Here is a 144,179-nt window from a genome sequence, read left to right on the forward strand (position 1 = left end):
AATAGATATTTTTAAACATAATGCCATTTAAAATGTATAACTTTAAGCCTAGGAAATTTCACAGTATTTTTCAAAAATTAAAAATGTACATAAATACCTTTGACTCAGTACATCCATAACAGAGAACGTATACTAGAGTTTTACACTCTCATATTCAACGTGATATATGTACAAGGATAATCATTCCATAATTGTTCATAATGGTAAAAAAGAAACAAATAACCTAAATGTCTGTCAATAGAAGATTGGTTGGTAAAACAAATCAGGTTACATTCATTCAATTTAATACTATCCAGCTATTAAAAAAATGAGAATGTGCTTTATATACTGAAGTGGAATAATCTGTAAGATACTCTATTAAATTTAAAAAGTAAGTGCAGATCAATTTTTACAGTCTACTACCTTTTGGGCTTATATTTGCTTGTGTATGCTGTAAGTTCACAGGGAGGTTACACAGAAAATCTGTCAAACTAGGTGTTCTGAATGGAAAACACTGTGATCAGGAGTTAGGAGTTGTAGAGGAGAATTTTTAATGTATCCTGTTCCAAATTTTCTGACTTTGATCCATTCAACATAAATAGAAATAAAAATCATTGTAAGTTTTTTTTTTTAAAATGACACTATCATTGGTATATTAGGAATAGGCAAAAATAGACAAAGGAATAGATTAGTGATAAGGAACAGACTCATAAATTTTTGTGAACTGAGGTCATCGTAAAATCATGAAAATAGAATTGGCTATTTCATAAATAGCATTAAACAGTTAAAAAAAATAGACCTGAATTAGTGAGCAATGTTTTCCAATCTAGTATCAGAAAAGCAAACTCAAACTGGTTTCACAGAATTTATTGGCTTACCAAACAAATGTTCAGAGGAATACTAAATTATTGTGTGGCTTGATACCACAATGCACAGAAAATTACCAGGACCTGGTTCTCTTCATCTCTTAGTTTTGTTCTGCTTTTTTTCGGTGTGTTGGCTTCATTTTCAGATAAGGTATTTGCCTGAGCTAACGCAGCTCTGTACATCATCGTTTTCTCTTTTCACATCCGGTGAATAGACCAATAATTATAAAACAAATTGAATTTCATCTATCAATTGTAATTCATGGCATTAACGGTCTAAAGAGAAAAAAAAGTGTGATTTTCACAATCAAAGCTAGAAAAGCATTTGATGAAAAACAAACTCTATTTTTCACAAAAGACATTAGTCAGCAAATTAGAATAGACCTTTAACTTGGTAAAAGATATACCAAAACCTACAGCAAATCTTGCACCTAACTGAACCTTTTAATGCATTCCCCTTAAGATCTGGAACAAGACAAAAAGGTCTACTAACACTGGTGCTATTTAACATACTATTGGAAGTTCTGGCAAAAGCTATAAAGAAATAAGCAATATAAACATTAGAAAGTAAGACATAAAACTGTCATAATTTGCAAATAATGTGAACATCTACTTATGAGAGATTTGGTCCGCTATACCAACAATAATAGAAATTAACTTTAAGAGGATAACATCCACAACAATAAGAACAATAAATTGCCTAGAAATAATTTTAAAAGAATACAGAAAACCTCTATGGACAAAACTTCAAAGCTCTAAGTAACATAGAAAATAATCTGAATAGTCATTTCATGTTTATGAATGATGTTTCAATATTATAAAAAAAAGTCACTACTTTCTAGACTTACCTAAATATTGAAGGAAATCACAAACAAACTTGTACATTTTTGAGGAAAGATTAATTTATTCTAAAATGTATTGTAAGAAAAGCATTGATTGGTCCACGAATAGTTAAGTCAACATTTAAAAACAATAGAGCGGGAATTTGTTCTACCAGATGTATTAAGATATTCTACAAAATATAGTAATAAATGTAATACCATATTGGTCTAATAACAGGTAAATGAACCAATAACTATTCCAATGAGTCAGACAGATCCATATATATATATATATATATATATATATATATATAAATATTTTCTCCAAATTGCATTTCAAAATGGTTGTAGCAATTACACTCCCCCTGTATAAAAATTCCCATTGAACCAAATCCTCTGCAACATTTTGGTCTTGCCAGATTTCTTCATTGATTTACAGTGCTGCCTTTATTGTACATTAAGTTCTCATATATATATGTGTATATATATATATACACATATATATGTGTATATATATGTGTATGTGTGTATATATATATATATATATATATATATGAGAGTTTAATGTTTGTTCATTGCTCTAATTCAAGCTCAGACATTCTCGCGAGGGAATACAAAAACACACAACAATAATAATGAACGCCACTCAACAAGACACCGCCACACATTGACACAAACACAGCTATGAGACACTGATAAACCAAGGTCATGAAGCCTTACTGAGCTGTTTGTACAGTGCTGCAAATGTAAGTGCATGGTGGCAAGTTTGCAAACTTAATTGTCACACCTTGTATATTGCTTAGAGGTGTGTGTGTGTGTGTGTGTGTGTGTGTGTGTGTGTGTGTGTGTATGTGTTAAGCAATATTTAAAAAGAACAAAAAGCAACTTCTCTGGAACTTCTAACCTGCCTAGTCCATCCAGACAAATCCTTGAGGCACAAAGTTGCAGATACCTGCAGTAAGATTCCTTCTGCATTCACGGAGTGGTGCATGCCAAGATGATGAAACCCTGACAACGTCTGCTACACAAGCACATAAACACAAACTGAAGATATAAAACAGGTGTATGCAATAGGGGAGAACACTTAGTAGATACTATGTATGACTTTCTAGTTCTTAAATTTTAGCTGTTGTTTTAAAATTTTATTATTATTACTAATTATTTTATTATTATGCTTTATCTCCTACTTATATTCTTTCAACACTTCATTAAAATGATAAAAGGAAAAACAAAGTGTTTTTCTTGACATAAAAAAATAAGTAAAAAGAGTTCCCAATTAGGAAAAAATTTCCCAGTTACAAAAAGCTGTTAATTGTACTGTCTGTTTTCTGCAGAGTACAAATATGAAAATATTTTATTTTTCTTCAATAATTGCTCTGTTTACTTTCCCTTTTTGGTCTCTTCAGACATCTTGAGCAGAATATATAGCCGTGCATTTATTTTCAGATGTTAAAAATCCAGTTGATCCCATCTGGTAATTCAGTATTTACCTTCTCTTCACTACCAGTGCCTGTAAGATATCAAATAAAAAGGAAGTGCTGTGCGATGGACAGTTTCATTCCACATCTCTCCTCCTCCTTCTAGCATCTCTAGGGTTGGGGAAGGAGAAAGCGTGTTAGAGAGAAGGGGAAAAGTTAGCAAAAGTCTTACTATTATAGCTGCATATAATAGGGGTAAAAGTCTACTAGCTATTGTCTACTCTGGGCTGATGATGTTCTTGGCACAAGAGGGTGCCTGCATGCTTCTCTCTGAGTCATTTAGGAAGACCTAGAGGAGTCTAATTGCTCAGTTCCCTCATCTAATCCTTGTATGCAATCCTGTCTAACCCCTGTATGTTCTCACAGCTTTTGGTGTACTCCAGAGCCTCTAGTTTCTGGTGTCTTGTCAACTGGCCATGTTCTTGAAAGGTGTGATGGTTTGAGGTGCCAGTAAGAACGGTGGAACAGATATCTGCCATGTCCATTTTAATTATGTGATCCCCACTTTAGCAACTTGGCCTATACTGTCTTAATTAATTCTCACAACAATTATATGAGACAAGTACTATTTTTAACTTCTTTTTTCAAATGAGGAAAGTGGACTCAAAGCACTTGAAAAGCTTGCACCTAACCATTGAATGCAGGGCTGGACAGAACTGAAGCATGCTGATTTCAGAACCTGAAGCCAAATGACAATCAATAGCATGCAGGGAGGAAAGGAAATCAAACCAATAGAGGTAATTGCATCCAGGCCATGTTCAGATATGATGAATCATTCCTGTCTACAACAGAAACATACTCATTTTCCTTAACATTTAGTGTTTATCTTCCCTGAAATGTGCTGGTTGTTTAATAACTAATTTGTAAATGTCAACACTTTGCCCTTTGGCTTATCTTTTCTAGATTCCATAACTATTAATGGAATTTAGCTATGTTTAAAAACATCAGTTAGGCTGCGGTTTTATCATGATTAGAATTCTGAGAACCTGTTTTCCTAGTTCCTTCAACATGGACATATTTTGAGGTTATTTTTGTAAACATAGTTCAATAAATAATCTCGTGTATTTTACTTGTTTTTGTGAAAGAGGGTAATATTCTCTCTCCAAAATCTAAATTACTGGAAGACACAGTACTGTTTCTTACCTTATTAACTATCCAAATAACTCCAATATGCAAATATATGATTAATTATATAGGAAAACTAAAAAAGTCTACATAACAGTTTCCAGTGCTAATTCGTATTTTTAGGGTGTCAATCACCTTTTTTTATTATTACTATTGGGGAAGGGGGAACAGGACTTTATTGGGGAACAGTGTGTGCTTTCAGGACTTTTTCCAAGTCAAGTTGTTGTCCTTTCAGTCTTAGTTGTGGAGGGCGCAGCTCAGCTGCAGGTCCAGTTGCCGTTTTCTAGTTGCAGGGGGCACAGCCCACCATCCCTTGCAGGAGTCGAACCAGCAACCTTGTGGTTGAGAGGATGCACTCCAACAAACTGAGCTACCCGGGAGCTCAGTGGCAGCTCAGCTCAAGGTGCCATGTTCAATTTTAGTTGCAGGGGATGGAGCCCACCATCCCTTGCGCGACTCGAGGAGTTGAACTGGCAACCTTGTGGTTGAGAGCCCACTGGCCCATGTGGGAATCGAACCGGCAGCCTTCGGAGTTAGGAGCATGGAGCTCTAACCACCTGAGCCACCAGGCCAGCCCTCAATCACCTTCTTAATTATCAACAATAAGCAACTGAAATTTGATATTTTTAAAATGCCATTTATAATAGACTAAAATATGAAATCATTTTGAGTTAACAGCAGCCACATAAAACCTATATGCTTAAAACTGAAAAACATACTAATAAAAAGAAGTCAAATAAGATCTAAATAAATTAATATATGTTTATGGATTTAAGGCATAATATTCTAAGATGTAAATTCTCCTCAATTTAATCTATAGGTTCAGTGCAATTCTAATTTATATCCCAAGGTTTTTTAAAAAATATTTACAAGTTGCTTCTAAAATATAAAGAGAAAGGAAAAGAATAATCAAAACAATTCTGAAAAAAATAATATAGAAGACTAACACTAACTGATTTAAAGACTTCATACAGGAACAGTAATGAAGAAAAAAAACGTGGTATTCGTGAAAAAGTAGACACACAGATCAATGAAACAAAATGGAAAGCCGAGAAATAAACCTACCAATATAATCAACTGATTTTTGACATAGGTACAAAGGCATAGTCTTGTCAACAAAAGGTGCTGGAATAATCAGCTAAGCATATGCAAAAATATGAACCTGACCTAAATGTCACACCTAACATAAAAATTAACTCTGAATGGAATTACTGATGTTACTGTAAAATGTAAAAGAATACAATTTCTGAAAAATCTGTATTGTTGTTTGTCTTGAAGTTGATTTACGTAGTAGGATACAACACTTCTAAGAAAATTGTTCCCTTTCCCCATAGATGAAAAAAGATGTCGTCTATTACGGCCTATTACTGAAGACACCCATGTAGAAAAGGACAAACTAAGGTCTCTTAAGGCTCTTAGTATACCATATTGTTTTAAAATAATTATTTTTAACTTTATGTCTGTTTTGTCAAACTTCAGCTGTGGTTGTTTTCTTTTGATGGTAATAAGCTATAGTTAGGCTTAGCATCTAGTGATCTTGTTGGGAAAAAAGCAATCACATATAAATTGTTGATAGCATGTAAAGTATTTTAGGCTAACATTGATAATTAATAAGTGATCATTTTTATGAGCACATACAAATATGATCTTTATAATTTAATATTCAGATTTCTACATTGTGTAACATTTAACATGTCAACCATTTTGCATCTTAATATAATGCATAAAATGTTTATGAAAGTTGCAGGCACATCAGAATCTCTTGGTTCAGACTCTTGATAAATTGGCTTATGGCTTCTGAAAAAATGGATATAGTCATAGACAAGTCCGACAACTTCTCAAGCAATAGATCATTGGGCTCATTAATTATTGTATGAGAACACACTGAAATATATGAGTAAATAAAGAAATCATTTCAATATTTTAGTGGCTGTGAAGATCTAATGTGCCATATATAGGTATATTAACAAGAAAAATAAAGTTATTGAAGAAAACTAAAATTTTAGTGAAAGATGTGCAATATAATCAGAATAAATGCAGAAACATTGTATGTTCCAGTATTTTATCTAATAGTGTTAAAATATCAATCTTTTCCAAATTTATGTATGTCTGTTAACGTATGTATATTTAATGTAATTAAATTAAACTTGATGAAATCCCTAATAAAATTTTTGAATTGGACAAAATCACTCCAAAGTTTTCAAATGAAAGAATAGATGCATGAGCATTTTTAAGGAAATTGCCTTATCAGAGAATAAATCTTATTAAAAAGCAATGGTGATCAAAAACATATAGTAGTAAGCAAAAAATTACACAGAAGTATCAGTGAAAGAGAATAGAAGTCCTGATAATGGGTTCAAGAATATGTAAAAGGTATTCATATAGGAAAAAGAAAAACTTGCTGATTTCAAACTATATTACAAAACTATAGTGATCAAAACAGCATGGTATTGACATAAAAACAGATACATAAATCAATGGAACAGAATAGAAAACCCAGAAATAATTCCATGAATATATGGTCAATTAGTTTACAACAAAGGAGTTAAGAATATATAATGGGGAAAGGACAGTTTTTTCAATAAATGATGTTGAGAAAACTGGGACGATACATGCAAAATAATGAAATTGGACCACTATTTTACACCGTACACAAAAATTAACTCAAAATAGACTAAAAACTTGAATGTAAGATCTTAAACCATAAAGATCTTAGAAAAAATATAGGCAGTAAGCTCCTTGACATGGGTCTTGGCAATTACTTTGTGGATCTGACATCAAAAGCAAAAATAACAAAAGCAAAAACAAACAAGTGGGACTACGTTAAACTAAAAAGCTTCTGCACAGCAAAGGAAACCATCAAAAAAAAAAAAAAGAAAAGAAAAGAAAATGCAACCTACTAAATAGGAAAAATATTTGCAAAACATATGTATGATAAGCAATCAATATATCCAAAATACATAAAGAACTCTCACAACTCCATAGACAGTAAAACAACAACAACAACAAAAAACACCAAAAGCAAAGAATTCAATTAAAATGGGAAGATCTTCTGAATAGACATTTTTCCAAAGAAGACATACAGATGGCCAACATCACTAATCATTAGGGAAATATAAATCAAAACCACACTGAGCTATCATCTCACACCTGTTAGAATGGCTATTATTATTATTTTTTTTTTTTTAAAAAGGAGGTAATAAATGTTGGCGAGGATGTGGAGAAAAGGGAAAGCTTGGCACTGTTGGTGGGAATGCAAGTTGGTGCAGTCACTATGGAAAACAGCATGGAGGTTCCTTAAAAAAATGAAAATTAAAAGTAGAGCTACCATATGATCCAGCAAAACCACTTCTGGGTATTTATCAAAAAAACTGAAAACAGTAACTTGGAAAGATATATGCACTCCCATGCTCACTGCAGCATTATTTACAATTGTCAAGATACAGAAACAACCTAAGTGTCCATGGATGGATGAATGGATAAAATTGTGATTGGTACACACACACACACACAGAGGAATATTATTTATTAGAAAAAAGAATGGAATCTTGCCATTTGTGACAACATGGATGGACCTAACAGGTACTATGCTAAGTGAAATAAGTCAGAGAAAGACAAATAGGCATATAATTTCACTTACATGTGGAATCTAAAAAAAAAAAAAAAAACAACAACAACAAAAGAATAAACAATACGAAACAGAAACAGTCTCATAGACATAGAAAACAAACTGATAGTTGCCAGAGGGGAATAGGTTGGGGGCAAAAAGGTGAAAGAGAATAAGAGTACAGATTCCAGTTATCAAATAAGTCATGGGGATGTGACATACAGCATAGGGAATATAGTTCAATGATATCGTAAACTCTTGTATAATGACAGATGGTTACTAAATTTAGGATGGTGATCACTTCATTAAGTATACTAACGTTGAGTAACTATTTTGTGCATCTGAATCTAATATAATATTGTATATTGACTACCTTTAGTACTCTATGTATCAGCTCAACAAAAGGATTTCTCCCTCACTGAAGAAGAACTGGCTGCTTGCATAGCTAAGTGTTCTCCTCACCACAGCAGCAGCTACTCCTGGTCCTCTCCCTGCCACACAATCTGGAGGACATCAGGATTTGTACTTACTGGGAAAGATACATTGTGTTTGCTTTTCCCTGCTTAGCAAGTTTCTCCCCACATGATCATCCATGAGCTTACTGACTGGTTTATTTCTAATCAGATTTCACATATAACATTTTTTTTCTAACAAGTTAAATAATCTTCCAGCAAAAGAAGTCAAGCCATCAGACAATGCTTATGGGGGACTTGTCTTATTGTGAGTACCATTACCAGAAACAACTGACTTTATGGATGGTGGAATGGCATATTAAGACACAATTATGGTCTCAGATCAAACCTGGAAAGTACAAGAGAGAAAGAGGGAACAAGACGTATATTCTCAGAACCAAACTAATATATGATATTATTTCTCCTATAATCAGAATAAAGGTCCAGAAACCAAAGGACAGGACTGGGTAGGGTTCCTATTAATACTATACCTATACTTAAAGTTTTGGACTGTGCTGGTTTAGAGGCTTTCATATCCCACTAAAATCTCTTCCATTAATAATCCAGTGATGATCCCATTTAATGGGATGCTAAGATTATTATGAGGATTAGGATTTTTTATGCCACTGAATAACAGTCATACTATGTTGGTAATTAAATTCAAAATTTAGTTCATAAGTTGCAAAATATCAACAGGATTGCAGCACAACTGCAGGGGAAAAGACATATTAGAGTTGGTGCTGAACCAATGAGTTAGGTTTGGGTTTTCTTCCTTGAGATGCGGAGGACTATATTCCCAGGTGCTTGAGGCATGGCTGAAACTATATTCGGGAAGAATGGGGGGAAAGAAAGTATATTGAAGAAACGTTTTCTTAATGTTGGGCAGCCAAAGAGTGAATTATAAGGGATTTATTTTCTTTTTGTGGCTGAGCAGCATCAATCTGGCCTTTCTATATTTAGAAAATTGTTTGCCTTAGGAACCTCTTTTATGCTTGGCCAGGTGGGCCAAGATCTACTGTCCTGGGTTTTGAAACTGAAACTATTAACACAGAGAAACAGGACTGTAGGGCATTTTCGTGGCAGTAATAGCAGAGGCAGTTCTCAGAGACAGCTGCTTATTTTGGTGACAGCACCTGGAGTCCAGTGACATCAGTGTCAATGCTAGTAGGTTGAAGTGGTATGGCATTGATTGTTCAGCAGTGGTGGCAGCCATGTTGCACCATTAGTTCTGTGGCAGGGTTTTTTGCTATGATCCAAGCTGTGTAGTCTTGGTTTGTTCTGCCCATTTTCTGAGTCTGTCTCTATGCTCTCTGGCAATTCTGTGAATCACAGTATCCTTAAGAATTTCCTGGTTCAGACTGCAATGAAAAAACCTTGAATCGTCCTCATGAGCCAAAATGAGCTTAGAAAGGAAAAAAATAGCCTTTAATAACTTGTATTCTTTATATACCCTTAGCAGAGAACCTTTTTAAGTCAGTGCATCTGATGTGGTTTATTAATAAATAATGTGATCCCTAACTTTAAAATGTTATAGTTAATAAGGAATGTAAGGCATTTAGATGAAATAAATATCTAAAAGATGGAATAACATTAAATGCTAACTTGGGAACAGACTGTGTCATTTGTAAAGTCTTCCTAAAAGATATGAGACTATAGTTAATTCCTGAAGGATGAGCAGGAGACGGTATTTTGCGAACAGGGATCATATAGCATAGGAAGGAGACCCAATAGTCACCATGCAGCCAGACCAGCTTGACTGAACAAGTGCGGATATGAACTGAAACCAATGAGAGGTACATTTGAGTGGTCAACAGGTAATACATTAAGGCCTTTGTCCTCTAACCAGAAATAGAGAAATTCTCTATTTCCTCAAATATCTTAAATACATCTTTTATTAAGTTAAAAAATTTAAATATTTGGTTAAATATTTGCCAGGAAAGGTTTATAAATCAAATCTGAATTAGCCTCCTCCCTGGTTGTGTGCAAACTTCTTAGACATTCTTTCCAGGGCCTATGCAATGAAAGAGGCCTAGGCAGTAAAGAAACAAAAACCTGCAGATAGTTCCAAAATATATCAATTTGCATTCATTTTTTCCATTTTTTTTAAATTTAGTTGTGTGTGTGTGTGTTTTAATAATAAACAGTGAACAACTAAATAATTATAGCATTGCAATGACAGTACAAAGACTAAAGATTGTTTCTTGATGGCAATGTCCAGTCCAGCTTGTTGTCCTCCGCTCCTTGTAACAATTTTGCGCATTAACTTCAGGAAGATTTCCTGGAGTAAAATTACATATGAAAGTGGCTGAAAATAGTTTTAAATCCATCTTCCTGGCTTGACAGTGAAATGACCACGCAGTCCGGTCCACTGGGTCAAAAATAAATTACAAAAACAGAAGAGCTTTTCATGTCTTTTATTTTTCTGCATTAGCCTTGGTAAAAAAGGGAGGCTCGCAAAACCACAACCAAGAAGAAAGGCAACCATTAAATACAGGAAATACAGTATTGGCTTTTTCTCTTGGCGGGATGGGTCGGCCTGCCTTCCAGTCCCGCTGTGGATCCGCTGGAGTTGATGGTTCACTCTGGCTCTTGTGGCCACTGCCCGCTCCCGCGAAAACCCTCGCTCGGCAGCCCCGAGCCAGGTTGGTGCCAGGACGCCCCTCCTCTTATCTCTGCAGGGACACCGACCCTCACCATCTGAGCCGGAAATCTGAGAGCCCAACCCCGCGTGTCCGGCAGGCCCCGGACCAGGTAGGGATGAGCCCGGGCACCCGCGCCAGGGCCGGCAGTTCCGCGTCTGCGCAGCGGGCGAGGGGCTGGAGCAGGGCCGGCCGGGGAGGTGCAGGAGGCGCGGGAGCCAATGGGCACACTCCGGGGCGCAGGGCTGGCGGCGACGGCCTGCGGGCGCGCACTCTCGGGATGGAGGGCGAGCGCCGGGCATCTCCGGAGCGCTCCTCGGGCCTCCCGGCGGGGGGCGCCGGTGGGGAGAACCCGGGGGACCGCAGCCCCCTCCCGGGCAGCAGCGGCTTCCTCTGCCCTGCTGCAGGCCGACGTGCTGGACCTGGACGAGGACGAGGACGACCTGGAGGTGTTCAGTAAGGTGAGGGCGGCGGCGGCGCGTCCCGGGAAAGTTCCCGGTCAACTCCAGGAGTTGGCAGCGCTGTGGGCGGCCGTCCCAGCGTGCTCACCCTGCAGAGGGGTGGCTCCGAGTTGGAAGTGGGTGGGGGTCCCCCGACTGCCCGCCGGGCCCCGCAGCGCGCCGCACCCAGCGCTGCGTGCGGGCCGGGCCCCAATTCACAGCCGCTCTCTCCTCTGCACTTTGACCTAAGTGGGGCAGGGCCCGTGACTTCGTGGAGTCTGCAAGTTGTGATTTTTTTTTTCTTTTTTTCCTTGTTCTCTTTTCTTCTCTGACGAGGACTTCTGGGGACAGTGCCCGAACCCGGGAGGCGATGGCCCGAAAGTGCCCCCGCCCCTAACAGATTCTTTTCGGGCTCAGCCGGCACCGAACTCTGGGAGAGAGATTACCCAAGTCTACAGAAATGATTTTGGTTTAGTGTAGCTAGTTGTGAATTTGAGACGGGTGACACCCAACATGAGTCTCAAATCCAGTGGGAATAGGTGCAAGGGAATCCCCCTTCAGGAGAAAAGGATTAGGAGGGCCGCGGCACGGAGCTCAGTCAGGGTCCCTCTTATAGTTGGCTACCAGTACCCAACCCACATCTACCGCTTTCTCACCCCCTGGAGAAATGTAGGAGCCCAGGGTCTTCTTAACTTGTAGAATAGTTGGAGAGAAATTGACTCGGGTTAGTGGTAGACTTGTGCGTGTAGACTGGTGGTTTTTCTTTTGAAAAAAAAAAACCAAAACAACCCTTTCTGCGGGGCCATCGAATTGTCACTCCAGTTTCTCACGTTGCTGCTGGTAGAAGATTTGGGTAGAGATGAGAACATTGTATTAATTGCTAAGAAACCTGGCAGTAGTTACATGTTACCTTGAGGTGTTAGGTAAAGCAGCATATTTAACCACCGCTTTATTTTGGGAGAGCGAACTGAAATTAGAAAGTGAACAGTTATACCCTGACACTAAAGAAGAATATGTAAAACTCCTTTCTTTCCCCCTCTAGATTAAATGAAATGGTAGGCACAGTACTTGTAGTCTAGACGTTCAGCCAGAATGTCAGTTTTGTGCTCTTGGTAAAGTTATGTGACATTTCAAAATTAGTGTTTAAATTGTAAAACAATGGGATTATTTAGGTTAACACTGCCTTTTTATATTCCACATATACTTTATTTTCAGATGAAGGACAACTGGCCTCTTCTTTACTTGCCTTCTAAGATACTAGTAGTTGATGAATATTCTGTATGGCTCTACATTGTGAAACTTCCAACTTGGCAGGAGACAAAGTGTTGGGAGTGGCAAACTGTGTATCAGAATCATGTGGGATTGTTGTCACATGGTTTCTTTCCCCAGATTTTAAGTGTCCCAGTCCTCTCTTAAGAATTACTCTTAAGAATGAGCACAGTTGTCAGAGGTGGAGTTTAGGTGAAGCTAAGATTTAGGTGTTCATTTGCTTAAGCCTCTGGAAATGTTGGAAGTTACTGGGAGTCATAGACCTTTTAAGTGGGGAAGGGAATGACAGATTTCAGCCAAAAGCATTGCTAAGTGAACATTTCTGCTAAATTGCCTAAAACTCTCAGAAGAAAGGATTCTAGATCTCCAGGATCCAATCAATTGTTGAGATTTCTTTTCTCATTCTAAATATAAATTTGTTGTTCCACCTAACTCTATTCTTTTTAAAGGGTATAAGCTTCAGCCCCATACACCTGGGTCCACCCTGCTGGTTAGTGTTGTATAACTACATGTGTTAGACACAAAGAAAACGTTAAGAACCACCTCTATAGAAACCACACAGATTAAGATAGGATATAATGTTGGGTAAAGTCTTAAAAGAACAGTTGGGAAAATTTTAAATTAGCTGCCTTCGTATGTTCAGTAAGTTGAATTTTCAGCCCTTAACCACAGTTAGTGAGGCAAGCACATTTAAGACAGTGCTCTCCACTTGGCCTCTCTCCCTACTACTCCATTTCTAGCTGGCTCCTCTGTGGAAGTGTAGCCTGGCCTAGTATGCTGTCAGGAATGCCTCATAGAGTATATACATTGCCGTTTAGGACATTGGGATTGACCACGTTCGTGTTCAGTTTAGTTTTAGTCCTTATTTCCTTAGATATTTGTGAATGTATACATGCCCACTGTCCAGAAGCGCTTAAAGAGTAGAATTTTTGACATTATTTCTTTTTTCCTACTGTACTTGTACCTGGCAAGTAGATGTTAAGTATTTTTGCATAATATGCTATGCTAAGGATTCTTTGGGGAAAAAATGAAATGGGAGGTTTAGTTCTTTGCTATCATAGTCTTGAAGTTCAGGTGGAAGATGTGACAGAAACTCTAAATGGTAATATAAATCCAGAGAAATGGAAAGTAAAACAAACAAACATTGTCCTAAGTTTTCAAATAATCCAGTGAGGAGAAAATGGTGCCAAATTTCAAGAGACCACAGAGAAGGCAAAGAACATTGATTTAAAAATACAAATATAGATCTTTGGAAGATCAGAGAACATAATCAATGATTCAAGAAAGAAAAGAAAAAGGATAAAATTATAACAATAGTGTAAAGATAGTGTTAGACTGGGCCAGAATGAGATGAAGCTTACAAAAAATTTAATTAGAGATAAGGGGTAAATTACATTTAAAGAAAAAGTTCTCCTTTTGGGGGGAAACATATTATTCAATAAGTTGACTTTTACTAAATAGTATAATGTGTATAAGAAACAGCAGTTGAAAGAGAGCATTGGTAAATGGATCACAGTGAAACACTGAGATGCTTATCTGGTATTCAGTAAATGATAGCTCTTAATATTGGCCTTTTAAAAGGTATGCAGTACCACAAACTAAGATCTGTATCATCTAGGATAATCAGGGAATTCACAGATGTAATTATCCTCATCACTACTAGTCTCTTTGAGAACTCGGAATTCATGCTTGTGACCCCAAAATTAGAGATAGGTAAACATTCTTTCTTTAAAATAATGGGCAAAAAGGAAGTTCTCCAAGGTATACAGCAGTAGGCTTAATTTCAATCTCAAAGCTATCAAAGCTACAGAACTATTTAGTATTTTGTTTATAAATCGTATAAAAACAAAGAGATAATCATGTTTTGTAAGGATGGAAAACTAAGATCATTTTTATGGTAAATCAGAAATATACCAATGAACATGTTTATTTGAACACAGGTTTTGAAAGAATCATTCATATTTTGTAGACTAAATTAGTTTTGAAAGAATAATAGGATATAATTGTTGAGACATCCAGCTCCTATATATATTGGATCTTTGTCAATCCAGAAATTCATTGTAATGATTAGGGGCATAACTGTACTATTCAACAATTCCATCAAAGACTTAGAAGAAGATATTGGAAGTTTGCTTATTAATTTTTCACATTTGTTCTCTTTAATTGCTATTATGTGCCTGTATTGGTCATGGCCCTTGGAAGAATAAGAATTCTCTCCAATAATTTAAGTGAAAAAAGTTTAATGCAGGAACTATTGATAGAATTTGGGGCAGGGTTTAGGAGCAAACTAGGGATACTGAGGCACTTAGAGATTTGCAGTAGCAAAAAACCATTAGCACCTTTAATTTAAAGGGAGGAGGAATGGAAATAGTGTTGCTGGAGTCCAGTAATAGCTGGAGTTGTGAAGGGAGCTGTATTTACAGAGAAATGCAGTTAGAAACATGTGATGACCAGAAATGTGGCGCCAAAGCAGGGAGGAGATAGGGAGTGTTGCCTGAGCTGCTCTTCTCCTGCTCTTGGATCTCTTGCTTGTGGCCCCCACTGGCGAGCTTCTCAGGTAATATCATCCATAGGGGTCAGCCTCCTCCCAGGACACAGAGACTGCATTGGTGGGAGCTGATGGGTGGGGGTGAAAATGAACAATAACTATCATAATACATAGTACAAAAGTGTGGAGAATAGCTTTAGATAAAGATAGCCACATTTCCATCTCCTATCCCATATGCTCGTCAAAAATGTGACCAGCACCTTCCTATCAAGAGGTGAGATCTATGCTCCTGTGCTTGCATGTAGGGGGGATTGTGGCTGCTTTGGCCAATATGGTATGGCGGAAGTGATACTATGCAACTTCCAAGAATAGATCATGGAAATGCAGGCTCTGCTGTGTCCAATAGGACACTGCTTTTTGGAGCTATGTAAGAAATGCAATTTAAGGCCTCTGTGTTGTAAGGAAACTCAGGTTCCCTTGAGAAACCACATGTAAATGCTGTGGTCGGTTGCCCCAGCTGAAGTCCCAGGCACCATCCAGCAATAAGTGGCTGGCTTGTAAGTGAAGATGGCTATATGCTTTCAGTTCCCAGCACCGAGGCAACCCTACCATCAAATCTTCTCAGCTGAGGCCCACATACCACAGAGGAGACAAACCACTTCTGCTGTGTCCTGTCTGACTTCTTGACACCAGTGAGCATGATAAAATATAAAAACAATAATAGTGTTTTATACCACTAAGTTTCATGATGGTTTGTTACACAACATTAGAAACTATGACAATAGCTAATAGTCTGTATAACACAATCAGCCTTCCAAATCTTTTGATAAATTAGATTACTTGGTTCAAGAACAGACTATGAAATGTAATTGGCATCAGTGTGAAGTCCTGAAGAAAGCTCTGTTAGTCACTGTAAATACAAATACAGCCAGGACATAAGCCTACTGCTGAGGAACAGAGACTGGAAACACTGCCTGTTTGGAATCCCGGTGCACTGCTTACTAGCTTTGTTTCCTTGGGCAAGTGATTTAACCACCCATTGCCTCAGATTATTCATCTGTAAAGTGAGGGGAAAAAGAAATATGAGGATTAAATGACATACTATGTTTAAAGAGCTTGTACATAGTCCCTGGCCCTTAGTAAACACACCTGAGTATTGATCAGCTGTACATAGCACCACAGGCTCCTGCTGTTCCACTTGGCTGCAGTGGAGGACATGGGCTGTACTTGGCTGTCTAATATGGCAGCCACTAGCCACTGTGACTTTTGAGCACTTGAAATGTGGCTAGTGCATCTGAGGAGCTGACCTTTTGATTATATTTAATTAATTTGCATTTAATGTAAGTAGCCACCTGTGGCTACCAGTTTGAGCAGCAGAGGTCTAAGCAAATCAGTATTTTATTACTAGCGTGAATTATGGCTACTCAAGAAATATCCTTGAATGGATGAGTGGTTTACTACCTCGGTGATCTGCTGAAATATATCAGACACATACACACCTGTACGCATATGTATGCACACACATATGTACATGCATACAGGTGTGTACAGTGCATGCATGTATGCATGTGTGTTTAGACATATATTAACGTGTGTGTAGTGTGTAAGCGTGTGTGTGTGCATAAATGTGTATGCATTCTCAATTGCCCAATTTACTACAAATCTAGAATACAGGATTACAGCAGGCAGATCATGTGTTTCCTTTCCCTGGCCTACATCCTGATCCTGCCTCAGAGGGTCTTACCATTTTGAAGGTTAAAAAAAGAGGAACCAAAAAGCAAAGGGCTTATCTGGGACTATTTATATTCCTACCCCTAGAAGCTCTACTCTCTACCATCACAGGCTTCTTGTATGTTCAGTACTCTCCTAGAAGAGGAAGAATGGGTGAGTGACGTAGAAAGAAGAATCCTCAAATTCTCCTTGTGAGTGAGTGTATATGGTCACAACAGAATTAAAAACAATAAGGAAATTTCAGAATAAGTTTGGGGAGACCTTGAATAGGCCATTTTATGTACAAACATTTCTAGTGGTTTTCAGTGGACTGAAAGAACAATTTACATAAATGACATGCTGTCGAATCTAAACAAATAGCACATTTTTGAGGTCAGATGGAGTATTAATTGTACTGTAATCTGAACAGTCCGTGCCACTTCTGAAATTCTGTTCTAACCCTCTGTATTCCCCTGTATTCAAGGGAATTGATGGTTTATGTCAGCAAATGGCAAAGGGATGTTATTTCCTCTGCGGGTGCCAGTTCCCTGTTATTGATTCTTGGAATGCTGTGTTGAGATGAAGCCGGAGATCTTGTCTGGGCTTAGGAGAAAGAGCGCTTGATACCTCAGCACTGTCTTCCATTGTCACAACAAAGTGGGGAGGGCTGCAGTAGCAACAGTCTGGCTACACATTTGCCATCCTGAGGCAGAATAAACGAAGGGGATTCACTGATATGTTCTGGCAACCATGACCTATGAAGAAAGGCTGGGAAAGAACAACATGTAGTGTATCTTGGAAAAGACTTGGGTCTTTTATGAAGAGTTATTATGATCTAGGTGGATTAAATGTTTGTAGTTTTGAAAGTAAAACTAGAACCACTAGATCAAAAATATGTGGAGACAAGTTTTAGATCAATGGAAGGAAGAATTTTCTAATTGAAGGTTTCAAAATGAAAGGGATTACTCAGCATGGTCATGAATTCTGTGACTAAAAGCGTTCTGGAAGCACAAGCTGACTGTCCCAGAGGAGACAAGGGTGTGACAGTTTGTCCCTTTCCACTATCAACAGGATGTTACAAATGGAATTTTAACTTACTAAATTTAACTACAAGAGCAGTGGAAAGTCTTAATTAGATGGTTCTACTCAACCTTCAGCGTAATTCCCAAACTGAACTGTATTCTGCCAGTCCCTGACTCTTACTCCTCTGTTCCCGTCTCTGTTATTTTTCCATTTGATTCTCTGCTAATGATGTGAGAATTTCTTAGATATCCAGGGTAAAATACTTAGTGTCACCTCCTGCTTATCCCTCTCACTACTAACTCTCCATGTCTCCTACACATCTGAAAAGTCCCTATCAGTTTTACCTTCTTGCTGTCTTTGGAATTAGTGCTTTTTTTTCTGTCCGCACTGCTACAGTCGGAGTAGTTACATGGTTGCCTCTTAGAACCATTAAAATAATCTCATCAAGGCTCAGTCTCAGATATACCTCTATTCTTCCTGTGCGCCCGCAGCAAACATGTTTCTGGAGCACACAGCTCTGATCGAATTGTTACATTTTGTCATTGAAGGCTCTTGGTCATCAGTCTGCACCCTGGCTCTCCTGCCTCACCACTCTCTGTCCTCTGCAGCCTTACTACTCAAAGTATGTCCCATACACCCATTGCATCACCTAGGCGCTTATTAGAAATGTAGTCTCAGAACCCACTCCAGACCCAATGGATCAGAATCTGTATTTTAACAGGATTCCTTGGTGATTTGTTTGCACTTTACAGTTTGAAAAGCACTGATCTAGAAGCACTGACCTAGGTTGATGCACGAGCCACTAGGTGAACTTACTCCATATTTTCCTGTAATTATTGTTGTGTAATTAATGTTGGGTCAACAGAACAAAATCCTTTCTGTTGTCTATGGCCCAATGTAAAGAAAGCTACCTCTTCCCTAGGAGCTTCTTCATCTCTAGTTAGAATTAATTTCTCCACTCTGTGTGCCCCATGATAGTGTTTTGAATCTCATAATACTACATTTTGCCTCATAAGTAGGTATTTATTTGTCTTTTCTACTTGCTTCTCTATGTCCTATAAATTAAAGTTATTGAAGGTAGGAAAGTAAGAAATCTAAATATTTATGAATAAATACATCGGTGAATACTATGGCCTATGACATTTTCCTGTGTATAGACCCAATTATTGCTGTAATTTGCCAATGATCTGTTTCAGTAAATTCAGTTTGTATTGTATCAGTCTTTCCTAGCAGGATACTAAACCAAATAGAATTAAAACAAAACTGGTTTTAATACTCGTAAATGCTGAATAAATATTACTGCTGATGACAGAACTATGTTGAGTGTCAACATGGACAAAATCTTCTATGTGGATTGTATTAGAAGAAATAAACACAAAACATTAAAAAAGAAAAGGAATCATTTAGGAACCTTTCAATACTCAGAAAAACAAATCCTTTTAAGCTAATGTAATAACACCTACCATGTTTCCCCGAAAATAAGATGTAGCCAGACCATCAGCTCTAATGCGTCTTTTGGATCAAAAATTATACAAGACTCAGTATTATATTATATTATATTAAATCATATTATATTATATTATATTATATTATATTATATTTATATTATATTATATTATATTATACCCAGTCTTGTAGTAAAATAAGACCGGGTCTTATATTAATTTTTGCTCCAAAAGACACATTAGAGCTGTTTGTCCAGCTAGGTTTTATTGGTGGGGAAACATGGTATCTCAATCAGGGGCTTGGTTGTTAGCAGTGGAACCCCCACTCCAGCAAGAAAGGAATGATGGTGAATACTAGTAGTTCCTCAAGTAGATTTGAAGTCTGGAAATGCAGATGCAGAGAGGGAGAGGGACTAGCAGAAACTGTCCTCAATGTTATGTTTGCAAAGGGGAGTGGCCATTATATAGCCCCCTCTCCCCCAAAAATACATATATATAATATATATATGTATGTATGTATCTCCATGGGAACCTATAGGAAGGGAAATTATAGTTCTTTTATGCAGACAACAGTTTTTCATTTGCTTATTGGTCAGTGGCAATGGGGAAAATTATAAGAAATACTTTGGGAAAAGGAAGTCAAAATACTCCAGATTTGAACTAATATACTCTAAAGAATATACTTTATTGAATTTTAAAGGGCCAATTTTATTTCTGCCTCATTGCAGTTCTGATTGGGTGCTCTAGTATAAATCTGACAACCTGCTACAGTTTTACAAGTGGCCAGTGTGATCAAAGGAAACACTCAATAGCTGTGTAGTTGTAGTGTTCACCATTTATTTTATTCATGTATTTATTTGTATTGCACATTTTGCAAAGAAGACATAAGACCAAAAGTTAAAATAAACATTCATAGTTAGTTACTTTAAGAGTACGGTGGTACCTCGGTTTTCTAATGTAATCTGTTCCGGAAGACCGTTCGAGTTCTGAAACGTTCGAAAACAGCCGACAGCGAGGCCTCAGCATCTTGCACTCAGCAGAAGCCGTGTGACATGTTCAACTTCCGAGGTGTGTTGGAAAACTGAAGCATTTACTTCCGGGTTTACAGCTTTCGTAAAACAAAATGTTCGTCAACGGAGACGTTTGAAAATCGAGGTATTACCGAAATGTTCGTCAACGGAGACTTCGAAAACCGAGATACCACTGTATTTTAAAGTTTTGTCAATAAACAAGTGAAAAGTTGTATGCTACAAGATTTTGTCTGTTTTAAACGGAATACTTGATCAGCTCTCATAATGCATATATCAGTTATAATGAATAACACAGTGTTACCTGTAGAATTAGCAAAAAAAGGATACAGAGACTAGGCAATCAAAATTATCAGCAAATATTGGTATGAAAATCAGTATAACACACTTATAAAACAGAACAGAACGTTAAGCCAGTAGTTTTAAAAATTGAAACAAAACTTTTACTTTGAAAAATGCTTTGGTATAACATACTATTTTGTTATTGTTTTTTAACCAACTTACTTTACTGAGATGTAATTTATATACCATAAAATTCACCATTTGGGGTGAATTATTTTTATTAGTAAATTTAATGAATTGTGCAATTACTGTACATGAGTTTTAGAACACTTTTATCTCTCCCGAAAATCCATCATGCCATTTACAGTTAATCTCTGTTTTCACTCCCAGCCATAGACAACTATTTTTCTTTTTCACCAGGTGAAAGAATACAATTTTTACCAACTATAATGAGATTCAACAATTATAATAGACTAATTTTGCAAACAGATGTCATGATACTTCCATCTTATATGAAGCTTATTTTAGTATTTTTTAAAGATTTTTATTAAAATGTAGCTAACATACAATATTAGTTTCAGGTGTTCACAATAGTTATTCAACATTTATATACCTAAAGAAGTGGTCACCATGATAAGTCCAGCAACCATCTGACACTACACCATGCTATCACAATATTATTGACTATATTCCCCATGCTGTATATTCCCATGACTTACTTGTTTTATACCTGGAAAATTTGAACCTCTTATTTCCCTTCACTTTCCCCCCTCTTTCTAAATTTTTCAGTTACAATTGACATTAAATATTATTTATATTAATTTCAGATGTACAGCATAGTGGTTAGACATTTATAAAATTTAAAAAGTGATACCCCTGACTAATCTAGAACCCACCTGGCACTATACATAGTTATTACCATATTATTGACTATATTCTCTATGCTTTATTTACATCCCCATGACTATTTTGTAACTACCAATTTGTACTTCTTAATGCCTTCACCTTTTTCACCCTGTCCCCAAACCCCTTCCATCTATCACCCCAATAAATCTAGTATCCATCTGACAAGTTATTACAATATTATTGACTATATTCCTTATGCTGTAACCTACATACCCATGCCTACTGCATAACAACCAATTTGTACTTCTTAATCCCTTCCCCTTTTTACCCATTTCCAACCCCCCTCCCATATGGCAACCATCAAAATGTTTTTCGTGTCTATGAGTTTGTTTGTGTTTTGTTTGTTTATTTTCTTTTTTAGATTCCACATATTAGTGAAATCACATTGCATTTGTCTTTCACTGTCTGACATACTTCACTCAGCACATACCTTTCAGGTCCATCAATGCCACCGCAGATGACAAGAACTCATTCCCTTTTACAGTCAAACAATATTCCATTGTAAATATGTACCACCTACACTTTATCCATTCATCCATCAATGGACAACCTGGCTGCCTCTACATCATGGCCATGATAAATAATACTATAATGAACATATGAATGCACACATCTCCTCAAAGTACTGTTTTGTGTTTCTTTAGATAATTACCCAGAAGTAGTATTACTGGGTCCTTCTTTGTCACTTGGTATAGCCTCTGTTTTAAAGTCTATTTTGTCTGGTATAACTATTGCTGCCAGAGCTTTTTTGTTGTTGTTGTTTCATTTTCATGAAATATCTTTTTCCCATCCCTTTACTTTCAGTCCATGTGTGTCTTTTGATCTGAAGTAAATCTCTTGTAGGCAGCATATGTAAGGGTCATGTTTCTATCCATTTGGCCACCCTATATCTTTTGATTGGAACATTCAATTCATTTATATCTTAAGCAATTGTTGATATGTAGTTATTGCCATTTTATTATCCATATTTTGATTGTTTTTTTTTTTTTTTTTGTCTCAAGTCCCTCTAACATTCTTTATAATACTGGTTTAGTGGGGAGGAACTCCTTTATCTTTTTCTTTCCTGGGAAGCTCTTTATGTGTCCTTTGATTCTAAATGATAGCTATGCTTGTAGAGTAATCTTGGTTGTAGGTCTTCACTTTTTATCACTTTGAATATTTCATTACAATCCCTTCTGGCCTGCAAAATTTCTATTGAGAAATCAGCAGACAGTCTTGTGGAAGCTCCCTTGTAGGTGATTAACTGCTTTTCTTTTGCTGCTTTTAAGATTCTCTCTTTGTCTTTAACCTTTGGCATTTTAATTATGATGGGTCTTGGTGTGGACCTGTTTGGGTTCATCTTATTTGAGACTCTGCGCTACCTGGGCTTGTATATCTATTTCCTTCACCAGGTTAGGGAAGTTTTCAGTCATTGTTTCTCAAATATGTTTTCAATCTCTTGCTTTCTCTCTTCTCCTTCTAGTACTCCTATGATATAAATGTTGGTACGCTTGATGTTTTCCCAGAGGCCCCTTAAACTGTCCTCAGTTTTTTGGATTATTTTTTCTTTTTGCTGTTCTGCTTGGGTGTTTTCTGCTATCTTATGTTCTAAATCACCGATACCTAATCTAATCTACTGTTGATTCTCTCTAATGTATTCTTCATTTCAGTTATTTTAGTCTTTATTTCTGACTGGTTCTTTTTTTATGTTTCCTATCTCTTTGTTGAAGTTCTCCCTGAGATCACTGAGCATCCTTATAACCGGGGTTTTTGGAACTCTGCCACTGGTAGATTGCTTGTCTCCATTTTGAATAGTTCTTTTTCTGGAGCTTTGTTCTGTGCCTTTATTTGGGACATATTTCTTTGTCTCCCCATTTTGGCTGCCTCCCTGTGTTTGTTTTTATGTATTAGGTAGGGCTGCTACATCTCCTGGTCTTAGTAAAGTGGCCTTATGTAATAGGTGTCCTGTGAGACCTAGTGGCACAGTCTTCCTGGTCACCAGAACTGAATGCTCCAGGTGTGTCCCTTGTGTGAGTTGTGTGTACCCTTCTGTTGTAGTTGAGACTTAATTGCTGTTTGCACATCAGTGGGAGGGATTGACCCTTGGGCTCATTTGTTGTAAGAATTGGCTGTGAAGTGGAGCAGCTGACCCTATGGAGCAGGGGCTGACCCTATGTAGCAGGATTCACTTTAGCACAGCTCTGGTGCCTACCTTGTGCCCTTTGGATGTGTCATCCTTGGAGGTGGCTGGATGATGCTCCGGCCCTGTCGGAAGCTGGCCACTGGGCCTGCCAGTCCTGAGACCTCCTGGGAGGAGACCCAGTGCAGGCCATGTTCAACTGCAGTCTATGCCCTGCCCACGGCCACCTGGCATGAGCCACAAAGTAGTCCAGAGATGGCTGCCACCTGTGCTGTGCTTGGAAGTACCTTGAGAACTGACGTCACTAACCATGGCTGATTGTTGCTAGTGCGGGTCTTAGGCCTGCTCAACGAGAAGTATGGGGCATGCTAAAACCAAATGCTCCTTGTTTGGGTTTTGTGAACCTTTGAGAGATTTTAGGAATGTCTGCAACATGAGCTAAGGCAGGCTGTTTATATGGAAAAGCCACTGGAAGTGGCTTGGGTGTGCCTGAAATTTGGGTGCAGTGTGGTCTCAGGGAACACTAAGTGGGCAGATGAAAAGTGATAGCCAGTTTGATGGAGACTCAGATACGGCAGCTGCCTACATCTGCATGCAGGGAGGGAAAGGGCTCAACAAAGTAACAATGGCTTCTGCCAGCTCCTCCATCCAGGAGAAAGCTGCTCCTCCAGCCCTCACTCTGAAGCCAGACAATTGAGTTCCTCCTCTTATGTCCCTGGTGCCTTTCAAGCAGCTGCCCCAGCTCTGGAGCTCAAAGTGAGTAAGTCAGTCAACGAGTAAATTCGTGCCCTTGAAAGTGCACCTGCCATCCATCTCACTCAGCCACAATCTCTGCTGTTTTTCACAGCCAGAAGCTATGGGGACTTCTCTTCTCAGCATTGAAACCCTGGGCTGTAGAGGGGCTGAGACCCATCACTCTTCCAGGGGTGACCTCCACAGCCAAGATATCCCTGTCGAGTTTTAATGGTCACCTATGGGTGTTGGACCAGCCCATTCTGTGTGTTTCTCCCTCCTACCAGTCTCAAGGTGGCTTCTTCTGTATGCCCATAGTTGTAGGGCTTCAGTTCAGCTAGACTTCAGGTGATTCTCAATAATGGTTTTTCTGTGGTTTATTTGTAATTGATGTGGTCCTTAGAGGAGGTGAGCACCACATTTACCTACTCTGCCACCTTGACCAGAAATCCAACATATACAACTATTGACCTATTTCCTGTCTTTATATATTTGCTTTTCAGAAAATTTCACATACGTAGAATCATATGACATGTGGTCTTTTGTTTCTGGTTACTTTCATTTAGCATAGTATTTCTTAGGTTCATTTTTGTTGTGATTTTATTACATTTTAGTCATGGCTTTAACTTTTTGATATAGGAAATAAATTTTTTATTTTAAAATGAAAAAGAGCACAATCATTGTAAGTGAAACATTCAGAATAGAAATTCTGTCTAAAATTACAGTAAAATCCTTTTGTATGTGTTACCAAAAATAAATGGCAAACTCTTGGTATCTTCAAAACGGGGGGTAAAAATTCCTAATTTGTTCTTTTGTACTAACTCTGAGAAAGTTAAGTGTATGTATATATGTGTATACACATATGTACATATGTCTATACATATATGCATTTAATCTAATCGAACATTGAATGGTGTGTTTGTCAGCTCTCACTGGATTATGCTGTAGTACAAACAACATCAAGATCTGAGTGGATTACCTACCACAAAGACTTATTTCTTTCTCATGTAACTGCCAACTGTAACTGGGCTGTGAGTCTGTTCCAGGCTTTGAGTTAGCTTCACGTGTCTTCTTCATTTTGGGAGAATTATTATCATTCCTATACCACAAGTTTATTATCTGTAAAATGCAAATGATGATAATTGCAATTACTTCCATCAGATTGTTGAGAGAATTATTAATAAATGAAACCATGCAAGTATACAGTGCTAAGGCACAGTCCCTGGCGCTTAGAAAACTCAGTATTTGCTATTATGGTGTATAAGATTAATGTTTGTACCTTGGATAAACATCCATTTTGCATTTGTAGTGAGATCTTCAGGGAATCACCGAAGTACATTTCTATATTCAAGGAGCTTATATCTATTAAAAGGAAGATATTGCGGTAATATGTTGATACGCGTAGTCTAGATGGGGCTATACATACGACTACTTAAGTTAAAAGTGCAAGTATGGGGAAAAAGTCCATGGGGTCAAAGGAGGCACCATGGAGATAAAATTAAGGAGGTAGGATACTTTTGATTTAAAATAAAGCATATGCTTTCAGTTAATGTTAAGCTGTGTTACCAAAATTCTTGTGTAGTCTCTTAAATTCTATATTACGTGTATAGCTCCCTTTGAATGAGTCATTGCATGTAGTCTCTGCCAGGCTACTTTGAAGTACTAGGGGATAAGAATATTCTTGATACAGCGGTTTTAACTGTCTACTAGTTTTCTTGTTATAGTATAAATGTATATTAGTCCCTTCAGAAATGCTCCTCAGTTTGTTGGTATGGCTAGATCTCAAGGCAACTCAGCCTTTCCCTGAAGAATATCTATGAAGATGGCACTTTGGGTCAGGGGGATAGTTGTAATTTACTGTGCCAGAATCCCTTTTAGCCATGCTTGTTAGGGGTACAGTCAGCTGGCTGAGCTCCTTAGGAATCACTTTTTATTGCATTCCTGAGTTAGGTCTGCAGTGTTACCTGCCCATAAGACATATTTTTAACCTCTTTAGGAATTCTGCTTAATTATTTTTCCTGGCTTGCTCTGCTTCCAGTTAGTTATCACTGAATCCACAACAGGTACTTGTAGTTGGCTGATACTGTGTTTCATATATGTATCCAATATCCCAAGCTTATTTTAAGGTAGGTTTAGTGGACCCTTATCATTTGTGGATTTAGCATTCATGGCTTTAGATATCTTCGACATGCTGTAATATGACATATCGCTGAGGCAAACATATAACTGCACCAGTGGTTTGGAGGACCCACTTAGCGAGGAAGCTCTGCCTGTCTTTCAGCCTGAGCATTTTGCTTGTTCTTTACTTGTCTTTGCTTATGTATGCAGTAATCTTTACTGAGGTAATTAAAAACATTAATTTGTGAGTGTGCGTATGTGTGTGTGTGTGAGTGTATGTGTGTGTGTGTGTATGTGTGTCTGAGTATTTTTTTAAAAAGCTCCTAAAAGAAATGCAAATACTAAAAATCTGGAACAAACTTACTGCTGCCTACCTAGCAATAGTCAAGAAGACGTTATTTTTATTTCTAAGTTTCATGAAAAAATTGAAAAGAAAATGGACAATTTTCAGTAATCAAGAATATGTTCTTATCCTACTTGAACATACCTTTTTAAAGCTTTTTTAAAACTTTTAAAATGATTTTTATTATAGAATGTTTTCATGTATGCAAAAGACTATATAAAATATATGTAGCTATATTATATCTAACTCTATATATTGTATAACTGTATAACCTATATAGCATAAAGCAGGGGAAACACCAGCCTGTGGGTGAAGTCTGGTCTGCTTCATCTTTCTAAATAAAGTTTTATTGGCATACAGACACACCTATTCATTGATGTATTATTGCCTATGTCTGCTTTCACACTACAGTGCCCAAAGTGAGTAATTGACAGAGATCACATGGCCCGTAAGGCCCATACTTACTATCTGGCCCTTTATGGAAAAATGTGTGCAGACTCCTAGTAATGATAGAATAATAAAATTTGCATCCATGTTCCTACCACCCAGTTTAGGAAATAAAACATAAGCCAAATTTTTGATATTCCCTGTGAGGCCCTCCCCAAGAATATCTCTTATCTGCGTAAAATAAAATAATAATCTGAATTTTGTGTTTAGTATTTGTTTGGTTTTCATAAAAGTCTATATGTGTTTCTTGAAGCGATATATTTTAAGGATTTATGTGCATTTGGACCTTGTATGTTTTAGGAATTTTAAAAATTGTACTATCCTTTGTGAATTCTTCTCTGATTTGCTTTTATCTCCTAACATTTGGTTTATGAGATTTATCTATGTTCTTGCATGAAGTTGTAGTCGATTTTCATTTCTGTGTAGTACTCGTATATATAACCTTGTATGCGTATACCATGACTTATTTATCCATTCTTTTGTTTCTAGTCTTTTCTAATTTCCAACAGTGCTGCCTTGTATTTACTCAGATGTGTGCAATATATATATATATATATATACACGTATATATACGTGTATACACGTATGCGCACCGTGTTTCCCCGAAAATAAGACCTAGCCAGACCATCAGCTCTAATGCATCTTTTGGAGCAAAAATTAATATAAGACCCAGTATTATATTATATTATATTAGACCCGGTCTTATATTATAGTAAAATAAGACCCAGTATTATATTATATTATATTATATTATATTATATTATATTATATTATATTATATTATATTAGACCCGGTCTTATATTATAGTAAAATAAGACCGGGTCTTATATTAATTTTTGCTCCGAAAGACGCATTAGAGCTGATGTTAGGTCTTATTTTCGGGGAAACACAGTATATTAGATATTGATTTATTCTTGCTTTAGATTTCTATTTAATGTCATGGAAAACTGAAAAACTGAATTCAGCGATAACTCCTGGAGATCATATCTTGATGTATGTTTGTATTGGCAGTTAGGAAGTCAAATACTGGTTCCTTCACTTAACAGCAGTTAGAGTTTGAACAAGTGATTTAAACCTCTCCATTTCCTCATCTGAAAGCTGGGATAAAAGAGTACCTACTCAATCGTATTACTCTCTGGTTAAAAAATAATAATAAATAATAATAAAGGGAAGAAATAGGGCATACCCTGCAGAGTCATGGTAAGGTTTACATAAGACAATTCACATAAAGCCTTCAAGCAGAAAATGACTACATCACATTTATTCATCCTCGTTGTATCCTCTTCTTAATCCTCTATGATCCAAGGTAACATACGACCTCTTGAAGAGGTTAAAAGTGATAACACTGAACCTCAGAAAAGTAAAGTGACTTGACTAGGTTCATACAGTTGGTAGAGGTCTAAACTTGAATTAAGTTGAGCTCTGCCTGACTATGAACACTTTTTCTTTTAATATACCTAATTTTTTTTTTTTTTGAAGAGAATAAAATTATATGAAAATTTTCTATGTTCAGTATATGGTTTTATAGTTCACAAAACCCAAAGAAGTCCACGGACATCCAAGGCAACACTGTTAGAAAATAAAAAACTAGAAACGGACAAATGGATAAATAAATTATGGTCTGTGCCTAGAAGGGCATAGATACTACATACCACTGGGAATTCGGTCAAACAAGAGTAGAGTGTTGTATGCCCCTTTATAGAACGTGACACCGGCTGGCTTATCCCCCAGTCACATTTTCAACAGTGTTCCACAGAAGGCCTTTCTACTTTTTATTATTATTATAAGCAGGCAGATTGGAATGAGTTGTAAACCAAAACACAGCTGGTAAGTCTAAATTTAGGCCCATCAAGATGAGTGTCCCTCAGAACAACAAGGCTTCTCCAGCTCCTTCCACTTTTAGTTGCTTTTTTACCAGATGTCTCTTGGTGTGCGTGTTTCATGGGCATCAGCAGTTTTATTTGCATGGCCTTTTCATGCTAGTATTCTGATTTATCACACTTCTCACATTGATTTTTTCCCCTCTACTTGTAAAAAGAAAATAGCTATTTGTGCACAGATGGTACATGCGATTTAGTGTTATCAGAGTAATTCATGTTATATTTATGAGATGTTCCTGAGTGGCATTTTAGTGAGGAATATTAAGGGAGGACACCTCTTAGAGAGGCCCTATCTCATCTTTTAACCTGTTTCTTTTGGTTTTATCTCCTGAGTACTCAAATATTGGCAAGTCATTATTTGTTTTAAATTTCAGCTATATGTTTTATTTATTTCAATAGTAGAACTTTGGAACCATCTAATAGCATTAAAGGAGGGAGGCAAAACATTTCTCAGAAATTACTGGAGTTGACTGTTAACCTGTAAAAAATGAATGAATGAAGCAAGGATGGACTATTTTAGTCATAATTCCTTCCTTCCTTTCTACCCTTGCATCCTTCCTTAAATTTTTGTTGTGTAGAACTCTATGTACAGATATGCTATTAGCTTGCTAGGGTTGCTGTTACAGTGTACCACAGATTAGATATCTCAAACAACAGAAATTTATTTCTCACAGTTCTGGAGGCTAGAAGTCTGAAATGAAGATGTCAGCAGGGTTGGTTCCTTCTGAGGGCAGTGAGGGAAAGATCTGGTACAAGCCTGTCAACTTGGCTTATGATGTTCATCTTCTCCCTGTGTCTCTTAACATTGTCTTCATTTTTTAGATGTCTCTGTGTCCAAATTTCCCCTTTTTATAAAGACGCCAGTCATATTGCATCAGGCCCGAACCCAATGGCCACATTTTAACTTGATTACTTCTGTAATGACCCTCTCTCCAAATAAGGTCACATTCTGAGGTACTGGGGGTAAGGGCTTCAGCATGTGAATCCTGGAAGGACACAATTCAACCCATAATGAATGCTTATAATAAACCAAACATAACACAAGGTAAACTCATACTTAATTTGTAAGTGACTTTGTCAGGAAATTCCAATGCCATGCTACGTAACACAATTCTAACGTTAATTTATTTTAGAAGTCACTTAAATGGTTTCTCTTACAGTAGATGTGTTGAGTTGGAGTAAAGATAAAAGACAATGATTTCCTATAATAATTTGGCTTACTTCTCTATTACACATATTCAGTTCTAAGTCTGAAACCATCCCAAAATACTATGGTGGCGTGCACGTGCGCACGTGTGGGTATACATTATCTAGTTATAGGAAAGGTATTCAATGTTATTTAAGAAATAGAGACTTACCACACAGATAATTACCTTTCTGCTTTAATCTATTGATGAAAAAAATAAAAAGTTGTATTTTCATTGTCTAAAAGATTGTAAGGTAATGGACATAGATTCAATGCTAAGAATGAATGAATGTATAAATGAAGATTGAGGTATGGGAGAGAGAGAACGGGCAGGAGAAAGAGGCAGGTATTATGTGGAGGTGAGAACTTTGTTTGGAAAGAACAAATTTTAATGATCCATTTCTCTGAAAAGCATCAACCACAAAAGGTTAAATGGAGTTCTTTTTGGTTAATTGCTTCCGTGGATCTTCTCTAACACTTATTTTCTTCACTTATTCATGTCCAAATGTAAATCTTTCAAGTATCGTCAGTATATTTTCTTTTCTTTTTTTGAAGTGAATATAAAACACTTTGGATAGTCAGTTTTATTGAGGTTTTAAGAATGTTTTTGAATGATTCATAGTAATTTAAATCCTTCTACTGAAATCTTGGATGTTGCTAAATTTCAGCCTGTAATTTTCTCCCTTTGCTAGTATTGAAGCATATTTTTATGACACCACACTACACTCATTGGAATTGTGAGCCTTTGTAAATTCATGCAGATCTTTCCCACTCTACAAAAGGATGCATTTTAAACAGAAGAAATAGAATGCTAAATTATGTAGTAGGTAAAAGAAGTGGGATGTGGTGAGTTAAGAGGGTGACTGCACAGAATGCCAAGGCACATGGTTGTGTGCAATGTCAGTAAAATTTAAAATACGTTTGCCCATCAAATTAAAATTTGTCAGCTTAAAAAAACTACCATTTATATGAAATGGTTATTGAGAGAGATTTTTGTACATGCTGATTGCACATTTATTTGGAACCTGTAAACTCTGTTTTTAATGACTGCTTAGTATTCCATTGTGCTAGCATCCCATAATTTATTTTGACAATCCCATTTTCATGTGATTTTGAGCATATTTTTAAATTTCCTATGTAACTATGCAGCTTTGATGAGTTAACAACAACAAAAAAAAAAACAAATGTAATCCAAGGTCTCCTGCCAAAGTAGCCTTAGACAACTCTTTTAATTTTTTACAATAGTTCTTACTGTCTCTGAACATATTACATGCAATGTTGACTAACAATTTTCATATTTTTTTCAAAATGATATGTTTATTTTAGAATGCTTGGAAATACAGAAACTCACACAGAAAAGTATTAAATTCAAGAGCAAGCCCAACACCTGAAATAAATTTTGTTGACATATTTTGTATAGTTTCTAAGGTTGTCCACACATGCACATTCCAAGTGTTCTCCCCTCTCCAGCCCCCCTCCCCGGTCTGAGAGAGAGAGAGAGACACACACACACACACACACACACACACACACACACGCTTTTTGTTTCCTACCGTCTGGCCCCCCTCTGCCATACATACACATATGTACATCAGAATCTACTTGGCCACAAATTTTATAACCTGCTATTTTTCTATTAGTAGCATACTTTTTCCAAGTTACTGTATATTCTTCTAAAACATTACTTTTAATCATTTTAGTGTATTCTGTTGTCTGGATAGACTTTATTGTATCCTATCATAGGGATATACCATAATTTATTTCACTCAACTGTTGTTGCAAGACATTTAGTTTCTCTATGTTTTTGTGTCTGATTAACCCATCTGTAACTTGTCCTTAATTTTTTGGTCTAAATCATGACTAAATGTTTTTTTCTTTCACAAATCATTTTGTAATCACAACAACCTGAACCTTTTTAATCAAAACAACAAAACAACCATTGTTGTTGTCTCTTCAGTTAGTGTGTCCTACCATATTATTTCTTATATTATTGTATTGAAGGTTACCCAAATGCTGAATTATAGTTCACATAATTAACTTTTGGTGTGGAAAGAGCCTTGAGAACAATGCTCTGGATATTACTGATGCTTCAAAAACATTTAAATTGAATTGTTTTGAGGGAAAAGCTAGGCCATATAAAGATTTCAAACATTTTTTTATTCATAGTACTTAAAAAAAAAGTAACTTTTCTTAAAATATCGAAATTTTGCTACATTTTCCTGTATTAATGCATTTGCAAATTGTTAGCCTTGTAAGAGATATTTTGGAGATTTTCAAGTCCAGCTCCTTAGTTTAACTTACAAAGGCTGAATTAATTGTTCAAGGTTACCTGCGTAGTCAGTGGCAGAGAAAGGACTAGAACCTAGTTTTTGGCCTTCTCCTAATGATCTTTTTCACTCAGGACTGGCCAACTCTGTTGCTAAGAAGCTAAGATAGGCTTTCTTTCAGAATTAATTTCTAAGTGTGTCAGTTAACTTTGGTCTTTTTATAAAAACAGACAAATATTTGATTTTAACATATATTCTTACTTCTGGAGAAAAAAGGAATCTAAAAGAAAGTAAAGAGTTGAAGAAGTCATTACTACTACTGAAGAAATAACTCAAAAGTTTACATTGATAGTGTTAGTTTTATCTTTGCATAGGAATGAAGTATTACTTGTATTTAAAATTTACTACATATTATCCTTTTGATTTATTTTTTAAATTTTTATTTACAAAATAACATGTGTTCCCTTTCCTTTATTTAAAAACAAACTACTGAAGCTGCCTGAGGAGACCACCATTGTGTCCAAGGAAGTGGCCAATGGGGTTGGGGCTGAGGAGGATCCAAGGTAGTTGGGAATGAGAATAAGCCTGCCTTGGCCGATGTGGTCAGGGCTGAGGAGGCAGCTGGCATGGTTGGGAGACTGATTAAATACAGGGGGATTGAGCAAATTAGTAAATATATTCAGGGTAATGGGTGCCAGGCTTCTCTCTGCTGGAGAAAAGAGTTACAAATATGGGAAGGGGGAAGGCTGGAACAAGCCAGGTGGTCTCAAATTATAATTGGAGGTGTCAGTGTGAACTCATGGCATTTAATATCTTTATATTTCTATCTGTATATATCTAGAACCAGATGTGTGTATATGTGTTTATATGTGTGTGTGTATGTAGATATATCATACATATATTTCTTAGCATTTATGTCTTGGTTTCTAAATACTGATCTCCTCTAAAAGGAACCAGAGTTCCTTGGAGAAATGTCTGATTCAACGTGGGGCAGGGAAAATACAAGATAAACCTGAAATATCTTTTTATGCCAGACAATAAAGTGCTCAAGGAATAATAAAAATATAACAGAAACAGACAGGTGCCAGTTTTAAGGGGCTCCCACTAGGCGGGTTTTGGACACTTGGAACATCAAAATAAATTATGATATATTAATAGATTATTACCCATTGAATAGCATAGGAATCTGTGAGTCTACACTCATATAATTAGTTGACTAAATAAATACATACTCTTCCTCCTCCTTAGTAGGAAATCATGATAATATCAAAATTGAAAAGTGAAAAAAAAAACAATATATATGTTATTTGAAAGATGGGACTCAACAAGGAACAAAAACAGCTAATGGAGTTCTGAATGGGTTTCTGAGGACCATGAACTGGTACTAGCAATACTGGGGCACAGTGTGCTGCTTTTTTATTTTTAATTCGTTTTGTTTTATTTTAAGCCTGGTGGAATGAACTGACTTTTAAAAACTATAAGTATACTTTTCATTTTGAAATAATTTTGAAATAATTTCAAAATTGGAGAAAAGTTGCAAGAAAACCACAAAGAACCTAAATTTCCCAATTATTACCATTTTCACAACTTTTGCTGTCTCTCTCTCTGTAAGTTGAGTAAATTGGAGACTTGATGTTGTATTACTCCTAAGTAGGTCTGTGTATTTTTTAAAAAAAAACAAGGACACTCTTCTACATAATCACAGAATAAATATCCAAATCAGGAAAATAACATTGACGCAATACTACATTCTAATCCACAGACCCTTTCAAATTTCTCCAGTTGTCCCAATAACATCTTGTAGAGAGAAAACACAAAGGTACAGATTCTACCCTTTGGTACAGGTTCTAATCCAAGAACACGTGTTGCATTTGTATTGCATTTAGCTATTTTGCCTCTTTGGTCTTCCTCAGTCTGGAACAGTTTCTCATCTTCCTTTTTCCATAATGGTATTGGCATTTTGCAGCTTTTGTAGGCACTGTCTTCTCCTCTCAAACCCATATACATATATTTTTTTTCTTATTTTAATATAATTTTATCACCATTTTAGTTAAGTTTAGGATTAAGAAGAGTTTTTTATTCACAGTCAAGACATATAATGAACTGTGATTACATTTTCATTCTTGTACACCTTTATTTTCCTGAGTGTTCATCATTCATTCATTTTCTCTCTGTCTCTCTTTTTTTATCCCTCCCTTTCTCTCTCTCTTGATTTCTCTCCCTCTTGGCTTTTTTTGCACCGATCATAATTCATCTACAAAATCTAACAAAGCATCTTCTCATTAAATTTAAACATATCGGAAAAAAGAAAAACAAACAAAAAAACCTGAAACTAATAAAAAAAGAATCATAAATAAATAAACAAACAAATAAATATCAGGTAATATACCAGCCTCTCTTTCCTTCCCTCCTTTCCTTCCCCTTCTCCCTGCTTCCTTCTTTCCTTTCCTCCCTCTTTCTCTTCCCCTCTATCCCCCCTCTTTCCTTCCTCCCTCTCTCTTGCTTTATTCTTCTTCCTTCTTCATCTTCCGGCCTCCCTGGAGTCTCTGTCTTCCTGGTCCAGGAAGGTTGTTCTCTAGGTCTGCTGCAAAGCTGTCAGCCTGGGACATTCTTTTGCTATCATACAGGGAATTTCCCTTAGTTCTCTTTTCTGTTGAATCTCCTCTTTTTAGACACTATTTCTTCTCCCTTATTTTGGAAAAGTAAAGAAGCTTCTAAAAAATGGCTGCATGGGAAGTCAGTTTTTTAAATCTTTCATATCTGAAATGGTTTTATTGTATTTGTATACTTGAATGGCACAGTAAATAGAATTCTAGATAGAAAATATTTTTCTCTTAGAAATTTGAAGATATTATTTTGTTGTTATTTAGTTTCTAGTGTTCCCATTGAGAAATCTGAAGCTACTCTGATTCCTGAGATTCCTATTGTATTTTACCTGTTTATATTTTTTCTGGAAGTTTAAAACCTCTACTATTATGAAACACCAGAGTGATGGACACTTGTAGGAGTACTACATTTTCCTTCTTCATTTTCTGGAATTCCTTTTATTCAGCACTGTCTGCCTGGATCCTTTAATTTTTAAAAATGCTTTCTGCTTTTCCATCTCTTGTTCTTTTGGTTCAACTTAGTTCTTGAATTCTGTCTTTTAAACTCTAGAGTGTTTATCCTGCTATCATATTTCAGTTTTCATGAGCCTTCTTTTTTACTGCTGTTCTTAACTTTTTTTTGCTGCTGTTCTTAACTTTTTAAATCTACATGGTACCTATTTCATTCATGAATTTGATATCATTCTTATCTCTGATGACTTCATCTGTTTTTTAAGCATTCTTTTCTCTATTCTGTCTGCTTCCTGTATTTTGTTAGTTTGTGAATCTTTCTTTCACATCAGAGGCTTTCCATATGTTTAAATGTTTAGTAGTTCCTATAGCAGGTAATAAAAAGTTGAGTAGACATTCAGCATGCATGGTGGAGCATCCCTGCAGGGTGATTGTGCAGAGACCTGGTTAATATCAGGGGACTGCACTGTCAGTTTTTTCTTGGAATGGTTGGCTAAGACAGGAAGCCTCCTAACACCTTGCTGCCACCATTCTTGTGTCCCAATGAGGGGAGAGGGCTGGGTATCTTTCCATCTAGGAGGCAGGACTTTCCCTTGATATCTATATTTTCATAGGGCCTATCCTGACTGGTGCCCTTAAGTTCAGAGACACTCCAGAAAGCAAACTTGTAGTTTTCTGCAAAATTGAGGAGGAAAAGTCACCTGATCGCATGGATAGATGAGGGAATCTGAGGTACTAACGTTTTTTTTGCTTTATTAGCTTTTCAAACATTCCTCTGGTTTTAGCTCCACCAGCGCTCTATGTCCACGGTTTCTGGTGCCTTGTATTCTTGGGGCTCTAGGGTATTGTCTGTCATAAATGTGCCTTCTACTTCTTAATTTACCATTCTCTCCTAGATTTACTTTTCAGCTTTCTCTGCACTGCTATTTCAGTTACCACACGACAATCAGAGTTCCAGTTTCCAAAGAAAAGTAAATCTTGTTTAGTCTCTTATTTTTACCGTGAGGGTTTATGCCTTTTTATGCTGTTTTGTCTTGTTTTGTTTTTATTTGTTTGTTTCTTTACTGTCATTTTTAAAGTGGGACTTTAAGAGGAAGCAGAGATAAAAAATACATGTTCAATGTACCATATTTAACAAGGAGTCCAATTATCCTTCTTGTTCTTGACATATTAATATTTGTGGTGTCTCAGAAAAGGGATTTTAACTATTTTTCTATAGGTATTAATTTTTGAATGTTTTATTCCTTAGGATGCCTCTTTGATGGACATGAATTCCTTCAGCCCTGTGATGCCAACGTCCCCTTTATCAATGATAAACCAAGTGAAGTTTGAAGATGAGCCAGATTTGAAGGATCTGTTCATTACTGTTGATGAACCTGAAAGCCATGTTACTACAATTGAAACTTTCATTACTTACAGGATTATTACTAAGGTAAATAGTTAATGAACATTTTCTTGAATGTTCTTGCTGCCCTTGAACTTTTGGAGTGCTTCTTGTTCACTGTAACTCTCAACATTAGAGAATCTTAGCTGAATTGACTTATTTTTTTCAAGCATATTGGGTAAGACATCGCATCTTATCTACCCTTCATTTGTTCTATATCAAATCAGTGAAATTTGAGTTAACTTGAGTAATCATCACTCATTTTTTAGCAGTCGTGCTTCTTAAAACAGGTACATTTTAAGTTTTTAGTTTAAAAAATTATAAAAATTATAAAGAAGTGTCTTTGGAAAATAAGAGCCTCTGTTTGCTAATACAGAAAACAACTACTTAAAAACATGATGTAATATTTTGCATTCACATTTCTCCTGAAGACCACAAACAATAATTTCATTTGTTTTCCTAAGAAGAGCAAGTGGCCTCTTTGTCTTATATGTGAGATACCATTCAGTAGTTCCAGGGCAGATAGGTCCAGAGCCCATGTCTCCTTAGCCCTAGGACAAGGCTCTGCAAACAGACTCTACCTCTGACAGAATAAAATGACCAAATAGTGTACCATTTCCAAAAGTTCTTTATAAGTTATAATGCTTTATTTATGAAGCCTCACCCTACCTCTCTTTTGTAGCTGACAAGGTTTTGGATCATCTTCTAGTGGAGCCTCCACAGAGCCTGCTAGTCGTGTTTCATAACAATGTATATATCTGACCTCATCGCTTAGATTCTTAAAATCCTTGGTTGGCACCTCATTTCCTACAGAATAAGTGCCAGCTGCTTAGTATGACACATGAAGAACTTCTTAGTCTGGTGCCAACCCACCATATAAGACTCTTACTCCCCACTTTTAATACCCCTGCTTTCCACTCATTTAGAATTACTTCTGTTGTCTGAATACTCGAGGGTATTTCTTGTTTTCCTGATTATGCATATGCTTTTCCTTCTGTCTGGTTTGTCTTTCCACCTCTTAAACAGAAGAACTACTGTTTATTTTTCAAGACTCAAGTCAAGATGATGCTTGCTCCTCCCCTTGCAGCCTGGAAGTCCTTTCTTCTGTTTCCTCATACTGTTCGAACTGAACTCTTAAAGAATATAAAACACTGGAGTCAATGTAGTAAACAATTAAAAGCCGCTATTTAATCCTTCTAAGCCTCAGGTTTTTTTTAATCTATAAAACTAAAATGGTAAAAGGCCTGGTTCTTTAGAGTTGCTGTGAGAATTGACTTAGGACAGGTAATCAATGTAAAACACTTAGCGAAGTGCCTGACACATAAGTGATCAGTAATTGGTACCTGCCCATAGGTGAGTAGATAACCATGTGTTTTTTTGTGTTCATTCCCAACCAATATGGGAGCTTCTCAAGGAAGGTAATTATACCTTAAGACTTCCACAATTCCAAACACTATCATTAGGATAGAGTAAGTAAGCAGTGTAAGTTTTTGGTGAATGAGTGAGTGAAGAAACGGTTAGTACATAGCCACATCAAGAGGCTGTAGAGCAAGGCAGATGGAGTTGAATAGTGATTCATCTCCTTCCTTGCTCTGTGCCTTGGAAAATTTAATTAACCTGCTATCATTCATTTCCTCGTTTGATAATAACAGTAATAACCTTGTAGGGTATGTGTAACTATTTAATGTGTTAATACAGACATACTGCTAAGAATAGAGCCAGATTTCTTCTGTTACTACCGTTAGAATCATCCATTATCGTCATCCTTCTTAGCAAAGACTTTGTGAAACTCAGTTACTTACCCATCATGCGTTTCTCTCAGAAACACACTCTTTATAAGCCACTCTATCGATTTCATTCTGATCATAGGCATATACTTCTTAGGGTTATCCATATTTCCACCATACTTTAAATGTACTGCTCTAGTAGGAGTAGGAGTAGTAGTAGTGATAATATTACAGTGTGTTAAACATTTATTGTGTGACTGCTTTGTACCAGGCAATGTCCTATGACTTTATACATAGTAGCTAATTTAAAGCTCACAACAATCCCAGGATCTAGATGTTATGATTTATCCCCATTTTGTGAATTAGGGCACTGAAATTCAGTAAGTTGCCAAAACTTACACCACAATGACGATTTGCTGAGCCAAGATTCAAATCCAGACAGTTTATTTTCCTTTCATGCTACACATGTTTTCTGTTATATTTTTGTGCATCTCTATATAGTGATGGCAAACTAACTTTCAGTTCAACTATTATAATTGAAGTTCCTTTGTTCTCCTTTCCATTACTTTTACTCGTACATAGACTAGTATCTAGACATGTTAGTATATAGACTATATCTCTACATACAAGAACATGCATTGCAGATACAAATATATAAATATTTACTGAATGTGTTTTATGCCATCAAACATAGTACTTTCTTTTTGTTCACTTATTATCATTTATCTATTTACTCACATATTCAACAAAGTTTTGTTGAGTGTCAGTTATGTCCCAGGTATTGTGCTTGTATATTGAGACTACATCAACAACCAAAACAGATATATCTTCCACCTTCATGGAGTTTTAATCTAGGGAGGGGGATGGATATTAAACAATTATATGCTTAATTATTTAATTGTAGTTATAAATGCCATCATAGAAAAATATGGGATCTTTTTGAGCATTGGGTACCCCATGCAATTTGGCAGTTCAGAGATGGCTTCTGTGGATAAGTTTTAGTTTTATAAAAATTTATATTCATGGGCAATAAGTTTATAAGGATAAATGCACATATACATAGGTGTGCATACTTAAGAATACTTAAGAATGACCTGACTGTCAGTAATTGTGAGTATCAGGAAGCCCATGTTCCCAGCCTCCCCTTATAAGAAATTACCCTTTATTCTCCAGGTTAGAATACCTGAGATGATCGCTCTAAAGAAGAACTTTTTGTTTAGATATAGAGAGGTACTTCCCTTAGTACACATAGAAATAAGAACTAAGATTTAACAAGGGTCTTTCTTCTTACATCTTTATTATGAAGACAAACTCATAAATGACTGCCAATGTGCAGGTATATTCTTGATTCTAATTCATTTTCCTTCAAAAACAGTTTTCTAAATCCTCGGAGCTAATTTTGCCCTTGACCAAATGTCAGTGTTTGTTAAGTGAATGCATTTTGGGGTATAGATCATGAGTCCACTAGTCCTAAACTTTAAGTACCCAAGCTTTTATGGTCACACTTGAAAAAATAAACACCATTTACACTGTAGCTTCCATGAAAAAGTGTATTCTCGATTAGAAGCATTATTTGTGCTCCAAATTAGCTTTTTAGAATACATGTTCTTATGAGTTGAAGATCAATCATCAAATCCCATTATTCCTACAGTTTGGAAGCTTTTATATGTCTTCTAATGACCAAAATTGGCCACTTTAGATAGGACAATGATTCTATCCCTGCTGTAGGGAAACTAGTTATGATCTGAACCCACCTGATAATATTTGTTTTCCTTGTCATATTCACACACACACACACACACACACACACACACGAGGTTGGACGATTAAGTTCGCGAACTCATCCGAGAAAAAAGTGCTACATACCCCATTGCTGAATATCACTACAGTCAACTTCAAAGTACTCCCCTTAGGAAGCTATGCACCAACACCTGCACCTAGTCCACCCTTCAAAGCAATTTTGGAACTCTTTTTCTGTAATGGCCATCAGAGCTATTGTCATATTATCCTTGATGTCCTGAATGTCATCAAAATGTCTTCCTTTCAATATTTCCTTTATCTTCGGGTAAAGGAAGGAGTCATTGAGGTCCAGATCAGGTGAGTAGGGAGGGTGTTCCAATACAGTCAGTTGTTTACTGGCTGAAAACTCCCTCACAGACAGTGCTGTGTGAGCTGGGGCATTGTACAAGAGCCATGAACTGTTGGCAAAAAGTTCAGGTCATCTAACTTTTTCACGCAGCCTTTCAGCACTTTTAAATAGTAAACTTGGTTAACTGTTTGTCCAGTTGGTACAAAGTCATAATGAATAATCCCTCTGTTATCAAAAAAGGTTAACATCATTGCAACAAGTTCACCAACATAATTGTCAGACTATATATATGTATACACACGCACACACACACACACACACACACACAGTATGCCAAAATAATGTATACAAGTGGATATTTTGGTCAGTGTTGCTCAAACAGTAGTTTACCATAATCAGAAGTGTCTGGATGCTTATGGTAACCACTTTGAGCACCTCTTACAGAAGTCAAAAGTCAAAATTTATCTTTTGTTATCAGTGTATATTGAGTATTAAAATTTTAATACAGTTTTCCTTTCTTAAAATGTGTATACATTTTTTTGGCAACCTGTGTGTGTGGCACCCTGTAGGAGTAGAATAAAGTCTTACAGTAGGAAGAAAGAACACACTGTCCTCAAGACATAATTAGCCTCTGTTATTGCAGTATGTTAGAAAACTCTTTTAGGTCAGTGACAGACTGATGAGAACAGAATCAACCATTGTTTGCCTTGATTATATGTCTTCCTTTTGCTGGAATTTATATCAAATTGTTTTAGGTTTAGAGCTGGGAATTCTTGAGGACATAAAAAGCTCAATCTTATTTTAACTCCCCGTTTTGAATGTTTTTTATTGTTAGTTATGCCAGTTTCTTTTCTTGAAAATTCATAGTGAACCTGCACATATGTGTCTGGTACAAGGAGGTGTTCAGTAAATATTTTTTAATGAGGACTTTAAACCACGTTTTGTGTGTATATGTATGTATGTATATATTTGCATATATAACTACACATACCAACTCATATATATATATATATATATATATATATATATATATATATTTAAACTGTGTTTCTACTAGATTTAGTTTTTCTATTTTCACCATTCCTATAACTTGTACTGTTTTACATAATAGTTAAGATTTTGTGGTGTTTTGTGAACATTTAATTCTTTAGACTTCTACATCTTACTTACCTCTACTTTTTTCTACTAAAAATGGAATAGTTTACTGAGATACACTGGATGATATTGTACCTATGTTCTTTTTTTCATATGTGTTGGCATAGATTTTTGGTTTGCTGAGAATAGATATTTTAATATTTTGCTTAATTTTTAAGAGTTTAGGCATATACCTCAAAATACAATTCATTGAGAATGACAGGAATATTTTCTTTTCACGTTAAATATCCATTTGTAACATTTTTAAACCAGTGGTAAAATCACTCTATGAAATGTTATAATTTTCATATACTGAAAGCAAATTTTAGCAAAGCAATTTATTTGAGCAAATTTCAAGAAACCATTTTCCTCGGTTATGCTCATGTTATTTTCCAAATTGCAATATAGGACTTTCCTCAAATTCTGAATTCTAATCATCTTGAGAAAAGAAATATATTTGAAACCTAAATTCAGAACACACTTTCTTGTTAGCAAGAAACTCATGCCAAAGATAATACTAGTTAAAATCTTGTGGAAGGCAGATGGTTGCTCTAAGACAGATTTTTCAGATAGGATTTTAAATTTGAGCATGATGTTTGCTTTCTTTCTGGGAATACTGGAAAGTTTGCTTTGTTTCAGCTGCTACATGAATCGATGATGGAAAAAAAAAAGTACAGGCTGACAAACACTGAATAATTAGAATTTGTTAATGTTTCTTAGAGACCCATTTAATTTAGAATGTCTAAAATAACATTAGGCAAATGTCTTGTGTCTTATTTTGCATGTACTGTTATTTTCTCCTACCTTCTTCAGACATCTCGTGGGGAATTTGATTCCAGTGAATTTGAAGTTAGGAGACGTTATCAAGATTTCCTTTGGTTAAAAGGAAAACTTGAAGAAGCACACCCCACTCTGATTATTCCAGTAAGTTTATATTGTTTTTTTCCATAGAATAGCTGCCATTTTTGTCGTGTGCATTATTAGAATGCCTAAAACCAAATTTCAGACCTTTATATTCAGTGTAATTCACTTATCTTAGAAACATTTGTTTTTAAATTTTTCAGTCTGCATACTGATTTTTTTAACTATTGTAATATGTTAAGTTTGCCATTTTTGGTTTTAGCATTGTGAATTTTTAAAAATTATTTTATAAGAAGTGATCACATGTTCAGATAGTGTTCTAAAAAGGAAAAGTGTAGAATCTCATATAATGCTGTGCCACATCATGTTCAGATACTGTTTTACAATTTTTCCACCTCAGCCTTTGCCAGAAAAGTTTATAGTGAAAGGAATGGTGGAACGCTTCAACGATGATTTCATTGAGACACGCAGGAAGGCACTGCATAAATTTTTGAACCGAATTGCTGATCATCCAACTTTAACATTTAATGAAGACTTCAAAATTTTTCTTACTGCACAAGCACGGGTAAAGAATTTTGATTTATACTCATAATCCTATAGTATCTATATGTATAGTAGGTTGTTCCTCTTCTTTATGTTTAGTAGGTTCTTTATGTTCCTCTTCTTTATGTTTATGTATAGTAGGTTGTTCCTCTTCTTTATGTTTATAAATCAGGTAACAGTGTCCTTAAATTAAGATGGATTTTTATACATTGGAGAGATATCCTTCAGATTTAACTCTGTGTCAAATATACATGTAAATATTTCAGAGCTCTTGTACCTTTTTCCCATGTTACATACTCATATTTCTCTTGGTAGCTGACTTTTTTTAATGTCAGGGTACTCTCTGCATATATAGCCAATAGTGAACATACAGAAATATGTTTCTTTTACTGACACTGTTTTGAGTAGTTATGGGTTTGTAAGTTAGGGCTTTTCAAGTTAAGATTAAAGTCTTTATTAAATGGATAGTTGGATGTATGGATGAATTGATGGATGGCTAGATAGATAACAGTATTCTTACTTTTCCTTCAATTACCTGTTGAACGAGGTCTAATTTCTAATATAGAAACCTTATATGTTCCTCTTATTTTTCTTTTCTCCTATGAAGATATAACTCATCAAGAAACATAATGAGTAGGACAGTCAATATTAAACAATTACTGGCCAATGTTGAATTTTATATTTCTCAGTTGTTGCCAAAGTCATAGAAGCTAAAAAGTGGTTCATCTCAATTTTGACAGAGAGTCTTGCTGTCTGGAAGCCCTTTGTGACTTACGTGAAATGACTTTGTGGCCTGACTCCAGAACCTTAGAAGCTGTTAGAGACATTCTCTGCAGTCAACAGTTGCAGCACAGCTTGCCCACTGTGGCTTGTGCTGTCACTATAAAGTTCACTCTGTCAAATGATGCTGTGGCACTCCTGGATGGAAGTGTGGCCTGGTCAAGCTGGGCATCTGTTGTTATTTATACACAGAGTGATACTGACTTGGAAATAAATAAGTTTACTTTATATATATACATATATATTACATATATGTATTATATATTATATATTCTCTCTATGTATATAGAATATATATATTCTCTATATAATATATATAGTATTGTATATTGTATATAATATATATAATGTAATATGTATTATAATATATATATAATATGGTATGTTGTTTATATATGTGTGTGTGTATATATATATATATATATACATATATTATTTTGTGTAAGACATTCAGGAAATAACTGGAGAAAGTTAATACGTTATTTACTATGTGGGCAAATAACATGCAATAATGTTTTTATCTGTGGATTTCATAGTCAGCCTTGTTATATATAGATTTTTTTCTTGTGTATTACTCTTTAACTTTTATATGATCCCCAATCTATTTTCCTACAAGTGCTACAACCATCCCAGAATCTCTTGTCCTCCTTCTTGGTGTTTTCTAATATGTCATACTTCTGAAAGGATACTTCTGTGTAGTGTATCTTTTATAGCAGTTTTTTCTGTTTTGCAACTCTGTAGCTATCCCTCCAGGTTAACTATGAAACAGCTAGCTATATATCTTATTAAAAATCTTTCTCTCCAGCCAGCTAGTGGAGAGGGTGTTACAGTTTACCCATTTCCGTTAGTTGAGGAACTATGGTCAGGGGGTATCTATTTACAAACTATCCTAGTGACTTTAAGAAGGCAAGACAGGTTAGTGGTTAGCAATGAAGCCTCTGGAGTCATACTGCCTGGTCTCCAATCCTTGTCCACCACTTAATTGGTCTTGGACCTTGAGCAAGACCTTAACCTTCCTGTGCCTCTGTTTTCTTCCATAACATGAGAGTAATCATAGAACCTACCTCAGAGTGTTATTGTTGAGTTCCTATATAAAAATGAGAGGTAGTACCTGGCACATGAACTTTCAGTACGTGTTTGCTGTTTTTATAACTAAAGAATTTCCCAATTTTTCTTTTAAAGGAGCTATTTAGGTCCTGAGAAATCTTCTCTCAATCCCTTTTTTCCATGAAATCCCTAATATAAAATGTAGATTGCATATCCCGTCATCCTCTTACCTTCTCCAGCATCTTCCTCTTATCTATGGAGAGACGCACAATTCTCTCCATAAACCCTTTTCTTTTAAAGATCCATACTCTGAGGAAAAACATGTACATGTTTTACATGAGTACTTTGAAAAGGATTATAAGGGACGCTGAGACTTAAAAGAACTGTATCCTAATAAAACTCATCTGCTTCAAACTAATATGAAAAATGATTTGTATAAAACATTTTTATTATCTTTATTTTATTCTTCTAATTAGGTGTTTTTTTGTTTTTTTGTTTTTTTGGTAGTTGTTGAGTCTTGGAATATTGTTATTTGCTTGACCACAGTATTTCATTTTTTTTTTTGTTTCTAGGAACTCTCTTCTCACAAGAAGCAAGGGCCAGGATTACTCAGCAAGATGGGGCAGACAGTCAGAGCTGTGGCATTGTCAATGAGAGGAGTTAAAAGCCGCCCAGAGGAGTTCATGGAAATGAATGACTTTATTGAAATATTTAGCCAGAAAATAAATTTGATAGATAAAATATCTCAGAGAATTTACAAGGAAGAAAGGGGTATGTAGACTCACTGAAATGTGACTTTAAAGTTGTTTAATTTCTCATGGCTTTTCACATTTGCTAGTGTAGTGAAACAATATTAAGTTCGAGTTTCTTTTTGGTTCTTCCTTCGGATTTCCATCTCTCTGTGTCCAGTGCCTATCTGTGCTTGCATGCTGTTTACTTTATCCATAGTGCCCTTAGCGTATTAGTCATTGTTGTTTTAAATTCCTGTCTGACAGTCCCTGTATCCCTGTCATGTCTGGTTCTGATGCTTTCTCTGTCTCTTTAGATTGTGTTTTTTGCCTTTTAGTAAGCCTTGTAATTTTTTCTTGATAGCCATCCACATGTACTGCGTAACAGGCACTGTGTAAATAGGCCTTCGGTAGGACGTGTGGGAGAGGGGAGGTAAGTGTGCTACAGTCCTGTAATTAGGTCTCAGCCCTTAGTGAGCCTGTGGCTTTGGGCTGTGAACTTCACAAAAGTTCCTCAGACCTCCTTCCCCCTCTTTCTTGGGACAGGATGGCCGGAGTGGGCTGGAGCTGGGTATTTCCATTCCTCTAGGTCAGTTAGGCTCTGAAAACCCCGCCAGGTTAGACCCTGGTTAACTAGTTTTCCCTGAGGTCAGGCCTGGTTAAGAAGAACAGAGTACTCTGGCTATTTCAAAAGTGGTTCATTTCCCCTGCAGGAAGCAGGTGTCATTTTTATCCAATATTTACTGTGGGAACCTAGTCAAGCTCCTAGAGGTAAATCTCACAATCCTCATGACTCGGGGGTCCTCATGACTCGGTCCCCCTGGAGTTTTTACCTCGTAGAGCTGTCCGCCCTGAGCCTTCAGCAATTTATCAGTTATAGTTACAGTCTCCCTACCCCAGCCTTGTTTCCAACGGTGCTTTCTGCTCTTGAGTCTGTGCTCATTCCTTGTATTTGCCAACGTTGTCTTTCCTTGTCTTTCCAACGTTGGGGGCAGCCATTTCTCTCCTCTCTTGCAGTTCCAAGAAAAGTTGTTGATTTTTCAGTCTGTTCAGCATTTTTACTTGTTGTTAGGACCGAGTGGCGACCTCCAAGCTATTTATATGAGGGATCGCGTAACATTGAGTTAGAATTTTGCCTTCAAAGTGTGGCTTATGCCCAGATATATTGTGAAAATTTCTGATTCCAAATGACTTTGAAGGTAGTCATGGCCAGTCCCCATTTGCTCTAATCAATCACTAGCTGCTTTTGTTCCCATTTATAATAATAGTGGTAAAGTGAGCCCTGAGCTTAAGATTTTGGATGTAGTTGTACTAAGTTGGTCTCAGATGTTCAACATGGACCACAGATTGAAAGTAAAGAGGTGATGGTTCAAGAAATAGAGACTTATATATTGGAAACTAGGTCCCTTTTCTTATTTTTTCTAGCACCATTTCCTTTCCCTATTTTCTTTTTTTTATTTAAATTTGTAAGTTAGACTGTATTCCATGATGTTTTTTTTTCTAATTCCATGATGAGTTTTTGCTAATTTGCTAATTACATTCACCTATATTTCAAAAATGGCTAAGTTGGAAAATATGTTTACTAATATAAATTGGTTTTAGAAATGAACTAATTAAAGTATATTGACGGCTTGTTTTTTGGGGTTTTTTTTGTCTGTGTTACACATTCAACTGTAAGTTCAATCAAGACAAAAAGAGAAAACATTTGTTTTTATTTCTAGTATCTAGATAGTGCCTAACACATGGTAGGTGCTCAATTAAAATCTTTTCAATGGTTAACAAAAATAATTGAATATAAGTTTTGGTCATAGGAAAATCTGCTTATCAAGTATTGATTGGTTATTAAAAGAGATATAGAAAAAAATTGTTATAGCTGAATGTACATTCCCCTTTCTCTATTTTCCTTTTCTATGTATTGACACTTGATGAGGTCATTATTGTGAAGGAACATAGTTGAATAGTTTGTTTTAAAATCTTCCTGGTCTGCCCTTGTAGTTACCATTTGTCATTTTTTTATTATCTCAAAAAGCTAATCGTGTTAACTGGGTTCTGTGACTCCAATTCTGTTAAGTAGATTCTTGATGCATAGTTAAATGGGATCGCAATTCACAGAGGCTCCTGGAAACCCTTGATACTTAAGAATTTTATAAAATATCAGTATGTTTTATATTTGCTGGTGCAAGGGAATAGGTGAAAAATCTTTGATATACTCTCATGTTTATGAAATGCTCAGAAGGAAGACTGGATTTTGTGAGAAACTTCATAAATTTGAGCTGTTATATTCAGGGAGTGAATGCCACTGGTCTGAACTTGAGGAATTTTTGGTCTTTAGAATGTAAAGCCCACTTCTCAATGTTCTGTTCAAAATGATGGAATGTTTTCTTTTGTAGCTTTGGGAGTCTAAGCTATATAGGGTATTTCATTCATAATCAAATCAAAGAATTTGACCATAACTACTGGTTTCTCTTTTTATGTTTTTGTTCAGTTTTTTTCTTTGAATTTGTTTTATTTGGTGTTCCACAGTTTGTTTGGCAAGTTTATATTGACCACATGTTGTGCTGTTTCTCTGTACTGGAGATAAAAGAAGGAATAAAATGGTACCTCTCCTTGAGCTCATAGTCTAGTGGGGGAAACCAGTGTATTAACAGAGAAGTTACAGTGCACGTCATTTAGTGTTTGCATACAAATGTGATTTGAGTGCCATGTATGCACAGTTTAGAATTTTAAGGAAGCTCTGCATTTTATCATTGATAAAAATAAATATTGCACAGGTTAAATGATACGCATTGATATATATATATATATACACACACACACACACACACACACACACACACACACACAAATTGAGAAAGGCAATGAAGGAGGACATTTTATTTTCTAGAAATACTAGTTTAGTATAGCCATTTATTTAAAATACAGGATAGGCCTAGATCAGGAGGGCACAATTTAGAAGGGCTCTCTCACGGTTATTAAACAATACCATCATTGGATGACAACTATTATTTCCATTGTTTTTAATTTTTTAAAATTAAAAAAAATTTAGGTTAAAAAAATTTTTAAATATTTTTTTTAATTTGCAACCTTTTGAAGTTTTAGTATTTTAATTTAAAGCAGTATAACATTGCAGCTAGCCCTAATGAGTAGTTAGATGATCAAATGTAGAGAATTTAGTTTTATTTATGTGGATATTAGACAAAAAAAAGCTCATTGTTCATATATTCTCTACCATAAAAAGCTATCTATCACTGAAAGTTGATAGTGTAAAAGCAAAAATGTAAAAATATTCAGATTTTTAAATCCAATTTTTTGAAAAAATGGCTTATCAATCATTGAATAGTCTTTTGTTATTCATTTATTCTTTCATTGATGTGAAAATATTTATTGAACACATTATGTATCAGGCTTTGAGATTAAAAAAGAGTAAGACTCAGTTCCTGTTTTAAGGAGCATATGGTCTAGGAGTGTGTCACTTATACAAGCAATCATAATAGAGTGGGATAATAGAAGTATAAAATTTTAATAAGCTTCAGTAGAAGTAGAAAATTGTGATAGGCTCATTAACAACAAAGCATCTAAGAATCTTTTGGAACAGAATTGGAAGAGATTAATTTAATTTATTTATTTAACTTAAGGGATTAGAAGTAGTTTGTCAGATGATAGAAATGATAGAGGGCAAGGGAGAGGAATATGTGCAATGTTTGAGTTAGATATTCATGAGTGAGCAGTTATTTTGGCTTAAATTAACATATCTTTGGAAGAGAATCTCAAGAGTTGGACATGCAGAGGCAAGGTAAGGACTGATCAGAAAGGACTTTATAATTCAGCTATAAAGCTTTAGTGTTTATATATTGAGACAAAAATGCAAAGAGGGAGAATAGTTAAAAGTCTTTTGCAGTAGTGCATGTCAGAGATGCTGGTGACAGTGTAAGTGGGGATAAACAGGTAGGTAGGTAGATAGATAAATGGATGGATGGATGGATGGATGGATGGATGGATGGATGGACAGATGATAGATAAATAGATAGATAATAGATAGATAGAAAATATTACGGTATATTGGGATTGCTGATTGACTGGCTCTGTGCAGGTGTGAGTGTAGAATATACCCCAGACCTTTTGCTTAGATCTCTCGAAGCAATTACCATTAAGTAGGATATGTAATCAGGACAAAGGGAGAAAGAAGACAAGTTTTGTGTAGGTCATGTTACCTGTGCGACACTCAGGTGTAGTATGTTTGGTAGGCAGAAGTTCATGATACACCTGGTGATCATGTAATTCACCATCCATGCAGGAAAAAGGATGCTACTATTGATTACACCAGGATAGCAGTCGTTCAACGACTAACCTGAGCAAACTGGGATGACCAGTTAATTTAATGAAAGATCATATCTAATTTCTTACGTTCATGTATAAGAACTTGGGCAAAACAATGAGAAAAAAATAAGTCCCCTTCTTACTGTCTGTAAACAGGGATCTTAAAAACTTCTATAAATTGAAGAATTTACTCTTTTTTAGAATATTTTGATGAAATGAAAGAATATGGCCCGATTCATATTCTATGGTCAGCGTCAGAAGAAGATCTGGTTGATACTCTAAGTGGTGTTGCCAGCTGCATTGACAAATGCTGTAAGGCCACTGAAAAACGGATGGCTGGACTCTCAGAAGCCCTGCTTCCTGTCGTACATGAGTATGTGCTTTATAGTGAAATGTTAATGGTAAGAACACCTAATTATACTTTTACCTTAGTCCCTGACTGACCTGATTATAAGCTTTATAAATGCAGTTTCTATTTCTGTTTTTCACCACTATCCTTCTGTCCTAGGAGGATGCTTTGCATGTAGATGCTCAATGAATGTTTGTTCACTGCACCAATGATTGGTGAGTGGAAGAATATGTTAATAAAGATAGGAATATTCAACAGTAACAACAATTTATAAAATTATACATACATCTGAAGCACCCTCAGCCAAGATTTACACTGGGAATATAATTAGTTGTTTTCAGCCTTTTAAAATTTTTTAGCGCTTTAGAAATTTCTTTTCCTGCAAGAGTTGTTTTCCCGCTTCCAGGTAATATATTTGATCTAGCAATATATTTAGTATTATGTGGAAAGTCCTTGAGTAGGATCTTGATGTTTGTTCTGCCTTCTTGATGCTTCTAAAAAGAAATCCTTCAAATTAAAGTGTTTTTCTTTCACTATTTGAAAAGGCTTTTATTCCTCTTATATCAAAGTTTTGCATTTAACTGCCTCAGTTTAAGTTAAGGTTTCCAGATATTTGGGATTTAGCGATGCTATCTGCACAGCTAATGTTTTTCATCCAGCATTATCCTCTGCTCACAGTACCTTGAACAGTCAGACCGATACCCTCAGGTTTCAGTGTTTTAGGGTGGCAGTGGGGGGAGGACTCAGCTTACGTTCAAATATACCCCATTTCATCAGCCATTCATAACTGGAGTCATGGTTTTTGCTTTCATGAACTCTTGATTTAAGGGATTTATTTATTTATTTATTTATTGCTTCTGTCTTGGTAAGAAAAGCTCTCTTAGTCTTTCAGCATGAGACCTGCCTCTTTCATGCTTATCATATTGAGGTTTTCCTTTCACAGAGTCATTAAGTATTTTGTGGATATTTCAGGTTTCTGCTGTTACTTGACTTTATTGGGGTTGTTCATAAACAAATGCTTCTCACTTCCCGGAGGCCTCCCATGTTTCACAGCTGAGGAGTCTCTTCTTTGTCTCCATCAAGTTCCTTGGCTGCATTCCATTGGTTTACTCCATTATTGATCTCCTCTCTGTGGCTGTTCAGAGATCTGATTTGTATCATTAAAAATAGTGTATTATTTTTTCTTGTTAGATGTGTTTTGCTCATTTTTATGTCAAGATGGAAATTATACAGTTTAAATCACGCATTGTTAAAGGTGTGGAAAAATTGTAATAGCAGTTAGAATTATATGTTAGGTCCTCATTTGATTGTGTTAATTTGTAGACACCTACGGTATAATCAGTAGCATTTATGTTGCAATTCTGGTTTTGTTTTATATTGGAATGTTTGATTTAATGTGAGCTAAAATAATGAAAAGTATATGCCTTGACAAAATGATTACATTTGTATAATTTTTATTAGTTGTCCTCTGAAGCAACCTCTTTCCTAAAATATTTCTACCTATATGAAGCACAGTACTTCACATTTATGAAAACAGACCTTAAATGAGACTAAAATTGTAGTATGTGTCATTTGGGTTAGAAGAGGGAAGGGGTTCCTGACATAAATGGCAAACATTGAAGTAAACAGAAAAGAATTTGTGACAATCAGTTTAATTTTCTATTTATTTCTTTAAAAATGTGAGAATTGTTAATCTCTTTTGAATGTTTTAAGCATGGTTCCACAAACACAAAACTAGACTGTTTTTCAGAATACTTTTTATCCTTAATGCCTTTCAGTTCTCACTCAAATAACTATAGAGCCATCTTATGTGGCCTCCATTTAACTAATTTGTGTCCACGTTCTTCCCTTCCTCTGAAAATACCCCAAAGACCTCTATGTCATTAAGACCTTCTCTTGTATGTCCTGTACTTCCATTCCCCCTGGTTGAATTGTTTGTTTACCCAGACTAGTTTTATTTTTTCTTAGCCTGTTTAGGCAACTCGTGTTCATTATTACAATTTCATTGTTTAATTAATACTATGAAAACTAGTGAAAGATGATTACAAATAAAAAGAGTCCTTGTGCCCAGGAAGCCTAAGTAAAATGTCTTGTAAGAAAAGTGAGTCACCAAAGGAAAGACTAGCAGACATTATAAAAGATAGATACAGATCAATTCTGCATTCAAATTCCTTCAGAAGGGTGTATTAAGTTTACTAGCGACACTGAAACATGAAATCATGGTTATTCAAGAAAACAAGATAGAACTCCTATCAGTCAAAGAAGAGACCATGATTTCTAATCAAAACCTTGGCTAATTGACTAATATTTATATATTTTAAGCTAAAATAAAATCTTAAGATGTGAATGCATACTTCAATTTTCTGATCCCCCACTGTATTTGACTGATTAACCATATCCTTGGAGTCAGATAAAAGGGCTGCCAATGATTGTAGATGTTTTCAGGTGAGTGGCCCATGTGATATCTTAACTGCAATTAGTTTACACCATAACATATATTTTCAGTGTTCCCACTGATTTTTTATTTGTTTTGTTCTTTGCTCTTTTTGAAGAATAGTATATGCCTAGAGTACTCCATCAAAAATTGTAAATAAAATACTTAAACCAGTAAGATGTGCTTTGGGAAAACTAATACTAAAGGATTTATGAAGAAAACGCTCTTAAATATTTGCTTTCAGTTTAGCTTTTAGAGATTAAAAAGTATTTTTTAAGTCATTATGTCCCTAAATGAATGATGACTTGGATAAGAGATGCTATTAATATTCTGAAATGCATATTTTTGTTATACAAAGATGATTAAATCTCTGTGTTTTAATATGAAGGGTGTTATGAAAAGAAGAGACCAAATTCAAGCAGAACTGGATTCCAAAGTTGAAGCTTTGACCTATAAAAAGGCAGATACTGATCTGGTAAGTTTTTAAGTTTTTTGATATAATTACATAGAATTTGTTATCTAAAATATTTATTAGCAGTGAAGAGCTCCATCACTTGCTTGTTTTTAAGCATTCAGCAAAGGATACTAAAATTTCTCCCCCAAATCTATTATACATTGAGAACCTAGTGAGTCTGCAAGCTTAACAATGACACTTTTCTGCCTTTCTGTCTTACGTTGTCTCTTACAATGAGTAAAATATGAAATTCATTTTTAAATTTTTTTAATTAGTGTTAGAAGAAGGTATGGAAAGTATGTAGCATTTTTCTAAAAGGTTAGTAAGTACTCAGTATATAAATCCATTCTTTTCTAGTTTTATAAGACATTTATACAAAATAAATTTGTGTTCCTATACATTTTTTCCTAGTTATTATAAAAAGCTTTACAAAGGAGAAGTATCTTTGTTTTCAAGTTTAATTCTTTTCTTAAAATACTTTTTAAATTTTTTTTAAAGGAGGGTGCAGCTCACAGTGACCCATGCGGGGATTGAACTGGCAAATTTGGTGTTATCAGCACCATGCTCTAACCAACTGAGCCAACCGACCACCCCTTAAAATACTTTTTTAATTGAAATTTTCAAAAGTCAAACGAGGTCCAATGATATAATGGACTCATATGCCTGTCACTGGACTTCATTAGTTCCCAATATTTTGCCCAACTATTTTCATTTCTTTTCTCACTTTTTTTTCTCTGAAGTATTCTAAAGGGGCACTCTTTTGTTCCAAGCATTATATTATTATTCCAGACATGATATTATCAACCACAGTATTTTAGTATTTATATTTTATTGTCTTTTCATATTTTCAGAGTAATACTATCTGAATAGAATTAGTATTCTCATTTTAAAATTGACAAAGAGGCTTGGAAGGTGGAGTAACAGGGCCAAGTTCTACGGTTCTTGAAGTAGAAGTGGGGTTGGGGGTAATGGTAGCACATGATCCCCAGAGATCATGCAGTATCTCAGAGAGCAAGTATCAAATGGGAAAAATTGATTGTTGCTTAGTTAACTCTACTGAGTTCTCTATGAAAGAGACTTTCTTAATTTTTTTTGAAATTATTATTATTTAAAGATTTAGATTACTATTGAATACACACATGGCAGGTGAGTAGGGGAGTCCCTGAAACTCCCATGTTATCAGTAGTATTATAGTCCCTATCTGAACCTGACTTGCGACTTGGCCTTCCTTTTCCCTGCTTTAATTTTTTTCCCTAGTTTAATTTTCTAGCACAAGATATGATTTCATTACGGTTTTTCCTTTATATTATCTTTCCTTCTCTCCTTGTCTATAATCTCAGCACCTTAAGAGCAGGAAATTTTTATTTGTTTCCTGAAGTGTTCTCAGCCCCTAAAACAGTGCTTGGTACTTGGTGGTCACTCAATAAATATTTTGTGAATGAATGAATGAAAATCGCAATGACTGCTATGATTCATAAAAACCTGCTGAAGGCTTGAAATGAGAAGTCTACAAAAATCAGCGTGTAAAGCACTGAGACGTCACTAAAAAGTTACTGAATTAGCCTCATCTTTCTTGACTATGTTTATTTTTCTGACTCAAGTACATTCTCCTGAATGGACTGTGGATGGGGAGTGATGGGCTGCTGTGGACAGAGTAGGAGAATAGAGTCTGGGAGAGAGAATAACAGAAAGTTGTATAAGCAGTACAACTAATGCTCATGGGAAAATCATCTTTGCTTTTACCGCAAAATGAGGAAAATAGTGAAGAAACCCAATATTAACTTTCTTCATTCAGTAAGCTCTGTGTGTGTGTGTGTGTGTGTGTGTTTAATTTAAAGAGTTAACTGGAAGGAACAAAAAAATGTGGGCATATGTACAGAAATTATATCTTTTGAACTGTAGGATTTTAATTTGTTAAATAATTTTTAATGATATTGAAATTACTGATTACATAAAATTTTGCCCTTGAGTAAATACTAGAAAAAGTAAATTATTTTAAAGTTTCAGGAGAATGCTAAAGTGGCTTAAAAACCAAGCACCTGTTCGGAGTGGCTTATATTCATATTTTAAATGGAAAGGAAAAGTAGTTGGTATTATTCCAACCACTAAAACACAGGAAAAAAATAGCTTGGGCCCAAATACGGCTAGGCTTTCCCAACTTAACTAAAAAAAAAAAAAAAAAAAAAAAAATTTCTTTCATTTGACTTGCAAATATTTTGTCTGTTGCTCTATAAAAATTTCCTTGATACTGCATTATAGCCTAATGATCCATCTCTATTTATGATTCCATTTTTTGTGTTTGTGTCAGGTCCACTACAAAGTATTTTTTACCTAGTTAGCTGCTATTTTGTAAGATTGGAGAAATTTGAAACTCCAATTATCTGCATTATATTCTGTAAGATACTTTTAATTAACTATGATTTGGAACAGACATATGTTAACAGAGATATTGCAAGTATTTTTCTGTTACCCATCAAAACAGATTTTTCTTGAAATATATAGGGACTAGTTTCATGATTTGTGAATGGTACCATTTACATTTTCAAGCAGTTTATTTGTTTACAGACCTCCTTTCAAAATCCCTATGTCTTATGATGGTATCTTTCAGAGAAACCTTCCTGGGTTACACTCAAAATGAACCTGACATGATTGGTCACAGAACAACGGAAGGGAAGTTGCTTAGAAATTTTCAGGATAGGGTCACCATGGAAACGCGCCCTTGTGAGGTCCTTCTAAGGAGCCATCCTTTGCAGTCACCATGGCGACTCTTGCAGAGAACTGAATATAGCAATCTAGCCTGGTTGTTTACCATGGCAACTCTAGCAGGGCTCTTTGGAGACAACCCTGGGGCCATTTCTATGGAGACCTGCTGGGGCTGCCTTCACTTGCTCCATCAACTCACCTTTGGGTGGCATGCTATATGCAAACTCAGCAAAGCAACTTGTAATGAAAAGGTCTTTGAAATGAAGCTCTCCCAAGAAGGGCAAAGACTAGGGTAGTTATAATTATAAGATGGAAATATAGCAGTGATGTAACATTCCAGAGGTCATATTGGACATATCAGGTGAACTTTATGTGGGCTTCGTGTCATGCAAATACAAGGCTCTGGTCTTTTACCTTGCCTGTAACTTTGTATATGCTATAAATTGGCAGTAATGGCATTATTGTAGCTTTTTCTCATCACACAAATATGCCCACAAAAGTTATGTGTTTTCCTGCAAACTAAAATATGTTTTAGAGTGAATTCCTTTATTTATTACCTGAATGGTTATAAAAGTAGCTGCTTCTTAGAGTTTGTGGTTAGTACTTCTTATCTCACAATAATAAAACTAACGGATTCAAAAAAACCTGAACTTAATGGAGACTTTCAGAATACTCATTTGAAGGTCAGTTTAGCTGTTCATTTAGCGTTTTGTCCTAGGCCTTGGAATTAGACCTAGGATCAAATCCTAGCTCATTTGCTGGTTAAGTCTGTGACCTAGGACACATTTTTTAGTTTCTTTTAGTCTCTCTTATCATGTAATTTGGGGAAATTATTTAGTACCTTTCTAATAGGCTTGTTTAAGGATTAAATGATATAATGCAAAAAAATTATTTGGATCATACCGTTTTTCCCTGAAAATAAGACCTAACCGGATCATCAGCTCTAATGCATCTTTTGGAACAAAAATTAATAAAAGACCCGGTATTATATTATATTAAACCCAGTCTTATATAAGACCGGGTATATTATATGTTATATTATTATATATTATGTAAGACCCGGTCTTATAGTAAAATAAGACCGGGTCTTATATTAATTTTTGCTCCAAAAGAAGCATTAGAGCTGGTTATCCAGCTAGGTCTTATTTTCTGGGAAACACGGTAGTAGGCACTCAGTAGTTGTTAGCTGGTGTTATTTTGATGACTTTCTAGAAGTAATGTTTGAGATGAATCCTGTAAAATGACTAAGGAATTGTTCTTTGAGGAGGAGGGAGGGTTTTATATAGAGTAGATATGAAGAAAAGTAGTAAAAGCTCAAAGAGCATGCTAAACTCTTTAGGCTTAAACCAGGTTGATGTATAGAGAGCAAGGTACAGGGGAGATGAAGGATGTGGCTGTAAAAGATGACTGCAGTCACATAGGAAGGGAGCTTAATTGTTTGTCAGAACGAGAAATACAGACTTTATTCTTTGGGCAGTGTGGGTCCAGTGAGAGCCTGAACTGAGGAGGTGATAATGGAGTGGCAGAGGGAAATAAATTTGAGAGACATATAGGTGGAAGATAAACTCTGTAGCACTTAAGAAATGAGGGGGAGACAATGTTTCAAGTTGCTAGTAACTCTAACTTTTCTAGCTTGTAAGGAGGGCCTATAATGGCTTTATAAACTGAACCGTACTATGTAAAAGGAAGAAGAAAAATTGGATGTGTGCCACTTTATGTCATGGTGAGATGACATTTAATGTGGAGGTAGTCAACAAAATCCTCCAACAAGTGCTGAGTACCTACCATATGAGAAACACTATTCCAAACACTGGGGAGATAGCAGTCAAGAAAACAGGCCCTCGTAAGGCTAACATTCTAGTGGGCAGACAAAAAGAAATAAAGAATTAATTAAAATGTATAGTATATTGTCATATAGTGGTAAGTGTGGGGAAGAGGGAGTGTTGGGGAACAGTGAAATTTAAAATTAGGATGTTAGGGAAGGTCTTACCAAGAAGGTAATTAAATAAAACCTGGAAGAGGTAAGGTTTTCAACCACATGAATACCTGGGAGAAGAGCATTTCGGGCAGAGGGAACAGAAAGTGAAAGTATGCCAGCACCTTTCAGGACTGGCAAGGAGATCATTGTTGCTGGAACGGAATAAGCAAGCAGAAGAGTTGTGGGAATTGAACTTAGAGAGGTAACCAGGGGTCAGATCTCGTAAAGCCTTATGAGGTTTGGTCTCGGTGAGACAGGAAGAGAACAGTTGACTGAGGAGTAACATGATCAGACTTAAGTTATAAAACAATTCCTGTGCTTGGGAAAGACAAAAGATGATGTATATGTGGGCTGTGCATGAGATGGGAGACCACCCATCTCTTATAAAACTAGCTCTTATAATCCCATAATATGTAATAAGTAGGACCACGTGGAAGGGTTATGAAATGGTCATATTCTGAGTATATTTTTAAGGTAGAGCTGTTTGCTATTTGGTGGGTTATGGATTGTGAGAGGACCAGTGGGGGGTCAAGGATGATACTGAGGTTTTTGGACTGAGCAACTGGAAAGTAAGAGTTGGAATTCTTTGAAAGAACAGGTTCAATGGGGAAGATGAAGAAATCAGATTTGGACATACAAAGGTGAAGTGCCTATCAGATACCCAAGTGGAGCTATTGAATAGGAAGTAACATAAAAAAACAGAGGTCAGGGAGGGATCCATCTAGAGATACATATCTGGGAGTCACTAGAAAATAGACAGTATTTAAAGCAATGAGATTTGTTGAGGTCACTAAAGGATGAGAAGAAAAGAGGTCCGATGACAGATGCTTGTCATATTCCCACATTAAAAATCAGAGCAAGAATGGCTGGTGAGGGGTAGGAAAAGGAATTTATATGGGTTCAGCTGATAACGGGACCAATAAGATGAACTAAACAGATTCATTTATTCATTCATTCAATTTTTTAACCACTTCTCCATATATGAGGCATTTATAAAAACAGCTTGAAACAGAATGATGAGGTGTAGGTAATAAAATATTTCAAGAGAAAATAAGAGTTGTATTATGTGCTCCAATAAAGAAGATACTCAGTGATAGAAGCTGTCAAAGTAAAACAATTTCTGACTGTGGAAATAAAAGTGTAACAATAACTGAGATTATGAGGAAAACTCAGATATTTGGAGGAACTTGTGGTTTTTGCAGTTTAGTTATAAGTTTTCAGAGTCAGAGCTTCTGTTTGAAAATGCTTATTCACTTCACTGCTTAACTGTAAGATAAATAAGGTTCATCTGTGGTGCTAAATAATGCTACATGTCAATTTTATTTTTATTTTTATTTTTGAATGGATGATTTATAGTTTTCCACCCAAAGCAGCATTCAAATATAAATGAATATGAATACATTTGACATTTAGCAATATGTGCACCAAATCTGAGAGTTGGATCTGGATATAATGCCGTAGCTGTTGAACAGTGTATTTATGCGAGCAAAAAAAAAAAAGAAAAAAATGCATTTTCATAAGATCATTATAGCCTGCATTTACATATAGCTACATTCAGTAGATACAAACAGATACCAAATTTATTCAAGCTGGTCCTTGCTCTGTATGAGTTGCTATTTTTGAACCAGTATTTTACTTTTATCCTCAAATAGCATTTATTAATCCTTGAATATTCTAAGTGCTGCACAGAGCAGAACTGCCTTCTCTCTAAGCTTTAAAGAAAGATAATATTGGCATAGCTTTTTTTGTAGTGGGGGCAGCGGTTTCCTGTACCTTTCTCAAGTATTTGTTGTCTTACCTTTTACAAATGTATTCCTTTCTATATGTCTCATTTCCCAGTATCTGTTTTCCTCTCTCTGCTTCTTTTTAGTCCGTTTCCATCTATGTGTATGTCTTACACACACTCTCACAGATACATACATGTCCATATACACATTCTCACACAGCAGTGAAAGACATGACGCTACCCATTGTAAGGATAAGGGACTTTTTCCTTGTATTTTTCTTTTTATGAGTGTATCCTAGGGGCATCCAGCAGACTTCTCACATCTCATTGGCCAGAGTCATGAAAAGTCTGTGAGCAAACCAGTTCCTTGGAGTGGGAATGTGAACATCCGGTTGACTTTGACCAGCCACAGACTATGACCAGCCACAATATGCCCCTGATTCAAATGCCTGAAAAAACTGGAACTCTTTCAGGTCGTGAGAAGGAGAGTGGGGAATGGATTCTGGGTAAACAACTCATTAATTTGTGCCGTACATGCACAGTATAGCAGCATGTCAGAGTCCCCTACACAATGTCAGAGTCCCCTACACAATGTCAGAGTCCCCTACACAATGTCCGAGTCCCCTACACAATGTCCGAGTCCCCTACACAATGTCAGAGTCCCCTACACAATGTCAGAGTCCCCTACACATAGCTGGGTGGAACTTGAAATGGATGAATGAGTGATGCTGTAATGAAGCCTCTCCTCCCAGAACAAAGTATCAGTCAGTGCCTAGAAGTTCTGTGCCTCTGACCTTCACTGGCAGGCCTCTCATTCAGGGCATCATTGGTTTGTGTGGCAGGGAAAATGCATGCGCTCCTATTTATAAGCTTGTAAAGGATAATAATGAATATTTGATTAATTAGCAAAAACATGATTTCTGCCCTATGAATAAGAGTCTGTTGAATCTGGGATCCCTAGTTGGAGTGTTACCATGTTACTTTTTCCCTCTGTCGTTTATTTTTATGCCCCAGTACCTCCAAGCAGAGCAGTCTCTGAAAAGTATTTAATATAAGGTCGTAAATCCAATTGCAGAGTTGCATGTGATTTCAACCACAGCTTTGTGTGGCTTTGTTATTTTGGGCTAGTTACTTACGTTCTCCTTGCTTTGGTTTCTTTAACTATAAAAGTTGTGGGTAGTACATTTCCTAGTGTAATTAAATCAACACATGAAAACTCAGCCCAGTGCCTAACCAGGGTTAGATTGCAAATATTTTTATAAACAATATTAGGAGAACTTCCTTTGAAGCATATATTGAAACATATATTTGATATGAAGCATATATTCTTCTAGATCAAAGTTTGGAAAGTGGTATCTTTAATCCTGCTTCTTAAACCTTCACATTGTTAAAAAAATAAAATAAAATAAATGAGGCACCAATTAGCTCAACCTGAATAGTGACTGCTCCCACTTGTCCCACCGAATCACTCCAGGCAATTGAACAGATACTTTAAAATGTATCTGAATTTATACAAACTATCAAAAAGTTGTGTTTGGACTCCATAGAATTATTTTACCCAACCTACACTTAGTATTATACCACTGATCTATACGTGAGGGACATTTTAAGAAGGAGAGGCATGTATCCCTCTATGATAAGCATCAAGAGCACTGACTACAGTTATATTTTTTCTTTATGAGGACTCTGGAGAAAAGTTTCATTTATGTCTCAGCACCAGCAATAGGATTTAATTTCTCCTGAGCCATTAGCTTGTTTTCAGTGTATAACACTTCTTGGGTTTGATACCTGATACTGTTCCACCATTTATCCCACTCTATATTAGTTACTAAATCATTAAGAGCCACCATTCTGACCCACTTCTGCTTGCCAAATACGTTTTGTGTGTATCAAGCTTACCCCTGGCTTTACGTTTTTTCCCTATTTTTATTTCCCCTTTGCACTAAAGTCTTTATCTACTTAATATCTTCGTACAGTAAAATTTTGGAAACCATCTTAAATCTAATAGGGAATAAGAAACATTAATAAATAAGGTAAAGTATTCCAAATCATCTTAAAGATCAACACATTTTTTTTACAACGTATTTGTGACCAAAAAAAAAAAAAAAATGTGTTTTTAGTTATGTGTCTTTTGGAATCCACAAACCCCAGCATGTCTGTTGTGAACTCATACTTGAACTAACTCATGTTAACTGTTACCCAGAGAGTAGTCAAGAGATATTTGAGGGTGAGGTGAAAAAATTGTACTACTTCCAAGATTTTTGCCCATGAAATTTGCTTAGGGAAGTTATTGCATATTAAGGTTTACTGATTTGAAAAAAGAACACACAACCTTACAGTCTTGATGAATAAGGCCTGTGTGTATGCTGGTGGTGGGTGAGGGTGGAAGGAGAGAAAAGACAACGAAAGACTAGAAAAAGAGAGGCAGTGGAACATTGTTATAGATGATTTTCTAAAGAAAGATTGTAAGCTCTGTGTCTTTTTCTAGGAACATTTTTTCCCCCACTATGTTAACTGCAACAGAAAAAGTAACAGATGGATAAGTAAAAAGGTTGGTTTAAAATTCCAGTCATTCCTTCTCAGGATTTAAGAAATTCTACGTACAGTGTCCTGTGGATTTGTGGTTTGGTTTGTGGAGTTCTGCCTACCATAGATGTAATAGTTTAAACAGATGTCCCATACAGGAACTCAAAATAGATTTAATTTCCTTTTAATTTAGCCTTTTTGTTAAGAAGAAATATGTCCTGAGGGTCTCTCTTACATATATCTCTTTCACTCCTGGTCCTGTCTGGGCACTCAATAAATATCTGATTATGTTTAGAGCAATAACACTCTGGGAGTCTGAAGCCTGGACAGGGTTTTGATTCATTGTTACCCAACTTGCGACCTTAATCAGACATAAATTATTCTTTATCTACAAACATGCAGAAATAATGCTTACTTGGGAAAAAAATTTTTTTGAAGATGAATTAATGTTTATAAATCTAAAGTTTGTGTAAAACTTTGGTAAGTTAGAGGAAGAAATTACAAAAGAATAATATATTAGGGAATATATAATGGTATCATAAAACATGTTATTTAAAGTATGAATGGTCCAAATAGTACTTCTAAAAATAAAAAATTATATTTCCACAAAGAATAGAACCAGTAGTTTTTCTTCTAGCACAGTGCCATATTTCTAAATCAACTACATTTTGATTTAGTATATTTCTAGGCTTTAGAGAGGAAGCTTTTCCTGGGGAGTTGAAGAACCTGGGTTCTAGGAAGAATTCACCAAAAAAAAAAAAAGTCACTTAAACCTCAATAAGCCTTACCTTTTCTGGTTAGTAAAATTGGAAAAATAATATTTAACTTATAGTTGTATTGTGAGAATTAAATGAGGTAATATGTGAGATATTGTTTGGTTAAGTACTGAATAAAATAAAAATATTTCATGACAGAAAATTGTATAGGATATGAAGGTCTGTAAAATAAATACGTTTAAATTTTGGCTTTGAAATAATTTTTAACCTCAGTACAACCTAATGGCAATATAGCATGTTTGTTGCTTTTCTAAGCTCAGATTATGTTCTTCAGAAACAAAAACTTATATCTAAAGGGTTAAAAGACCTTGAATTTTTTTAATTGTAAGGAGATACATCATTCTTTTTAAAAAGGTTTGTATTAATAAGACTCGTTGAAGCACCCAGAAAGAAATGAATCCTCTTCAGTCCAATGCGTATTTTTTGTGCCTCTGTTGTGTAGAGGACTCAGAGGTGATCACTACATTTCCTAAAATGGGGCTGTTTAAATAACTGGCTTTCTGTTGCCTCCAGTGTTAAAGAAAATCATGGTTATTTTTTTGAGGATGTTAATGGTGTTGGAGGTGCTGATTTGAAAGGTGATGTGTCAACAACATTTGTGGTATTTTATGACTCAGTTTGTCATTTTTAGAAAATCCGTTGTGTTTTTCTGAACAAGTTATATTTGGATAACAAAATCGGCAGTGGTTTCAGGGAGAGAGGTTTCTATTTTTTAAGAAAAATGTTATTGTGAAATATATAAAAAAGGTACTACTTAGTAATCACACATGTATGCCTGAGCAACATTGTATAATCAAGCATCTAATTTCTTCAGACACATCTTACCTCTCTCACAAATCAGAAAATAATATAATTTTATTGTTAAGAGCCCTCTTATCTCTCCCCTGCAATTTAATTAATACTTGTTAAGAAGAGGTAGCTTGTCAGATTAGAATTGAATTTTTGAATTTTCCATTGTCTTCTGATGGAGTGGCAATCTGAATCTTTATATTATTTTCAAGAACGTTTCAAAATGATAATTTCCCAGCTTTTCTGATTATAAGTGAAATTTTTAGCATTTGAATAAATAGATTGAATGGTTGATTTTATTCCATAAAAGGAAATAATAGAGAAGCCATTTTAAAAAGAAAACAATGAAGATATTTTTAAGTGAGAATAGCTATTATCCTCAAATTGTATTGGTTTGCTCAAAAATTTTGGTGATATGTGTTTTTGGGGTTAGGTACAGACACATTTTAAGTTTCCATAGTAACTAAAAGTATAAAGAAATAAACCTGGGAAAGGCAGTAGGGAAACAAGCCTAGATTCATTACTAGTATTTTCCTTTTCTAAAATTATTCGTTCATTCTACAGATATTATCAAATTCCCACTTAGTGTAAACACTGGGATTATGTGGTTGAAAGCTAGACCATGGCCCTCATAGCAGAGCTTCTGTCCCAACAGTAAAGTACACAGACATACGAATAAAATAATTGCTAGTTCTAATGAATGTTCTAAGGAAATGAATAGAATAGCAAAAAAGAACCTACTTTTTACAAAAATGCTGTTCTGAGAAGTATTATCTAAAGAACTGGTATTTAAACTGAAATTTAAAGAGAACTAACTAGAGGATTTAAAATAAAGAGAATAATTTTTTAAATACCTCACCATTTATTTAAGTCTTCTTTGATATCTCTCAATAAAGTTCAAAAATGTTTTTCCAAAAGGTCTTCTATATCTTTTGATAAATTTATTCCTAAGTACCTTATTTTTTATTTGTACTTATCATAAATTATAAATTTAAAAAATGTGTTTTCTAACTTTTTTTGGCTAGAGTGCAGAAATGCAACTCACTTTAGCATATTTTTCTTGTATCCAGCAGTCTTCTAATTATTTTTAATAATTTGTAGACTCTCTGGGATTTACTCTGTATGAAATTCTATCATGGGTGTATATTGATAGTTTTGTCTAATTTATTCAATCACTATACTTTATATTTCTTTTTTCATATCTTATTGAATTAAGCTGGCTAAAAAATGCATTGTAATGTTATTAGTGATGGGACGTCTTGGTGTTATTCCTGATTCTAAAGTAAATGCTTTCAAGATTTTTTCCATTAGTAATAATATTTGCTCGTGTGTGTGTGTGTGTGTGTGTGTGTGTGTGTGTAATATTATATTTTAAATCAGGTTAAGGCAATCCTTATCTACTCCAGTGTGATCAGAGTTTGATTCATAAGTGAGTGTTGAATTTTACTGTGTGGTTTTCTATATCTGCTAATAAAATTGTAGGATTTGTCTCCATTATGCACTTAATGTGGTGATTTACACTGAGAATTTTTTATTTTAACCATCCTTGGATCCCTGGGGGTAAAATCAACGTAGTCCTAGCTGGATTTGGCTTGCTCAGTTTCTTTAGTGCTTTTTTTTAAAAAATCCGTATTTCTGAAGAAGAATGATTTGTTATCATGTTGTAAACTCCAAACACAATTCTTTTTGTTAAATATACCTCAATAAAGCTGGGGGTAGTGGGGGAGAATGATTTGTAATTACCATTGCTTGTACCCAAAATGTCAGTTTTGGGATCAAGGTCATGCTAGCCTCATAAATTTCTACACGCTAGACTAATTTGTGTGAGATTGCCATTATTCGTTAATGTAGAAATAATCTCTTCCTGTAATGCATTAGAATCAGACCCTTATAAGCTGATTAGATATTATGGGCTAGGTCATGATATTGGAGAGACTCTAAATGTTAATTATGCTGCCTGCTTGGCCTCAGCGCTGTACTTGTAAATAAAGATGGTCACGGGGTGAGGAGAAGGGGCACGTACTTGTCACCAGTTCTAGATTATAATATCAGGGATAAATGATGAAGGATGGGTGATGAGTCAGCAAAGATGGTTCTTTCTTAGAGAGGTAAGCGAAATTCCCCCTAGACTGCTGTTTAGCAGCGATGGATTGAAAAAAGTTTGACTGATATTTCTTCTATCATCCTGGCAGCTATTCCTGCAGAAATAGATTGGGAGAAGCTGCTTTCTCAATCTGTAATTTTTATAAATGACGCTTTGACAAAACTGTTGGTAATCATGGCAATTAACTCCTCTAGAATTATCATGCCAAGTTTATTAATTATTTATTAAATATATAGTTCAGCAGTCAAGCAAATTTGCTTCTAACACATACTTTTACGTTGTGTGTAGTTTAACATTTTTACCAAACGCGTTTAATTTCTTTGATATAGGAAAGTTGGAATACATACCCCAGTAGTCTGAAGGAGACCCATCAGTGGCCCATGTAAACTCAAAAGCTTTATAAGGTCTCCCGTTTGAAATTTTCATGTGAATATCATTACTCCATAATATATTTGTGTTTATGTTAACTTAAGAATATTTTTATTTGGTCTTTGTGAAATATCTGTAACAAGTTATGCCATGTTTATTCCTGACCTTGGTGATCGTTAGGCTGTCACTCAGTATTAATGTAGATATAAGAATCCCAATTTTAGAGACATACATTAAGCCGTTACATATTGACGTCATCATGAAATTATATCATAATTGCGAGGACTTCCTGATGTTGAGTAAAGATTTTCCTCCATAAAATCAGTATGCAAATAATTGAATGAGAAAAGAAGGAAAATATTTCACATGGGGGCTCTGTGCCTAGCCTGATTGTTGGCGCACAGTGAGTGCTCAACAAATAGTTGTTAAATGACCTAATATGTTTTCTAAAAACTAATCATTAATATCTGAGAAATAAGAAAAACTAAAGACCTACAAAAATGTTTGGAAATATAGTGGGTTGTCTTAAGTTGCTGAACAGAATTGTCAGTTACCAGAAATGTACTCTACAGTATCTTCAGAGTCAGGGGAATAATGTCAATTTGCATTTTTTATTTTAGGATTTTATCATTCCATAATTAACAAGATACCGATATTTCTTGGATTAGAGTAGAATAATTTATTGAGGTAACATAACGCCCCAGTTCCTTAAAATGGAGGTAATTTCTGGGCCTTTTGATCCTGCCCGTGTAATTTGGAGAAGGGCCTGATGGAATGGCCTTGCATAGACTTTCTGGCCTCGACATTGTCCAGTCTGGCCACCATTACTCTCAGTCCCGGTGGGAATTTGGGGGAGCTCTACCCTGTGGCTGTTGTTCCTTTCTTATGCAGGGCCTCAATAAAGATTTCCTAACATACAAACAAGTGAGTAGGAAGATTCCATCAGGACATTTCTGAGACCCTGACAATGACCTTTCATAATTACTTTTGAGTACCACTCTAACCCTAACATGTGCTGACTGCTTAAGTCCCAGGTACTTTGCTAACACATTGTTCAAGACGATTCTAAGAAGTAGATTCTTTTTTTTCCTCATCATTTTATAGATGAGGAAGCTGCAGCCATCAAGGAACTGAACTTGTCTAAATCACGCAATGTGGGACTTGAGAGCCCAGGCTCTAGGTCGCTGACTTCTATACAAAGGATGCCAAAAAAATGTATACACATTTTAAGAAAGGTAAAAACTGTATTAAAATTTCAATACTCAAAATATACCAATAAAAAAGATGACTACAAGTCATATGTATACATTTTTTGGCACCCCCTGGTATGTGTCTGGTTACGAAATTTTTAAAGTTCAGGAAACAAAAATAATTTATTAACACCGTCAGGCCACTGTCATTTTATTAGAACAAATGTTTTAACAGTTTTCACATGAGCCACATCACTATTTTTTTGTTCTAGAGGGAATTCTAAGGCAGTTTAAGCATAGTCAAAATATGAGGTTAAAAGCCTGGATAATGAAGAACAGTCTCACCCAAAAGATCAGAACTGCACAGCAACTACTCTGAGATGCAAAGAACTTCTCTGGGTAGTTGGCTTATAGTTTTACTTCTCTTTCTCAGATAAATAGCTCTAATTTTTCATTATTTAAAATACTCGGCTGCGCTTACATGTTAATTGGTATGGCCATATTACCTCCCAACTTGCCCAATTACTATGGCAGTACTGTGGCAAAGTCACTTTGGAAGTTTCACATCTTAAGGGTGATCCAGACTCCTGTTGACCTCCAAAAACTGTTTGATACCCTGTATGCATCTGAGTAGTTTTGAATGTTTACATAGAAGTACCTGACCCTGCAAGACTATTGCCGTTGCCTTCAGGCTTTCATTCCTTGTCTCACCCTACCACACCTGTTCTTCCAGTTAACTTTATCAGCAATACATACTTTTCTCCCCATGCCCATACATAATCAGTTACCAAACCCTACTCATTCTGCCTCCCAGCATTTTAATCTCTCTCTTCTCAGTACCTGGCATCAGGAAGCTGACTGTTACTACTGTATCCGCCCCGCTACCTTAAGCTCCTTCAGTGATGCCATTTGTCTTCTATGAAAATCCAAACACCTGCATGGAAACCCCTTTAGGACCTGGCAACTGCCTGTCTCTCCCCCCTCATCTTTTGCTGTTCCCCTACTCACACAGTAGGTGTCAGCCGTAATGAACCACCTGTAATTTTTCAGAAACTTCAAAGTAAGCATGCTTCTAGGACTGCACACCTGCTATCTGCTTTACATGAAATGTCCTTCATATTTTCTTTATCCAGTAGCTTTTTTATTTCTTCCCTTCAGCATGAGTCCTTGAGGGCAAGGCCATTTCTTTACCCTCCATCACAGATCCTAACACAGACTAGATGGCTGCTGAGTGAATGCTGCTGGATGAGTGAGTGGAAATGAACCTAACCCTCTTTATCATTTTTCATTGTTGTTTCCATAGTTCCAATGCAAATTAACTGGTTCCCTTCCTTCCCCTCCTCCTTCTTTTCTCTTTTAAGCATTTGTACTTATCTCTGACTCAGGAATCTATCCAAAATAGAGCTCTGCCCTGGTCAAAAACTTTCCCTGGCTTACCATTTTCTGCAGAATCCATTTACTGCTCAACATCATTTACACTCTCTAGTGGTCAGTCTTCATTCAGCCTATCCAGCTGCATTTCCCTTGTTCCTCCTTACCCCTGTGACCATTCTTTGGTCACACTGCACACTGGTCACACTGGTCACATACCATCTCTGTGGTTTTGTTTATGCCATACCCTCATCCAGGTGTTCCCTTGTCCCAGTCCCTGTCTACTGTATTGACACTCAAAGCATCCCCTACCCCAGTCAGAATTAGTCCTGCATGGTGATTGTGGTGGTAGTGATATATAACTTTCTATACCACTTGCATTTTTTTCTCCAGTATAATATAGATCACATTCTGCTTTGTGTTACAGCCGTTGCTTTTGGTTTTATTTTTGCATATCCTAACAAGTTACAAACTCCTTGAGGTAAGAGCTGAATCAGTTCAACCTGAGAGCCACAGGCCAGCTAGCTTGGTGCTGCTCAGTCAGTGTGGACAGAGCATATGTTTGACTCAGGCAGACCTTGGCTTGACTCTCTATTATGCCACAAAAAGCTATGTGACTTCTTTCATTTTTTTCTCCCAGTTTCCCAGATTGTAAAAGGAAGATAATATCAAATTTGCAACATTATTATGCAGATTGAATAAAATAATGTATCTGAAGTGTTTAGCTTAATGCAGCGGCCCATTGCAGAAATGCAACAAATGGTCATTGTTATTAGTATTGTTACTGGTACTATACTCCTAGTAGGGACTCACTGCTGGAGAAGGACACTGTTTTGTTCGCCTGAACTCTTAGTATTAATGGTCTTCATTTAACTGTGTAGCTAGTTTCTAGCTGTATACAACTGAAACTAGAAGTTACCCATTAGCCTTGCTCTTAAATATAAATCTTTTTTTAATAGCTTATGATCTTTTATTACTTATTCTGGTATTATAACATTTTAGTGGGAAAAAAGAAGTTGCTTCTTCTTCAATGTTTCCACCAACAAAGGGCCAAATAGCTTCCAGTATTTGTGAAAATTATTATGCAAGCATTAATCCTTCTTAACTTGCTTCTCCCATGCTATTTTTGCAGTAGAGAACATAGAGAATTCCATGTAGAGAGAATTTCCTGGTTTTAGAGGTACAGACACCGCTGTGTAGTTAGAGGGGCATGAAGCACAAGAGGAGCTTCTTTGGCCTGCTAGGTTTCTAACTCAGCTGAGTCTCCCACTTCAGTTAACTTTTATCAAGAATTTATATTCAGAGGTTGGATGACACCATGTGAATGCATAATTCCTTGTACCAAAAAACTTGCTAAAATTGAAGTGAACTATGGGAAAGGACATCGACTAATATTATGCTTTTGTAAATTGTTAGGAAAGATATAGTCCAGATCACTCTTAATTTGAATTAGGTGTTTTGTGCTTATTAGCAATTAGAATTTCTTAGAATTAAATTATGGGAAGATGATTCAGTGTGGGGAAATATCTAATATCTCTTTTCTCATTTTCCAACTAAGATAATGATAAAATGACCAAAGAAAGAAAAACATACTCAGATATAACTGCAAAAAAATGTTAAGAATTGATCATACTTAAAGCATTTACATCATCTTCCACACTGGTGAAAATAGAGTAAGAAATAGCACCAAAAATTGACTTAAGACCTAGACCCTGGCCGAGAAATGGCATATTTCCAGAGACCAAAATACTGGCAGTGGATAGGGAATCAGCTTTAGTTTTACCAACTGGTAGTGATGATTATGTGATGGTAGTTGTGGTGGTGGTGGTGATGGTGGTGGTTATGGTGGTGGTAGTGATATATAATACTTAGTAGGCAAATTGTCAGGCACAAATCAATTGCTGTTATTATCTCATGTGATTTTTATAAAAATCCCTGTGTGATAAGTATTTTTATATCCATTATTATTTTTATATCCATTTTGCAGATGAAGAAACTAGGGCTTCAACAGGTACTTTGCCCAATGTCACATAGCTTGTAAAGACAGAAGTGGGAGTTAAACTGGGGTTAGTGGAATTTATCATCAGTCTTCCTAATTCTACTACTGTGCTGATAAGGCTACGAAACTTCTTTCTCTCCTAGAAAAATACTTAATAAATATATGCTGAATATAAATAAAGTTAAGTGTCTGTAAAATATGTATATCTATGTAAAGATTTATATAAATATAAATATGCCAAATATAAAACAATAGATTGATGGATTATATGCTCGAAGGTTGGTAGGGGAGGTGGGGAGGAGGTATAAATTGTCACACTAAGCCTCTTGCATGGCACATGAAATAGGTGTCAGGTATCTTGAGATACAAACCTGCCTCTGTTACCAGCTATCTGAGTGAAATTTGGTGAATTGATTCCTTTGGCCTTCAGATTGGACTACATAATCCATATAGAAATTATAACATGCCAGTTAATGTAGCAATCTGCTAAAAACAAATGAAAAATGAGGACCAGGAATGCGAAGCTAAAGTGAATGAAACCATATCTTTTAACATAAACAATTTCACCACAAACAGTAGTGGTAATGAGAGTGTTAGTGCACAAGAATTTTGAGATAACTTATAGTTCAATTTCCTTCATTTTATAAATAGTGAAAATGAAGCCCAAAGTTTGATAGAGTTGGCCAGAGACAATGGTAATTGGTGGCAGACCTTAGAACTCTACTCAACATCTCTGACTGAAGCCAGTGTTCTTCTTACTTTAACTAGTCTGTACACACAGTAAATACTGATGACTTTTCAAAACAATTATTCTTAAACTGTTTTGTTATAATGTTCAGCTTAGATTCAGTGATTTCACTTACGGACAAGAATACATAAATCTTTCTCTCTCTTTGTGATGTAATTCAGCTTACAGAAGAGATTGGAAAACTTGAAGATAAAGTGGAATGTGCTAATAATGCCCTGAAAGCAGATTGGGAAAGATGGAAACAAAATATGCAAAATGATATCAAGTCAGCATTTACAGATATGGCTGAGGAGAATATCCACTATTATGAACAGGTAATTAGTAATATTTGATATTGCTTCACTTTTTAAAATGTTATCTTCTCTTTTACTTTCTATCTGTCTATGTCTGTTAAGGAACCAAGTGTCACATTCAAAAGCCTCTTGGTGGTTTGATGCCAATGGAGATGCCAGTTAATACAGTAATGCTAAACCCACCCATTGAAACAAATGTGTTTACATGGAGGAAAGATGGTGAGATTTCCTTCTTACATAGCATGCTTCAAGTGCCTAATTTGAGCAGAGCTTAATGGGAGAAAGAATCATGCTACCATTTTGTTTTGTTTGTTTTCCCCTCAGTTTTTGTTTTGGAAGGATTTTAATTCTTCAAAAGCACTTGATATTGCTTCTTTTTGATTCTCCTGTTTTATTTCCTTTTCCTCTCCCTTTCCTATGTAATAAGGGTTTGCAAAATGAGGAAAGAAACAGTGGTGTGAATGAGCAGAAAATCAGTTCACGTCTTGTCTCTTATGTCCCCACCTTGCCTTTTATTGCTATCAAAACATCAACAAAGGAGCATGCTGTTCCTTTTTTTTTTTATGTTTTCAAATTATTTTTTTTACAAATAACAGTTCCTTAAAGTAATTTTTTTCAATGAATTTTATACTGTCACTTTCTTCTTCTAGCATATGCTAAACATTTTTTAGGAGGTATTTGTTAAACATACATCTTTAAACTTATCTTTGGCTGAATTAATGAATATATGAAATTGATACATTTGGAAAATTATTTTGTGCTTTATAATCTATAGTGCTTGTAAGTTTAAAGGCACTTTAAAGTAAAACATTGTATATTTTGAAAGTTTAGATAACTGACATTGATATCTTCATTCAACGAGAGTTCCTTGAGCCCCTGTTACCACCAGACACTGGGCCCTGGGGAGACCACAGGTTGCAAGGCAGACACAGTCCCTTTCTCATGTGGTTACAGTCAGTTAGGAAAACAATTAAAACAAAAGACTACAATACAGTATAATAAGTGCCAGGACAGAAAGACATTGCAGGGGCATCTAATCTAATGCAGAAGGAATGAGGAAGGTTCTTCACAAGCTGTGTTTAAGCTGACACTGAATGATGAATAAAAGGTAGTCAGTCAGATAAAGATGTGAGAAACAGAGTTCCAAGCAAAGAAAACAAATGTACAAAACCCTAGAAATGAGAGAGAACATGTTCAAATAACTGAGATTCTTTTTTAGAGGATGAAGGAGGTAGCATTGAATTGAAGTGAGGCTTACAGGGGAGGAAAAAGATTTCCTCAGCCCTCTTAGAGTTACTGGATAGGTCTGAAAATTAAACTGCAAAGATCGATTAACAGGAGAAAACAATTAAAACCATACAGAGGTTAAAAGGAGTAAACTGCAGGTATCCTTAACTGGGCTGGCTTTGCTGTTCTCTGAGTGTTCCTGGGAATGGCAAATTCAAATTTTGATACCAGCGAAAAGGATTACCTTGAGGTTGAATTAGAGGAAGAAAGTGTTATTCTCACATTGGTTCCAGTTAGTGAGGAACCTAATGAAGAACATCAAATGGAACCAAGCATTTCTTCAATCTCAGAAGACAACCTGAAGAGTCCTAAGACAGATGATGAAGTTTATCTTCCTCAAACGAGTGAACAGTTCAAAGCTTGTCCAAAACCAATGCTCCCCTCACCAACCATTTTGCCTTCAATTAATAAAGTGCATTGGGACACTTTGCGGAACTGGTGCAAACAATTTAATTTGAGTACTGATGGCAAGAATATAGACGTTTATCTGAGGCTCAAGGAACATGCTTACTCTGAAGAAAAACAAAACATTCCTGAAATACTACAGGAGTCAAGTTCAAAGAAATGCAAGATGGTGACCAAGAAAGCAAGGAGTAAGAAAAGTTGTAAGATGAGTGAGAGAGAGCAAATGACCAATAGCGTTGAAGTGATAACTTCAGTTCATGAAGCCATGTTGGCAGCATGGGCAAGACTTGCTGCAAGAGCCGTTCAACCTAAGGCTATGAATTCATGTCCCATTCCTACTGCTGCTGAGAACTTTCTGCTGCAAACGTCTGGTGTCAGGTGGTGTGTGGTCCATGGCAGACCTCTCTTGGCAGACAGAGAGGGCTGGGTTCGCCTGCAGTTCTATGCAGGTCAGGCGTGGGTGCCTGACCCTCCTAAGAAGATGATCTCTCTCTTCCTGTTGCCGGCCTGCACTTTCCCCAGACCTAGAAGATAATATGTTATGCCCCGATTGTGTTAAGAGGAATAAGAGGATGATGGAAAGATTAACTACAATGAAGAAGTAGAAGCAACCTGGTTTGAACACAACCACATCGTTACTTTTGGATAGGCCATGTCTTAATAAAGAAAAAATGGTGGATAGAGAGCTCACAGATACACTGATTTGTGTCCCAATGATTGCTGTGCTCTGTCCTGGCCATCCTCAGTGTTGCCTGATGCCTGGAGTACAGATGTGAATGTCTGGATTCTGTACTTGAGGTCTGCCAAAAAGTGACTGCCATTCAGGTATTTAGCTATAACGTATAGAATATAAGTTGGTTTTCTTTTAATTAATAGATTTTTTTAAGCAGTTTTAGATTTTCAGAAAAAATTGAGCAAGAACTAGAGTTCCCAAACACTGGTCCCTGCACTCCCCCATTTTCCCTACTGTCAACATCCTGCACAGAGGGGTACATTTGTTGAACGTACATTGACACTTCATTATCAACAAAAGCCCATAGTTTACATTAGGGTCCACTCTTTTTTTTTTTTCTTCTTTATTTTATTTTTTAATTTATTGGGGTTACAATTGTTAGTAAAATTACATAGATTTCAGGTGTGCAATTCTATATCACATCATCCATAAATCACACTGTGTGTTCACCACCCAGAGTCAGCTCCCCTTCCATCACCATACATTTGATCCCCCTCACCCTCATCCCCCACCCCCCAACCCCCTTACCCTCTGGTAACCACCAAATTACGTTCCACTCTTTATGTTTTACATTCTATGGGTTTTGAGAACTATATGACATAACCACCATTATAGTGTCATACAAAATAGCTTCACTGCCCTAAAAATTATGTGCTCCACCTATTTAATCCCTGACACACTTTCTGTATCCATAGCTTTGCCTTTTCCAGAATGTCATACAGTTGGAATCATACAGATTGACTTCTTTCAGAGCAATGTAAATTTAGGATTCCTTCATATCTTTTCATGGCTCGATAGCCCACTTCTTTTTCTGTTTTTGTTTTAAATTAAAGTTTATTGGGGTGACAATTGTTGGTAAAGTTACATAGGTTTCAGGTGTACAATTCTGTAATACATAATCTATATATCACATTGTGTGTTCACCACCCAGAGTCAGTTCTCTTTCCATCACCGTATATTTGATCCCTTAGCCCACAATTTTTTTTTTTTTTAGCAGTGAATACTCCATTGTCTGGATGTACCATAATTTGTTTATCCATTCACATATTGAAGGCCATCTTGGTTGCTTCCAAGTTTTGGCAATTATGAATAAAGCTGCTATAAACAAAACAAAACAAAACAAACAAACAAAAAAAACCATACAAATTGTTTTAATGTAAGTTCTTTGTGACACCACAGCCTTCATGAGGAAATGCAGACCAGAAGACCTGAGTATTTTTATGCTAGGTTTCAGAAAGAGTGAGTAGTCATATAGAATTATGACAGGCGAAGGAGTATGAGTATAGAGGGAGGATATACTGAGGGCATCACTCACCTGAGGTTTTTATACCCTGCTTTAGGCGATTAGCATTGGGGGAAGATCAAAGAAGACCTTCTTGCTTCTGCCTCTCAGACTTCCTCAGATTAAAATAACATGACAAGATGCCATATTTTGGGGTACCGTGTCCTGAACCTCATTAGGCTGAAGAGGGCCTCATATGTTTAGTCTTTTATCTTTCGTTCTAAGGGAAATGGGAAATGCCACAGAAGAGTTTTCAGCAAGGAAGTGATAATATCTTTCAGACTTGCCTTTTAGAAAGATCACCCTTGTCATATGTGGGTCAGAGTGGAATAAAGGGGAACGTGATGAGACTAGTTAGGAGACAAAGATAGAGATGCGAACTGACCTGGGGTTTCATAGCAGTGGGCTAGAGATTGGTGGACATATTCAGGTGATTTTTTTTTTTTTTTAGTAGGTGGGATTGGAAAGATCATTTTCTATCTCTCCTTTAATTTCTCATTCTACATTAACAACCTTAAGTAAATTCAAGTATCTAAAAGGAATTTCCCATAAATCTCAGATTTTAAAAAGATTTACAACATATCTGTTGAATAAAGCACCTTTACCACCATAGGTTTTATTACCATTCAACTGTTTGAACCCACAGAAATAACTTTACCTTCCCTTTATAATAGAACCTGTCCACAATGACATTACAGGATTATTGTGACAATCTGATGAAATAATCTATTAATAAATGCGTTGAAAATTAGAAAATGTAATAAATCACAAGTGAATATGATTATGAAACATATATTACGATTTAAAAATCACATGACAACTGGCATCTACGTACCTTATTTTCCTTTAAATGATGAAGTCTTCCAAACTTATTTATGTTAGGACTTTTTATATTTTAAGAGAAAATGTTTATAGCCATTCTTAGAACTCTAACAGAAATATTTCGGTTTTGACTGTACCTCTCACATAAATACATATTTCTGTCATTCTCATGGATTGAATTCCATTTGTACAAATACTGGTATCTTAGATATAATTAAATTAGCATTACTGTGCTATATTGCCATATTACAAATTTTGTTCTTCACAGCAATTTATATCAGTATGTTATATTTTTAATGCTTTCCTTCAGGTTAATTATACTTCTAAATGTTACTGAGTATGCATCAAGTGTACTGCAGCTTGGATATATAAATTTGCAGGAATCATTGATTGTCTTTATTATAACTTCAAAAGACCCCTGCAGCTCTAGTTATTTGTTGTTTTTTTTCCTGAATGAATAACTTTTAACTGATTTAGCACATCAGTCCAAGCATAATCAGGAATTTGGAGCTCTTAAATAATCAAGACTTCCTAATTAGCACACAGACTGTATGGCCTGAAACAGTAATAGTTTGCTGTTATCTGTTAACTTCAGAATATCTCAGATACACAGGAAAGTGAAGTGTTCCAGAATCTTTCCATTCCCTTTTTAAATTTCATCACATTCTTATGGAGATACTTCTTTTTTCATCAACATTTGCAAAACTAAATCCCCAAAGGGCCTTGTGTCTAGTGTGATAGATGAAATAGGGTATAAACATTTGCCTTTGGACTTATCTTTTATGAAGTGCAATGGTCACAGCTTGTTTATAACAAAATTTAAATATCAAAATGGTAGAGGATAATCAGATTATAAATATAAGGTAGAGGTCTATATCAGAAGCCAATTATTGTCATATTGAAATATACTTAGATGTGTGAATTTAGTTGGAGACAGTTAACACCAAATATAAAACTACAAATAAACTTTACTAGAGAAAATGAGGTTATTCCCATTTTGTCCTGAGAAAATGAGGTTAACACCAAATATAAAACTACAAATAAACTTCACTAGAGAAAATGAGGTTATTCCCAGTTAACACCAAATATAAAACTACAAATAAACTTTACTAGAGAAAATGAGGTTATTCCCAATAATTAAGAACAAGTTTATTGAGTCGTTTTTCGAAAAACAAGAATAATGAAACAATAAAACTCAAAATCCAGTTGAACATGGGTGAATAATTTCAACGTACACTGGTACTCAAATAACCAAATAAATTATTTCCTGCTTTGATACGAATGGATGCTACAATCATAAAGTGACATGTTGGATAAGATGCATGGACATTTTCTAATTGTTCCTTGGTAGGTACAGAAGAGTATCTGTTTTTGTTGTTATTGATGGTGATGATAGTGATGATGATTATGATGATGGTGAAGAGATTTGAAAGGAAGTGATTCTTAGTAAGTGTTACAAATTGAAAGAATATACTCTTTGAAAGTTTAACTATAATAGCATAATCATCAAAGGATTACATAATATTAATTGTTGCTAAATAAAACAGTTTGTAGTTAAATGAACAATACTTAAAGTAATATAACGTTTCTTTTCACAGTTTATTTTAGAATTATTACTTAATGTATGGAAGTTCCTGTTTCATAGCCTTATTTTTCTGGTTATAAAATTAATACATGCATGCTAGAAATAAACAACAACAACAACAGCTAAGTACACTGACATATAAGGAAGCAATAAAGAACGTCCATAACCTTTTCTCCTAGAGACTAGTACATTTAAACTCAATTATAGAAAACAATTTGCGATGTTCAGATGTAAATATTTTAAAATTTCTATATGGCCTTTCTGAATGTATCAACATAAAAATATATGGTTATGTATTTTGTATCATGATAATTATAGTGGATATATATTATTTTGAGTGCCGTATTTTTCACTTGTTTAAATACTTTTCCATATAATACATCATGTTAATATACCTTTATTAGTGAAGAGAATTAATAATAGTTGAGCATTTGTTATTTTCTTGCTCTCATAAATAGTACTATTAAAATAATTATGAATATTAGACTTTTAAAACTTAGGATTTTAAGAAATAGCTAGGTCAGAGGTCGCTTCATTTCAAATGCTATCAGTCTTATTTAAGAATGTCAGTTGGCTCATGTAAAAATCATTCATTTAAGATTCTATTAGCGTCAAATCCCTGTGGTAAGCACTATGGAGCATCCAAATTCAAATTCAAATTTTGTTATTAGGAGGTTACAGTTTATTAGGGAAGAATAATAGCATATGTATTTTTCACTTGATTAATACAGCTTTACAGTGTAATATTTTTTTAATGGGGGAATACTTAAATTAGTTTTATTTACCTGAATTATAATGAACAGACATAATAGAAGAGTTTTGTCATTACTGGATAATACAAATGTATGTATCTCCATAAAAATTTAGGAAGCAGAAAAACAATTATAGTATAGGATATTTTCTGGAAGATAAATGAAGAAAGAAACAAATCATGACAAGGGTACACCGACTAGCCAAATGAATAATATAGCTAATGCTTTGCTAAAATCCAAGTCTAGCTATTTATGGACCATTTGAAAATTAGAAAAATTTTTAAAAAATAGATTATCATAGTAGTCCTTCTACAAGTAAGTAATGGATGAGCATTGATTGTCCTAGAAGTTCTCCAAGTATAGTTGTATTTGTTTGGAAATTCATTCTTTGTTATGTTGGGGAATGGTAAAATAAATTATAGGGAAAGAATTGTTTTAAATTCAATGGCACACTACATACTTTGGAACATTTTGTAAATTTTGTGAACATTTACACACCCTAGTCCAAGTAAAGATAGTTTCCGAGCATTGTGACTTTAAGTGGTTAATCTATATTGATAATGATTATAAAACTGACAAATAAGCTAGATTCTGATGGATGGCATTTAATTGGTCTGAAACGTCATTTTTTAAAAATAAAAAAAAGAAAGGAAAACTGGGAATCAGATAAATTATGGACTTTGTGCTCAGCTCTATGAATTAAAAGGAGCAGTGAGAAGGAATAGCCTCCCTAGGCTTAATTCCATCCAACAAAGAAGAACTGTTATGTAACATGACAGAAACCTGGGGAGAAAGTACCATTTTCAAATGGGAGGTAAAAGCAAAGGAAGGAGACCCTGGACATTCTCAGTCATATTCCCCAGAATTTAGTGAAGTAGTTTAAAAAAATTACAGAAAAGTTATAGTTTCAAAGTCACACTCTCTAAAAAACAATACCTATGACATAAGAGGATTGGCCAATTCTGAAAAGTAAAATGAAAAATGAAAAGTAAAAAGTAAAATGAAGCAGTGAAAGAATCAGACATGATTACACCTGTAGGCCATAGACTATGAAAGGCAAAGGTACTCATTCAGAAGGAAGACAACTAGGAATTAATAGCTCTAATAAAATTAGTACAGTGAATCCCTAATGGAAACCATGCTATAGAAATAGAACACAGAAGTACTGTACATTTTCATTTCATTCATATTTTCTCCACCAAAGAGAATGAAAGTTATAAGTTAAAAGATTTAGGCAAGTATAAATAAAAGCTAACTAAAATCAAGTATATTTAAAGAGATAATAAAACCACAGAAAGAAAAGGCAAGGTGTATTCTTTTTCCAATGAGCAATGCAAAAGCCATTCTTTTACTAGCCCAAAAGTAGTGCTTGCAAAGTACTATTGGAAGTCGTTTTTCTAAACTGACTCATGTAGGGAAGATCAACAGACTTCTGCTCACCCAGGAGAAATGCAGACCACTTTTCTTTCCTAGGTGAATATTGACATTAACTCCAGAAAAGTTTTTGGGGAATACTGGAAAGTGACACCTATTCCCCAAATAGTTAACCTCCGTAATTTCTGATACATACCGGACACAATCACCTAATACTGCTCAACTCTTTGTGAACAGCCTTGCTGCATTGTAGAAAGAAGGATGGAAGTGGGAGAGGATTTACCCACAGAGTTATTTAGGATAATTTTGATCCCAAGAAATGACAGGTAGTTTTGAGCTTTCCTTTGAAATTTTAGGGCAGAGGCATAATAGATGGTCTATATCAAACCATTAATTTTTTTTTATATTGACAGTCTCTTAGAATGAAATTGAGTAAATAGATACTTCCTTTAAAGTTGTGTCTCAACTCCCTTTCCTACTCATAAGAACAAAGAAATTGGCTAGCGCTGGAATAATTCAGTTATCTAAAACAGTTATTTTTGAGTCCACATCCGGATACTTTTAACAGACATTCCTCATAACATTTACTAAAGCTGGTACCTGACCTAATCCCTGGGACCCAGGAAGACATGCTTCCTGATGGTGCTAAAACAAGTCTTCAGGAAAAAGCGCTCTGTCTCTTTGGAAGTATTTAAAGAATATTTCAGAACTACATTATGCACTTTAGGATTGAATCGATTTCCATTATGTACAGCCGAGATTTCCTGGAAAGCAAACACACCAGTTTGAAAGGCTAAGATGCTTAGATATTTACTCAGTCCAACCATTTTTATACCAGTTAAATTTTCCAATTCATTACATTCTTGTGCTCACAGAATCCACTTTCATACTCACTGGGAGGGACTCACTGGAAGCCTAAATGTCTGGATTAGCAAATTCAGGCTATGTCACACCACTTTTCTATGGATCATTCATTTATGGATGGTAATCTTCATCAAAAGGAAAACACCAAATTTTTATCTTTTTAATGCTATTAAATGGCAAGCCACTGAATACCTATGAGCTTTCCCCTTTGCATTTTTAGTAAAGAGACCAACACTTATTTAATGATTAATCTTGTCCTTTCTCATTTAAAAGTTTATAATATATTTAATATTCAAGTATTATTGGGGGGTTTATTACTTTGTGAGGGTGTAACTATCTACTACATTGTTTTGTACACCTGAAAATAAATTAATAATAAAACACAATTATAGAATTAATTTTATATGCAGCAGGGTATAATTTTTATTTACTTCCAAGGAAACCTTAAAATCAAGTATTTGTCATTTTTAGAATTCTAAAGTATTATGTAATTAACTATTCTGTTATTTTATTAAGTAAGGATTTCTATTCTGAATTGCACATTCAAAAAATATAGTACAGCTCATGTTTCCACATAACTGGACATCTTTTATTATATTTCATATGTCTTAAAGATTTTTGTTGTTCTGCAGGTTTCTGCTTTCTTAAAAACTTCTATTCAAAACATTGCCACCAATCTGTTATAATATGTGTTATGGTATTTCTCAATTATCTATACAAATGAAATTGAGCTTACGTGTAAAGTGGGCAGTTATGCCATAGCACAGACAGTATGTGACTCTTCCCATCCTTTAGTTTGGTAAGTTTTTCTCTAGATAAGTTAATCAGAGATTTAAATACGAGATTACATATTATAATAAAATAATTTCTAAAATTTCATAGTTTCTGAATCGAGAAGTTATTGTGCTTTATAAATGATCAATTATATACCATGACTGTTCCTGTAAAGAAAAGGAAGAAATAACTTAAAATACTACATGAACATGTACAGAGTGCGTGATATAACATCTTGAAGAAAGATCAGTTTACTAATAAAAGAAATTAAAGTTGGGTATCAGAGTGCTTGCCACTAGCTAATTATAAAACCTTAATCATGTCCTCTCTTTTTTTAGATTTTTAAAGATTTTTATTAATATATAGCTAACATACATATTATATGCCCTCTCTGTTCCCAGCTTTCTAATATGTCAAATAGAGGTATTGGTACTCCTGTTCCCCACCTCCAATCCACACACATTCCTCACATGTCTTTAGGAAAATAAAATTAGAAAACGTGAAATGCTTTAAAATAATGCACTTAAACGTCATAGCTTCACCTTTCTAATTTCCCAGTAATCCAAAGCAAATATACTCTTCTTTTCAGTTGTCTATACTTTCAAAGTATAGTTAAAGGAATACAGATAAGATTGATGTTTTAAGTGTCTAGTAATAAACTAGGCAAACTTTATGTAATTGTCTTATTAGTCAAAAACAATGGTAATATAGAAAAAGTATGAGTTAAAAAGATGCATTCAAGTTTTGTCTCTGGTATTAATTCTTCCTATATAGATTTTCAATGTATTAGAACTTTTGTAGCACCAATTTTCCCATGTGTACAAATGAGAGAAATGGAATAAATAATATCTAGGTCTCTTTCTATCTTTAGACCTTAAGTTAGAGATCTACAGACTTAAGAGTACTAAATAATAAAAAAAGGACCACAAGATGGCGTTTGTAGCTAATGAGTCCTTTTGCATTTACTCTTTCAGTCGTTTAAGTATTTGCAGTATTTACAAATGTAAATTTATTACTTTTATTCTTCAGAGATATGTAATTTTTAGAAAAATATGCAAATCCTGTTATTTTGAAGTCACTGATATTTGTAAAATTATAAATTGGCAGATGATTCTTAGAAGCTGAATTTAGATTTTTCAAAAAATGAAATTTATGAATAATTTTCAGCTGTTACAAAATAATAGAAGTTGCTTACCTCTAGCAACATCATTTCTAATTTCTATCTGGATTGATTATATTTCATAATTTTAAAATATGCAGCTCCTTAAAGTTTTCATTACTGTTTTGAGTCTTAGATTTAAGATGATAAAAAGCAATTACTAAAATGTTGCACAGCTCACTGCCCTCATATTAGGCATGGCCCACAATTTTTATAGTGTAATTTATTCTTCAGTGATGCTGGTATCGTATAGAGATGTTTACATATTTGAGCTTCAGTATTTTCTCAAATGTAGGTAATGTCGTCTGTGCCCATAATCATTTGAAACAGCATTAAAAAATACTGATAGGGCACTCAGGCATGGTTCTCATTTCAATTTTATTAAAACAAATGCAATTATCATGATACTGTCTAAAAGGTACTTTTAGATTAGTGGAAAAAACTACAAGCACAACAACTTTTGCCTTAATATGGAAATTTCTGGTTTTAAAAGAAGTATGTGGTAAGGTTTGGCTTTTACCATATTTTATAATAATAGATATCGTTATTATAGGCAAACTTATGGTTATTTTATTTTATCATCAACAATATATAGGTAGTATTTTATTAATTTGACTAATGGGATAATTTGGATGAAACTAAATTTTCTATTAGCTGTTCCATGAACAGGGCCATAGCATTACCTATGAAGGAGATATTAAACTTTAAGTTGGCGTTAGCACATGGTGGCTAAGAGCATGGACATAATTTGTGACTTTGAGCTAGGAGACCTTACAGACTTTTATTGTGAGCCTTAGTATCTTCTTCTATAAAGCGCTAAAAACAATAGTACCTACATCATAGATCTGCTTATGTGTATATATATATGTATACATGTATATATACATATATACATACGTGTATATATGTTTATGTATGTTTACGTGTAATGGAATAAACAAAGATGAAAGAAAAGTCCTAGAAGCAAAATGTAATATTCCTAGTAAAACACAAATTATTTTGAAGTTTTCATACTCATAAATACCTTTCTGGAGTCTCAACCAGCTTATCCCTTAATTGACCACTTGTTTCACTTAAGCCTAAAATTTCCAATATAGAAAATAATTTTCAAAGCTACTAGCTCGATACCGTGTTTCCCCAAAAATAAGACCTAGCTGGACAATCAGCTCTAATGCGTCTTTTGGAGCAAAAATTAATATAAGACCTGGTCTTATATAAGACCCGCTATTATATCATATCATATCTTGTCATGTCATATCATATCATACCGGGTCTTATATTACTTTTTGCTCCAAAAGACGCATTAGAGCTGTTTGTCTAGCTAGGTCTTATTTTGGGGGAACCACGGTAGATAGATAAAATATATGTAAAGTCCTTAACTCAGTGCCTAGCACATAATTGAGGTTTCAATAAATGTAGACAACTAATAGTAATAGTAATGATTGAGAATATTTCTCATTTGTTTATGAATATTATCTTTGGAAATTATTTTTAATGATAATTATCTTATAAATATGAAATACTGAGGGGAGAGGTAAAATTTTACCTTTGATGCATTTCCACACTGCATCAAGCCAAGCAGAGTAAGGCATATTTATAAATTGTATGTGATCTCATTTGCCAACTTCTTGCTGGCCACAAATTAGCCCCTGGAAACCTTCACTTTTAGTTAAAGGATGAAACATAATGGACACACATAGTCCAAGGTCCCTTATCCTGTGAATGTATAAACAGGCCCTGAGAAGGGAAGAGATTTTCCTGAAGTCACACTGTGGGACAGAATCTGTTCTTATCCCAGCTTGAGAAAAATATTGATTCTTAAATGTGGAAGCTTCCATTGGGGGCTGTATCATATCTATAGAAATACCATTTTGTCCTCATTCATTCTTTAGAAAACTTGGCCCCATCTGCTGGTCGATGACTACCCACTTAGGAGAACTGGAGAGACACATACCTTTCCTAATGGCACAATATCATGACCACCTTTGCTGAAGTAGCAATAGATTTACTTTCAAAACTAATTTTGGAATTAACACTTATTTTCGAAGTATACTCTCTGTGTACTTGAGAAGTTTTTAAGTATGTGTGTTGGAACAAAAAGGCTTTTCTTTACCTGTTGGTCTGCTTCCCCTAGCTCTGGCTCAGCTTTGTTCCCCAGCCCTGCCTTTCAAAGAGAAGCTGCAGTTTTTAGCCTTGGGCTCCCTTACCTGGGGAAAATGTGCACTGATATCAGTTAATGAGGATTTGTGATAAACTTGCTTTCTGGCCCCCAACATCCTGCCTAATAGCACGTACAGCTTCCTTACTGGCCTACTTTGACTGCAGTGAGAAACACGGGGCACTGGAAAAGAGTACTGGATTCTGTGGGTCACAGAATTTTAACTGTAAGATACAATTACTTGATTTTGTCAAAGTATTGTAACAAATAAAATTATACGGAAAATTATGACACATTATTCAAAAGTGGAATACCTGTTGTTGATTCTCTGATGATTATACAAGAATCGAAAACTAAGATGAACTGATGGGTACTATGAAAGGTCAGACCAAGAGTAATGCTGGACACTTTCAACTGTTATCAAATTTTGATAGATTTTGGCTTGTTTCACTAATTGTAATGGTTTAAAAGTGGAAAAAATGAATTCCTTGATAGAAAGCAATGAGAAACCAAATAATAGAAATACCTTTTTAAAATATATAATTTTCAATTGTAAGCAAGTCTCACACTAAGTTTTGAGATGTTTTTTGTTGTTTTGATGATTCTTTATATCCTCTATCACAATCCTGGACAAACTAGATACTGAGCTAAGTTGTTTAACTACGTGGTATATACGCAGTCCATTTCTTGATGTTTACTTAGTTTATTCATCCTCAGAAAATAGCAAGAAAGACTAAAGAGATTTAAAGAATGTTAGAAATTATATTATTTTAAATAGATTTATGTATATTAACTGGATAAATGTGCAACATAACAGGTAATGTTTTAACATTAAATATTGGCGTGAGGGGGTAAGTAATATATTTATTTAATAAAAAAAATCTATCAAAATTCCCAGAGGTCTGGCAACATAAGGAACTACAGGGTTCAGGGTCAAATCCTCAACTTTGTATGCCTAGAAACCTGATTGGTCAACAACCTGAGTGGGGATCAGGCCTTTATGGCAAAACTTAACAAGTTTAGAGAGCAATAGAAGCCAGGATCTCAATCAACTGATGAATATTCAGGTTGAAAAATGAAGTTTTTATGATGGCCAGCATATTTGCATCAGTAATTCAATACATTCCTTCTCTGCAGTCATCTGCATTTACTATTTACTGTATGCCTGGCATGTATTAACTCAGTCATCTTTGAAGGGTATATGTGCTCCTGGAAATACAAAGAATTTCCAAGAGGCATGTAGGGAATCAATTTCCACATACTCAATTCACATATATAGTGTTTCCTCAAGTTTGATCAGCCCAGTGTTCCTGCAGTCATGTACTTTCTTATGCTTCCTTCCAAGATAGTCCTTCCTCAACCATGTAAAAGAACGGTATCTCATCTTGATGGCCCAGTGACTTATTGAATGTACCCTGATGGTCATTCAAGAGATTGGTTCTTCTCCATTCGTTGGTGAATAAATACTGGCTGTGCCACTTAACAGATTTGTAATATCACAAACGTACTTAACTTTTTGAGCCTCAGCTTTCTTATCTGTAAAATAAGGTTCATAACAGTCATTGTGAGGTTTAAAGGAGGTAATATGTAATAAAGCAACCGTTATAATGCCTGACCAAGTATTCATATTGATACATAGCACTTGTCATGTTATTTCTGTTGTTTTTCTATGCTAATGTTCTATAATCTGTATTTCAAAACACAAATTATTTTTCTGCCTTTAGTGTGGTGGATGGTAAGGAGATAGTTAAGTACTAGCTAATTTGTCTCCTTTACTATGTTTCATTGTCCCTTTTAAGATTTACTTTAGAAATGAAAATGTTAATTCAAACTACTAATCAGCAGGGATAGCTACTGAACATCTTTCTTAGACATTTATTAAACTAAGATAGTTGAAGCAGAATATGACTGATAGAAGTTTCTTCATTTGAGGATTAATGCCATCTTTGTTGCATTTTGGATAGCTTATTTGACAGGAATTCTAAATAGAGCAGACTGCTCAAAATTTCATTTTGAATTTTACCTTGAGTACATTCAGAAGTTTATTTAAATGACAGTTTGGCAGAATTATCAAAAAGATATGATATCTGCTGAAAGCAGTAATTGCTTTGGGCTGCCCTGCAGGGTTATCAGATAGTAATAGATTGTATATGGATATGCAGAGTTGGCCAGAGAGCTCTAGTAGAAATGAGCTTCACAAGGGAAACGGGGTTCTCCCCAAGTGGGAGGTATGGTTCTGCTATCAGCCCTTCAGTCCCAGTTAATAGTTTTTTGTTTGTTTGTTTTGTTTTGTTTTATAAACATTGTGGATAGATTTTTAAAGGTTATTTGTATTTTGGTATTTTTATATTTCCTTTTTTATATTTAAATTTTGGTGGAGATTTTTGAGTATCTATAAAGCTGAGTTTTAATATTTTCTCCCATTGGCATTGGGAAAAAAATACTAACAACAGCTAATAGTTAATGCATGTCTGCATATGAATTTAACTGTAGATTTTTTGTAGATGTTCTTCCTCAGGTTGTAGAACTTCTCTTCTTTTCCTTGCTTGCTGAGATTTTTTTTTTTTAACTAGAAATGGACATTGTAATTTGAGAAATGCCTTTTCTGTGTCTATTGGGATGGTATTATAGTTAATGCAGTCAATTACATTGATTGGTATTTGAATGTTGATCCAATCTTCATTCCTGGGCTAAACTCCATTTGGTCACGATGTATATAATTCTTTCTATAGATTGCTGGATTTGATTTGCCAAAATTTTTTTTAAAAATTCTTACATGTATGTTTATGAGGGGTATTTGTAGTTTTCTTATCTTATAATAACTTTGGTTTTGGTAAGTTGGAATCAGTTTTATGTCTTCAATTTTCTGGTAGAGTCTGTGTAGAATTAATATGATTTTTTCCTTAAATATTGGATAGAATTCACTAGGGAAGCCAATTGGACCTCGAGTTTTCTTTGTGGGAAGATACTTAACAACAAATTCAAATTCATTGGGTTATCTGTTTTTTCTGGAGTAACTTTTGGTTGGTTGTGTCTTTCAGAGAATTGATCCTTTTCATTTAACTTGTTAAATGTATATGTATAAAGTTTTTCATATTTTCTTTTTTTTCCTTCAATAGAATTTGAAATAATGTGACCCCTCAGATTCCTAACAGTTGGTTCTTTGTGTCATTCTTCTTTTATGATCAGTCTGGCTAAAAGATTATCAATTTTATGAATCCTCTTAAAGATCTAACATTTGGATTCATTAATTTTTCTGTATATTTTTTTTTTCTTTTCTGTTACATTCTCTGACCTTTTCTGGGTTTTTCTTTTCTGCTTACTTTGGGTTTAATTTGTTCTTTTTTCTTAGTTCTTAAGATGGAAATTGAAGTCATTTATTTAAGAGCTTTCTTCTTTTCCTATGTAGGCATTTAGTACTACGTATAAATTTCTCTCTATGGCCTTCTTTAGTGCTATTACAAAATTTTTAATATGTTGTGTTTTTTTCATTCAGTTCAAAGTACATCTAAATTTCTTTTTGATTTCTCCTTTGACAAAGAGTATTATTTATAAGTGTCCTGTTTAGATTTCAAATATTTGGGGATTTTTCAGATATCATTCTATTACTAATTTCTAATTTAATTCCATTAAGTCTAGAGAATAAACTTTATATGACTGAACTCTTTTTAAATGTATTGAGACTTTTTGTATAGCCTGAAATATGGTCTATTTTTGTTAATGTTGTATGTGCACATGAAAAAATATGTATTCTCCTTTGTTCCATAAGTATCAATTAGCCCAAGCTGATTGATGGTGGACTTCAAATCTTCTATATCATTGCTGATTTTCTGTCCACATGTTCTATCAATTCCTTAAGAGAGATGTATATCGACATCTGTTATAGTTGTGGTTTTGTTTTCTCCTTGTATTTCTGTCCATTTGTTTTGTATATTTTTAATTCTCTCATTATGTGTGTAAACATTTTAAGTTATGTCTTCCAGATGAATTGACCCCTTTGACATTATGAAATGACTTTTATCTCAGATAATAATCTTTGCTCTGAAATATACTTTGTCTGATATTAATCTCTCACATTATTTTCAATGAGAAATACTATCATCCTTATCTTACTTCCTCTATGTATAACATATAAACTATTAAAATTATTCTGTAGATAAACTTCGTGCAGATAACTGAGACTAGAGTGTTAGGAGAATCAGCCCTAGGCAAAGTCATGATTTAGGCTACATTTATGTTTGTATGTCCCCACCATCTGCAGTCCTTTCTGATTCTTTATCATTTTCTGTGGCCCATTAATGACCAACTCTCACCACCTAATCCCAATAGACCATCATAATATAATAATTGCTAATTTTTTGAGCACTTGCTTTGTGCCAGGCATTCTGCATAGAGATTTATACAGATTATATGAATTTAATTTTCACAATTGCTTTAGTGGTAAGCACTATCATTAACTTAATTTATAGCTGAAGAAATTATAATAAGATCAATCAACTTGTGTGTACTCAAACTTGATGTAGTGGGATTCAAATCTGATTAAGGCGTGGTTGTATCACCACTCCTCTGTCTAGATGCTTAACACATAACTGCTCAGATCCAAATGATCCTTCTTTTCCTGTATAACTTAGAGCTATTTTTTCTCCTGACAGGGGAGTAATAGTGGATTATTTCAGCAAACTAATCAATGCTAATCTTTTAATCTTTTATACGTTTTCCCCTTATTGATAGTTTTCTTCATTAACAACTAAAATATGTAGAACAGGACAAGGATTCTGTCAAGCTGATGGGAGAGCAGATTAGGGCAGATTGCTGTAGAAACAGATATGTAAGAATCCAGTCATCCTTTTAACACTGTTGATCTCCCCATGATGTGTTTCCATTATTCAGTGCCTTGCTACCTGGGAATCCTTCCTTACATCACAGACTGACCTCCACTGGGAAGAAGCCTCTGAAGATAAAATTTAATACCATTAAGGACATCTGTGTGATCTTTGGGAGATAGCATCTATTAACCAAAGTTATTCTTTATGGATGGGCCGTATCCTTTATAAAGTGGATGAAAAATGTTTCACAATATCTGGAAAACCAGCAACTTGAGACTCAACGTATTCCAGATCATTGATAATTGATATGAATTGGGATATATATCTATATCTATAGATATATATATATATATATATATATACACACACACACATATATATGTGTGTATATACATTTACATATATATATTAGCTTAGTCTTAATTATGTTCTTAAATTTATACGCCAATAATTACATATAGAAAATTTTTTCCTATTTGTCTGTGGGACGTGTCATTTTAAATATATTGTAAAGATTCAGTTTTAATAAAACGTTTAATATGAAATGATTGACTGTAGTGTGTTCTTTTTCTACAAGTAGCTCAAGCCTCTGAAGCAGATTCTAATTTGAATTCAGCATATATTAACAAGTATATTATGCCTTCATCTGTATTTCATCTTAATTTTCTCTGATATTAGGAATTTGAAGTAAATATAAAAAAAAGCTTTAATATTATTAAATATTAATGGTAACTGTTCAAAAGTTGGTTTTTTGAACCAACTTATTTATTAAATGTCTACCATTTGTAAGGCACAATTGTAGGTTCTTATGATCTATAGTGATAAAAAAGACACTACACTCACTTCATTCTTGAGGCTTACCTTCTAGAAATATTGATCATACAAAGTGATTTTTTTATTCATTTTATGGCTACATTTAAAAACTGAATATGTTGGTTACTTAATATTTGCTAATAATTTTTTGAAATAAAAATTTGTGAAGAATGAGTAAAGTTTGAGGTATTGGGTCATGCATGTTACATTACATGAATGACTTTAAGTTATCATCTGGTATTAGCACTTAAATGAGTGTCACACACAATAAAACTAGACATAAAAATTTTTAACTAAATCAAGAGATACACAAGCATATATATATATATATATATAAATGTAAAACTAAACATTTTTCTTAAATACTGGCATGTATAATTTTCAAACAATTTGCAATAAAGAATCTAGCTCCATTTTCAATGACTTAGAGCTTTTAAGCCTCACCTCTCTCTTTTCCTCTCCTGAGCCACATTTGGGCAAGCGGCTGAGAAAGCCAGAGTGCTCCCTCATTGGGCACTCAGAGGTAGTTGAAACCATACAACCCCCTCTGTGCATGCAGTTTTTCATCAGCCCAAAAAGACACCCCATGCCTTTTGTTTATCACTCCCTGCTCCCCCACCATCTCCTCAGGCCTAAGGAACCACTAGTTCACTTTCTGTCTGTATTTGCCCATCTAGGTTTGCCTGTTTTAGATATTTCATATTAATGAAATTGTGTAATATGTGATCTTTTGTGACTGGCTTCTTTCACTTAACAAAGTTTTCAAGGTTCATTCTTGTTGCAGCATTTGTGAGTACTTTATTCCTTTTCATGGCCCAAAACATTCCATTATATGGATATAAGACATTTTGTTTATCTATTATATTTGTTTATCCTTTCATTGATAGACATTTGAGTTGTTTTCAACTTTAGCTATTATGAATAATGCTGCTTTAAAAGTTGGTGTGTACGTTTTTGTGTGAAGATACGTTTTCATTTCTCTTGGGCCTATACCTAGCAGTGAAATTGCTGGGTCATATCACAACTATGTTAAACCATTTAAAGAGCTGCCAGACTGTTTTCTAAAGTGGCCGCACCATTTTATATTCTTACCAGCAGTGTATAAGGGAGCCGATTTCTCCACTTGCTCCAATGCTTGTTATTTTCTAGGTTTGTTTTGTTTTGTTTTGTTTTTTCATTATTATAGCTATCCTAGTGGATGAAGTGGTATCTCATTGTTGTTTTGATTTGCATTTCCTGTTGCATCTTTTCATGTGCTTATTGGCCATTTGTATAGATTCTTTGGAGACATGTCTATTTTTAAAGTTAGATTGTCTTTTTATTGTTGAGTTGTAAGAGTTATTTATACGCATATATTCTCAATACAAATCCCTTATTAGATTATGATTTGCAAATATTTCTTTTCACTTTCTTAATAATGTACTTTGAAGCATAGAATTTTTAATTTTGTTGAAGTTCAGTGTATCTAATTTTTCTTTTGTTGTTTATGCATTTGGTGTTATATCTAAAAATCCAGTGCCAAATCTGAGGTTATGCAAATTTACCCAATTTTCTTCTAAGAGTTTTAACTTTTAGATTTAGGACTTTGACCCACTTTGAGTTAATCAGTGTATATTATGTGAGGGAAGGGCCCAATTACATTGTTTTACATGAGGCTATCCACTTGTTCCAGCACTATTTGCTGAAGAGACTATGTCTTATAATTTTCACCACTACAGAACGGGTCCTTGGAGCTTCTTATGTTGTCATCCTGGAAGTGGACCTCCTGGTATAGCTTTCTCGAACTGGTTGTGATATGTGCTATGATGGTTATTGTTAGGAATATAAAATGTGATTGTTGTATACCTCATCATAAAAAGCTTGTTAACAACAGCAAAATAACATGTTTGACTTTTACTGAAAAGAAAGATCTATCCTAAAGTTCACATGTGTTTTTAATTCAACACATGCCTTTTTTCAATAACTGCTTCCCAAAACACAGATTTCCTACTGTTCAGTTAGTTTTCTCTCAAGCATACTTATAAACTAATCAAGAAAACTGTCCTAATTTTTATTTAAAAACCAGATGTAGGGTTACAGCAACGGGAACCATAAACAGCCTAACTTCAGAGAGAATTGAAAGTTGTCTGGATACAGATTCTTTCTGGCAGCACAATTCTGTATGTAGTTAATAAATATAGAAATAATATTCCTGTGTATTTAATAATGACTTTGGATAAACTCTTAGGCTCCTTAGACGTAGAATTAAATTCTGAGCATACTATTAAAAAATCAAAAAAGTATTTTAGCCTTTAACATTCTGAGCTTGTTGGTTATTATAGGCCTCAAGTTCCCATCTGTGGAAAGGGGAAATTAATCTGCCCGCTCTACATTACTGGGGAGCATAAGAACAAATTATACACCGCTGACTTTGACTACTCACTTTGACTAAAACAAAAATAAGTATTAACTTAAATCTACATCAGCTTCCCCTTGTCCCCACCCCATACTTGAAACTTCCAGACCATCCATGAATTCAGAGCTAAAGTAAGCTAGTGGTTATTTACTAAGATATATTAAGTAAGATTCAGAATATGATGCATATATGTCAGTATATTTACATATAGGTACATATTTAAGTTAATATTTATGTACCCGGGTCTGTGTGTGCAGGTATGATGTGTGAATGTGTAGTAATTAGTGGAAACACATGAATTAGAAATCACTGGAATATAAAGCCAACTGCATGCCCACTACTGCTTATCGTCCTCCCTTCTTCTCATGCATTACAGTTCCCTCAGCTTTGAAAACGTATTTCTGTTCGTGTTCATAAGGTTGTTGGACAATGAGATCCTTTCAAATGGGACAACTGTGTGTGTGTGTGTGTGTGTGTGTGTGTGTGTGTGTGTGTGACCACATTAGCTGGTATAACTGTTTAAGGCCATAATTGCATATGTTCCAAAGGGAAAAATTGAACTTCCACAGTTCCTGTTTATATTTCTCTTAATGTAAGTCATGGAGATTGAAGAGATAGTTTGTATTTTTTTATTCTAAAATGTGAGTTAGGGTAACCTTTTGGTAAGATCAGAAGAACAATGCTTTCTTATTTTAAGGCAAATCATCTAAGAACATGCAATTTAAATAGCTAATCAGAGCTGGTTAAATGAGGCATTTGGTAATTATGCATAAAAGATGTTCTCTTCCTACTTGAAGTATTATGAATACTGATTTTAAGATTAAATTATTATTGCTTTTAAGGGTTTATTTGAACAATCAGAGATTCTAAAATCTTTTAAAACTCTTTACATTCAAATATCACCATCCATGCATCCACTCATGCAAATATTCACTAATTCCACAAATATTACAAATATTTGTAATTACAAATATTACAAATATTGCTAATAGGTGCCAGACACCATCATCTGTGCTGCTGTAAACAATAATGGTAAATAAAATAAACATAACCTGCCTCAGTAAGCTAAAAGTCTCATGAGGAGACAGACATCATACCTAAATAGTAAGTAAAGTTCACTTAATGCATGCATTCATCTCAAGGACTGCCATAATAAAGTACCTAAAACTAGGTAGGTGGCTTAAAAACAACAGAAACTTATTGTCTCAGTTTTGGAGGCTTGAAGTCTAAAATCAAGGTACCAACAGGACCATCTTCTCCTTGATGACTCTGGGGGAGAATTCTGCCTTGCTCTTCTAGCTTCTTGTGTTTGCTGGCAATCCTCGGTGTTCCTTGATTTGTAATGCATCACTCCAGTCACATGGCTGTCTTCTCCCTATATGTATTCACATCATCTTCCTTCTGTGAGTGTCGGTCTTTGTGTCCGTATTTCCTGTTTTCACAAGGACACTAATCATAATGGATTAGGGCCTACCCCGATGACCTCATTTTAACTTGATTGTCTCTGTAAAGACCCTGTTTTAAAATAAGGGCACATTATGCAATACTGGGGGTTAGGACTTCAACATACTGCCTTTGAGGGGACACAGTTACCGATAACAATGCGTGATTACGAGTGTGGCACGGCTATAAAGTAGTGAGACCACTAACAGAGAATAGCACGGAGCATCTATTTTAAACGGAGTGAGCGTGGAAGGAATACAGAGGGCCTAGAAAATACGAATTAACCAAACATACAAAACGAAGTAGGTTGGAGCTAAGTGAAACCGCACCTGCAAAGGTCCTGAGGTGGAAAAAAAAGCTTTACGTACAGGAAGACGTGAAAGACAGATGTCTAGAGTATAGTGAATGAGAGAAAAGGTGTCCCAAGATAAGATGTTTAACTTAATGAGACTTTTTTTAATTGTTTAACAAGTAAATTATAAGACTTGACTGAGTTCAAGTTGTATGAGTACCTTATATTTTTTGGATATTAACCTGTTATCGCATATGCGGTTTGCAAATGTCTCCTATTCCATAGGTTGCCTTTTCATTTTGTCATGGTTACCTTTGCTGTGCAGAAGCTTTTTAGCTTGATATAATCCCACTTATTTGTTTCTTCTTTGATGTCTGCTCCAAAAAATCATTGCCAAGACCAATGTCAATGAATGTAACTTTACATTTTCGTCCAGGAATTTTACTGTTTCAGGTCTTACCTTCAAGTCTTTAATCCATTTTGAGTTGATTTTTGTGTGTGGTATAAGGTAGGGGTCCAGTTTCATTCTTTTGCACGTGGTTTCCAGTGTTCCCGATACCGTTTATTGAAGAGACTATCCCTTTCCGGTTGTATTTCCTTGGCTCCTTTGTCAAAAATTAATAGACCATATACAAGGTCAGACAATTAAGTTCGCGAACTCATCCTAGAAAAAGTGCTCCATACCTCATTGCTGAATATCACTACGGTCACCTTAGAAGCACTCCCTTTGGGAAGCTATGCACTGACCCCAGCACCTAGTCCACCCTTCAAAGCAATTTTGGAACTCTTTTTGTGGCATGGCTATCAGACCTGTTGCCGTATTACCCTTGATGTCCTGAACGTCATCAAAATGTCTTCCTTTCAATATTTCCTTTATCTTCAGGTAAAGAAAGCAATCATTGGGGGCCAGTACAGTTATTTGTTTACTGGCTAAAAACTCCCTCATAGACAGTGCCACGTGAGTTGGTGCATTGTCGTGATGCAAGAGCCACGCATTGTTGGCAAAAAGTTCAGGTCGTCTAACTTTTTCACATAGCCTTTTGAGCACTTCCAAATAGTAAACTTGGTTAACTGGTTGTCCAGTTGGTACGAATTCATAATGAATAATCCCTCTGATATCAAAAAAGGTTAACAACAGTGTTGCAACAAGTTCTTGAACTTAATTGTCTGACCTCATATGCATGAGTATAAAGGTTTATTATGATGTCATGTCCCACTGTTCCTGAAGTCTGCTTGTCTACATCATCCTGGGAATAATATAGTCACAGTAATAACATAGTCACAATAATAATTATTATTCTCTAATTCTCTGCCTCATATTCTCCTATTTTGTGCTACTTCAAAGCATTAGAGAAAATATGGTTATTCTGTGCATAACAAACTGAAATTACGTTTGAATCAGAGGCTGGGAGGTTAATAAGAATTTGCTTATTAAGTAGTACAGATTAGAGATTACTGAAATTTCAAAGTGATGGCAGTAGAGATTTGAAAGGAGTTGCTAAAATGTTCGGGGAAAACCAGCATTTTCTTTTGAAAGCTAAGGAAGGACAGAGTTTCAGGATAAATAAAATAAACAGAAGTGAATTGCTTCAGAGGCAACATACAAGGAATGGACCTACTTAACCTGGCAATTAGGAAGTCAGTGCTAATTGGAATATGTAGTTTTACTTATATCTCAATGGCCAAAATTTACTACAACTCAATGGCTAGTTACATATCATAACTAGCTTCAAGGAAAACTGGAGAATTTAATATTTATTTGTATACAGCTTCTGAGTAAAATCAGTGTTCCATTACTAAGAAAAAGGAAAAACTAGATATGGGATGCATAACTAGTAGCATGAGCAATGAGTCAGAACCTTGGGTAGACAGTCTAAAAATTCCATTTCTCATCATCGTGAGTCCACTGCAATGAATTGCAGACTAAGTATCATGAGATGTCATCAAGCCTGATCTCAGACTTCACACCTGTCCAGAGCCACTTTTGAAGAACTTATAGATTGTTTCTCCATTGTTTGTTCTTCTAAATTATCATTGCAGTAATTTAATTTTGCTTTTGGAAATTCTTTATTATAAAATAGGATATTCCTTAGAGTAACATCACAGTAACTCTCATTTTTTCGTTTCCACCTTCCTCTCTCCCTCTTTATTTTCTTCCTTTCTTACACTCATTCCTTGGTGTTTCATGTTCCTATATATTTTTGTTATATTGGAATACCTCCCACATTAAGGAATTCAGATTCTAACATTTCAAGAAAGGGACAATTATACTAAAATCAATATTTTTTGGAGGCAAAACTTTTTGTTTAATTATTATATCAAAGAGCTCAAGATGGCTTGATGGTATAATTTACATTTTTCAGTGAACTTTAAAGGGCTAAAATGAAAAATGAAAGCCAAAGAACTATAATTATCCACTTCTAAACTTTAAGATCAAAAATACATAATAGCTGCATTTTCTTTTTTCACAAAGGTCTTACGCTGATCCTTTTTCTCTAACATATAAGATTAGTTGAGTGCTCCTTTAGAGATATGTGATGAACATCATGAAGACTTTCATTTAGGGGGTCAGTATTTTTCCTTCTAAGGCAAGGCTGCAAATACTAGACATTTTTTTGCTAAGTAATTCCTTTCAGAGAAAAAAGTTCACAAAACTCTGCTCTAACAAGTGAATTAAAATCTTTTCATCTGAGAAGCATAAAGTATTTTATATTCATAACATAGACTCCTAAAAGCTGTAAGTGACTATGGAGATAACCTAACTTAGTCAGTCCCTGAGTTTACAAAGAAATTGTGAGCCCTTACTCAGAACTAGAGTCACAACGTGTGACCTATGAAGTCACACTGGATCCTGTGCTTAGAAGGGTCCACCACTTGTTTAATTCTTTGCTGTCACTATCTTGGAAGTCTATACTTTTTGAACAAGGGGCCTCAGATTTTCATTTTGCACTGGGCCCCACAAATTACATAGTGGGTCCTGGTCTCAGTTATTTGAAAAGAGAGTCAGAATTAGAGTTGTTCATCTCTTCTCTCCCTACTCTCATCTCCTTAGCCAAATACTGTTTTAAGTGAATCTTCTTTCTTCTTTTCAATAACTTCCTTCCCAATATACAGTGTCTTGTTACCTTTACTGAACATAATATACAAACACTGAATGCCACCTACCTTAGTTACATCAAGTAAGTGACTGGCTAGTGGGAGGAAAGAGGTGGGAAGTTTCTTTACTTATAATTCTCTGGCTGTATACAGGAGCACTCTGTTATGGTACGTTTGGTTCTTATTCATCAGCACAAGTTCAGTGCAAAATACTCATCCAAAAAACAAAACCAAAAAATGCTTCTAAAATAGAGAAACTTGATTTCTATGTAAAATTAAATTTAAAACCTTAGTATTATAATTTTTAAAGCAATTTTTACTTATCATCTTGATGTACCTGTATGAGGCAGGGAAGGAGAAGCTTAATTAGAAATGAAAAGTCTCTAGTATCTGAGAAATACATATTTATAGATTTACATATTATATATTATATGTATGACATATAACAATTTAGGGAGGGATAATGCCTAATTTGTTTTTTTCTGATATAAATTTTCCCTCCTTCCCACTTTGTATTGATGACTTTCTACATTTACTTTCTGAGTGATGCTTCTCTTCTTTAGCTGCTTTCTATCCATTTGAGTCAGTTACAGCCTAACCATTATTAAGCTGAAGAGTTTTCTAAGGAAACATTTCCCGAATCTCCTAAACAGAACCCTTTCCTCAGAAGGAAGAAAAATGTGTCAAGTTGTCCTGCTCTGAGATGAGGAGAGCACCGACCACCCTACTCCTGAAATGGTTCAGAGACTCCAGGGCATTCTGTGCTCACTTTTTACATTGTTGTCTGGCAGGTAAGCCTCAGTTTCAGCACAGGGGCCAGCTTGGGCTGCTAAGTCAGTGGAAGTTTTCAAGATTTGCCTCATAAAGTAAAAAATTTCTCAAAAAATATTCTCACATATTTGTGTCACTCAAGAAATAAAGGCCCCTGTTTGTTTTCCCCTTTAAACTTAGAGAAATTATTTCCTTCTAAGGCCTGGTAAACCTAGGTATTAATTTGTTTGACAATCCCTGAAGAGACCGGTCAACAAATGTATCACTATTCATTAATTATTGACCACCTAGTATGCTGAATATGATCTAAAACCTCAGGAGTACTTAACATCTAGTTAGGCAGATAAGAGAAGCAGTCACTCTCTTAACTAATGGTTAAGAGTGAGGGCTATGAGGTTAAGATCTAGATTTGAATCAATCATTTATCTGTGGGACCTTGGGCATATTTACTAATTTTTCTGAGTGTCAGCATTTTTTAGTTTTGTCTTTTTTTTCTTTTCTATAAAAATAATATATCAGTTTACTAGGGCAGTGATAACAAAATACAACAGACTGGATAGATTAAACAACAGAAATTTATTTTCTCACAAGTCTGGAGGCTACATTGTTCTCTGAGAACAATGGGGAAACCAGTATGGCTGGAGCACAGTGAGTGAAAGAGGGGAGAAGTGCTGGGGCTGAGATTGGACAGGTCATAGGTGGCTGACCATGGGGGGCTTGAAAAGCCAAAGTAAGCACTTGAGGTTTTATTGTTCGATAAAAGGTGAATCATTGGAGAGTTCTAAGCAGAGAAGAGATATGTTCTCACTCATTTTTTAGAGAGGTGCCCTATGAGACAACTTCTGTAGTATATTGAGAGGTGATGGTGGCATGGTGGCGTATTGAGAAGTGGACAAGTGCTGCATAAAACTGATATATCCTCTGCCTCCCTATACTAATTATGTTAAATTATTTTATTTTTAAATTGAAAGTTGAAACGATGTTTTAAAATTTGCTTTTTCTTAAAATTATCATAAAAGCACATTATTATGTATTTATGGATTTGCAAAGCTTAATGTACATGAAGCAGCCTGGAGTATCAAGACTACTCCAAACATTGTAGCTATTATTGTTGTTTAAAATATGCATTAATCTCCATGTTCCAGTTTCTGATTTTTGTAGTTTTATTCAATAATAAGTATCTTTTTAGTATCTATTTATACCAGGCACTCCCATCAGTGATGAAGTTGATGATGAAAAAGATAAATATTATCTCTGATCATAAACATTCACCAGTCTACACATTTCTACAAAGTATGGACACAGGAATGTTAACACTGAAATACCACTTACAGGAAAACTTACACTTTAGCTCATTAAAATATGAGAATTTTAAATGAAAATGTTATATAGGGTTTTGCATTTTTGGTTTGTGTTTACATTACATTCAGAAAGATTTACTCCATTTTAAAGCTTGCTATTAGACACTATTATAATATTTAGTCTAGAGCAAATATGACTATATGCTATGTAACATTCAGTGTCCTCCTTTTAGGATAAAGTGGTCTTCTTGATGGGGTTAATTGTACAATACAGAAATGTTATTAATAATCAGATAGAGAAAGAAACTTTATCACAGATTTGGCAAAGTTAATGTATTCCTTTTAGCTTTCAGAAATTGTGCATAAAAGTAGATAACAAAGAGTCTAATGTATAATCTTGTTGTGAGTGGGTGGTTATACATTGAGATATCTGACACCCAGTTGTTAGAAGATCGGAAAAATGCAGAGCCCAACTAAAAGACTAATTGTGTTTTGTGTCACGTATAACACAGGAGTGAAAGAGAGGCACACTGTGCGGGAAAAACACTCTTTTTGAAGACAGAGAGCCATTTAATTTGCAGCATGTCCAAACAAATCTCAGAGAAAAGAATAAATCTGTTCCATCTTCCCTACCTTCATTCATTAATTTAATAATTCACTCATCAAAAGATCTTTAAAAATAAATAAGAGAAAAATAAAATACTATTTCAACATACATTTCTCCGGTTCTAGTACAAGGAGCAAAGAGACACCTAACATTTAATTGATTCAGTCATTCTCAAACTTTTAGCTCTTACTAACTCATTCTCCCTGTTTCAACTGCTACACTGATCATTTAAGAGCTGTTATCAACTGGGCACATGGCTCCCACTCCTTTGAATCCAGCTTGTCTGAAGAAAAACAAAAGGGCTGTAACGAGTGACGAAGAGGTGGAGAAAGCCAGTTCACCAGTTCCAGATACTTACGGGTCACTGCTATCATCAGCACACTGGCTTTGAAGCACCACTGGTGGTACATTTTCAAGCCCGTAACTCTTTGAGAAGCCTGGGGATAAATCTGAAAGAGAACTCGAGTCACACTGTAGTATTAATTCTCATAAAATGTTTTTACATTTGATGTGTGAAAACATGGTTGCCTCAACAACTGTGTAAGCTACAAAAATATTATTTCCATTGTGAACCTTGAGTAGAATAAAGGGCTACCAGATCAGAGTGCTCTTCCAGGAAAAACAAACATAAGGAATGGGCACTTCTATTTGATTATATAGTAACAATGGATATTTTTTGACAGGTACTGTCTCAAGTACTTTACAGGTGATTGGTCTTTATTTGATATCATGCGACCAAAACAATTGTTACATTTTTTTTCAGATAAAGAAAAGTAAGGCTTGGAGAAGTGAAACCGCTTATACAATCTCACACAATAGTCAGTGTGACTCACAACAAACTGTGCTCTTAACCATGACCTTAAACTGCCCTTTCTATCTCAGAACATCAGGAGGTTGTTTTAAGCATAAGCCACTTAGTTTGTCCCTGAAGCACTAGATCTCCAGTGGTAGAGAGCAGTGGAGTTCTCCCCACAAAGTCTCAGGACAGGGAAAGTGTCAACCCCACAATGTAGAGGAAGAGGCCTTGCTGTCAGCCACAGCCAGTGTCTTTCACCTTTAAAAATCATGTTGAACAGCCAAAGGAGGAAATAACAGTGTCCACAAATTTGATGACCTAACAGATAAGACAGAGCTAACAATACGTCTGCTTAGATGGGCTTTTATCTCATCTCTGTGTGAAGTCAATTGACTTTCTGGAATACCTGCAAAATTATGGGGTGTATTAGCTGGCTGTTAAAGTATTTCTAGCTCTAAAATTATGTGTCTATGAGACATCACATTTCAATTTCAGTGTAGTTTACCTTATCACGGGCCCCATCTTAGACTATTATTTCCTTTCTAATGGTCAGTTCAGCCTGTATTGTTTCTTTCTTAACCAAAACATGCAGAGTTAGGAGAGAAACTAGAATAGTGAAGTTGCAACTGTCAATGCCATTTTAAACTATAATATTTCAAAGAAACTCGGCTGTTCTTCCAAGTTAATCTTTGTCAATCTCTTAATCCACAAAATTACATTCTAAGCAAAAACTTCAATTCTTGCCATTAGGAAGAAGTTTTAAGCAAGCCTGTTGGTACTGTAATGCTTACTGACATTTTAATAACAATAAGTGCTATATATACTTTGTGAATCCAGCATGAAAGTCCTAATCTATTTATTGAATGTCAATTGAGGTTTCTATTTCAGCTTTGCAGTGGTCATTGGGTAAATATTAGGTCAGTTTCTTACTAGTGTATGTTTAATTTAGTAAATATGAGTGTTGTGTTTTTGATGCAAATGGGATTATTCTAAATTCTATTTGTGATTTACTCACTCTGTACTATTGTGCAAACAAGGCATACCATAGAATATTTGCAGTCATGACTGTCTTTCCTCATATAACAAAGACAAATAGATCTAAGGAGTTTTAATACTGTTGTAACTTCCAAGTCCCTTGGTAAAAACATTAGAGAAAATGAAAGGATTCACAAATGTTTTCTTAGTGCACTTCAGAACCCATAGTACACAAGACAAGACTATTATTCCCAGATTGTTTTATGGCTCCATTTACAATCAGTAGAACCATTTTTTATTGACTCAGTGAGTCAGTTCAGTAAAACAACCTGTCAGTTTCATATTATATAAGGGTCCAATTGATTTAACTGAATTGCTAGGGAATTTGAAACAACCAACCAATCAACTCAGGCAAAGCAGTTAAAGTGATTTTACCTGTAGGTACAATCTAAGCGATTGATTTGTAGTCCCATAAATTGTTATGTTTTATGCATACAATGATTATGTTTCCTTTATTATAAAATATTTCTATTGTTTTATTATATTGTTACCTGTCTATTCTTCTAAAATTAAGTTTACATAGAAACATCCTGAATTTTCAAAAAAGAAAAATATAAAATTATAAATTTTTAGACTAATCTCTATGGACTATTGAGAAGAGCTTTAAGTTGGCCGTGAAAAACAAAATTAACATGTGGCAATTTAACAACTATGGCTTCTGAAGAATAGTATGAAAATGTTATTTTAAGAGTAAATTAAAAAAATAAAGTGCAAAATATTTACTGAAAGCAATGCCCATTAAACAACAACAACAATTTGTGTCAAAGACTTTTCCTCTCTGTATAGGTTATTTCACAGAATAATGTTTGAGTCTCCATGATTGTATGGACATTATAGTTGCTTATTCACTCCTCAGAATGCTGAAGCTACTTATATGTTGTCTTTTATTAGAAGAATGAATATACTTAGGGATATCCACTTCCAACTAAGGTGGAGAAACTGGGAAAAGAATTACTGCCAAACCTGAAAAAAAAAGCAAATTAATCTTTGTTGAAGTCTCTTAATCCACAAAATAACCTTCTAAGCCAAAACTTCAATTCTTGCTATTAAGAAGTTTTAAGCAGGCATATTGGTACTGTAATGCTTGCTGACATTTCAATGACAAGAAGTGTCATGATATACTTTGTAAATCCAGCATAAATATAGTAATTATTTATTGAATATCATTTGAGGTTGCTACAAAATATAGGAATCAACAGTTACCAAGACACTGCCATCAGCTAACATAGGACAGTGGTCTCCAAAAGGTAGGGGAGGGGAATGTTGTATACCTTATGATTTCCCTAGCTTACTGCCTTGAGAGGGTTTCCAGGCCGTAGAGTATGGAGGCAGAACTCAAGGAGAGTAGGGCCAACACCCTGAGCTAAAGGGACAGAGCTGAGAGTTTGAAGGAAAAAGATGTGTAGTTTACCTCTCCAGAGTGCCGGAGAAGAGAACACTGCACAGAAGAACAGTCCCCTTTATCTTTTTAGCAGAGTGCTGATGACGGGATGGGTGTGAGGAAACTAATCAAGACCAGGGAAAGACCTACCTAAATGGATTGAAGATGACAGTGCCTGGCAGTGACTCAGGGCTAAAAATAGCCTCTTTTCTCACCAGCCAGACTGGAAAATGTCATGATTTACAGGGCATCAGGTGAAGTTCACTGAAGTGTCTTCATCAATAGTAGAAAATAATTAGTCTTAACTACTTCTCCAGCCTTGCCTAACAAATCTTAAAAGCAAAATCTAACAATATCCAAGTAAATTAACTGTGATGCAGGGCAAAGCTCAAGAATATTTATGACAATACAAAAATATCCAGCATCTAACAGAGCAAAGTTCACAATGTCTGGGATTCAATAAAAAATGGTCAAACAGGCAATGTAGCAGAAAAATATAACTCATAATGAAGGGGGGAAATCAATCAACTGAAAGCCAGAGTTGACACAGATATTAAAAATTTGCAAATAAAAGCATTAAAATAGTTACCATAACTATACGTTCAACAATTAAACATTGACATGGAACATATTAAATAAAAGGCAAAAATTGCATTTCCATAAATGCAAACTAAAATGTTTGACATGACTGAATGGAATTAAGGACAAATGCAACATTGCAGATGTAAAAATTAGGAAGCAAAAAGCATTGGGAATAGAAACTACTAAGTTGAATCATGGAGGTAGGAGAATTTTCTAAAAATGAACAGAGCTTTAGTGAGATATGGTACAATTTCAAGTGGCTAATATACTTGTAATTGCAGTGCCCAAAGCAAGGAGATAGGGACAGAACAAAAAAATTGAAGAAATAAAGGCTGAAATTTTTTCCAAATTTAATGAAATCTATGAATCCCCACAAATCCAAGAATCTTGATGAATCAGACAAAACAAGAAGAACTACAAGTTGCATCATGATCCCATTTTCAAAAATTAGTGATAAAGAAAAAGTTCTTAAAAGTATGCATATAAAGAGCTTATATCACGTATACCCAGAATGTATAGAAACTTTTCAAAGCTCAACAACAAAACAAAACCCTTAATTTAAGAAAGAAATGGACAAGTTTTTGAGTAGACCAAAAGAGATATACTACTGTAGAAAGTAAGCAAATTTAACACTATACAACACCATTCATCACTAAAGATGTGCAAGTTAAAACCATAATGAGATACCACTGAACATCAATTAGAATGGCTAAAATTAAAAACACTGAGATGCTTCTAGTCAAGAGGGCAGAGTAGGTAAACATTGTACTATCCTCCTCTTAGGACCACATCAAAATTACAGCTAAACTACAGAACAACCATCATTGAGCATCACCTAAAGTCTAGCTGAGCAGAAGTCCTACAACTAAGGACATACAGAAGAAGTCACGTCAAGACTGGTAGGAAGTGGGAGACTCAGAATGGGCTGGCCCCACACCCACATGTGGTGGTTAAAAACTGGGAGGTATATCTCAGTTGCAGAGGTTCCCCCTGAGGAATAAGCGGACCCAGCCCCACACCAGGCTCCCCAGCCCAGGGTTCCAGTGATAGTGAGTGGAATCTTCACAATTTTTCGCTGTGAAAGCTTGCAGAGAATGTGGCTGAATGAGAAGGAGGGCAGCTGGAGTCCAAGGCATTCCTCTTCAAGGGTCCGTGAATGGACTTAACTCATTGATGGACTCACTCATTCTGAGTTCTAGTGCTAGGGCAGAGGCTTGAAAGGTGCCAGGGAGGAACTGAGTTGTCTGGCTTCAGGGCAAGGGCTGGAGGGGCAGCTTTCTCCCAGACAAAAGTACTGGCAGAAGCCATTGTTCTTTTGTTGAGACCTCCCCAAAACCAGCCTGCACTCCCAGGTGGCCACCATATCTGAGTGTCCATCAACCTGGCTAACACTGTTTGCCACACCCTGCTGATTCCCTGAGACTTCACCCCGCCCAACCTTTGGACCCACCCAAGCTGGTTCCAGTGGCTTTTTTATACAAATAACCTGTCTTGGCTTATGCTGCAGACTTTCCTAAAATCTGTGAAAGGTTTACAAAACTCAAATAAGCAGCATCTGACCTCTATGTGCCCCATACCTCTTGTTAAGCAGCTCTAAGCCAGCACTAGCAGCAGTGGGCCTCAGTTTGCTGCTTGGCCTCTCACAGGCAACTCCAAGCCCAGCACAAGTGGCAACCATCTGCAGATCATTTGTAGCTCATACCAAGTGGCCTCATGCAGGGCACAGACAGTGGCTGATCTTGGCCTATACCACAGCTCCTCCCAAGAGGCCCAAGAACCAACAAATCTGATGGCCAGGTTCAGACCACACCAGAGCACCATCCAACCACCTCCACAAACAACACACCCAAAGGGCAGACTGAGCAGGCACCAGAGACCAGCTAAAGTCAATCCTGCTCTGTAGGGTTAGCCCCTGCACAACAGCTTCTCTAGTGTTGTCACAACCAGTCCTCACAACCTATCAGCCTGCGGGCCAATCCCACCCATTGATGTGCAAACAGAAACTAAGTTTCAGCTACAACATGAGGGCAAACACAACCCACTCAAGGGACATACCTGGAGCACCCAGCTCAGGTGACTAGTGAGACTGAGCCTCTGGGCCACACAGGATACCTACTACATAATACCAGGAGACATAGCAGCTCTACTTAATACATAGAAACAAACACAGGGAGGCAGCCAAAATAGTGAGACAAAGAAACATGTTCCAAATGAAAGAACAGAACAAAGCTCCAGAACAAAATAAACAAAATGGACACAAGCAACCTACCAGATGAAGAGTTCCAAACACTGGTTATAAAGATGCTCAATGATTTGAGAGAGAACTTCAACAAAGACATAGAAAACATAAAAATGGAGATAGAAAATATAAAAAAGAACCAGTCAGAAAGGAAGAATACAATAACTGAAATGAAGAATATATTAGAGGGAATCAACACATTAGATGAAGCAGAGGATTGAATCAGCAATTTGGAAGAAAAGGTAGCAGAAAACAATCAGAACAGCAAAAGGAAAAAAGAATAAAAAAAAAAAAAAAATGAGGATAGTTTAAGGGGCCTGTGGGACAACATGAAGTGTACTAGCATTTGAGTCATAGGGGTATCAAAGGAGAAGAGACAGAGCAAGGAATTGAAAGCCTATTTGAAGTAATAATGACAGAAAACTTCCCTAATGTGGTGAAAGAAATAGACATTTAAACCCAGAAATCACAGAGAGTCCCAAACAGGATGAACCCAAAGAGGTTCACACCAAGACACATAATTAAAATGCCAAAGATCAAAGAAAAACAGAGTCTTAAAAGCAGCAAGAGAAAAAGCAGTTAGTTGCCTACAAGGGAGTTCCTATGAAACTGTCAGCTGTTTCCTCAACAGAAGCTTTGCAGGCCAGAAGTGATTGGCAGGAAATATTCAATATTATTAAAAGTAAGGACCTACAATCAAGATTACTCAGCAAAGCTATCATTTAGACTCAAAGGACAGGTAAACAGCTTTGCAGACAGAAAAATGCTAAAAAAGTTCATAACCACTTAATCAGTATTACAAAAAATGTTAAAGGGACTTCTTTAAGAAGAAGAAAATAATATCAAAAATATGAATAATAAAATGGCAATAACTACATATCTATCAACAATTACTTTCAATGTAAGTGGATTAAATGCTCCAACTAAAAGACATAGAGTGGCTGCTGAATGAATAAGTATAAAAGACCTTTACGTATGCTGTGTACAAGAGATTCACTTCAGATCAAAAGACCCACAGACTGAAATTAGAGGGATGGAAAAAGATATTTCATGAAAATAGAAACAAACAAAAATCTGGGGTAGCGATACTTACGCCAGACAAAATAGACTTTAAAGCAAACATTGCAACAAGATGCAAAGAAGGACCCAGTAATTCCACTGCTGGGTATTTATCTGAAGAAACCCAAAACACTACTTCAAAGGGACATGTGCATCCATCAATTCATTGCAGCAATATTTGCAATAGCCAAGACATGGAGGCAACCTGGGTGTTTATCAATAGATGAATGGATAACGAAGAGGTAATATATATATATATATATATATATATATATAATTCATATTATATATATTATATTTATATATATTATAAATATATGTATATATTATATACATATAAATATATAATATATATATATTTTATATAATATAATATATATTATATATACATATATATATTATATATATATATAATGGAATATTACTCAGCCACAAAAAAAGAATGAAATTTTGCCATCCCATCTGCAACAACATGGATGGACGTAGAAGGTATGGTGCTGAGTGGAGTAAGTCAAGTAGAGAAAGACAAATGCCATCTGTTTCCACTTATATGTGGTATCCAAAGAACAAAATAAATGAATAAACAAAACAGAATTATACTCATAGGTACAGAAAACATTTTGACGGTTGCCAGATGAGATGAAGCATTGAGGGGAATGGGTGAAAAAGGGGAAGGGATTAAGAAGTACAAATTGGTAGTTACAAAATAGTCGTGGGGATGTAAAGTATAGCATAAGGAACATAGTCAATAATATTGTAATAACTACGTAGTCAGATGGATACTAGATTTATTGGGGTGATTACTCATAAATTATATATAAATGTGAAATCACTATGTCATAAACCTGAAACTAATATAATATTGTATGTCAATGTAATTGAAAAATAAAAAATAATTATTTTAAAAATGATTAAAAAATAAAAAGACAGAGCATCCCAAATGCTGGCAGGGATATGGAGTAGCTAGAACCCTCATGTATTGCTGATGAGAATATGAAGTGTTACAGCCACTCTTCGAAAAGAGTTCAGCAGTTTCTTAAAAAGAGACACATACCCCTACCATATAATCTAGCCATTGTACTTTTAGGTATTTACTCAAGAGAAATAAAAGTCTATGTCCATGCAAAGACATGTATAGGACTGTTCAAAGGAGCTTTATATTTAATTGCCAAAATCTCTAAACAAATCAAACAGGTAAATCAAACAAATCAAACTGTTGTATGTTATGCATGTATGTAATCTAATTTTATGTATAGATTTTTTATATAACAAATATTTATAATAAAAATATAAATTTATACATGCATGTAATGTAATTATTCTATGCAAAAATTCATATAACAGAATACTGTTCGGCAACAAAAATGATGGACTCTTGTTACATTCTATAGTATGAATTAATCACATAATATTGCTGCGTGAACAAAGCAAGTAAAAATAGCATACTCAACATAACTCTATTAATATCACATTCCAGGAAGTGCAAACCAATCCATAGTGACAGATTAGCCTATAACCTATAATGACAAACTAATTTGGGGTCAGGGTTTATGGGTGAAGTGAGGAGAAGTGAGAGAGAGGATTTACAAAAAGGTACAAGGAAATCACTGGGAGTGATGGATATGTTCATTACCTTGCTTGTATTGTTTCCTGTGTGTACACATACATCAGAACTCATCCAGTTGTATACTTTAAATATGTAGTGTTGGTTGTATGTTAATTTTACAACAATGAAGCTGTTAAAAAATGTGTACACTTAGGAGTACATAGTTTTTTCTATGTACTCACCAACCTTGTTGACACTCTAACTTGGAGTGTGCTCTCTTGGCAGGTGAATGTGCAGTTTTACAATGGCAAAATAAAAAATAGGTATTTTCCTTTGACGTCACTATTATTATATTCTACAATACAAAGTATTGACTGAATGTCTTTCTATGTACATGTTTTAATCATTTTGGAAACGCTCTGCAATGGAATGTTTCTGTTGGGGCTTTCATTTTCCTCATAACTAAATATGTGGCCCCTCCTGGTCTTGGCCCTGAAAGCCAACAGAAGAAAAGCCCAGTCTGTGATGACTCAGCAACTGGTGTTTCATTGTGCAACTAACTCTTCAGCGCTGGAATCGTTTAATCCATGTGACTCACCAAAGAAATTATTCTTAAGTTTGGGAAATTTAAATCATTTTTGTGGAAAAAACACTTTTTCTCATCAAAAAAGCAATTCATATTTCTTATAGAAAAATTTATAGAATACAAAAAAGATGTTTATAAGTATAATTATCTATTTTATAACTATTATTAATATTCAGCATAATTTACCTGTATTTGTCTATGAAAATCATATTTACATGTTACAATACTATATAAAATCATGTATTTTGATTTTTTCACTTGATATTAAAGAAGTCATTTTTATACTAAACATTGATTATAATGACTGTCATAAATTTAGTCATTTAGACATACCATAGTTTATCACCCGTCTCTTGTTGTTAGACATTTATGTAGTTTTAAATGGCTTACTATTATAAATAATATTGCAGCATTCACCTTTTGCATAAAACTGGTTTCTTGGAGAAGTTTTTCAAAATTGGTATTATTTAATTAAGGATATCTATAACCTAAAAATTTGTCTTTCTATTTCAAGAATTCATTATTACTTACTGAGCACTTACTATGCAAGATACTGTATCGTAAAAGATAAGGACCCGAATGCAGCCTTAGAGGCTAAAGGAGGGAGAAATGGCCATAGCAGGATCAGAGTAATAGGTTCAAATTTGAGTTTAAAAATTCTTAAGCAGTATTTTAAAATATGCAGTATTTTAATATGGAATTGGGAGGAGAAGAATGGGTGGAGTTGAGTTGTGCTGTATGTGTTCTGTAAGAATTGTTCCATGCTGTGGGTTTGCGTGCTTTCTCAACAGTCCTCCATAGTAGCCAGCCTAATTTAAACCACACACTCACATGCTAAATAATAACCATCCTTTGGAATGGCTGGGGAAGAAATTATTAAATGTCTACTTCACTGATTTTAATGATGCTTGCTGAGATGAACCTAGGTTGACAATTTGAGTTACTTCCTTAATGTTTGTATGCAAAGAAAGTCTCCATACATAAAAAATAAATAAATAAATAAATAAAATGTCATAATATAAAATAGTGTTAGAATTTTTATTTTTAAAATAAGTACAGAAATTTTCTTCACAAAGTTCAGATTTTATTTAAAAAAATTTTGTGGGAAAATGTGCTGTTGGAAATATTAGTGTTGATAGGTAGGGAAATTGGAACCACTTAGTAAAAGATTAAAGTGAGAGCAAAAGAGTGATCAGAAGCAAATTAAAACCCTGGCTGAACAAACACATTATGGGTAACAATTTTATATTGATATCAGTGAAAAGACAAAACTTACATTGAGCCCTCTTTGGTTCACTATTGTGAACTGTTAAAAAATGTTTACAAAATGGATCACTCACTTTGAAAAACTCAGAGAATTAGGATAACACTGTGGATTTAGTGAAATAAAGTATGATTATTTAGAGAAGGGCACGATGGAGCTTAGAAATAAGTACTGGAGCTTATTCCACACTGGAATTATCTGGACCCAGAGACATAAGACCACTTATTCAGAATGAAGTGTTAAAAATGCAGCAGGAAACTACTAAGGGGTCATTAATATCATTAGTCTTTTCAAAGCAGCTGTGAATAGGACAGAAAAGGATTAGTGAACACAAACCACTCATGTTGCCAGTTCCTCCCCATGTGCCCTGAGAGACATTTTTAATCATTTGTAACTCTCTTTCCCATTAGGCCCCAACACACGCTTGGAATCTTTCTTAATATAACACCGTGTTATGTGTGTTTCATACCAACAATGGACTCTAAAGATGTTTAACATGATTTCCAAATCTGAGATAATATTGATATTTCAGTTTCCCCATCACCTGCTTAGTTAATAGAACTGTGGTAAAGAATCTGTCAAACTAACCAGATTGAGCCCAGGATGGAGTCGCTCATAGTAGGCCCCACATCAGCAAACCAAAATTAAAGTTTTATTCTTGGCTTTCCCAGGAAAGAAAGGCCTAGGTCAATCAGCGCTTGCTTGCTTGCTTGGCACAAGTTACCTGACCCGGCTCCAGAACATCCCTTTGCTCCGTAAAAGGAGAGTAATTCTGCTTTAACCCATCAGAAAACTCCATTATAACTTCCTTATCCCTGCTCACTTTGGTCTACAAAAGTCTCTTACTTTGTACAGCTCTTCAGAACTTTCTTCTCTCTGCTAGAGTGGATGCTGCCTGACTCATGAATCGCTGAATAAAAACCTACTAGATGAGTAAATTCTCTCTGGAAAATTTTCTTTTACAATTACATAAAATAATTCATGTTAAAGCACATTGTCCATAAAACTCTGGAAACTATTAAATGCAATGATGTCTATGATTATAAAAGTGTAGCTCATGCACAAACAGGTTAAAGTTCTTTAGCTGCAGCCTAGAAGTCCTTACTGAATGCAGATTTTTTTTTGTTAAAGTCATATTAGACTCTATTGTCTGGATGTCTCCCATTAGACTGTGTGCTTCCTGGGGACAGGGCAGGTATCTTTCCTTCTTGTATTTCTGGCACTCAGTGTAATGTCAGGAACATACAATATACCCCGTACTTGCTGAACTGGAATCAGAGTTAAAATCTGGGTAATTCATTATTTTTTAAACTCGTACTTCACTTTTATCACAATCTCCATTGAGGCCAGTAATTCAGACTTTTACCTTCCATCTACATTAGGCATTTCCCAGGCACTGTGAATTTGGATGTAATATAGTTTAGTTTAGATGTTTTTGTCCAATTCTGTAGTTATGTTTATAAATCAACATGAGATATTCTTCTAAATTATGTAATAATGTTCCTGCATTTCACTGAAGGTGGCTCCCAAGAGAAAACTATTAATCCAAGCACATATATGTTTACTTTTTGAGATTCCAGAACCTAAAATAGTGGTAGAATTTTTTATTTTATCTCTGTGTTCAGTCTTGCTACCAACTGCCAACTGATTTTGAGATTTCAAAGGAAAATCTTTTCACATGTGCATTTTTGAGCATCATACACTTTATTTCCTAAGAATTTAGATTCAACATGCTCTGCTCTGACGCAGGGTGTTGAGTTTATAGAAATATTGAGACAGCAGTGCATCAGCAAATTTGTATTGGGAGAAGAGATGAATATTTCAAGCTCATATTCATACTGCCTTGGGAGGAATTTGTAATCTGGATCCCACAGCTGTTGCTAAGTGAACCAGTGGGGTCGTTTTTTCTCCTCTGGCTAAGCCAGTAGGGGGTTCCCAATGCCTGTCTCTACTGCAAGATGCTGTCTGCATTTTTATTACTTTCTGTAACCTTAACAACTGTGTTTGGAAATGCATGATTTTTTTTTAAATCCCCGTATAAATTATGTATGTCTCTATTGACTGGTAATTATGCTCATTCACAGGTTCTGTGTTAGGGAGAAAACAAAGAGCATTTGGTTGGGGCTAAATTCCTAAAATATTTTTCCAGATAGGGAATTAAATGGAGAAGCTAATTTATCTGAATATTCTAAGAGAGGGGTTTTGGAATGACGTCATAAAATCTGGTGTGCATGGGTGGGGGTGTGCTGAGATGACTGGGCCTGGGGAGCTCCTGAGTGCTAGGACGGGATCATGCATTTTATCTGCCTCTCTCTCTGTAGCATTGTGCTGCTTCAACAACTGACTCTAAATCTGAAGCCTCTGAGACTGTGATAATATAAGGCTGTCAGCCAGGGGAGAGCAGAGGCACCACGTTTTAAGAGAGTGAATTTTCTAAAAGTAGACAAACAGGGAGGTGCAGGCAGTTGGTGCCAAATTTGCTATGACACTATGCACCTCAGAGCAAAACAGTGCTTTGCACATAGTAGGTTCTTAGTAAATATTAATCAGTCTTACAGTATACTCTGTATGCTTTGGGGAATTCTTTGGATCTGTTCAATAATTGTACTTTTGGAGGAAAAAATACATAAACACTTGCTGCTTTTGTTTTCATATAACTTGCTTTAGGAAGAAAAAAAATGTTTTCAAGATCTGCTCCTGGAACTGACGTTCTCATTTTTAGAGTCTCTCACCTCAATCTAAGAGGAGGCATTAAGTCCTTCGGGCCACACTGTTCCAATCCTTGACTCACTTGATCCCTAAAGTTGATTTCTTGTTTTTAAAGTGTATATTACATCATCTGTCCATGTGAATAATGGCACGAGAATGAACTCATGGTTAAAAATTACTTGCAATTTGGAAAGGTTGGTTTCTATAGTTTTTAAGTGCACAGTACCAAGTTGAGTCATTTTTTTAAAAAAATTCAACAGCGCTATGATTTCTTCACTGGGCTTTGAATGAGTCTTATGAAGAGGGTTTTCAAGTTCTGGACGGGGGAGCAAGGCAGTCATCACTGACTTCATAAGTATGGGTATATATTATTGTATCACCAACACTGTGTTAAATTCAACACTAAGTTGGCTCAGAAGATAACCAACAATGTGAATGCAATTCTTTTTTTTTAAATTTTTTTATTGGGGAATATTGGGCAACAGTGTGTTTCTCCAGGGCCCATCAGCTCCAAGTCATTGTCCTTCAATCTAGTTGTGGAGGGCGCAGCTCAGCTCCAAGTCCAGTCACCATTTTTCAATCTTAGTTGCAGGGGGCGCAGCCCACCATCCCATGTGGGAATTGAACCAGCAACCTTGTTGTTGAGAGCTCGCACTCTAACCAACTGAGCCATCCGGCTGCCCCTCTGGCAGCTCAGTGGCAGCTCGTTGTCTTCAATCTAGTAGTGGAAGGTGCAGCTCGCTGTGCCATGTGGGAATCAAACCAGCAACCCTGTTGTCCAGAGCTTGCACTCTAACCAACAGCCATCAAGCCACCCCCTGAATGCAATTCTAGTGGCTCATATTCTGACATCTTGTCTAGGAGAATCTCAGCTATATTCTCCTGCAGAAACAAGTTTGAAACAGGGCTGTAGTGCAGCCTTAATTGTTGGGCAGATGGACCAGCCACAAGCGTATGTTCCCCTGCTTGATGTCCTGTTCCAGAAAAGGGTGCAATCAGTCCTTGCTGTTTTTGACTGATGTTTAAGATTATGTCCTTGTAAACAGGTCTAAAAATAGCCACTTTTCAAAGACTGTAAATTCCCATAATTAGTGTATGCCTTAAAAATTAACCCTCAAAAGAATCAGGGTTGGAGGATGAAGTAGCTTTCAGTTTTGGATTACTAGGTGGATGGCTGTAGCACTCAGTTCTTAAAAGGAGGAAGCCGGTCATTAGAGGGGATGCATCTAAATGCTATGTGACAGAAATGAAAGGAAAATGGAGTTTCCTCGGCGCTGGAGAACTGTGTAATTAGCAGAGATAACAAGCATTGATATTTATTGTAGTGGAACACAAGAAGAAACTGAAAAACAACTCCTGGTGTCTCTGCTCCACATCTGCTGAACTAATTTGGGGTTAATTTTATCATTTTAATTTGTGTGATGCTCTTCCCGAATTGCTAACGGACCCTAATGTATACCAGATGTCAGACATTTAATGAGGCCTCAGGATGGCTTTGACTGCAGGTGTTTAATGGCTGCCAGGAGTTTGGACAAAGCCACAAGCTGATGTTTCCTGGTTGGCATTGACTGACAGTACTACTTAAACCCTTCGGTAAATGTTAGTGGCCACTCTGGCCACTAGGAGGAGCTGTTAGGCTACTCCATCCACTCAGCTCTTCTTTACCCAAGACTGGTCCTAAAGACTTCAAGTACTAGGGTACTAAGGAGTTAGTATTATGAATGATGGAATTAAAGCTCTCACCCAGAGATATGACGACTTGAAGTAATGTAAAGTGACTAAGAATGTGTGGTTCCCAGAGTCTAGGATTTCAACCCTGGCAAATACTGATTTTCTCTGTCTGTTTCCTCAACTTTATTATAAGGATAATATGAATACTTACTCCTTAGATTTGTTGTAAGCAAGAAATACAATACTCCAAAGAAAACATTTAGCTTAATGTCTTGTACAGTGTTACTACTTCTCCATAAATGTTATTTATTTTTGATATTATTATCCAATCCCTTGGGTATTCACTTTTTCTTGGGAATCCTCTTCTGTGGAGCTTTTGGCTTCCAGCTAATTGCAGACCGCCTGATGATGTGGTTAGTAGGATCCTTGTCCCTTTGATACTTTCATTTCAAACTCTGGCTGCCAATCTCCCAGCCCCTTACTTCCCCTCACCTGCACCCCCCTCATGCAGCTCAGGACTAAGAACTCTGCCAGACAAATGGGTTTCTTTGGCAGCATCCTGCATAGCTGAGGAAGCCAGGTATTTACACACAGGCTCTCACTTTCCCTTGCAGGAGAAATCATGGGCCTGAGACTGCTTTCTTGGCCCTAGGCTGTGTAGCCTTGGGAGAGTGGTGATGTGAGTAAATCAAACCATTCTTCTTGACCTTCTCCCATGTGTCCCATCTCAGGTTATTTTGCTCCCATTGGTGTGCTAGAACTTCTCTGCTGGATGGCTGCCGAAAGGCTCTCTTTCTGCGGGTGATTGTCTAAGACAGTGTTTTCCAGGGACTCCGAGACTATGGTCCACAGGACATGAGGGTGGTCCTTAGGCCACTTCAGGGTCCACAGCTGGGACTGAAGTCTGTACGCCTATCACCAGATGCCAGGGTGGGCAAAAATCCTCCCAGTTCCCTTGATACAGATCCTACAAAGGCAATTTTGTCCATGGACAGAGGCCAGACTGGTGTTGCTGAGGGGGGCTGTTGTGAGGGGCATCTTGTTTGGCCATCTTGCTGATATCACTCTCATGATCTTTAAATGAATAAAACAATAATACCAATTAGGGTTTCCAGGCGGGAATTCACACCCATTCTCAGGAATTTTTTTCACTTTCCCATTCCCGAATGCCAAGATATAAACTGTTTTCTGTTCTCCATGATGAATCGTTTCCACAAAGTGATGTTCAATACTACCAACAACCTGGGTTCAAGGAGCCGATTTTCCCAATTTCCCAACCAACTTTTCTCGGTGTTTGGGAATGGAAAAGCAAAAAAAAATCCTGAGAACGGGCTGGAATTCCCACCCGGAAACCCTAGCAATAAATAGGAAAAATGTCTAAGAGATACACTGTGAGTAGTACATTTATTTCCCATTGTGGGTATTACTGGCTTCAAGGAGCCAATTTTCCCGATTTCCCAACCAACTTTTCTCCGGATTTGGGAATGGGAAAGCGAAGGAAATGCCTGAGAACAGGCTGAAATTCCTGCCTGGAAACCCTAGTACCAATCACATATTGTTGCCAAGATTATAAACGTGTGGATTCATATAACTGTGTTTAGCATAGTATCTGGTACATGGTAAGCACTAAATAAATGTTTGCTAATGTTATTATTCTTTAAGTCCCAAAGCTTATTGACTTTAAAAAAATTTTTCTTTCTATCCTTTTTATTATGTTTTGTTTTCAACGTTTTCTATTCAGGCATCACTGGTCACAGGAGATTTTTTTTTATCGTACAAGTGGATCTTCCCATGAAGGTCCTTCCCCTGAACTCATACTCCACCCATTTATAACTTTGATTCTGATGATAAGTCTGCTTCAGTCATTTATAGACTTTTGGTTCAAAATGTATGGTCTTCATTCTTGGTCTTGGGTGCCTCATTCTTCTGCTAAATATACCTGGATTTGAAGACCAGCTAGATGTGATATTTTGAGAAACAACCTTTTTTAGCATTAATTTTCTAATCCTTAAAATGGGAATAAAAATATCTAAGTCATGGCATTGTGTTTTAAAATAAACTTAGGCAGATGAAGCCCACTACATGGCACATAGTTGACTCTCAATAAATGAGCCAATATATGGTGACAGAAGGAGACTCGACTTTGGGTGGTGAACATACATTGCAATATATAGGTGATGAAGTATAGAATTGAACACTTGAAACCTGTATAATTTTACTAACCAATGTCACTCCAATAAATTTAATTTAAAAATAAATAAATGAGCCAGACCTCTGGAGGAAGGTGGGGGGTATTGGGGCAGAGGGGGTCAAATAATCCAGCTGTAGCTTGGCACCAGGATCTAGAATTTGTCTCATCAGAAGACAGGTTCCAAACTTTCACCTATATATAACTCTTTGTTTCCCTTCCTCTAGCACAGACCCATTTTCCTTTGTCCATTCTTATATTTCTTCCTTTCATGCCACTACACTCAACTCCAAATCTACCAGCCATTAAGTTTGCAAAATATGTTGGTGCCTTTTACATTTTCACTGCTGATGGGGAAGAGCCAGCAATGGCTGAATGCATTGCTTAGATTCTGGAGTAAGTCAGCATGAGGGTTCAGGCTAGGAAGGTAATCTGTGGACCCTCATGGATGGAAAAGGGCAAGGGTTGATGGTCAGGGCCAAGCAGAAAGATACCTGGGGAATCAATATATAAGGGAACTGTAAAACCACGATGGCACGTTGAAGATGTAGTGGCATTTAATTCAGGTTTCTAGGCACAATTCCTTTTGTAATTGGCTTCTTTCATAGTTGGGCTTCTGCCAAATTGGAGTGCACCTTGGAATACAAATTTAAACAAAACCAAAACCTCTTTGCCACCACTGATGGATCTCTGGTGAGAATTTTTTCAACAGGTGACAACAATTCTGAGAACAGTCTGTTGACAGCTGCCTAGAGTCAGCAGTTGGAGCTGAAATTGAAAAACAGCTGCTTTGTGAGAACTAGACTTTCCCCCCTAAACTTTAAATCCTTTAGTATACCTGCCAAGGTGTTTTCTGAATTAGAAAATTGCAAAAGAAACTAAAAAAGGAGAAATAACTACTGAGACGGTAAAAATATTTTTGCTGACATAAAGAACAGAAAAAAAAAGTACTTTCAATGATATTGAACAGGACTTTATAACATATCCTTATAAAAGTTACTTCTATATTCATGCATGTAAACTACGACTGAGGAAAACTATAGAAGAGAAGATTGCAAATTAAGTTTAATATTACGTTACATTCAGTGCATTAACTGAATTAGCTTAACTATAATGAAAGAGTATTAAAATGCACTTTTCTCTTTCTTCAGTAAATGTTGGGCAGATATCTTTGAAGTATTTGTTTAAGTGTGCACGAAATTAGTAGGCAGTCCAATTTATACATATATCAAGGCATGGCCCCAGCAGGGAGGTCAAGGTATTCTGTTGCAGAGTTAGATAAACTGCCTTTGCTTTTTAAGTTTGATAAGAAATAAACTAGTTAAGGTGCTTCATATCACAGATGCTGATAGTTAATCCTGGATAAAAGGAAAGGGGAAATTAAGTGAAAATGTTAGCCACATTGTACTCCACAAAGTTCATTTTGTTTATGTCACATTCCATATATGTTGATTCATATTCTCTAATTTGGTGAAAATCCTTGTGTCGATTTTGAAGGATGTGATGACAGACAGAAGTTTTCTTTTCTCTATTTGGTTTAATTAATCAATTAAGCAACTGTGTTCTGAGTACCTACACTGTGTGCTTCTGTGAATTCATGGAGTGCCTGGAGTGGAGAACTAAATTCACTCAGGTAGTGAAAACCTGCAGCTCTGAGGAGTTGAGCTAGATGTGAAGGATAATAAAGACCAAGCATATGAAACCCTAGAGCAGAGGAAATGTCTGGTATGGAGTCCTGAAGGCAGGAACGAGCTGGAAAGCTGGGTGTGCTGCAAAAGAACTTTTCTTTGAGCATTATGAACCACAAGCCTGGATTCAGAGCATGGATCTCTTACATGGCTCCCCAAATACTACAACCAAGAATCATTTTGAAGTGGCCGTGATTGGTAGTGCCCCAGGAACATAGCAGAGGTAAACACACATTTTTCCCAGCGCAGAAAAGCTTCAAAATATTGTCCTGTCACAGTAAAATTCCCCCAAATACACAAGAAAACAAGCCACTTGAGAGATGACAGAAACTACAGCCTAAATAGAGTCAAAGACCCAAAGACAGCAAATGCTAAAATGATCAGAATCATAATTTAAAATGAACATGTTTAATATGTTTAGAAACATGAAAGAGTATTTAAGGTCTCTTTTTACGAACAGACATGTACTGAACATCTTTTATGTGCCAGGCATTTTCCTGAGTATAGATCTTAGACTTCCTAAGAATGATGTAACACCAATTACGTTTACTATAACTTTTGAGGTCAAATAATATAATTGAGAACTTTAAATCAGTTTCATATTTAATTAACTGAGATGAATGTGTGAAGAAGTACATTTCTGAGTTTGATTTTGACTGAGAGTTATCTGCTTAAAAGCTGTCTTTTTGATTGAAACAGAAAAAATATTGGAAAAGAAAATCTTGTTTTACTACAAAAAGAGAGATGTGAGAGTTCTGACAAAACAAAGATGCAAAATGCAATAGAAATTCTCTGTCTTCCCCTCCTTGCATCCCTCTTCCCCACTCTCCCTCCCTCTTTACCACCCCTCTTCCTTCCTTCATCCCTCCCTCCCTCTCTTCCTTCCTTTGAATGTGCAACTCAAAGAGAATATTGTTGAAAATACATAAGACCAAACATAGCCTGAGCCATCTATACCTTTACCTTTTATGTCACCCTGGAACCTCTTAAATAATGCCACACTTGTGATTATTACCTATTGTTTAGTATCTATTTGGCCCTTAGAAACTGTATACTTTTTCCACTAGCTGCAAGCTGCCACAGTCTGATTATCTCACTGATCTTCCAGTGAATGATAATAGAATTAACTTAGTTAACAAATATACAGAGTAAAAAAAAAAAAAGTCAATTTTTATTACATAGTTTTTTTTTTCCATCTGCCAGAACAATTTTAAATGCCAGATTTAAAAGGTAAACAGACCACCAGCCGGCCCTTCGGAGGGGCTTGCATATGGCTGCCTGTGGCTTGTGGTATTTGGGGCTCTCCTGCACATGGGCTCAGGGCACTGGTGGTGGCCTTGGGCTGCACATGGCATAATCCAATCCCTTGTCCATCTGTGTCTTTCTCTGCCTGGGATAAGCTGTTATGGTTGAAAAGCTCTGTTTTGTCCTTCCTTTTCTGAAAGTTTCTTGAATTTTGAATCTTGGATGTATGTCGTGCAGGGGACCCTGCTCGCTGTGCCATGTGTCGTGCAGGGTGTCAGGCGGGGTCTCTGATCCCACTCCCCACATAAGAACGCAGGACATGGTAAGGCCAAAAAGGAACACCCACGGAGCCATAGGTAGGGGAGTCACACCACTATACTCTCGCTGGCGGCTGGGTTGGAGACACAGGAACCAGGAGCCACACAATTCTCAACCCTCACTGTGCCGCTTGCAGACTCAGCCACCATCTTCTTGCTAGCTCCCCCTTTTTCTGCTAGCCTAGCCACGGCAGTTATATTAGTGGCCAATGGCTCACTGGTTACAGCTGACGGCCAACTAGCCACAGTTGATGGCCATTTGATCACAGTCGATGGCCATTTACTACCTGAGCCAGCACCTTTCTATGTGAGACCGAGAGCCTGGAAACTACTTTTTGGGGCTCTGTCCCCACAATGTAACATTGACAAAAGTTCTACTTTCCTTTTTGAGAGAGATGCTGTGTCTTCTCTTCCTTTCCAGACTGTTGTCCTTGCTGTGAGCCAAAAATACGCATCACTGTGTTTGTTGGGGGTTTGTGGGAATGGAAATACGGCAGCTTGTGAGATAGATTGTAGAGGATGCGAAGAGTTTAATTATTAATCTCCCTGGATAAATCAAACCTGACCTGGGATATTAGTAACCCACCCAAAGGAATTAGCTGCTTCTGTCAGCTTCTACTATAGCATCGTACATCTCCTTCACGTTGCTCATCAATACTTATTTTATCACTTAGTTTTCAATAGTCCCATCAGAATGCAAGTTCTAGGAAGTCAGGGGCTCTGTATTTCTGCTGTGCAGGTAGACGTCCAGCATACTTGCTACGTAGCAGATACTAAATAAATACATTTAGAATAATTGAGGGAATGTCATCTCGTTGCCTATTGAGTTCACCCAATTTAAAGTGTATTAAGTTAAGAGTCAGTAAAATTGGCAAGAACTGAACGTATCTTCCTAACAAGATGTTACCTGGAAGGACAGCTTCAAATTTACCTCAGACAGTTCTTCTCTTGTCACTGTAGCATACAGTGAGTTAAAATGAACAAATCAGAAGCAGTAAACTATCTTAGTTCCTGCCTCTGGCAGGTAGTGCCCAAGTTAACCTGTCTGAGGCTGGGAGATAAAGGTTGCATTGTTTACAATCCAAGGTTTGTGACTAGGAAATCCAAGACAGTGGGTATAGGGTTCCAGAAGGTAGTGATACAGGTATAAAGGCAGAGATGTGGAAAGAGAATAGATGCAGATTGAAAGGCCCGGAACAGAGGGTCACGAGTGCTGGTGAAGGGATGAATGGAGGATTATTTGAGACACTGAGGATGTTTCTCAGTTTATGAGATGCGGTGAGGTGACAGTTAAACTTCTTGGTCACAGCAGCTTTCCAGAGAGATGGCTAATAATGTAAATGCTTGCTGCCATTAGGAAGAAAACAACAAAGGAACAAAACAAAGAAATGAAGATATGCAAACTTAAAGACACAGACAATAGTTCATTGGTTACCAGAGGGTAAGGGGGGAGAGGGGTGGTAGATGAGGGTAAAAGGGATCAAATATATGGTGATGGAAGGAGAACTGACTCTGGATGGTGAACACACAATGGGATTGTCATGCAGAGTGTCAGGTGGGATCTCAGTTCCCGCTTCCCACATAAGAACGCATGATATGGTGAGGCCAAAAAGGAACACCCATGGAGCCATAGATAGGGGAGTCATACCACTATAGTCTCGCTGGAGGCTGGGTTGGAGACAGGAAGCAGGAATGTGCGGACAGAGCAAGGAGTGCAGTTTCCAGGCTCTCGGCCTCACGTGGAAAGGTGCTGGCTCAGGTAGTAAATGGCCATCAACTGTGATTGCATGGCCATCGGCTGTGGCTAGTTGGCCGTCAGTTGTAACCAGTGAGCTATTGGCCTCTAATGTAACTGCTGTGGCTATGCTAGCAGAAAAATAGGGGCTAGCAAGAAGATGGTGGCTGAGCTAGCAAGAGCGGATTGCAGAGAGGTGGATGCCGCCAGTGAGAATATAGTGGTATGACTCCCCCATCTATGGCTCCCTGGGTGTTCCTTCTTGGCCTCACCATATCCTGCGTTCTTATCTGGGGAGCGGGACCAGAGACCCCGCAGGCTGCCCTGCATGACAAGGAGCCACACGATCCTCAACCTGCCATCCGCTTCTCTGCCAACCAACCAACCCCTTGCTAACTGCAATCTGCCATGCTAACTGCAATCCGCGCTTGCTAGCTCAGCCACCAGCTTCTTGCTAGCCCCCATTTTCTGCTAGCGTAGCCACGGCAGTTATATTAGAGGCCAATGGCTCACTGGTTACAGCTGACAGCCAACTAGCCACAGTTGATGGCCATCCGATCACAGTTGATGGCCGTTTACTACCTGAGCCAGCACCTTTCCACGTGAGACCGAGAGCCTGGAAACTGCACTCCTGGCTCTGTCCGCACAGTGATATATAGATGATGTATTACAGAATTGTACACCTGAAACCTATGTAACTTTACTAAAAATTGTCACCCCAATAAACTTTAATAAGAAAGAGAGAAGGAGAGAGAGGGAGAGAGAGGGAGAGAGAGAGAGAGAGAGAGAGAGAGAGAGAGAGAGAGAGAGAGAGAGAGAGAGAGAGAGAGAGACAGCCCAAGTGTGGGGACAGAGCCAGGAGAGCAGTTTCCAGGCTCTCAGCCTCACGTGGAAAGGTGCTGGCTCAAGTAGTAAATGGCCATCAGCTGTGGCTAGTTGGCTGTCAGCTGTAACCAGTGAGCCATTGGCCACTAATATAACTGCCATGGCTGCCACTAGCAGCAAAATGGGGGCTAGCAAGAAGATGGTGGCTAAGCTAGCAGGCGGTGGAGTGTGGATTGCAGATTGTAGTTAGCAGGGCGGATTGCAGCTAACAAGTGAGGTTGGTTAGCAGAGAGAAGTGGACAGCAGGTTGCGGATAGTGTGGTTCCTGCTTCCTGTGTCTCCAACCCAGCCTCCAGCGAGAATATAGTGGTATGACTCCCCTATCTCTGGCTCCGTGGGTGTTCCTTTTTGGCCTCACCATATCCTGCGTTCTTATGTAGGGAGCAGGAGCTGAGACCACGCATGACACCCTGCATGACACCAGGCCTTCTCAGGTAGCCTGCTGGCAGATGATTCCTCTTCATAAAAACCACTGCTTCTTCCAATGATGCGCTGCCCTGTTGGAGTCCTGGTCCAATCGTCTGTGATGTTCCTTCTATGATGTTCTCATGGTGTCCAAACATCAGCAGTGCTTATTGTTTAAGACAACCAAAGTCATCTTTGCTTAGTTCTGTTACAAAATTGTTTGTGTGGTTTTTAAAAATATTTGTTTCCATATGTTTTATCTTTTGGTTATAATTAGACTTCTTAGGGACTTGTTACTTTTTCACATAACTGGGTTCTCAAAATCTGTAGGCAGTCATTATTCCTGGTATAAGTCAGGGTAATTAACTCTAGTGACCATATCAAATAAACCCTGAAATCTCAATGGCTTAACACAATTAAGGCTTATTTCTTTCTCATGTGAGTCAGAATGCCTTTCTGAATGTTGTAACTATGCTTTCTGGCACATGTGGCCTTCTAGATCACTTTGCCAGAAGAAAAAACAGATGGGAGCAGCAAGCAATTGCTAGTTGCTTTAGCTTTGAAGTGACACATTTTACTCAATCCATGGGCCAGAATTGGTCATGTGACCATAACCTAACTGCAAGGGACTCTGGGAAATTTAGGAGAGCACACAGATATGTGATTAACTAAATATGTTGTCTGCTACATGCTACTCCACCAGTTTTTTGGTTTTTGTTTTTATGTTTTCAACTGGCTAAGTTTTCCAGAGCCTTTGATTCTTTTTTTTTTCTTCCCATTATTTCTTATAGGACAGAATCCCACCTACCTTCATCACCCCAAACCCTTAATCTCTTCCATATAGTACATAAACTGTGCTACACTTCCTGTTAGTCATTTTTTCCCTGTCCACCATTATATTCCTCCACTACGCTTAGACACTAATGAGCAAGTAAATAAGAAATTAAAACAGGACACTAGATGTGTACTGCTGATGGCACGTACAGATGGTATAGCCATACACAGAGGGAATACCTAATCTAAATCCTTCTGAATAAAGCGATATCTAATCTGAGATCTGAGGAATTAATTGAAGTCAACCAGGTGGGAGAAGAACTGAGGGTGGATATGTTGGGGCAGAAGAAAGTCACATGGGAAGCCAAAGGCACAGGGATAGCAGGGAGCATGATGCATTCAAAGAACTGCCAGGACTTTGTTTCTACTGGAGGATGGCATGTGAAGGGGGACTGGGCGGGGATTAGCGGAGACATAGGCAGTACCCAGATCATTCACAGACCTGTAAAAGATTCTCATGGTTTGGACTTTATTATAAGGGCAATGGGATTCACTGATGTTTTTAAATGGGGTGATATTCAAGAATCAGGCATATTTTAGAAAGATCGTTTCAGAGTCAGTGTGGAGATGTCAGATTCGGACTGGAATTGGATGAACTTAGAGACAGAAAAATCAGTCAGGTGACTACAGTATTAATCACAATGAGAATATGTAGTATTCTGTAAGACTCTAATATCAGCAATATTGGAAACCTTAAAGATGGGTTTTAAAGATATTTTTCCACCTGCCTCAGAACTTGTCTCCATTGGAGTTTATGACTCAAAGAAACCTCATCCATCTGGGTGTTTCCAACCCACCAAAATTGCAAATATCCGAACTTCCAGTTAAGTTGTAAGTAGGACACCTGGATAGATGTGTATTTATCTTTGTCTCAGTATTACCTTTGTCTGAACTGCATTTTATACTTCATTTAATTTCCATTTAGAGTTCTAGATATAAAACAAATACTTTAATTTAAAAAAACCACATACAGCATAACATATAACATTTTTAAAAAATGAATTCATTACTATTTCTCAGATGATCTCTCCAATAATTCCCTGATCTTAGAAAGTTGCTTTGGAATATATTTACAGTTGAATGTCTTTGCTTCCAGCATGAAGAAAAATGAGAAAAATATGGATTAAGTGGATAAGGGGGTACTCCCAACAATGATTTTACTTGGAGGAAGATTATCTCTATAAGCTACTAACCCACTAAGAAAAAAATTGAAAATAATTAAGTTCATCCTTTGAAGAGGGATTAAAAGTGTACATATTTGAAAGTAAGTGAAGCACGTTTATCATAGGAAACACTGCAAACGGTACAGTGTCTTTTTGAACTGAATAAGGGAAGGGAACAAAGGTTTACTCTGAACCCCAGACCTGAAGGCAAAAGGTGCCAACATTTAAAGAGAATCACTTGTTTAGTCCATCTTTACTACAAATATGGAGCTTTCTTGGTCATAGCTAGAGTGTCAATGTGGATACAGATGTAGGAGGATATTTGTTAAAATTGCAAATCATATATGTGACACATAGCAAAACACCCTCTTTACAAACATACCTGAAGATCAGATACCTTCACCATCTGCACAAAAAGGAGCCACGTTGTGCTTGAATAGTTAGAGCTGATCATTCTGGCAAAGACATGAACATCTCAGTGGGAGCTGAGCACCAACACAGAGTTGAAATTCTTGTTAAATTAAGATTATCCAACCCCACTGAGGAGGATAATCCATTTATATATTTACACCCCGAGCTCTTAATTTTCCAGGTAGGCCTTAAGGACTGTGTTTTGTATAAGTAAAGAAGGAAATTAAATATTTATTGTGTTCTTTTTTCCACCTAAGTTATGTAATAAATAACAGAAAAATGCGGTTGCTAATATTCGTAACAGGCGTCAATTTTCAAAGAGTTTCACTTTGAATATTTATGCTTCACAAGGGCAGGGATTTAGAAAGTTTTGGTCTGTTATATCCTTATCACATACAAAGACAGTGTTCAGTAAATATTCATGCAGTAAAAATATAAATGAATGGCTTACACTGATCCTATTTTATTGTCTCCCAGACAAATATGTCACTAAATAGCTAATTTTATGATGCTTTTATTCTAGTTAGGGCTAGGTTTATAAAGCCAACATTATGTTTCATAATCAATAGAGTACACGCAATTATTTTAATTTTCAAATACTAATAAAGTCAGTTACAAAAACTATACATTTTTGCATAGATAAATTTTTAAGGAGGCCTGGTGGCTCAGGTGGTTGGAGCGTCATGCTCCTAATGCCGAGGTCGCTGGTTCGATTCCCACACGGGCCAGTGAGCTACGCCCTCTACAGCTAAGACTGTGAACAACTGCTCTCCCTGGAGCTGGGCTGCCATGAACAGCCAGAGGTTGGTGTAAGCTGCTGTGAGCTGAAGTGGGCTGCTGTGAGCTGCCGTGGGCTGCTATGTGCTGACATGTGCTACCGTGAGTGGCCAGTGGCCACTCTAGCCGGCAGCCATGAGTGGCTCGCAGCCGGAGTATGGCCGGCAGTTGGCATTAGTGCCCGGCAGCCATCATGAGTGGCCAGCAGCCAACAAGAGCTGCCATGAACTGCTGTGAGCGGCCGACAAAGGACCAGCGACTGACTGCCTCAGCTGAGGGAGAGCGCGAGGCTCATAATACCAGCATGGACCAGGGAGCTGTGCCCTACAATTGGACTAAGAAACAATGGCTTAAAAACCGGGGGTGGGGACAAAAAAAAATTTTTTTAATAATGCTAAAACATTCAAAGCAACCCTTTACTTGATGTTTTAAGGAAACATTCAAGGAAAATGTTACTAGTTTTTATTGTTGCTCTTGTTGTTACTAATTTATACTTTGGTTGTTGACAAAATAATAATATTCACCCTCATTATTCAAAACATGTATTCAAAATATTTCCATAGATTTTTAAAGACTATAAAGAGACTTTAGGTAATAAAATCTCCTTCACATGGTCTGGGCTTTCATAGCAATATTTACTTTTAGGGACCTGAGTGGACAGGAAGGTATCATGTGTAGTTGCAGATACTGATTGAAGAAAAGCCCCAACTCAGCATTTGAAATTCTGTCTGCCTAAATCTTCATCATCACAACAACTCTGCCTCAGTGATTTTGTAGTTAATTGATATTAACTTTGCACCTTTCTTTTTTTAAGTATAAGAAAAATAAATAAACCTTTTAGCAATCAAAAAAACTAGTCTCCTTTGAAAGTTATATGAAAATGGTAATTATGGAGTCTATTTAAAAACATGGGGAAGTGTATAGGAGGTAATGTTCAGTGGAATATGTGTTATGTAAAAATATAGATGCAAATAGATAAGGATTAGAAGCTAACATGCAAAAATTAGAATAGCTAGTTACGGTTAAGGGTTATAAGTATTTTTTTCTTTTACAAAATCATATACAAAATTGTAGCATTTCAGTTTTTCTTTTTGAAATGGTGAAGCAATATAGGGTGATGCCATTATATGATAATGCCAGGAAGACATCATCCTGGAAATGTGAACACACAGCTTGGGATTACTTTAGAAGAATAGATATGATGTTTTTGGAATTGCTACAGGATTCTGTGTTCCTAATGTAGGCATTCAGATCATACTTCCTTTACCTTCTTCTTAAAAAAGCAAACTTTTTAAAAAGATTTTTATTAAAGTATAGCTAATATGCAATATTATATTAGTTTCAGGTGCATGTCATAGTTACTCAACAGTACCCACCTGACACTATACAGAGTTATTACCACATTATTGATTATGTTCCCTATGCTAAAGACTTGATGAGGATAAAAGGGATCAAATATATGGTGATGGAAAGAGAACTGACTCTGGGTTGTGAACACACAATGTGATATATAGATGATGTATTAGAGAATTGTACGCCTAAAACCTATGTAACTTTACTAACAATTGTCACCCCAATAAACTTTAAAAAAAAAGATTAAACAAACCCCGGAATGGATATTAGATTTCATCAAATACTATTTTGTTGTTTGTCCCTTTATTTATTAACATATGATTTGTAATGAATTTCCAAGTATTCAAAAAAAAAAGACATGATCACCATGATAAGTCCAGCAAACATCTGACACTGTACCACACTATCACAATATTATTGACTATATTTCCTACGCTGTATATTACACCCCCAAGAATTATTTGTTTTATATTTGGAACTTTGAACCTCTTTTTCTCTTTATCTTCGTCCCAATTTTTAAATTTTTTAAATTACAGTTGCCATTCAATATTATTTTATATTAGTTTCACAATAGTGGTTAGACATTTATATAAATTAGCAAGTAATCCCCTACTAGTGCCCACTTGGCACTAACATAATTATTACCATATTATTGATTATATTCCCTATATTTTACATCCCCATCACTATTTTATAACTATCAATTTGTAATTCTTAATCCCTTCACCGTTTTCACCCTGCCATCGACCCCCTCCCATCTATTACCCCAATAGATCTAATACTCATCTGACACCATACATAATTACTATAATACTATTGACTTTATTCTTTATGCTGTACCCTACATCCCCATGACTACTGTGTAACAACCAATTTGTACTTCCTAATCTCTTCCCCTTTTCACTACCCCCAACTGCTTTCCGATCTGGCAACCATCAAAATGTTCCCTGTATCTATGAGCTTGTTTCTGTTTCATTTGTTTATTTTGTTCTGTAGATTCCACTTATAAGTGAAATCATATGACATTTGTCTTTCGCTGTCTGACTTACTACACTCAGCACAATATCCTCTAGATCCATCCATGTTTTCGCAGATGGCAAGATTTCATTTTTTTTAAATTAAAGCTTATTGGGGTGACAATTTTTGGTAAAGTTGCATAGGTTTCAGGTGTACAATTCTGTAATGCATCATCTATATATCACATTGTGCGTCCATCACCCAGAGTCAGTTCTCCTTCCATCACCATATATTTGATCCTTTTTACCCTCATCTACCATTCCCTTCCCCCCTTACCCTCTGGTAGCCACTAAATTATTGTCTGTGTCTATGAGTTTTTGTTTTTTTTGTTTGTTTGTCTTGTTCCATTGTTGCTTTCAGTTTTATATACCACATATCAGTAAAATCACAATGGAACACTATTCTGTCATAAGAAAAAATGAAATAATTCCATTTGAGACAACATGGATAAATCTTGAGATTATTATGCTAAGTAAAATAAGTCAGACAGAAAAAATAGAGAACCATATGATCTCACTGATTTTATTCTGTTTTATGGCTGAGTAATGTTCCATTGTATATATGTACCACTTCTTCTTTATCCATTTATCCATTCAGGGACACCCAGGTTACCTTCTTATCTTGATTATTGTATGTAATGCTGCAATGAACATATGGATTAGCTCGTCTCCTCGAAAAAGCATTTTGGGTTTGTTTGGCTAAATACCCAAAGTGGGATTACCTAGGTCCTTCTTTGTCTCTTGTTATAGTCTTTGTTTTAAAGTCTATTTTGTCTGGTATAAGTATTGCTACTCCAGATTTTTGTTGTTGTTGTTTGATTGTTTTCATTTTCACGAACTATCTTTTTCCAACCTTTTACTTTCAGTATATGTATGGCTTTTGATCAGAAGTGTGTTGCCTGTCGGCAGCATATGTAAGGGTCTTGTTTTCTTATCTATTCAACTTTCCTAGCTTTTGATTGGATCATTTAATCCATGGCCATTGAATGTATTTACTAATAGGTATGTACTTATTGCCATTTTATTACTCATAATTTTTATTTATTTATTTATTTATTTATTTATTTATTTATTTTTCATCTTAAAGAAGTCCCTCTGAGACTCCTTGTAATACTGCTTTGATGGTGAGGAACTCCTTCAGCTTTTTATTATCTGGGAAGCTCTTTATCTGTCCTTCAATTCTAAATGATAGCTTTGCTGGGTAGAGTAATCTTGGTTGTAGGTCCTTGCTTTTCATCATGTTGAAGATTTTGTGCTAATCTCTTGTGGTCTGCAAAGTTTCTGTTGAAAATGAGCTGATAGTCTTATGGGAGCTCCCTTGTATGTAACTAACTGCTTTTGTCTTGCTGCTTTTAAGATTCTCTCTTTGTCTTTAAACTTTGGCATTTTAATTATGATGTGTCTTGGTGCGGGCCTCTTTGAATTCAGCTTGTTTGGGACTTTCTGTGCTTCCTGGGCTTGTATATCAATTTCCCTTGCCATGTTAGAGAAGTTTTCTGTCATTATTTTTTCAAATAGTTTTCAATTCCTTGCTGTCTCTCTCTTTTCCTTCTGGTACCTCTATAATGTGAATGTTTGTATGCTTGAGGTTGTCCCAAAGGCCCCTTAAACGATCCTATATTTTTTGGGTTATTTTTTCTTTTTGCTGTTCTGGTTGGGTGTTTTCTGCTACCTTATCTTTCAAATCACTGATTTGATCCTCTGCTTCATATTATTTACTCTTGATTCCCTCTAGTGTATTCTTCATTTCCATTATTGTATTCTTTACTTCACTGGTTCTTAATTATGTTTTCTCTCTCCATTTATATGTTTCCTAACTCTTGTTGAAGTTCTCCCTGAGATCACTGAGCATTCTTATAACCAGTGTTTGGAACTCTGCATCTGGTAGATTACTTGCCTCTATTTTGTTTAGTTCTTTTTCTGGAGCTTTGTTCTGTTCTTTTATTTGGGACATGTTTCTTTGTCTCCCCATTTTGGCTGCCTCCCTGTGTTTGTTTCTATGTATTAGGTAAGTATACTATGTCTCCCATACTTTTATTTTAAAATCTTACATTTTAAAATGTTGTCACTCATAATATACATTAGAGTGGACTTATGTAGTAGGTGTGCTGTGGGGCTCAGTGGCGCAGTCTTCCTTGTCACTTTAGCCATGTACTCCAGGTGTGTTCCTTGTGTGGATTGTGTGTGCCCTCCTCTTGTAGTTGAGCATTGGTTGCTCTTTGCACATCAATAGGAAGGAATGACCATCAAGCTCACTGATTGTGAGGACTGGCTGTGGCTACAGTGGAGGAATTATGGTTCAGGGTCTGAACCTGCAGAGCAGGATCTGCCTCAGCAGAGCGCTGGTGCCTGCCCAATCCACCCTTTGGGTATATCATCCTTAGAGGCTGCTGAGTGATGCTGCAGATCGATTTGAAGCTGGCCACTGAGGGCACCACTTCAGGGCCACCCAGGAGGAGCCACAAAGAAATTCACAGATGGCCACCACTGTGCCATGCTTGGAAATGCCTTGAGAGGCCAAGCCATGAACCAAGGCAGGCTGCTGCTAGTGCCGGGCTTACGGCTGCTCAGACAGAGATACAGGACACACTCAAGCCAGATGCTGCTTGTCTGGGTTCCATGAACCTTTGAGAGACCCTAGGAAATCTACAGCATGAGCCAAAGCAGGCGGTTTGCATGAAAAAGCTACTGAAAGTGGCTTGGGTGTGCAAGAAACATGGGGAGGTATCTCAAATCACCAGGGTGTGGCAAATGAACAGTGTTAGCCAGCTTGATGGAGACTCAGATATGGTAGCTGCCTGTGTCTGCACACAGGGAAAGGGAAAGGCTCAATAAAGGAACAATGGTCTCTGCCAACTCCTCCATCCAGGAGATATCTGCCCTTCCAGACCCCATCCTGAAGCCAGACAACTCAGTTCCCCCCCATATGTCCCTGCCACCTCTCCAGGTGCTGCCCCAGTGCTGGAGCTCAGAGCCAATGATTCCATCAGAGAGTAAGTCAGTGCACAGTCCCTTTAAGTGGAGTGCCTGGCCTCCAGCTGCCCTCTGTCTCACTCAATCACAAACTGCTGTTTTTCACAGTCAGAAGTTATGGGGACTTCTCTCCCGGCACTGGAACGCTGGGCTAGGGAGGGTCTGTTCCTTTGGGGGTACGTCCACAGCTGAGATATCCCTCCCAATTTTTAATGGTCACAGGCAGGTGTGACCAGCCGTTCTGTGTCTGTGCCCCTCCTACCAGTCTCAAGGTGGCTTCTTCATGTCCTTAGTTGTATGGCTTTCGTTCAGCAACATTTCAGGAGATTCTCAATGATGGTTGTTTTGTAGCCTAGTTGTAATTTTGATGTAGTTGTGAGAAAAGGTAAGCACAGTGTGTTTACCTACTGCACCATCTTGACCAGAAACTCGAAAATATTTTTTATTCATGTTATGACTAGCTATTAAATCCAGGCAAGTCTAATTTTAACAATTATAAACAAAAATAAGCTATGATTATATAGAGATTCAGATACACTGCAAGACTAGAAAAAACTAAAAGAGAAATATTAATGAAAAAGAAAAAGGAATAATCACACGAAGATCCAGTAATTCAAGTAAATACTACATGGTGTTTTGAATTTATTTAAAAAATTCTTCCCTACCCCATATTTTTTATTTTAAAATCTTACATTTTAAAATATTTTCACTCATAATGTACTTATTAACTTGTGACATGGATATAAATAATGTTTTGTGGTTATAAACATTGAACTCATGCCATGTGGTGTTCAATGTATACCTGTTGCTTTTTTGCAACAGAGAAAAAAACTAATAATGGCTACATGACTTATTTCATGAATGGAATAAAACAGTTTTTATTGAAACTATATTTTTCTAGAACAATATGAAATAGTTATTAATGGGAAGTAAATGACAGCTTCACATGTACAGTGACCTTATCATTTTTTTTTCTTTCTTATCTAGAAGCAGAGCTTTAACTTTAGGTGATAGTGTAGCTCTGTCATCAAAGACAAGATTGCCCTGAGTTTTCATTCTCAAAAAAATTTGCAAAGGTCACCTTCATACCAAAATTGAAAAAGTGTTCCCTCCTTTCCACACCACCGAAAGAACATCATACATTAAAGTTTTTATGTCAGTGATCAAATGAGGGATATTGTAATGTAGTGGTTACAAAAGGAATAGAGTGAAAGACAATTGAGTTTGATGTACGACTGCTTAACCTGGAGAAAATAGGTCCTGCAAAGAAGAGCTCTTTTGTGAGAAACACACACACACACACACACACACACACACACACACACACACACACACACTGGTTAGAAGGAAATATTCGTATTACTAAATATACAGGGGTGACAAATCTGCTCATGTATACTAAGCATCAAAATAACATTCTGAGCATAAAAGAGTTAGAAAGAAAAAGAATCATGGCTCTGGAATGAGCAGTTAATAGTATGACAATTATAAAAGACTTGCTTTGGAATTCAGAGATCAAAGAGGAGCTTAGTCTTTGCAGTTCCATTAGGAATTAGACCCAAACCACTTCCTTTTTTATGACAGTATTCAACTATCCACTTCAGATCTTCCCAATAGAAAGCCTAATGAGCCCTGTGGAAGCCACAATGCCTGCCAAGAAAATAATCCTTCCTCCAAAAGCCCAGGAATAATATTCCTTAACGCTCAGAAAAGTGCTGAAATGCTGTCATTCAAAAGACTTTCTACAGTTCTCCCTGGCAATCCTGGAGAACCTAATGAGTGAAAAGCCAAAGTACAAATAGAATCATCATCCATACTTAGAAGAAGAAGAAGAAAAAAAGCAGTGTTATAAGTCAGAAAATTAACCACTGTCAAAAATGACCGTCTAGGAGTGTCAAGCAATGCCTGTCATGGCTTCTCAAATCACCCCAGCAGGAAAGCCCAGTAATTCACTGCCCTGCTAATGTGCAATGCAAGCTGTTCTGCATATTCATATTTCCATTTCATTTTGGAGATGTATTTTAAGACTAAGTAATCCTGAGGCCAGTGAATGAGCAAATCTTGTAAAAAGAATGTTACAAAGGAGAAAGTCTCCTTTTTTCATTGTTTCTACTTTATTCCCTTATTTTTATATCACCCATTGGCTTCTTTTTTCTTCTCTCATCAAACATCAATTTTTTTTACATTAAAAAAATAGACAAAATGCCCTCTGGAACATATATAAATCAACATTTCTGACCCTGAGTAGGTGCTTCCCAGGAGATTGTTAGAAAATAAGTGGACATGCAACTACGAGTAAGGCACCACAGTTGCCCTCAAAGAGCTTGTATCATAGTTAATATTCAGACAGGTACAATTGTAGTTATAAGGCAACAACAGAGACCTAAGTGGTATTTAAAGTATGAGGTACCACTTAGTGTACTAAGTACAATAATAAGGCAACAACAGAGACCTAAGTGGTATTTAAAAGTATGAGGTCTGACAATTAAGTTTGCATCCTAGAAAAAGTTCTACATACCTCATTGCTGAATATCACTATGGTCGCCTTTGAAGTACTCCCCTTGGAAAGCTATGCACCAATGCCAGTGCCTAATTCGCCCTTCAAAGAAATTTTAGAACTGTTTTTCTGGAATGGCCATCAGAGCTGTCGTCATATTACTCTCAATGTCCTGAATGTCATCAAAATGTCTTCTTTCAATATTTCCTTTAACTTTGGGTAAAGAAAAAAATCACTGGGCGCCATATCGGTTGAGTTGGGAGGGTGTTCTAATACAGTTATTTGTTTACTGGCTAAAACCTCCTTCACAGACAGTGCTGTGTGAGCCGGTGCACTGTCGTGATGCAAGAGCCATGAATTGTTGGCGAAAAGTTCAGGTTGTCTAACTTTTACATGCAGCCTTTTCAGTACTTCCAATTAGTAAACTTGGTTAACTGTTGATCCAGTTGGTAAAAATTTATAATGAATAATCCCTCTAATATCAAAAGAAGTTAGCAACATCCTTGCAACAAGTTCGTGAACTTAATTGTCAGACCTTTCATATGTACCAATGAAAGAATTGGGGAATCTTTCTGGAGAAAATGATGATTAAACTGAGACCTGAAAAAGCAGTAGGAATTATCCACTGAATATGCCAACCTTGGATTATACAATTTTCTTTTTGCTTATAATTTTGTGGGTCAGGAATTTGAGGACAATTCTTGCTTGGAGTGTCTCAGCTGGTTGCAATCAGATGTTGGCTGGGATTGCAGTCGGCTGAGTGATCAACTGGGCTGTATGGCCAATATGGTTCACTTGTGTGAGTGTGAATTGCTGGCTGTTTGTTGGGATCCCACTGGGCTGTCAGTCAAAGTGCCTGTATCAAGATAGTGGTCTATGGGTAATTGGACTTCTTACATGGCAGCTCAAAGCTCCAAGCAGAAGTGTACCAGTGAGCAAGATAGAAAGCTGTGCTATCTTTTCTGATCCAGCATTGGATGTCATGCAGAGTCACTTCTGCATGCAATGAGTTACAAATGAGTCACAAGCTTAGCTAGATTCAAGGAGAGGGGACATAGAGCGTGGTGCTCCATGGGAGCTGTGTCAGTGAATTTTCATTAATGTTTTTTAACTGCCACAGATGAGATAAATGAATAAAACAAATTTATTGTTTTGTTTTGACCTGAAGAGTTGAGATCCATTAAGATCTGCCACGTTCTAGCCTGTGTGGAAAGTATTTTTGAGAGACTTAGATTTCACCTAGAAGTTGAGATCAATGTTGTTATTATACTGAAATAATTTTTTGATAGTTTCACCTAATCCCTGTCAATTGAGTAGTTGGGGTTGGGTGCTCAAGGATGGGAAGGAATTAATACAAATATGTCCTTTTTGGATCAGCAGCCTCCTCAGGGAAGGAGTTCAAAATTACTTGTTAGTTTATCTACATGAGAACAGAATTAGATAAAAACAGAGCTATTAAAGATTCTTAAGTGCATGGGACTTAATGAGGGAGATTCTTTTTTATTTATTCATATTTTTTATTAAATTTATTTATTTTTAAACTTATAGTTGACATACAATCTTATATTAGTTTCAGGTGCACAACATATTGATCTGACATTTACATACTTTACCTTGTGATCACCATGATAAAAGTCTAGTAACCATTTTTCATTGTACAAAGTTATTATATAATTGACTACATGTATTCCCTATGCTATACATTCTATCCCCATAACTTAATTGTTTTATAACTAGAATTTTGTACCTCTCAATCCCCTCCACCTTTTTCATCCATTCCCCCACCACCCACCCCTATGGTAACCATTCATTTGTTTTCTGTATCTAGGCAATGAATGCTACAGATATGTAGTTTTCATTTAATTTATCTGCATCAGCCTTTTGAAACATGTAAATTGCAGGGGCGTCTATAAGTTTAGTCTTTATCTTGAACTTCACTATTGATTTTGGAATGAGGCCTGGGAAAATGCTTATTTATGACCACCTGGATTCCTTCATTCCAGATGAATTTTGTAGTAGAATAAAAACTTATTTGTTTAGTTCTCTTGGCTGACATGATAATGTATTTGGTAAAGATGAAACTATATTACTCTACTGTGTAAGAAAAAATTAATATAACCTCAAATAGTTCTTCACAGAATCATTTTTCAAAGAGATCTCCTGGTTTAGTTGGAAACTAATGTCTTAAACACTAGCAATGTGTAGGAAAACTGTTATTTTATGATTGTGTGCAAAAGTAAATGAGATGTCACATAAGCCAGTCATTCAGCTCTGTCAAGAATCATCTGTACTCAGTAATGAATGATTTCCTCTCAACATTTGGTTAATTTTTCTTGCTGTGATCTAAAAAGTCTCTCTTGAATCCAAACTACAGAATGATATACAGGACTAGCAATTTACAATAATGTCACTTTGCTGCTCTGTCTGCTTTTGAAGTTGAATTCAGGGCATCATATGCTTTTAAAAGACCCTGCTTCAGTGATTGCTTCACCACCAACTGATGTTTCTTCTCAACCCTCTGTTTTACTTCTCAAGTCATGGATGCCAAGAGTGCATAAATGATTTTCCAAAGTTACACATCGTATATCCCCAGACTCAGCAACCAATCCCTTTTCCACTGAACTTTTGTATTATAAAATATTATAGAAGTTTGCAAAGTCAGTACATAAAGTATGATGACCATGAAACTATTATACTCATCTCTGTTATTACTTTTACTTCTTAGTCCCGAGAAACTGAACATTTTAAATATGTGGAGCTCTTGGGATATATTACTGGTTTAAGCTCCCCTGACGGCGATAATCACTTTTGTTTGTTTTGTTTCTCCTTTTATTACTGAACAGAGGATTCATTCCTAGAACTTAAGTTTTCCTCCTTGTAATTTATAAACTATCATGTGGATTTTCCCTACTGGTAAAATATCTTCTTTTCCCTGCCATGGAAATGGTAGCTGTTCACTGAATGTTCGGGCCCATTTAGGGAGCTCCTGCTTTATTGCCTGAACCTGTGTCTTCCTAAATACATAAGCAGTTAGTGTATAAAAGACAAACAGCCTTAAGTAAATTGGACTCATCTCATTTGACTTAGCAAATAGAAGAGCGAGCTATTTGATGCAACTTCTAGAACATTACCCTCAATGAGCAACTGTCTGACTATAATTATTTCTGATACGCCAATTCACATGTATTACTAGCTACCTTTTTGTATTCAATTATAGTGCTCATATTTTTCTTTAATGAACTTTAATGGAATATTTATATCACTTTAGAACTTGAATTAATATTGCACAATTTCAGGATGCCCTACCATTAAATAAGAAAATGTTTTGTAAAGCAAAAGTAGCACACAGAAAGTTCAGTATCAACTGACCCCCAGGCTTAATATTTGCTCATAAAAATTACAAATGTCCTTTTTAAAATCATTGCTCATAAAAAATAGCATTTTAAAGAATACAAGTGAGGAAACACTTCAGCCATAGCACTGATATAAACCCAGTTACACTGTGATGCCATCACTTATTATGGGTGTTTAAAAAGGAAAAACTCCACCTTGTTAAATTATGTAATTTTAAAAATTTACCTGTGAAATAAGACTAAACTCTGTTCTTCTGTTGTGACATAACTTTTACTAAGAAATTAATACAATGAATTATTTTCAAGTTGAATCCAAGTTTAAGTCCTCTAGCAAAGCATTTTCTATTGATTCCCTTTAATATAGAACAGTTGACTCACAGATAAATTAAGGCTTATTTCCCTTTGCATAGTTGTGTTTTTTTCCAGCCTGAGACCAGTCATAAACCATTTTGCTGGGTTTATTAGTTCTTAGAAAATGCTTTCCCAACCTGGAAGGTTTCCTACATATGAGTATCTGCATGCGGTGCATTGCGTCTCAGTGAATGGCATTCTCAGCTCTGGAATTTGGAATCACTTATTGTGCAACAGCAAATTGTACAGTAGTGCAGCTGACCTAGCTAGTTTGGGGAAAGACCTTCTGAACAGCTAAGTGCTACTAACTGAATGCTATCTTTGTTTTAATGATGTTCTATTAAGCAAAATAACAAAAATCAGAAAATTGAATCATGCCTCATAAGATCAGATACAACACACAAAGGGATTCATATGCATTACTGAAGAATGGTTTCACCAAGTAATTATATCTTATCTTATTTGTAGCCTAAAATTATCAGGGATGAGCAGAAACAAAACTATGTCAAAATTCTTCAATTGATAAGCTTAAATTCTTTCTTTAGAATACCACTCTGGAATCCTATATTATTAATCATGTTCCTGAAATAGGGTTTAACAGCATTTCCCCTCGCATCTATTTCTCTTCTGCCTCTACGATCAAGTCGGATTTTCTACTGTTGATTATACAACAGACTGTGGGTATGAAAGTGGCTCGGAATTCCAGAGTTCCAATTTGGAACCTTAAGAATGGCTGGTTTCATACCAAACTGTACTCTGTATTTCTTCCTTATCCTGGGCTCACTCCATTTTGTCATTGTGTATACATATATCTCTGTGACAAATATATAGCTCCCACTTCCATCATGTGAATTGTTGCTGGGAGTTCTATTAAACCAAGGACTATACTTCCTAGACTTTTTGCTTCTATGTTAAATGATTTTCACCAATGGAACATAAGCTGAAGTGGGGTGGTCACTTTTGGGCTTGAGTTTTTAGAAACTACTTATGCCTTCTCCAATGTCTCTCATACACTCCTTTTCCCTTTCTGTTGGCTAGAGGCAGATGGCAGAGGTCCTAAGGGAGTCCAGAGCCACAGGCAGAAGAGGCCTGGTTCCCTGAATGACTGCGTGAAGGAAAGCCATACCTACCAAATAGGAGCAGCCACCGTGGACTTCTGCATGAGTAGGAAATAAACTTGGAGTTAGTCATGGGTATTTGGTGGTTTCTTTGTTACAGCAGCTAGCATTTCCAAATTATAATAGTTTCCTATGATTTTATGAATTTACTAAGAAGCAAAACTGACTTGTTTATTTTTTAAATTTCTTATATTGCAAACACCCACTCATTGTCTAGCACTATCCCCTATTGAGTTCTTGCTGTGTGGTCATCACTATGCTAAGATTTTCATACATTATCACAGTCATCTTTACAACATATTACAAAATCATTACAAGGGAACATGAAGAAATGTAACCTCCCCCACAAACAACGAGAAATTGTGCAGCTTTCTCAAGGTCCTACATTTAGTGATTTTAAACCCATAGTATTTAATTTCAAAACATATTTCTTTTGCACTGTTATCTTTAACAGTTATTTTAAACTGTTATCTTCACAAATTTCATTGATTGAGGGCTTTCTCTGGGCCATCTTTGTATTTTACACAAATCATCTCATTGACTCTCTCAAGAAGCATATGCGGAAGGTACTTAATAACAGAAAAGGCAAGATTATTTTATAGCTGTGTACACTAAACATCTTTGTGAGCACTTGTACTGTGCAGGTTTATGACATGTGAAGTCCAAAGGAAGTAGGTTTGTTTACCATTTTACAGAGTGGTTAGGTAGACAAACACTGATACAAACACAGCTGATGAACTAAAGCAAGCCATAATGGAACATTAAAATCAAGATAGAGTGTAACTTAACTAGAAAGATATTGCATTAGTTTGCGAGTGCTTAAACAACTGAGTGGCTTAAATAACAGAAATGTGCTGTCTCACAGTTCTGGAGGCTATAATCTGAGATCACAATGTCAGCAGGGTTGGTTCCTTCTGAGGCTATGAGGGAGAATCTGCTCCCTACCTTTTACCCCACTTCCGGTAGCTGGCCGCAATCTCTATGTTTCCTGGGCTTGTACAAGCATCACCTTGATCTCTGCCTTCATCTTCCCACAGTGTTCTGTACTGTTTGAGTATCTGTCCAGCACTTTCCCCTTTCCATAAGAAAAGTGGATTAGAGCCCATGCTTATGACCTCATATTAACTGGACAACCTTTCTAAAAACCCTGTCTCCAAATTGTCACATTCTGAAGTCCTTGGGGTTAGCATTTCAATATATGAATTTTGGGGGACACAATTCAAACCATGACAAGTATTCATGCATTCACTTAATTAACACATAACCACTGGGTGCCAGGCATTTTTAGGTGGTGGGGGAGTAAGCACTGAACAAATAGATAAGGTCCCTGCTCTGATGGCATGCTGTCACACTTACCTGCTTAGTCCAAAGGTGTCCACTGCATCCCACTGGACTCCTTCGAATTTTCTTGATAAGTTATTTTAACATTTTGATCCCATATTTTAAAGAGCTAAAACCTATACATCTCCCCATTTTCCAAACCCTGTACAATAAATGCAGCTGTATTTAATACATGAATTTATTCCACTTATGGGTAAAGTTTGGATGTTAGAAAAAATATAGACTTTTTTTTTTTTTAGGTCCCCAGCATTACTCTTAATAAATTAATTCTGGATGTTTGCTAAATGACATAACGTAGAACATTGTAAGCAAATTCATTGTTATTTAACATAGCGTTGCTTTGCATTAATTTTGCATTTCTAGGCTATTGATATGCTTTATACACTCTAGGCTTTATACTTCTGCAGTTAAGCAATTTGCAAAAATGTTCTTACCACATCTGCTCTTTCCAGTGCTGCAAAACTGGCAGGATTCAGGGAAGGAGACCCTCATGGACAAGAGCTACCAGGAACTGTTGCACAGTCTGAAAAGATAAGCATGTTTTAAGAGTTCTCCTAGAAGAAATCAGGAAACAGTCCTTTCAGATATAAAGTGCACAAATTAACATTTTGATATCAGAAAAGTCTGTCAGTTTCTTGAGAAAAGAAAAATTAGGGGAAAAAAAAGCATCCATCTATTCAGGTGCACTCCTGGACCAGTAAGACCCAGCACTGTGTTGCTTGCACGTGGATGGCATCTGTTACATAGTAGGTGTGTTGTTACCAATGTGGGGGGAAGGGTGGGAGGTGGAGGTGATGGTGCAGTGCTGAAACAGTCTTGGAAACCTGTTCCCGAAACCGCTTTATTTCTTCTTCCTGGAACATCTTCCTCCGCCCCCATCTCCCATTTACTGGGCTAATTTTCTCAGCTACAGCTGACAAATCTGAGTTACTGCTTTTGAGGAGTCCTCCCCAATTCCACATTAGGCTTCCCTGCTCTCTGCTCCCCTGACATAGTTGTGACCCCTATCACCGCCCCCACCAGCCTTAAGGGTAAATGACAACCTACTCATTTGTCTCTTCCACTACACAGTGAATTTCAGGAAAGGGATTACATTTTTTTTTTTAACTGTTGTAGACCTGGTGCCTAGAACATAGAGATGCTCAACATATATATTTGTCAAAAGAAAAAGTTAGAATGATACACATTTTACGCAGTTATTCAAGGAACACACTGTTTTCTTGAATATATGCATACACTAGAAAAGCACAGCTTAAAATGACGAAGCATATGGATATATAAACAGTGTTTATAATAATACAAAGGATTTTTCTATTGCTCTCAGTCATTTATTGTTGGATGACATTTCAGAAGTCATCGTTGCTGAAACTTAAATTAAGCTCTTCATGAATAAAATTGAAAAAAAAAAAAAGTCACCCACTTTCCAGGGGTGTTGTAGGATTACCTGAGACACGTTTTCATTTTGTAAAAGGCTATACAAGTATTAGGTTTGTTATTATCACTCAAAAAAAAAAAAAAAAAAATCAGTGCCATAAATCAGATTACATAAAATTCACTTACGGAAAGAACAGCTATCCAAAGATCCCCAAATTCACTTTATTGACAAAAATGCTCTTGGTAAATTTTGTTGTATATCATCGTCAACAGATATTTATGGAGCTTGTGCTGGAAACAATTTCTTTTATGGCATTTTGGTGAAAGTGCAGGAGGCTTGGCATCATTACATGCATTTCCTAATTAAATGGCAAGAGTCATTTAAATAGCTTCACTTTGTGGATTGCAACCTTTGGAGTGCATTTGTTCAGAATAGAAATTTGATGTGTTTTACACCAGGCTCAGGGGAGGCATTTGTAAGATAAAGTTGTGAAATCAACCATCGTTTTGACTTCTTTGTTTTTCTTTCCTTGTGGCACAATAATAATTTTCTGTTTTAGTTTCTTATTGCTGATGTAATAAATTACCACAAATTTAATGCCTTAAAACAACATAGATTTATTGTCTTACAAATGTAGAGGCAGAAGGATAAAATTAAAGTGTCACAAGGGCTGCATTTCTTCTGGAGGTTTCATTGGGGAACCAATTTCCTTGTCTTTTGCAGCTTCTAGAGTCTGCCTGCATAACTTGGATCATGGTCTTGTCCTGGTATCACTCTGCTACGGCCAAGCGAGTAGCCCCCACCATTCCGAAAAACTTCAAGCTTTTTTCCTACAGGAATTTTAAGTTTCCTTTTCCTTACGTTTCCTTTTCCCAGTTTCTTCGCTCCTACCTCCCCCCCACCCCCAACGCGCCCCCCCCCACACACAAACACACACTTCTTAATTATTTTATAAATCAGTTTCTTAATCTTGGGCAACCAATTGTTTATGGCATAAATCATAAGAAGTGTTTTTACTCCCTGCTTTAAATAATTACCCTAAAACTTGTGATTTATACTTGTTGTTTGTAATCACTGAAGCCTAATGTACTTTCTAACCCATTCTGAGCTCAGCTCCTGGACAATTGATGCCACCTGAGTGACCAGTTGAATGGCCACAGGCTCCACAGAGCTGACAGGTTTTCCATCACTTAGCCACCACACCACATCAATAGCTTTGAGCTCTGCTCTTTAAACCAACACTTTTAAATTTATTAATTAAAATTTATTTTTCCTCATCAAGGGGCCTTGGGAATACAGATGATACCCCAGCAAGATTACCAGTCCCAACCAAAGAAGCCAATATAGTCTTCCAGGTGGATCTCGAAACCCCCTACCTCTCATCTAAGATCAGATAGGGCAAAAGTTCTGTGAATCCCCCA

The 144,179-nt window shown here is 36.1% G+C and overlaps 2 protein-coding genes across 2 annotated transcripts; both read left to right on the plus strand.

Moving 5' to 3' along the window:
- Positions 1-11,156: 11,156 nt before the first annotated feature.
- On the plus strand, positions 11,157-90,638 carry SNX7 (sorting nexin 7). Its single transcript, XM_033091925.1, has 9 exons — positions 11,157-11,428; positions 36,957-37,139; positions 42,855-42,965; positions 43,303-43,467; positions 45,845-46,043; positions 50,519-50,718; positions 53,489-53,575; positions 71,995-72,147; positions 90,212-90,638. Exons 1-9 carry the CDS (start codon positions 11,189-11,191, stop codon positions 90,287-90,289), a joined length of 1,416 nt encoding a protein of 471 aa, XP_032947816.1. The 5' UTR covers positions 11,157-11,188; the 3' UTR covers positions 90,290-90,638.
- LOC117014253 (developmental pluripotency-associated protein 2-like) lies at positions 73,336-74,353 on the plus strand. The gene has a single exon (XM_033091926.1). It carries the CDS (start codon positions 73,559-73,561, stop codon positions 74,351-74,353), a length of 795 nt encoding a protein of 264 aa, XP_032947817.1. The 5' UTR covers positions 73,336-73,558.
- Positions 90,639-144,179: the final 53,541 nt, after the last annotated feature.

Source organism: Rhinolophus ferrumequinum, chromosome 22 (genome assembly GCF_004115265.2).
Source record: "Rhinolophus ferrumequinum isolate MPI-CBG mRhiFer1 chromosome 22, mRhiFer1_v1.p, whole genome shotgun sequence".
NCBI lineage: Eukaryota > Metazoa > Chordata > Mammalia > Chiroptera > Rhinolophidae > Rhinolophus > Rhinolophus ferrumequinum.

What these genes read in the sequence shown, in the direction of transcription:
- LOC117014253 (XM_033091926.1), top strand. Translation starts at nt 73,559, where the DNA reads ATGGCAAATTCAAATTTTGATACCAGCGAAAAGGATTACCTTGAGGTT.
- SNX7 (XM_033091925.1), top strand. Translation starts at nt 11,189, where the DNA reads ATGGGCACACTCCGGGGCGCAGGGCTGGCGGCGACGGCCTGCGGGCGC. An exon ending in ACCCCACTCTGATTATTCCA is followed by an intron (nt 42,966 to 43,302) that starts GTAAGTTTATAT and finishes TTTCCACCTCAG; the next exon opens with CCTTTGCCAGAAAAGTTTAT. An exon ending in TTTATAGTGAAATGTTAATG is followed by an intron (nt 50,719 to 53,488) that starts GTAAGAACACCT and finishes TTTAATATGAAG; the next exon opens with GGTGTTATGAAAAGAAGAGA.